The sequence below is a fragment of the Aythya ferina genome (assembly GCF_964211825.1).
Source record: "Aythya ferina genome assembly, chromosome: 5".
Taxonomy (NCBI): domain Eukaryota; kingdom Metazoa; phylum Chordata; class Aves; order Anseriformes; family Anatidae; genus Aythya; species Aythya ferina.
In genome coordinates, this window is record NC_140301.1 from 48,651,708 (window position 1) to 48,763,052 (window position 111,345).

Genomic DNA, 111,345 nt, shown 5'->3' on the forward strand with positions numbered 1-111,345 from the left:
CTTTACTACACAAAGGCATTCTATCAGATCATTCACAAGCACACTAATAGATATTATATTATGTATTATGATTCAAATCCTGTAACTGGCAACAGACCTGGAGAGCCATGTCCTTTGATTTGGCACAAAATTCATGCAGCAGGGGTAGGAGCCGTTCACTGCTGTCACAAGCCTGACCCAAAAGGCTCATAGTACCCCAGTTCTATGGTCAATTTAATTCTTGCTTTTCCCATTGTTTCTTTCAACAGATGATAGAAGAAGACACCCTTGAGCAGAAAGCATTGTATTGTTTTGCAAAGATTGTTGAACAAACTCAAACACTATTTTCAGGGATAATCAACTAGGGTTATATTTGATCTTGTTAGAACTAGAACTCGGCAATCAGTTTGGTATGCCCTTCCTGTAAATGTTTTTTCACTTTTGATTCTGACAACCTTTACAATTTTCATTAGCCATACTGTACATGGATAAACAGGCACTACAATATAAAATAAACCCAAAATTCAGATTGTATGTTGAATTTGGTTAACAAAAGAAGTTAGTAAATATCCGCTGAAAAAAAAAAAAAGCAGTTATCAAATGAATATTGCATGAAGGAAATCCAATCTCAGTCCAAATAAATATGGCCAATCTATTTGCATTGCCCAAAGCAAGAAACTCAGGAGCTCAAAGGAAGAAAAAACAAATGTCTGAAAAAAAATCATTGCTGTTTTAAGTCCCTGAGGAATTTAGTAACACAGGTGAGGACACAAACAATTCAGTGTCTTAGCCTTTTCTGTTAAGGTAGAAGTAGCTTCCTACTTGCAGCTTATAGACAACAAGGTCAGGGAAATATTAAAGTAGCTTTAATATCTGTCAAGAGTGTCAACAAAGATGAATATTCTTCACATCTACCTCCCACTTCACTGTTGCATCATGAAATCCTATTTAGCAAGGCAGATGCAATTGGATATGGCTTATTAGCTGACCACGAAGCCATATTTTCACCAGGAAGCATTTAAATGGAGAAAGCAACTCATGGATCTCCAGGGGTATGAAAGGCCATGCTGAGTAACCCTGCCTCAGTCCTGGCTATAGGTGAGCGTTCATTCCCATTTTCACACGAGCTGCTGAAGGTGTATTTCCAGCCCTGAAATACAGCCACTTGCCTCTGTGACCCTGATGCAGCCTACTGACATTTCCCAAGGAAAGAGCAGCAACAGTCGTGATCTTACTTGGTAGCAGAAGACTAACTTCTGTGGCAGGTTCCCAGCTAAGGTGAGCTGGCACAGTTCTACCAAAGCAGAGCCCAGTTTATGTTGCACCAACTGAGCATCTGCGCCAGAACATTGGACTCGTGGCCCGCTCTGCCAAAAGTCCAGCTGCAGTCCTGATGCAGTTGGCATGACTGCTACTCGTGTTGCTTTTGTTGACCAGGCCAGTGCTTTGATCTCTACATTCAGAGGGACGTTTGCAAACAGATTTGACATATGTTTCTAAAGCACAGGAGAAAGTTGTCATTCCAATGATCTTCCAGTGGCTGATTAAAGCGAGTAAAACAGCTGGATGTGTTTGACTATGCTTTGTCTCTTAGGCAACTAGAAGAGGTGCAGGCAGGGAAAAGGAATGAAATGCTGATGAAATAAAGTAGCAGAGAACAAGTGAATGCCATAAATACCGCTCAGCTGGACTAGAATATCAACATCTGCCGTATTTTTCAAAAAGGGTATTTATATATGTATTTCACTCCCAAGAAGAAGGAACAGTATTGCTAGACAGAAAATACAGACTCCACACTGATGCCATATTTTCTCCTCTGTGAATTTTGGCATCACATGCAGAGTTAATACCAGAAATCTTGTTGTGGCATACCTTTGAATCCATCACTCTTAAAGCTATAATTTATACACATATACAACTTGTCCACACTAAAGAATCGTAGCCAGCTTGAATTTGGTCTACAAAATGTTTTAGTGTGGGGAGACGACCAAGCCTAACAAATCACAGCAAAGACCTGATTCATCTTAGCCCAGGAGGTTGGTTAAAGAGCTCAAGGCTCATCACCAAGGCTCAGCTTCCTTGCTTTTGAAATTAGAGAAGTGCATTAAGCCTGCTTTTGCAGCCCTTTGTAACTGCCCGTAGAGTTATCCTATTTTCCTTACTTCTCTTTCATGGGCATTCCAATCCACTCCTTTCAACACAGGCATATCAGCTTGGTCTTGAAAGCCAGCCATATTAATCACAAACTCAGATCTGATCATCACAGTTCCATCCAGAATTCCAGGACTTACCTGTACTGCTCTTAAAAAAAATTCGTATCCTAAATTTGATTTTCAAGTAATCTGAGGCTCGTGGGGAACTCACATCATCTGGTCATCCAGTTTGCACAGTAACTCTGGATCCACCAGCAAGTCAACCTACCTCTTTGAAAATCTCGGACCCTGCTGCCTTGGGTCAGGAAAGCTTGTCGCTGTAGGAGACAGTGCTCTGCCGGTGGAACAAGGAGATTTTCAGTGACAGTGCTGTGTTAAATATAGCAAGGCTAGGTGTTTAAAAAGGCGTTATTATTGCCTGTGAGCTTTAATGGATTCCTAATTAGATGTGCATGCCAAAAATCAGAAGAGTATCTGATGTCTGTCTCTACTGGTGATTTTATTAGCAAGAAATGAAGATTTGAAAACATTTCTTTGTACTAAATTTAACTGAATATCTGCTTCTGCTTTTAATAAATGGTGATTCCAAGGTGAATCAATATTCTCTTCACCCAAGGAGATCTTTAAAACAGCTTTACTGTGAAACCCCAGCAAGTGGCCAGCTTCATAGCATACTGCTCCAAAATACCTATCCTTTAACAAATGCAATTTCAGAGAAAGAGCTTAAGCTGCCTTGAGAACTAGTACTGCTGGAATTGTGATCAGCAATGACCTGAAAAGCTTCTCTGGATTGGGAGAGAACAGAGGAAAGCACAGCTGAGCCCCAGGTCCTGAAGCAGCACAGCCTGTTTTCTCTCATTCTCTCCAAGGCCCACAATAATTTTTGAGCCCATTAGTCATCTCAGTCAAATGTGACTGATGGCAGAGATGTCACTGATAATTCTGTTCCCAAAGCTTTCAAGGAAAAAACAACATTCGGGTAGAGAAGGGAGAGTCAGCTCTCAGTTCCCAGCTGATGGAAGAGCTGACACGAGATCACTTTTTATTAGAAATCAGAAAATCTATCTGGAAGAGAAACCATAACTACCTGAAGTGCAGGAAAAAGATTCAGGAAGGTCTACCCCTATTTGAGCACCACAGTCAATCAGCCATGAGGAACTAATCCATAGGCAATCAGGCATAATTAGGTTGAGAGCTCAAAGGTCAATAAGCACATCAGAACGAAGCTTTATTTAATTACAAAGAGGATGAATTCAGCTTCATACCAGGGAAGTACTGAAAGAACGTAAGCAAATATCGAAGTGCGTAATCATCTATCTTAAGTCACGTCAAATAAAAGCTCTGTCAATAGTTACAGGCACGTTACACTGTTTTGAAAAACAAAACTCTGCTTTTATTTCACCTCCTTCACTACCGCCCTTTAACAGTCCCCCACCCAACCTGTCCTTGCCGCAGGAAAAGGGGCAGATAAGCACGACTAGTGTTTGAAGGACTAATGAATGCTAACACAGAGGAGACCCAGCCCTGCTTTCTGCCCATACCATTTTCTTCTTGTGCTCTGTATCTCAAACTGAGGGTTCTTTCTTCTCTCTGACACGTGACGAGGCTTGGCTATAATTAAAACTAACATTCCTATGACTCCTATTTTTCAAAGGCTCCCAAGCTATTTGTCAGGGCTCTGCTCCATGGAAACCTGTCAGCCACAGAATTCCTGCTATGGAAAATTTCCCTATCTACTGCTCCACAACTCCAGAGAGTTTCTGAAGGTAAGAACAGAAAGTACAACACGACTACCTCTCCCTTTTGGCATCTGGCAAAGGTTTCCAGTCCCAGGCTAACAAGTGTTTCCCAGGTCATATATACAGGAGGTACAAGGCTCTCTTCGCTTGGAGGTGCAGATCTCATCACAACTTCCTCAAGCTGTTAACTCTTGGTGTAACAGCACAGATAACGGCAGTCAAGCAAGCAGACTGGCCTCTAAGGTCAGAAGCACAAACAGCTTGCTCCTTTTCTCCTTGCCATTCAAAATGATTTCCTAAGGTATTTTTGGAGGAGGAAAAATGCAAGCAAATATACCCAGATACATGAGAGGTTGCAGCCGATTTATCCCAGCGTTGTATTCAATGCTAGTAGACAACACAGAAATCCAGGGAGCTCCAAAAGCTCCATACCATACACGTTGCAAGCAAATGTAGCTCAGGAATGCAGAGCACCAGACATGATCTGAGTGCTAGGACTGAAAGCCTTCTCCTTTTTCAGCTAGATCTTTAAACTCCGAAAGGGCAGGAGTATTGCTGGTCCCAACACCAGATAAAGAAATGGGAAACATTACTAGGTAATCAGAAAGTTAGTTGCACAAGTAGACATCATTTAGAAGACACGCTCATGCTTCAAGAGCAAGAAGAGCACTCTGCAGCGAAATAAAAGAAAGGAAGAATTTGCACAGTTAGACATAGAAGAAAAAAAATAAGGATGCAGGATTTGTTTGAAAGCCACTGATATCTATGGAAAGTACTAAAAACACATAAGAGATGCAGATCCATTTTCAATGAAATTAAGTTTCTACAGAAACATCACTGTGGACAGATTTTTAGCTTTTTGAAAAACATTTAAAAAATTAATCTGTCTGTAACCCTTTGTGAGATAAGTAATACCACCACAATGCTGAAGTTTTCAAAGCTCTTCTGGTTACTGGCTGCTGCTGCTGAATGCAGTGGGAGTTTTGCCATGGGTTGTGAGAGACTGTGGACTGTCCTTCAGCATAAGCTGGAGAGAAGAATGTAAATCTGCTGGAGCAATATTTGTGGAACATGGTGCTGATTTTAGTGATGGCTTTTTCCATACACCGAGCATGAGATCATGTACAGGGCTGTATTTACATGGTGATGTAATTTTACAGCAGAAGCTGGAAAAACAAGGAGGGTATATCATGTCCAGCCTGATTTATGCCAAGCTTTCCACAACTATGCAGCCTCCCTCCCATGTCATACATATCTTGGCAAGAAGAAAGTAAGAAGTGGGACAACCCTGCCCCCAATTTCTAGACAACCTTATGCTTTGGCTGCAAAATCAACTCGTAACTCAAAAGCAACCTCTGTCGGGCAGACAGTCCTTAAGTCAAACAGCATATGTGCTTAATTGAATGCTTACCAAATTACCTTTTGTTTTATAAAAACGTCCTCCCAACAAAAGAGCAAACTAGGGACTGCCTAATGGATTTAGCAGGATGGCACTGTTCACATTGCGATCACAAAAGATATACTCAAATACAATTATTTTCTAACTAATGTTTTGCAGCATTGTGGTTTAGGAGCTGTTACACCCACTCATCTTTTGAGGTAGAATCTTACATTTTTTTCCTTAAAAGGCATGCCGTGCCATGCTTTTGGGATGTAAAGACTTGAAAAATAAACTTTTTGGCCTTGTTCACATACAGAATGCTCTTAATCACAATTAAACAAACTTAAAACAGAACTGTTTAATTAACCAATGCAATTACGTACACACAATTTGAAAAATCTGGTTTGTCTACAGTTGGTTTCTAACTAAGCAGGCACAGATCTCTCTATGAATAACATTTAACGTAAGATCAAAGCTATCATTCCTACATCCATTTTTGTGCTGATTTAAATAAAACTGATGCAGCTTCTGAACCTCTACTGCTTTCATAAAGATTTCTCTAAGAAGCTGAGTGAGTTACTATCTAGAAGCAACATTGAAATCCACCTATAAACCACATGTACAACCGTCACAATAATGTTTTCCAGTGACAGTAAACTTGGATATAGCTTATAAAAAAAACCTTACAAAACAGTGGCTGACCATGCATTAAAGGGACAACATGCAGCTGTCACCTTTAGAAGAGTGGTCTGAGACAACTTTTTTCCTTCTATTGCATGTATCCTGCAGTACATAAACTTTCTAATTTGTGTCATAGATTGGTCTTCAAATGATACATAATTTTCTTCTCCTTATAGGTTGCCTTAGTCTCAAGTAAGCCAGGAGCTGAATTTGGAGGAGCCAAGTCTCGTATGCACATCTAGTGAGGCAGTCACTGAGCAGCAAAGCAAAGTGTTCTGCGCTTAAAACATGAGGCATCTCAGGTGATTTTGAGATGATTTTTAAATATGTTCAAATTGAAATATCACCTGCTGGAACACCCCATTTAAAGCCAGTTGTACCATGGGGCTGTTGAGAGGAATGTCCACCTTTTCTCTCATGTTTTTTTTCTCAGGATGGTTGTCTAGCATAATGAACATCGACAACCTCTAGATCCAATGAATCATTAATGAAAAACACTTTATGGGGCAGTTAATAAGGTCTTCTAATTGGTTGACTCTACCACCCCACAAATCATTTTCTGAACAATCCTGTTCAACAATCAGCCAAAGCGTGTGCACCCCAGAATCCTGTCACCATACATGTTGCATGTAAAGGAGGCTGGAAGAAAGGTCTTTGTAGATTACCATCCCCATTCCCATACACAGCCTCATGTAAATAACCTACTGGCAGTCCCCAGCCTCCAGAACAGTCCAATGCATTGCAAACAATTCTCTGGACATCCCCTTTACCTGTCAGATGTCCTCCAAAGCAGCAAAACAGATGTTATCGGGAGGACTGGGGTGTTGTTTCAGATGGTGATGGGTTGGTTTGGAGCACAGCTTTGGTGTATTTACAAGGTAAATGCTGATGCAATGAATGGGCATTTCTGGTTCTTGAGCAGGGCAGGTCCCTCTGCATTCTTAAAGGATTTTTCTTGGTTGTGCACAGAAAGAGAATTTCTGGTTTCTTCCCAGGATCTTGGTAGCCAGTAATTAGGAGACAAGTAAGACAGGAGTTAAAAAAAGAATAGCCCAGCAGAAGTTTCTTTTCCTCCTCATCTCTGCCCCACGACATCCTACATGGCTGGAGTGCACTCAGGAGACAGGCATCCCAATGCCCAGCTGCCAGGCTTTCAGTGATGGAACATGCACTGAATCAGCTGAGACTAGGAATGAGCAGAGCCAAATTTTGCATGGCGGGACAGATAAATGATTGCTTTCTAAATCAATTTCCTCAAGAACACTGTAGTGATCTGGGCACATTGGGGAACACATCCATGCAACAAACAATGTAAATGCAACTTAAGAAGAAAGATGTAACTTTTTTTTTTTTTTTTCTGAAGAAGAGGCTAGAATTTCAGACTAGTTGAGTAACTTCAGAGCTGGTGAACAGCGGAGCAAACTTTTTTCCCCCTAACTATTAGGAATTCATTGCATTCTTAAATGAATACACACAGTAACACAGAAAGCCTGAACAGCTGGGAATGAGCACGTGATGAAGCAGAGCCTCAGAGTATGTTCTTCAGAGTGCTCTAGTACCTGGGTGCATCTTACAGAAGAAGCCTCATACACATCCACAACGTGTCAGCCAGCAGTGCCCCCATATGCAACGCTACATGAAAAACAGTTCCATTTGTCAGCATTTTCTCAGACAAAAAAGTAGAACTTCAGTTTGCGATGATGGTAAATGCAATTGAAAAAAAGAGATGGGTTATTTTGCATTCTTAACTTTTATTATAAACACACAGATTAAATATTAACATAGGAAAAACGAGACATTACTAGTTAGGCCTTTATAAGGCTAAGTGTCCTAAAAATAGCCAACAAAGTCCATTTTACACAACATCCACTGAGCTGGCAATCACTGTAGAGCCACTTTTGTGGTGACTGTATCCTCCAAAACACTGGAATATTCCCTGTCCTCTCTTTCAAACAGAACAGCATTCTGCATAAGGAAACAGTTTGCACTTTTGTTTACCGCAGTGCAGCCACGATGAATAAAAAGGATCCATGTATTCAAGTGAAGACACTCCAAGAACATCAGCTTAGTCCAATTCCCTTTTTAATTTTACCCAGCAGGCCAGGCTCATCCCAAGTAGCATAGCTGGATGGAAGCTGGCATTGCAAGTCCTGACCCAGTGGGCTTAGTGGGAGCTCTGCAAGGAGCATCTGTAAGAGCAAGAACCAATGCCTGTTCTCCAAGTAACATGCAAAAACTGTTTCAGTTCATTTATAAAAGCTGGTCAAAAAGCTGAGCTTGTAAGAGCCTAGAGAAGTCCTTTTGTTTTCTAATTTTGACAACACTAAATTTCACCAACAAAAGTCTAGACGGTTTAAGTTTAAAAAGCTTCATTTAACAACTGATGAAAAAACTAAGATTTTCTTTTTTCTTTTTTTTTTTTTTTTTTCCCCTTTTGCCTTTATTTGAAGTCAAAAAGGCTAAAATAAAGAAGCTTTGAGCTCTCTGCTTAAAAACAACATGCTTTCCTGTTACAGTGTTTTCTCTGCCCCCCACTGTTCCTTTGCCTTCAAGCAGTGAGTGCTCTCACCACCACTCCAGTGCTTGTGTCAGATGTTTGAATGGGTTCCAAGTTATAAAAAAGATACTGTTATTCAGTGTCTATACAAACACATACTTGAGCAGCTCAGACAGCCAACACTAAATGTGTAAGCAACGGATTTAATGGAATACATTTTTGTTAAATCCAGTAGTTAATGCAGTGCAAAGAGGTCTTTGCTTTTAGAAGTATATATTATCTACTATATACATGGCATTTTTCCCCCTTAAAAATAACTATGAATAGACCACTGAAAATACGGGGACTAGTAGAAAAATAATCTTAGGATTTTATAGGAAAAATATCACTTAATAAAAATATGGTAATTTCTTCCTGCTGAAAACAAGTAACAAATATATACTTCCACACATAATATTTTCAGCATCCTGTACATGTAATAAATATTTATGCAGTAGTAGCCCATCTTTTAAACAAAATCCAATTCCTTTACTGTTCTGCTTTTTAATTAGCATTAAAAAAGCACTTATCAGTAAATATTTGCTTACTCCTTAGTATGTTACTCTGGCTTTTAGTAAACTAAGCAAATGGTAGAAGATTGTTGATTAGATAGGAGTCATTTACTTATTAGAATTACATATAATAAAAATAATTTATTTAAACAACCTGTCCCTGATCCTAGGCAGAGTTGATACCTCTTTGCATTATTCCACTCATTCCAACTAGCAGTCACCAAACAAAGCAAATCTGAAGGGCCCCACTTGAAAAGATCACAGTTAGTCAGAGAAACTTGTTTTTCAGTCCCTCTGTTTAAACTAGTGACAAGGATGGGGGAAAACCCAAGATACTGGCACACTGTGCAACCCTTCACCAGGGGCAAAGATTAGAAAAGCCGTTGAGTGCTGCATTATTGCATTGCTCCCTTTATGCCTCCTGCTACAGCCACAGCTTTCCCACTTGCTGAGGCACACATTACTCTGGTCAAATGGTGTCAAGACAGGTGCAGCCACAGAGGGTTAGAGGTACCTAGGATCAAGCCACTGATTGGTGTGATTCCCATGGACAAAATCTTGTCTTTACCAAAGACAAGATTACAGATGAGGATGAAGTCTGTAACTAGTGGAGATGATGCTGATTCAAGCTGTTTCTCTTCAAGACTGGGTTTCTATATTCTTGCAGAGCCTAAAAGGAGCAAATATTTATTTTTCCTGGTGGATTTTTTAATATTAAGTGAGTGCTCTTCCCATTTTCTAAGTCTTCCTCTTAATAATATTTAGGCAGTGTTTCTCTTTGTGAAACTTAATTTTTCCAGTTAACGTGGAGGTGTGATTCAGCAGAGTCCTTCTGAACAACTTGTATAGGCAATATTTTTCTTTAAATTTATATTATTTTAAAAAGCATAGCTTTGTAGAAAAATCAGTCCTGAGTTTCATCTCCAGTCTTCAAGATGAACCAAGGCTGTACCATTTAACAACAACCTTTTCAGGGTTAGCGATGGTATCTTCCCACTGCTCTACTGCTTCACTGTTAGTGCTATCAGAACTTATCCAGATCTGCAGCAAGAAATAAAAAGAGAAATCAAATTGAGTTTACCTGCTGTAACAGTGGCCCAGACTTCGTTAGATCCAAATAAATACCATGAAAGTGTAGAATGAGATGCAACATGTAAACTGTGACCAAAGTATTAGCAACAAATATAGTTCTGTTAAGACTAACATAATTTGGCTTTCGGCTGGGAACACAGGCAGTCTGTGTTTAGATTTAGTCTCTAAACAAATATGAATTAGAGAACTCACTACACACTGATGTTTCCCTACTTAATAACATATTTTAAGTCAAGCATTCCTTGCTCCATTCAAATTGATGTGCTGGGGTCAAGGACCCATCAGGGCAGTGATGTCCCTCTAGACCATGCACTCAAATTCCAGTTGGCAGCAAGCCACCTGGCGCCCAGAGTTAGCTGTCCAGCATTTTCATGAGCATTTAAAATTGCACACTCCAACAGACGGGGCCAAACCTGCATTCCACAGAGGTTACTAACTTGCCTGTATCACACATAGTCACGCAGTAAGAGTCCGTTTCTTCTCGGTATTCAATTAATGGATAGTGGCCCTTAAACAAGGAAATGAAGTACAAGTAGGAAGTTTTTCCCCTAAACAATATCACCAGCTCCCATTGCCAAAAGAATTCTGCTTATGTAAGTAGGTATCGTTATTTACGGGACTCTATTTCCTCCACTCTTCCAAGAATGAGTCCTTTTTAATACTTCTCAGAAACCTGCACCATGAAGTACATTTAGCCCACACTGCTGAGGCATGATTCCTCAAGAAGTGAGAATAATGCCTTCCAGAATACCACAGACAGCTGATGTTTCATCCACAGAGATTCAGCATACATCTTGCTCATGATTAAAGACATGCCCGTAAATGCAGCCTAATCGAAGTGTTGTCTGTTTTAGAACAGCATCCAATTAAACATCATTCTCTGAAGAACCACGTTAATAGATCCAGCTATATTCATCTTTTTCCAGCTACCCAGCCAATTGCTTAAAGTACATTTTTCCCTGAGCCATATTTTATGTCTTCATGTGTTATGTGGCAATGTCTGCCTGCATGAGCTGAAACAACCTTTTCCAAATAATCTCTGAAGAGCAGAAGTAGCTCATTTCCTCCCTGTAAAAATAAGACCCATGATTAAATGAAACTCATCAGATTGAGATGACCTCACATATTGCTTAGTGACTGCAAAATCATACCCGGTTAGTTTTGCCCTGAAGTATCACAGCTAGCTAGCATACTTTTTTCTTTTTCTGTTCCAAATCCAATTCTACCAACAGAATCACGGAAGGACGGAACACGTCTGACATGATACTTGATAGAATAGAGGAAGGTCACGTAACTCTTACTGGCACATCATTTCTATACCAGACCAGCATCTTCTGCAAGTGAACATGCGCAGCATGCACAAGATCCACTGCCAGGCTGAGAAGCTACCATTTTCTGCATCTAAGGATAGTGCAGTCCTTCAGCTGGTAAGGGACTTTACAGTTGGAGTCTCAAAATCAATTCCACATTATTCATTTATGTATATATTAAAATTCTACTAGTACATCTGCCTGGGTCAGGGAAAGCACTGTGCATTAAGAACAAATGTGTCTCATTATACTGAGGAAAAAAAAGAAGGAGAGAAAGAAGGGACAGAATAATGGTAAGTTAGAACAATGAGGGAAAGAGGGCAGGGAGAATGAAAAGAGACCAGACTTCCAATTTTTATGGTGGTTAAATACATACGTTCACATAAATGCTTTCAAAGAGATACTACAGAAGTTCCAGCTGGAAAAAAGGGGGGGGGGAGGGGAGGGGGAGGAGGAAGCATTCATCTAATTATTTTGTTTGTTTGCATTATCACTTGATCATACACATTCAGAACATTATGCTGACTTCAGCACTGTTGTACCCAGAAGGGCAGTCTGCTATTGTAGCTGTTGACATTTCCCTTCTACACACTTGTTTGTGAGTGTACTAGTATTCTAAGCCAACACACCTTCTTTCTACAGAGGACATTGTAGATTGTGGAGATGGTGTGAATGCTATGTTTGTTTTCTTTAGAAAGCCTAGAGGCAAGGAGGACATCATACATCTGTCTGTAAGAAGCAATCATTTACATAACAACACTCCACACAAAAATGACATAAAAGAGTTCTTTTTAAAAGGAAGATCACATGTCAACATGCATTCTGATGTTCGTGCATGTTTAAGAGCCAGTACTATTCCTTCTTGGATTAAAGCCAGAAGATTTTATTAGAATTCACTATTTTCCTATATGCCACCTTATTTAAAGTATTTTAAAATTCATACCAAAAAATCTCATGGAACTGGATTTTAAGCAAAGCATTTCATGTTAGATAGCAGAAACCAACCTGTCCTAGGAAGTGTTTTCTTCTCACTGAGCTTCTGCTGTAGAGTTTGATGAGAAAACTAATTCCTTGTTCAGCTTGGCTAACTGGAAAAAACATCATTTCTCCCCACTTCACTTGGCCGTTGGTAGATTTCAGAAGACGTGTCTTCTTCTTATACATCAATCCTTCTGTACTAAACATTCCAACTTTAACAAAAAAATCTATCACAAAGTAAAAAAGAGGGAGGAGAAAAAGGACATAACACACAAAGGGTTACTCACAAACATACCCAAAGAGGAACTGACAAGATCCACATGTATTGTTCAAAGTGCAACAGTTTCCCAAAAGTCTGGCCAAAAGAATTGTACAATAGCTTTCCTGACTGGTCACACAAATAGAGCGTGTTCACTAGTATTGAACTGATTAACACATATCCAAACAGCAAGTGCAAGCTAATGCTCTTGTATGTTAGGATTAATACTGGGATAAAAACCTTCCAAAATACATAAATGCGTAGCTTCAAACCAAACAAAATGTAATCAAGTAAGACATCTGTGGAAACAAGCCTTGGCAATGGAAATCCACTGCACAATATGTTAGTTTGAGGTTTGTAAGGAATGTTATGGATTGCCAACCCATTCGAGCAGCATTTTACCTGTTACAAATGGTTTTAGACAGGAGGCATGAGACAATTGATGTAACTTACATAAAGACAGCGGTGTAGATGAAATTGGAAGGTTTTGTGCTTCAAGAATCTGTAACTGAATCCTCCTGTTTATTGCTTGAAAACAAGTTCCTACTTGAAGTTCTGCGCGGCACACCTACAAGCAGAAGAATGTTGCCATAACATCTGGATTAAGTTGCTTATAAACTCAGGAAATGCAGGAATTCTGTTATACGTTGGGCTCCCACATTTCTAGCTGGGATTTCCTGGACAGAAATATAAGTATGTGTTGTATATACAACCTGCAGATGCACAGTAAGTAAATGCATCTTGCACTTGTCAGAGCTGCAGTACACGTGCTCCTTTGATGCACTGCTTATATATAGTGCATGTATGACCCTAATGGGCTGCAGCCAGAAGTACTGGACAAATAAACCTAAAATTTCACCTGGGAGATTCCTCAATGGTAAGAGTGGACACAGAGGAAAAAACAGACACACAGTAGTAGCTCTACTAAACGTGGATGTGAAAGAGAGAGAACAGGCATGTTCCACCGGCAGAAGACCTTTGGACTTCCCCTTCCACCCTTTTGAATTCTGTAATATGGACATACAAGCAACACTTTACGTAGATACAGGGCCCTGTCATTTAATGTCAGGAATGCTTAGGATGACAGCATGCTGTGGATTTTCCTGTGTTGTAAAAGTACATATGTTTCCATGCTTAGACACACGAATACAGACACATTCTGAGTGTACTGAAAGCTCCAGTCTGATTTTTTTTTTTAATAAAGAATTTTTGCTAGTGGCAAAGTTGCCTCAAGGTCCTCATTACTTTTCTGCCAGAGGCTAATGTACTCTGGACACAGTAAGTACAGCAGGAGTGGGCCAGTGGAGGGAGACCCAGCTTTTCTGAAAGCCTCCACTTAAAAGGCCTATGCTAGTCCTGGTTCCCTTCAAGTTCTAATGGACTTCAGAGATGGAAAAATGCACCAAGCAAGTGCGCAACATCTCAGATAAAGAAGAGAAATCAGGCTCCAGTTCACTTATGAGACTCAAATTCTCATTGCAGCTCAGCCACAAAATTTCTGTGTAAACATGAGAGGAAGCACATGGATGCAGTGTCTGGAGAGCTCTTGGATATAATGGTGAGGAAAGCCAACACAGACACAGACACAATGAGACAGGATGAAGTGGCTTCTCACACAGCTTCCTCTTTCACTTAATCTGTAGCAAGTTACTGCTTTTGAAGCAAAACTTTTTAGAACTACAAATGTCAAGTATAGCTTATGTTAGAAATCAAGAGTGTCACTCATATTACTTACACATTTAGATAAAATTTGCTTTTGAATTGCTAATTCAAGTTTAATTTGCTAAAAATACAAATGTCTAGACACAATCTGTAAAAGAAACAAACAAAGTGGGAGTAGGGGGAAAGCAAATCCCACTGTGAAAATGACATTTGACAACCACCTGTTTTTTATTACTGTAATGGAAATGAACTGCTTGAATTATTACTTCACAGCATGTAATCTGAACATTAATATATATACACACATATATATATATATGCAGTTTCAAGCCACTGAAGATCTTAGCACTTTTCTTCCATAACAAAATCAAATTCCATTTGCTGTGAGCTCTTGCTGCTAGTCCTACGGATCTTCTGATGCATTTTTGGTAGGAAAAGGCAATTACTCGGTGCCCTTTGCTGAAAGTCTTCCCAGAATGTCCCTCCCTCCAGCTGTGGGCCATGTTGTGGGAGAGCTAGTTCTAGTTCTTTTCCCAGAAACAGCTGCAGTTTATGACCATAATAGTGATGCGCCTAGTTCAAAAGTCTGCATTTTTTTTCCATCAAATGCCCCCCATCCAAGAAAGCAGAAAAAAAAACAACTGCATTTGCTCTTAACAATGAATTATTACTGAATTATTCTACTTCTGTTTCCAACATCTCTTTCTACGTGATATGACAATACACTTTTGTGGTATTAGCACTTACAGATGATTTGGAAGGAGGAGATATATCCAGCCAATGACTTGACTCCTCTGAGCTGAGCTCCCGCAATGCCAAGGAGCACTCTCCAATTGTTCTTCTCCTTGGAGCCTGTGTCTGGATTTTAAATACCAATCTGACAGCCTGCAGGCTTTGTAGTTTAATAGCAAATACAAAAGTTTCCATAAATTCAATGTCCTAAAAAGAAAGACACAGGGGTAACATCGTTTTTCTAAGAGAGTCACACTGAACACAAAACCTAGAAATAGAGGCTTCCTGGTCTTAAAGCAACTGCTCCTGGATACCATTTCAGGTTGTCATGGAAAGGTGTGATTTTACAGAGGCTAAGTTCATGCAGACTTGTCACCTCTTTGTCACAGCCTGGCAGACAATGCTCTGGATTCTGGTGCACTACCAGAATGAGCTGAGGCTCTCTCTTCTGGAGCTTTACACACATTATGATAGAAAATTCTCCTAAGACCTTTTGCTTCAGTCTTTCTGCTCATTTTATATTCTTCCACATTTGATTCACGTTACGGGATGTTTACCTTGCTTCACCTCCCTCCCACTCACCCCAAGCCCATTCGTCTTCCTATACTGGTACCATCAAGACTCCTGTGCCACACGACCCATTTTTACTTCTTTCTGTAGAGACAAAACATGAACTTTGTGTCCTGCCGTAGCGAGGCGCTGGAAGCAGCACATCATCATCTACTTTCCCCAGGATGAATATGCATCTAAAGGTGTGTCCAGGTTTCCTCCAATCCCCCACCTGCTGTGAAGACCAGCATGGTTCAGTCCCCTATGAGTATCTCATACCTGTCCTGCAGACTTAGGAAAGGATGTATGCAAGGGAGGATAAGAGGAGGGGAAGTGGAACAAGCTATTTAAAGGAATTTGGAGAAAAGATATGGGGATGAGGATTTCTTGGTGTTTTTCTTGCTTCTACTTACATTGCATCCCTCCTTGGCAGAAGATTTGAACTGCACTGGTTTAGGCAGTGTGAGAATTCCTTTGACATAGATAAGAGGGTTTTCTCCACAACTAGAAGGCCAGGTCAGGTCTTTGCACTACAACATTGGAAACAGAGTCAGCAGAGAAAATGTAAGCCTCCAGCTAACAGACAACTTAAAAACACAAGGTCTTCTACACTGCTGTAATTCCTGTAATACTGAATGCAAATTAGAGCCGGTGTAATGATTATGTCACTTCAGAACATTTAATAATTTACTTTCACAGCAGAGAGTAAAAAGTGAAATCACTAAAATCTGCTGAATCATTATGTGGGAAACTGACAGCATATAAATTGTGAAATCCCTTATGTAATCTTGCAAATGTATCATTTGGTATAGTCACAAGGTTTCTGAGTACTCAAAGTTCCATTACCTAAAAATTAATCAGTTCTTGGAAGTGTATAAACGAGTCAGCATAACAACATCACATTAGTTAACAAAAAAACTGCAAGAACTACACAACCTTGAAGTGCTATTACAGTTCTACCCTGAGGAAACTACTACATTTAGTCAGACAAATGGTGCCTCCAAATTTTGCTCCAATTTGCTGCCTCCATATTTCCACAGGAAAATTTCTATACCAGGACCAGCACATAACATTCTCAGATTCCCTACCCCTGCCAGTTTCTCACTTCAAAATAAGACCATTTGACTGAACTGTGCTTATATTAATCCTTAGGGGTAAATTTCTTTTGCCTTTTTCTCCTCAAAGTATTCTTTAATTCTCATTACTCTTGCTAAACAGACTCTCTGTTACCTTAACACTAAATATAGTGAAATAGTCATTTGAGTAAACAATGATCAGGTTATTTATGTTTGCTTATTTATAATTACTTACATGTAAAACTGTGATCCAGATCTGTTCCGCAGAAGAAACATAACACAACTTTACATTCAGTCTTCCAAACTCCCGCTCGTCACCTGATAATGTAATAGTATCTGTGGAAAAAAAAAAAAAGCCAATTAGTGTTTTTTAGAAGCAATACAGTATCTTAAAAAATTATTCCAAGAATAGGTGAATTCATTACTAGGTGGACTGTCTATCTTTGAAAACTTTTCTTAACTTAAGTTTGACATATCTTAATACCTGTTAATAACTTATGCTATATGCAAACACCTTTCAGAAAGTAAAAGAGCACATTCCTGACACACCCAAAACACATTTAGAATCTATCACTTTCCTTAATCACTTTCACTGTTAAGTTTATAGATTGGCCTGCTATTTATCTTTCTCAACCAGGCTAATAAACATTTTACTGTTACACTTTTTTCTAAGAGCCACTTAATACCCAGTGTTTCTCTATTTACTGAGGACACAGTGTGAAATTCTGACTTTCATAAAGGAGACTTTTGTGGGCACTTTAGTTGTTTTTGAGGATATGTTTTGCATCATCTCCAGTTCTTCACCATCCCTTTATTACTAAGGGTACTATTTTTTTCATGCAATATTCTTGAATAATTCTCAATGTAATACGAGTACTGTGCTCCAAATACTTTCTACAGAAAAATATTGATACGTGAAAAAGGATTAGAGCTGTGACCAAGGTGCCACGTCCTATCCTAACAGAAAACCTGTAAATTCTTATTTCACTGAGACAGTAAATCCAGGGATCAATTTCTCAAAAGCACGAAGACTTGCACTCCTTGAAGGCCCAATTTGCTCAACCTCCTGATAACAGGAACATGCAAGTTGTAAACTCTTAATTTCAAATTGTGAAGTAATTTCCAAAGTGGCTTGTTAATCATCTCAATACAAACAAACAAACAACATTAAGACAGCTTAACATTGCAAGTATTTGATTACAAGTTAAACAAACAAACTGTACCCAGACTCCTGTTACTGCCTTGTGATTCCTTCCTGGAGGAGGTACTGCTAGGTACGCTGGAGAGTGAATCATATCTCTGGTGAGGAGAAAAGAAGAAAAACAACAAAAAACCACCACTTCATTAAGAGCAATAGATGGAGAAAGCCACAGAGATTCTGCTACCAGATAAGACACGATGAAAACAAAATAACAAGCAATTTCAAATCTTTGTTCTCCTACTAATCGCTTGATCTACCATGATATTACTGCCTTGACGTAAAGAGCTGATACAGGACACGTTAGGCCAACTCAAATTTTTTTGCTTACGGATATACAGCGTTGTGTCATCTAACAGATGATTATTTGGGACAAAAAATGAATACGGAACACTGTTTTTTTGCATAAATAGAAACTTTTAGTGTTCCACTTTTCAAGTGATGGGAGAAATAACAAAATGAGGAACCATAGACTCTTCTCCTGTCCTGACTAAAAGCCTACTCAAGTTTCTCAGCAGCTTTGTAGGACTACAATAGCAGTAGCTAGAGGAGACATCAAGAAAATAAACACAACGTCAGTCAAGGTATTGAACTTTCCCTTTAGCCCTTCCAGTGCACAGAACAGTGCCCTTCAGTGTTTCCCCTGAAAACACCATGCAACAAAAACAGATACACCAAATTTGCTGAGGTTTTGGTAGAACTGAAGTTACATGTAAGGTACAAGAAGTACTCACCTTCATGAATCGATGAGGTGGGCTTCTGAGATCAAACATTGAATGACTTAAATCAAGCGACCCAGGCAAAGCACTAGTTCTTAAATCGTTAACTAAAGAGACAAAAACAACAGTACATATCATGTCATTGCTAGAAAAAATAATATTTTTTAAAATTTAAGTAGACCCATGGTAGAATTAAAACCTAGCTAGATAACATCAAGGGAAGGATGTCCCCACCTCCCATTCCCAAAACACTCTCCTTAAATGACGAAATGCTGAGAAGAAGCCATTACAACAACTTAATGAACTCCGTTTTTGAAACTGGTCCATCCTGCTCAGTCACATCGGTAGCACTGGTAGAGTGGAGAGCCTGCCTCAAAATTGCTTCCACAACAGAAACAGTGCTTTCAGTAGATGCTTTAGCAAAACAGAAAGCCTCGTCTATAATTAACTCATCCAGAACTCTGGTTTAGCCTAGTATCCTTTTTTTTTTTTTTCTACAGTAAAGATCCCAGTGACAAAAACATGGCAGTTTCCCCCATAGTTGGATGTAGTTAAGTATATCTTATCAATTTTATTTTGACCACAAAGCAATATGGAGCTAAAGCACATCGCCTATGCATGTTATACAGCAACAGTAGAAAATGAGAGCTAAAATAACACCAGTGTTTAAGGAATCTTTGCTGACTCTATTAGTGTTTGAGAGTTTTTTACAGAGGTTTCCCAACACTGAAATGAATGAAAGCAGTATAGTTTAACTTAAAGGACCATACAATGTGATGCTTTGTTTTTTGTTGTGGTTTGGTATTTGAGAAGACCTCCATTACAACTCATTGATCATACTTTAATAGAATTACATCACCTCACTGGTTACTGAAAATTTATTTTATTTTTATTGCCATCAGAAGAAATAACCAATTATGCTTATTGTGAGATGTAATACAGAATAATTTTTTTCTGAAGGAAGAAAAAGAGAACAAAAGGTATAAAAAGTTTTTACAGCCATGGGAGGGAAAGGAAAGCAGCAGTGTTACTGTGGGGAAATATAATGAAGGTTGGTATGTCTGGTGTGCGTTCCAAATTTTCCCTTGCATATTACACAACAGGGCTTACTGAGTTGTTCACAGAGCCTGGTGTAGAAATAGCATTATAATATCAAGCAGATCTAAAAACCTTGTTTGCTAAAAGGGGATCAGATAGGAAAGACCAACCCCATACTTGCTTTGAAATTGATAATGGCTATGGAAATTAATTCCATATTTAAAACTTGTGAATTTCACAAACTACTGAAAAACAGATACAGAGTTCTTTATTCCTTCACTGAAGGCTACATATTTGTCCTCATTTTGGCTGGGATAGTGCTAATTCTCCTCATTGTACCTGGTACTGTGCTGTGTTTTGGATTTAAGATGAAAATGATGCTGATAAAACAATGATGGTTTAGTTATTGTTTGTGCAAGTGTTGCTTGACTTTTCTGCATCTCACACTGCCCTGTCAGTGAGGAGGCTGAGGGTCACAAATGAGGACAGCCACAAAGTCGATCAGAGGGCTAGAGAACCTCTCTTATGAAGAAAAGCTGAGAGAGCTGGGGCTGTTTAGCCTGAAGAAGAGAAGGTTTGGGGGTGGCCTTACTGCAGCTTTTCAGTTCTTAAAGGGGGCTTATGAAAAAGATGGAGAACAACTTTTCAAGGCCAGGTTGGATGAGGCCCTGAGCAACCTGATCTAGTGGGTGGTGTCCCTGCCCATGACAGGGGGGCTGGAACTTGGTGATCTTTAAGGTCCCTTCCAACCCGAGCCATTCTATGATTCTGAGTTGTCTGGGAGGGGACCACTGTTTCTCAGGGACTGGCTGGGCATTGGTTGGCTGGTGGTGAGCAATTGCATTATTGCATTGTGCATTACTTTTAAAAAAATTTTTTTCCTATTTATTTATTTATTATTAAACTGTCCTTATCTCAACCTACAAGCTCTCCCTCTTTTACCTTTTACAATTCTCTCCCCCATTCCACGTGGGCAAACAGTTATGTGGTACTTAGCTGCTTGTCAGGTTAAACCATGACAAGGTTATAAATCACTGAAATGCTTTAAAAACAGCATAATTTTCTGTGTGTTCCTGGTAAAGCTGGTTAAAGTTTTTGAAGAACCTTAGGGAGAACACAGGGACAAGAAGGAGAGATGTTGCTTTTTTCAAAAACGTAAGTTTTAATGGAAAAAAAATAATAGCTTTTACACTGAGAAAGCTGTCTGTAAAATATAAAGCAGCAGAAAAAAATAATCATTTTTGCTTACAAAAATTATTACAACTTTGGAAGAATATTAATTTTTCATATTTTTCAGTTATTTGTTAAGATGAAGATGGGGGACATCACATGAAAATTCAGAGACTTCACTTCATACTTTCCAAATAAACACATTCTGTAGTTTTAAGTGAATTCAAATGAAAAGTATCACAACATTTAGTGCAACAAGATACGTTTTGTCTAGAGTCTACAGATACACACGAAGAAAATAATCTAGTTTTTGAAACAGCTGTTAAAAAACTCTGGAGGAAGAAGGCATATTATAACTGTACTCTAGACATACTTTAGTGACCTTTCTTGTGTTTGAGCTTACCAAGACAAGAACTAGTGAAGTGTTTACTTGGCTTGAAGAAAAACGGAGAAAGAGATGATGAACTGAAGGGAAGATGTTCAAGACAATTTTATGAAACCATTTGGCTCCCACAGGTGCTTGCAAAGCCTAGCAAAACCATATGTGTGCTTAAATTATACATGTGTTTTGTTCTCCTCTTAAAATAATATATATATGGACTAGTCTTTTCATTTAGTTTCTATGGTGATTCAAAATTAATTTTAAAACAGGACACTGACTGAGACATTTTTCCCAGCTGTAAAAGAAGCATGCTGTACCTTTCTAAAAAACACGTCTTTAAAAATGCATGCTGTTGCCAGCTTCCTATCTGATGGAGATGTGTGTACATTTCTTCGAGCGTGAGTTTTCTGAATGGATTTACCTTAGCAATCACTTACAGCACGCAACACTTAGTCATCTACTTTACTGTAAACAGCATGCATTATACAAGATACATAAACCAATGAATGGTACAGAAGTTTTACCTAGGTAGCCAAACACTTTGTATCTAAACTTTTACTGATCGTATCTCACAGCCCTCCCCTGTTATTAAACATACTTACACAGTAAGAACTGGTGACATTTCTACACCTTCAAAAGCAAAGTACATAAAAGCTGGCATACAGCATCACTTCCCATTTTGTTCCTATTCTCATAATCTGCTCCTGAATGTTTATTTAGCACTTGTCTCCCTCTCCATATATATATTCCTCAGGTACTCTTCCACTCAACATACTACTTGATTTCCTTGTTCCTTCTCCCTCAAATACTCTACTCCTTTTACTGGTAGCTAGACTCTTGGTACTACATCGTGTTTTGGATTAAATGCAGCTACACTAGTTCACTTTGCCAATATGCCTACTGTTGTGTGACGCATACAAGCCTTATTAAACCCCCAAATGACAGAAGGTAACAGCACAGCTGGAAATCAAGTAAAGTCCGCTCCACAGATCAACTCACTAACCAGGAACTGTCTATAGTATACAGACTAGTTTGAGAACTGCTACAGTCAAACATGTATTCTGTAGTCTAATGACTTTTTCTCTTACCTATGCACAGTGTGAACTGGAGGAAGACAGAAAAGTAAGAGTGCAGTTCTTCTCACCTGATCCATATAATTTCCTATTATCTGATTTTGCTTGGAAACGCCTAATCAGATCTGGTGAAACATGCTGCTCCAAATAGAATGGGTTGTACACATCATACTGGGGCCATTGGTACATGCTGCGCAGTTCTGCTTTCCGATCACCAAATGAAGCTCTGGCAGATTCTGTGGAGCACAAGTAAACATCAGATACAAGAGTTCCAGACATAACACATGCTGCTTGTTTTCATAAGGCAGGCTGAGTGCCTTCAGGGCAAAGGACAAAATATTTCATTATTATCTGCTTCAATGAAAGGGAAAAAAAAAAAACATACAAAAAAGAAAAGAAAACAGACACATATTATGTCAGATTTCAACAGCATGCTAGGAAATATTGGAATGAAATTGGCCATAATCTATGCATACCCTGTCTTGAAGTGTTCCATGATAGATACCTAACCAGTTAAAATACAGAAAGCTCTAAAGACAAAGACCAAGATGGAAATTCACCAGAAAAGTAGGGGCATGCATAGAGAAAACCTCTGACTTATTTGGCTACAATCCCCTAGGGTATTTCTAGTTGGCTAATGGGCCCACAGTCCTTTAGGAGGGTCTTGCATAAAAGATAATGCAACTTGCAACTGCAATCTCCTTGTGATCCAATTTCCATAGGAAGCGTGTCAGTGGTAAAATTACTGGTCCAAAATGACTTGAATTGTTGGCTGAGACACAAGAAGACAGATTTAAGAATGCTTGAATCCCAGCCGTTTACTCAGTCCATTACGGCACAGCTGCCCTACTTTTCTTTCCTTTATTTATAATTATTTCAGACAAGACATGCACTCCTTGGTCAGCAGAACAGCAAAGAACACCACTGTAGTGCTTCATTTTGTTTGTCTGGAGTGAAAAGAAGCCTTGCAATAACAGTCGAGTAAAGAAGTGGATGGGGTGACCTGGAATCTGCCAAGCTCTGACATTTGCTTCCTTCACGTCACCTCTCTGGATTTCAGCCTACCTGTGAAATAGCTCATTACTCCATTACCAAGTGCCTTCAATTCTGCACGTGTTACACCATAAGGGGCAAACATTAATGCTATAAAATCCTTTCCTCCAGGTGGTAGCAGAGTAAGTAAAATAGAATAACTTGAACAGTGAGATGGGATATGAGAGATGATAAGGCAAGAATTCAAGTATAATGGGCTCCAGCAGAACCCATATGAAGGTGAACGCTAGAAGGGAGGCTGTGAAGTTTTGCTGCACAACAGGTGACGGAAAATTCAATGTTCCAGCCCAGGAGCACACTCCCTTCTGCTAGCTTACTTCTGCGAGAGCATGAGACATGCCACAGTGAATACTGAGAAGGGCTGCCAGAACTTAACTATTTTAAGGAGGAATGCCAAGAGCTAACACTGAGCATGTCCCATTTCAATAAAGGAAAATAGTCAGACATGCACAGAAAATGGAGTGGAATAAGGGAAGAACTTGGACTTCTACAGATATTTAACAACAGTCTAAGAAACAAATACTCTAGTAGTTTTATTTTTTATTTTTATTTATTTTTTTGAATATGTTGGTGCTTTGCTTATTGTAAAGAAGGAATGACAGCACACTTCTCTGTATTTAGTAAATCTTCCTAAACGTAAACTTTGCAATTTAAACACAACTTTAATGAGGCTTAAAAACTGTACTTTCCAAATATAAATACTTACTTTTTAAAAAGAAGTGGAAGCTGCCTACTTGACATAAGATCCACTTTTCAAATATTTATTCAAGAATTTAAAGTATTTGCTCAAGAGGGACAATTATGAACAGCCAGGTCATCCTGCCAGAAGATCTTTGGCTTTATAGCCTAAAGGGCCACTCTGTTCACTAAGTCCTTCAGAAATGATGATGTAGCATAATTCCCAATGAAGCCAACTCACTGGTTTATAAGTCATTGACTGATAAGATTTTGTAGAACAGCAAGAATAAAGCAAACATTTATCTAAAGGTTGTTAAACACATCTTCCTTCTCCCTTCCCTCTGGAGAGCCCTGGTCCCCTTATGAACTCATCTGTAGAATCTTAAGGATGGGGTAAGATCAAGCAAGACAAAATATGAACCCAGATTCTGTAAAAAAGATGATTTACCAGGAGCATGTCCTGCATTCCCACACCTTCTCCAAGTACTCTTTACAAGATCTAGCTACTGAAGAACATATACAACAAGCAATCCTTTGGGACAGCAGCCTGGCTCTGCCAGGTGGGTGGCAGAGAGCAACTCCACACATCAGGATTGCTTTCTGCTGGCCATCTGTGGGAAAACCTAAAGCAGGTCAGGCTCAGAGACAAGGAGGGCCTCATATTTTCCAACTCCAACCATTAGGCTGCTGCCTGTTTGTGTCTGGTGAGGTGGGCATCATGAATAAAACCCACTGAGAGACTGGGCACAGAATGGCCAATCTATACCCATCAGCTCTGCGATACTGATTAGCTTGGCCCTTATGCTAGTGTTATTAGCAGGGGTGGGTGAGGAAGACGCGAAAGTTTGGTACCAGGAGAGAAGCAAGGGACATGAAGCAACAGCAAAGACCTACACAGAAGGGAGAATGATGGGAGTAAAACCACACAAACAGAAAAAGGCAGCACTGCATTAGTTATTATGCAACATGTGGCTGATTTTTTTCAGTTACTGAAGTTCCCACTCTCAGAAAAGAAATCCAGTCACATGAGACTAAAAACATTATCAGCTCATCATGTCCGTGAGGCAAAACAGCTCTAGAGAAAGCAACTGTTCAGTTATGCCCTCGTATCAAAATTTTCCCTTATCTAAATCTACACATCTCTGGAGAAGACCTTAAGTCCTCATCATCTCTAGCGGTAGCACGTGCCCTCTAACTCGTGTTACTGGGCCATGCTCCCATTCTTTTAAAATGCCACTGTGCCTAAATTGCATGCGTGTCATTTCAGCTGCGTGAGCATGGGACTGACAGAGGTTGAAGTATAAGACTGTTGTGAAGCAAACTATCATCATATGCAACCCATATACTGCTGAGACCTGACCCCCGGGCACCCAAAGAGTAACAAAAAGAACAGGAAATAGAAAAAAAAATACAAAAAAGAAAAACAAAAACAAACAAACAAAAACAAAAACAAAACACACTTTCCTCCATGTAGTAGCATATGCTTCCTGTTCATGAAATTTTAAAAGGAAGATGTGTTAGTATGCTAAAACATTATCAGTACATTAAATGCAAAAGACTACCCTCCTTCCTTCCTTAAGTGACCTGGATAATGGTGATGTGTTAGGTCTTTTCTTGCCTCCATATATTCTTTCACAGACCTTTGGCTTTCTTCAATATCTTCCAATACTTTGAGTATGAGCACTAGTGTGCAATCCCCCCTTTCCATTTCATTCATGCAAGATCACAAAGATCACTGGGGTAACATCCTTCCCAAAAGCTCTCTGAATGTCCAGAGGGAAAAGCCACAAGACCAGGCTTCTAGAAAAGTTTTGCAAACATAGGTTTTCAGTAGAAATACTTGACAACTTTCAAGGAGTAGCAGATACTAAACAACTATTTTGGAGTCCTATGACAGACTAAATTAAAAAAAAAAGACATACTCCTCCTCCAAATCTCTATAAACTGAATAGCAAATTTAGTTAATACATAGTGAGGGAGATACCATTGTGTTACAATGCACAAAGTAAGAAATTTCTCTCACAAAAAAAAAAAGTTTCTCAGGCTTTGGCTAGAAAGTGACACTGGTTAACATACCTAATGAAGTACAGTATTTTTTATTCAGGTTTCCCCCACAGAAACTCATACTATTTTAGCAATACTTTTTATATTTTACCTTGAACCCCTCCAGCATGTGAGGTACTAGGAAGATTTTTGGGCTGTACATAAGCCAGTTTGAATGGGGGGACCACAAATGGTACCTCCTGACCATCCAGGGGCAGTTTAGAAAGCAGATAATCCTCTGAACAGCCAACTTGCCGCTTCACTGACACAGAAGACAATGGAGGTTGCTCTACAATAGTTGGCTTTCTTGCAGCTACTGCTTCAGATTCCCGTACCACGGAAACTGCTAAAAATAAAGAGCAAGAGAAACAGACAGTACACATATGCGTTAAATTTTGAAAATACTGTGAACAGATCTCTTTTATTTAATAGAATCTGTGCTTGATACATTACTTAACTGCTGCTAGCATTCAGTTTTACTAGCATTCAGGACTAGCACTTGGAAAAGATATTCATTCTTATGATACCTGTACTAATATAAACTTCATTGCCCAAGCTTGTGTATTTATAGCTGCCTTGCTCTTAGTAAATTTTTAGAGGAGGCACTCTATACACTTGTATAGAACAGTTTGGCAAACAACTAAGCCACCAAAGAAAATCCTGACAGCAAATCTGCAGGCAGTTAAAAAGAAAAAAAAAAAAAAAAAAAAAAAAGTATTCACTTTTAGAGAGCTTGAGAGATACAAGACCTTCACACAACCTTAGGTAAAAAAGCTGGCTTTTTGGACAGCATTTCAGGCTGCAAGGAGCAGACTTGAGATAAGTGTTATTCTTCAGTTCAAGTTCATAACACTAACAAGTATGTGTCCAATCTCCAAGTGGAGGTATGGAATGACTTTTGGATGTTGTCAAAGAATTCAAGTTTATCAGGAGTGACAAAATAATTTTATTAATGGGAAGCCTCAACATTAATGAATACAGAATAACCAGACCCTTAGTCAATGTGATTATGTCGGAACTCACAATCATTTTTTTCTTTTTCTGCATAGAAGCACCATTTACAGCAGTTCTTTATGTATTCTTTCGCCATTGTTTTCAGTGTCGCAACTCAGAAGAAACCACAATCAAAGATCCACCATAGCTATCAAACCTGAAAAACACTATAAAAGCAACCATATTAGATTACAATACTTGAAATTAAAACGCAATACTATGTTATTAAATATGTGATTGTTAATTGGATTCAGTCCCTGGGACAATGACAGTTATGTCAGTCACAAATGGATCAGAGCCGTTAGATTTCTCTTACTGAGACAATTATTAGTTTATATAAAGGCACAGGGAAAGAGAAACTCATTTTAACATACAGTATGACAGTTCTTTCAGTGACCCACTCAAATAGGTACCCTTCTTTCAGGAACACTAAAATTCTCCTCATATTTGTGTGTCACTGGGCTTTGCAATTTACTCAGCTCTACATCTGCTTTGATATGCTTTGGCAAGTCATTTGTAAGACATTTCCCTTGGTCATGTTTCTCCTATTCTCTTTTAGTCATGCAGAATGTTAACATACATAGCCATTTACATTTTTGACTCTACATACTCCATATTTTACATTTGAACACAGTCTTTAAGAATGATGCCAAAATTGCCTTCTTTGAGGAACTACTGCTTTCTCATAATTGCATGCACATGAAACCAAAGACCTGTTTTATTATATAATTGTCTGCTATGCGCACAGAAATAGAGAGCACTGGCTTCCAGCAAACCAAGAGGCATGCAATCTACTGAAGAGCGAGATCTAGTCTATAACAGCTGGTTAACATTAAAATAACTTTATGACAATACTAACTGGCCTCATTTAAATGTCTTTATTTATACGCTTATGTTCTCTTTTCACAGGGACACAGACAGCTGTGTTGCCTCCTGTCCAAAACTTTAGCCGCCTAAGTCTAGCCCTTTTACATGTACCTAAAGTACACACGGTTCTTTGCACAGAATACCCAAGACATGATTCCAGCTCCTTGGAGGTTAGCAGAAGACACCAAACAGAACATGAACAGAAGTTGGAGGGATGGGAAAGATGGCAAGTGGGAGAAAGGGGGATAGTGCAGAAAGAGTGTGACAATTGCACAGAAATGGACAGGTTTGCTTGGTTATCTCAGTCACAGGAAACTGCCGGAAGTTTCCATGCTCCAGCCAGAAGCTATTCCCATCTGCAGTTTGAACAGCACAGTCCTTTTGTTTGTATGGGTGTTCAAAGACAGCCAGGGAACCACACAAATACCGATAAGAGAAATAACATCAATATCTCAACTATCAACCAAAACCTTTTCTTACACTACTCCCCAACTCCCACAAATTAATTTGGATGCCAAATAGAAATATTAGACACCTTATCTAACTTAAAAAACGTGCTTTCTTCTCTTAACATTACTTGTTTCCATGCGTAGGTGCAACTGAGTGTTACCAACAGATGTGTCAACGTGCAAATAACGACCAAATACAACACGTCCTTACTGACCCAATCTTTTGCACGCTTCAGTACTCTCAGAATTGCTACTTATATTTTAAGTTGTGGGCTTTGCAAGGTCACGAGAGCATATGGGTTCGTGTAGAAGGCTTGAATTAACTTCTCATCTTTAAAATATGAGTGTGAAATATAATGAAGGTTTGTTATTCCAACTATATAACTGTTCCAGAATTATTCTTAATTATGAGCTTTCACAGAATACTGATTAGAAGGAAGCTTTTAAAATTCCCATTAGACCCAAGCTTAAGTAAATCATTATTCTACTGCAGCAAGGACCAAAGGGAGTTTTTGGTTTAATGCAAATTCTGAGAATTGTTGCTATTTTTACTACTGACATTAATTACTTCCTATAATTTTATTCTGCTCTTTATGCCCAATAGACCGAAATGAACAAGATGCAAGTGGACTGTACAGAAAAACCTTTGAAGTAGCCTGAAGAAGACTGGTAAATATTATTCTGGAAAATAGAATGCCACTGAGGAGCTTACAGAGCTTAAAAATACCCCGAAATACTTCTTAAAGCAGGCTATTGCACTGCTATCTGGTCAGAAAGGGACACCATTACTCTGCACAGAATCCCCCTCTAAAAACTTGCACTGATCTCAAAACTGCCCACGAGTTTAAGGATGTGATTCATATTGCAAATTTGGGGAGATGATACCGCCCAAGCACAGAACCTGCTGCACCTTTACACAAAGGGAGGCACAAGAATTTCTCATAAAATTCTCCACACTTCCAAGGACAAAATTTTCACCTCTCCTCCACCCTCTGAAGTGTACTCATGATAGCCAAGTGTGCTACAATTCAAAGTTTACTTTAAGGTTCCCATACAGTGATTTTCCTTCCCAGCTGTTATCAGTGCACAGCTGGAGTTAATATGCTTTCCTCTTGTTCACCATGTTTAAACTGGGCTGAAACAGCTGCTTCGTTTGCTCTCAGCTTTGCAACAATGGTATCTAAGTGTCAGTGGCAGTTTGCTCAGGCAAAACAATCTTTTATCTCAAAGTGTCCAGATTGAATTTATTCAGTACTGGTAGTGAAGGAACCAAAATGTTAGTAACCACTCAGCTTTCCAGCTACATGAAGTGGAAAAATTAGTTTTTCCGCATCAGAGAAAATTCAGTTTATGGTAGTAATTTCTTTCCCCTGAATTTCTTAGCTGGAGCCATAAACGTGAGTCAGTAAATAAATACAAATCACCATTTACAAGCAGTTGCCTTTCCATCACTAGGTTGAGTGCCTTCATTCGAAAGAAAGGCTATATATTGGTGTTGATGATCTAACAGTAATAACACAATTCTGTATCTTTTGCACTCCTAACATGAGAAAGGCCACATTTTTCACAGTAAGACTATGCAGACTATAATATTCTTAGACCATAATCCACTCCCCACCCCCCATTTTATAGATAAGGAAACATTCATACATTTCTTTCTATCTGCAGGCAAACATAAAAGCAATTCGTCACTGCCTCTTCTACAGAAGAGTACACTCCAATTTCTATTTCCAACAATCTATTTCCAGATTGTTTTGTAGGCAGGGCATAATCAGTAGCTAACAGCAAAGTACATAGACACAAATTTTAGAGATTCCAATTCAGTTTGAGCTTAAATACTGCATTTTGAAAAGTAAGTTCAAGCAGTAAGAAACTGGAATGACATTTAGGCTTTACTGCCCTTTAAAAAAATATAATGGTTTAAAAGCCAGTCATGAAATTTGCACTTGTGTTCCTACACTTACAGCATGGCCGGCATTTATCGAGGAACAGATCATTTTAGCACAGGCTTCCCTCATGATGCTTAGAGCACCTCACTTTGTTCATAAAAAAAAAATTTAAATTAAAATGTTTTTAAAAAAATATCCACATAATTTAGCTACAGAGATAAATGTTTTTTTTTTTTCTTCAGTTCATTTATTTTATTGTATCTATATTTTACATAATGCCTATGAATAGGCAAATATTTCCAGTGCATGTAAAAGGTTTTGTCTTAATCATGTGAGACATAAATTTATCAGGTTCTGTTTTATATTTTATTAACTTTAAATGAACAAACAACCTTGTAGAAAACTAAACAAGTACTTACTGATCTTGACATAAGCAGGTACCTCTATCAAAGGTTAAACTTCACCCATATGCCAGGACCTGTTGCTGGTGTCCACTCCTCCAAGATCTTCAATATATCATTTAAGAGTTGTTAAAAGGCCGTACTAACACACATCTGTCTGGGAACAGATTTACCAAATAAACCAGAACTGCAGGGAGACCTTTGTTTGGTACACTACTGAATTCCAGAGCAGTACTGACACCCCAACAACACACGTTAACAAGGAGCTGGGACTCCTTGATCCTCTCTCTAAATCTTGGGGTCAGTTTCTGTTAGGCAATGTGATTACTTTAAAGACATCTGCCACTTTGGAGATACTACAGCGAGAAAAGGACAGGAGGAAAAGAAAAATTATCGCTGATTTTCAGACAATAAAAAAGTAGAGAAATCAAATCACTTGCAGCAGAAGGAAGTGCAGCCGGATCTCATTACTGTCTCAAATTCTCTTTCTTGGTGTTCTTCAGCAATTTCAGTAATCTTTTTCATTTCTCTTTCCCCAATATCAAGCCAAAGTAAGATGATAAAATATAATTCAGCAACAGTCCTTCCCCACTAATGTAGAAGGAAAGCCAAGGTTATTAGAACATCCTGGAACCAACAAAGTTTAAAGGCGAACCACACACATACAGAGTCCAGAGAATTACAATCACTACTATTTTAATGGGTTTAGATGGAGAACATAAATTATCTTAATGATTTCCAGATTTCTCTGATAGAAATTTTGAATGAGCTAAATCAGATAAACAGAGTATCGAAGCCTTCAGTTCCAGATGCCGCCAGAATGATTACAAGACAGAGATGTTTGGAGAAGAAAGTAAATATTTTCAACAACTCATTAAATAAAAAGAACATGATAGAAAACGGATGATCACAATATTAAATATTAAAAGCTGAAAACAGTCTCAAAATGTCAGGTCTTAGCTGCCTCATGACAAAGGAGTGTGTTTTGCAGCAAGTTTGTAGGCTGCGGATATATTTTACTGCATTTAGTCATAGTACTGCTCCACAGGAGTTGGTCAGGTAACAACACACTTAAAATTTTGCAATAGAAACAAAGGTGAAATATCTGATCCTGAACTGGGAAAGCTGGCTAAGCCAGAGGTTTCAATCGTTATGAGATTTATTGCCAGCCATAAACATATAAAGCACGTTCTCAGATCTGTGTTCCAGAAACACGTCACAGCAATATTTCTAGTAGCTCTAAGTTCTCACAAAGCACGAGGTGTAAAAGAAAATATCCGGAAACGGGGATGATCAGTTGTTATCAAGCATTTGGGACAGATCTGTGAATGATGTAAGTGTCTACAACTCCAGTAGCCCCAGAGGAACAACAGCTGAGGATCTTCCCTGTGGAAAAAGCGAGCTCAAGCTTGCTGTTTCACACCTCTGCCAAATACCACGTTTACCTCTTTGCCTGTCTGCATTTCAGACCCAGGAGATGCAGTCAATTCCAATCATGAAAATCCTTTACAGAGCATAACAGCACCACCACAGGTCTCCAGACGATTAACAGAAACGCAGCACAGCACAAGCTGCTTCTACTGCAGGTCAGACGGGCTCTCTTTGATGGCACAGGCACTGCACGTGGTTTAACTTCCAGAGCCAGCTGTTCAGCAGTTTTGTTGCTGGAGGAGAGCGTCTGGGAGCTGTACACTGAGTAGGGCTCTTTGTTTGAAGAGGGGTAGCTTGTGATCACTGCATCTTGAGAAAAGTGAACACTAGTAAAACAGCTTAAGTGATTCCCAGAAATTTGCCCCCAAGTATTTTACTACTCTATGAGTGTGGATGGCACAAACGCGCACACACCCCTACACAGATGCATGGCACGGGCATACACTTCCCAAAGTTTACAGTTAAAAAAAAGTCCTATATTTGTTTTGTGATTGTAGGCAGGTCTGATCTGTAATGCCCACATAGGACACAGAGGCAGTTCAAATAGGTCTGAATGTGTGAGCAGACACAAGCTTTTGTTCCTATTCATCAGAAGCCTTGGCAGCAGTAGGTTGTCTGAAAGGAGAGGAGAAAAAAGAAAAAAACATCATGTCAACACACACCTACAGGGTGCATGATAAGAGGCTCCTATTTATCTATGCCTGGTTTGGGAAAACCCCACAACAGTGGTATCTGCAGTAACTGGTGGGTGTGTGTACATAAAACCTTCTCCTCCACTGGTACCTGGAACCTAAGGGAAAGCATGAAAACTCGGAATTTGCAGACGGATTATTTTCTTGGAAAGCAGAATAGAATAAAGAAAATGTGACAGACTTCCCTTTCTTTTGTGCCTGGAAATAGAAAGGGATTTCACTACAAAAGCAGTGGATCACAAGGGAGATGCTGAAATAACACCACAGAAAAAGAGAAGTTATGGAAAGGGTTTTGAAAGGCAAGCAGAAAAACATGTTCATGAGAGACAACTTGCAAACAACTTGATATAAACACAATAAAGAGATGGAAAACATTTCTAATGCAGCAAATAAAGAAAGAAAAAGTGTAACTGTACATATAAAACTGAAAGAAAAATAGACTATGCATCATTTGTCCAGTTTAGATAATGTGGATTTTATGATGGACTGTTGCACAGCTTTCCTGGGGCAAAGAGCCTAGGAGCATTTTTACACAGTTACACAACTAAATGTGGTAACAGAAGTAACACAGTAAAAAGTTGTTGGGAAAAGTGTTGTGCTCCATGATGCAAATAAACCACCAACTGCCTAGGCACAGGAAGCACCTTCCCACTTGGGCAAATGGGGGCACAACTGCCCTCTGGGGAGCTTTTTTTCTTTTTTTTTTTTTTTTTTTTGGGGGGGGGGGGGGGAGCATTTACATTTTCCTTGTGGGCTTTACATTTTCCAGCTGATTGCAGAAACAAAAAACAGAACTAAATGGGCCAGCAGGCCAAACCAGCACATCTTTTGTTGCAAATTCCTTTCATCAGCTTATGGTTTCTCAAACAGAATCTTACTTTTTGAGAGCAGAAGGACAGTTACACTCCTTTGTTCCCACCTCCTGAAGCATTGACACCACTGGATTTCAGCCACTTTCCCCAGCACTACATTGAGCAACCTGAGCAGGAAGATGTTTGATTTTCATTTCACAGGACACTCTAATAGCTGGTCATCTTTACTGTTAATATTTCAGCCAATGTAATTTTTTCCAGTGAGTTTTTTTTAGTTGTTGCAGTTTTTATGTTTGGAAAGACAATTATCAGTAGTATGTCTTTTTTTCCCCTTAGGCTTTAAAAGATTGAAATCTAACCTCTTATATTTCTCCTCAGTAAGCTAAATGGACAAAACTATGTGGACATATTTAAGGCTGTATGTTTTACACCATCCAAATCTGATTTGTACAGTTCTTCTCAATATATTATCCCACTTCTCCAACCTTTTTCCATGCTGATACTACAGTTGAACTATACACCTCAGATTCAACAACATCACATGACAACCTAAGGTGAGAATGTTGTCTTTAAATAACACTTGCAAGGAGAAAATTGCTCTCATTCCCACAGCACTGCACTGAGATCCCAAACTGTGACCAGTCCCCCTGTGACTCTGCATCCTCCTGACTGGATTCTGAGCAAGTGGAGAACGGAGGAGGACAGGAGATTGCAGGGAGCATCCCCTGATGCCTGCCACAGCATTCACATAGAAAATAGTCTGCTGGACTCTCCTAGAGATAACACTTACATGTAATGTGTAAAACCCTTACAATCAGCAGGAGTCCTCAATACTTCACCACTAGCAGTCAGGACATGACAGCTATACAAAAATATTACCTATACACCCGTAACAGGCTTCTCCTGAGGCAAGAACACCACCTTAGAAGTCAATTCTTAGCTGAGCCTTTGTCGTAATGGAAAAAGCAGAGCTTACTGGCATCTCACTAGCTGTTTTATATGTTCTCATGCTGAGAAGGTTTAGCTGCAAAGGAACTGGGTCAGAAGCTTTGCCTGGAACAGCCACGTCTTCCTATGTACGGTTGTGAAAGACTATGCAAGTCTCCTTCTCCCTCCAACTTCTCTGACCTGATGAAGATGATCTAATGCATGCCTCCCTTCCTCAAGGCCCTGAGCTGAACCCTGTGCAAAGAGCACTTGTGCAATCTAGTTGTGGTCTCCTTGAGCTCAGCAGCTGCTTCTTCCCAGGGCTCCAGACTGGAGAAGGCCAAAAAGCCTTCATCACATCCACAGACCAGACAGACCACCAAACCGAAAGTCACAAAGTAGAAATAATTGCTATTGCCTACTTCCCTGAAGAAAAATAAATCTGAGCAGGTGTAAGTCTGAGCTATTGTGCTACAGGAACAACTGCCTCTGCTCTTCAGGCACCCCTTGGAGAAGGAGAACAAGCTCTGGCAGAAGCAGACGATCAGAAGTCGTTCTTCTGACATGCCCCCCAGGGACACCCAACTCTTAGCACTATAGCCTTGCACCTGCAGCTCTTAAATGCAGACATAATCCAAGTTTGCCCCAGTATGCAGAAGATTAATAATATCATTTACAAGGGCCAAAAGTACATTTTTCATAAATCTGAGCCAATTTTTCTCATGTGAGATTTATGTTTGAATTAAGAAGAGAACATTATAAATCTATCCCATGACAAAGCTTAAAACTTGGGATTTTAATATGCTGAATCCCCTATGCACTGGGCTGTAAAAGTTGATAGAGATAGTATTTCTTCCTAATGCTGCATTAGGCAAGGAACCAATTCATCCAATTACTGTACTGACAACACTGTTTCTGTGAACTGTAGATAAATTCACTGACTTGGACAAGGATGTACAATATGGTATGTATTGGGGCAGTAAACACAAAGGAATAAATCCGTTATGTTGGACTGCAGATCATTTTGGATTCAGATGGAAAACAGCAAAGCAAGAGTTGAAGTCAGGACACCAGAGAAGAAAACTTAGAGACTGAAATCTCTGTAAAAAAAACTTGGCCTCTGATGAGAACATGGAAAGAATTCAACATAAGATAAGTCCTTTGCTCTAAGCAGATTAGGAAAAAAATCATGACTATCACTGGCGGTTACTTTATAATCTAACTTAATACTTAAGACTTTCTTTATGTATTCTGTGTCAGCTTTTAATCCAATATTTTCTCCTTCTGCAGTAAAGCCGGCAAGCAATAAAAATAGAACCAATAGCAGTCCCTCTATAGCCCTGATACCAAAGAACTGGAAACATCTGGATGAATTTTTCAACAGGGCAGCCAAGAAGGTGGTATTTAGACAAAAGCATCTGTCTGTGCACTGGGGTTCCCTAGAAAGACTAAATGTGTCTAGCTTTGAGCGCAATGCAACACTGAATGGCATCCAGAAACCCTCAGCCAAGTGCCATGACCATGGAGCCACACAGAAAACACATGGACAGGCATATAATATCCAGACAGCTCATGAAAAATAGTTCTTCTTGTATACATGGAAAAAAAAAAAAAAAGAATACATAAAAACCCAAACAGTCTTGCATGGAAAAGTACAGTTTCATTACCACTAATACTATTTTAAAGGAACTCTGGTGACCTACAAGAGTCAATATGGAGCATTTCTTTATATATACTTGCACACACACATTTAGTTTTTGGTGAAGCAGTTTCTTGTTAGTTATTTTACATTAATTATATAATAGTTATTTTGCATAAAATTATCATTCTGTTTAATGATGAAAACAAGAACTGCAAATTACAGAGTTTCCATATAATGAATATTCTCTATTCAGCTTCTGGTAACATTCTATAACCGGTTAAAACACCAGTGAGAGGAAGGAAATATGTAATTCTATAAATCAAGGTTAAAAGACTATGGCTGGGATTAAGAAAGGAAAGAGGTGACTCCAGTACATATCATACATGAAAGAAGATTAAATAAATGACTCAAGAACAGGAAACTGGAACTGATCTTAATTAATTCAAATCCAAACCAGACTGGGAGTATAGCTCTACAGGACATGTGCACTGAGCTCAGGACACTGCCTAAACACACTTAAAAATAGAAGTCCAGGAGGATCCCATCTTTATAAGGTCTAACTGTTTATTATTTTTTGCTTTAAACCCACCCAGACCAGGGGCCCACAATCCCTTTTAACAGCCCCAGCAGCTCCTTTCAGAGATGTGAACAGAATGGAGTTGCTGGCAGCTGCCCAAGTAGATGAGTGGTAACCAGACACTGCATAAAGGAGGTATTTAAAAAGAATTTTACACAGACATTGGAAGAAATCAGCAGAAATCATAACCATCCCAACTTACGGGAGCACCTAACATACTGATTATTGGCCAGATGCTGCTATTACTACAGGGCAAGGCAGTGGGGCTCCGCCTGGTGCTGCAAGCAGAAGCTGGCACCATGAATTTACCATTCCCCTTCTCCCCTCTCCAGACAGAATTGCTTAAAACAAAGTGAGCAATGGCTACACCGAGAATGTACTTTTTTTTTATTATCCTGTTGAATTTAAAAAAACACCCTTCACAAGAGATTTTGACCTATGATTTCACACATTGGTGAAACTAGATCTGAAAATAAACATACCACTAAGCTGAATAAATCCAGGATGATTCTGAAGATGTTCCGGGTTTGGTCAAAGTTTAGTGAAGGAAGATTTTTTGTTTCCTTCCAATTACTGCCAAAAAGAGAACCTGAACTGATGATTAAAAGGCCTCTATCTAAAGGCCTCAAACTCATTTAAAAAAAAATAAGTTAAAACAAACAAACAAACAAAAACCAACAACAAACATGTTTGGATTTTCCTCTACTGGGAACTAAAACTGGCCTTGAGAACCTTCTTGAGTGCCCTTCTTAAATTTACAAATCTCTCCAAAATGGGACATGGTGTTTGTTTTTGTCTCGGTTCATCACTAGCCACAGCAGCACTGCTAGGTCGAGCTACTTGTAAAACCTCCTTCTGGCTACCCCTCCTCTCTGCTGTACAGCAGGCACTTCCTTCACCAGATGTCCACAAAGTAGACTTCCTGTATGAATTTTGCCAAGGGAGCCCGCCTCAGTCCCCTTCTGTCCTACCCCCCTGCCCCTGCCAAGCCCTGGCTGAGGGTTTGGATATCTTATGGCCACATGAACCACCCCGTGCTGTGCACGCTGGCCCAGCTTCCACAAACAGGGTGGAAAGGGCCACCTCTGCCCCCTTGGCGTGGAGATACAGGGGCACTTTGTAGGAGTGAAAGGTTGAACTTCTGCACATGGGAAGAAGCACCCCCAGTGCTCTGGTGACCAGCAGCTTTCTCTTCACAGTTCGGATGAAGCTGTGGAGCTATGCATGTGCATGTACCCTGAGCACACTGGGCCTATAGGCCATCAGGGTCAGCCATGCCTCCCTCCGCCTTGCAGAGCCAGGTGGGGAGCAAGGCATGCGCTTCCCCATGCTGGAGCACACTGTACAAGCCTATTTCACAGACTCCCAGGCTGAGGTGCCAAATTAATTTAAGTGCCTAACAGGCTTTGAGGCCACTGGGGTATAGTCCTCCTGCATTGCTTTCTTGGGCTTCAAAGCTGTTCTAATTGGCAATGCCACCTTTCCAGATCTTGCTTTTAGGGCTAGATCCAAACCTCAATGCAATGACCACAAGAATTCCCCAGACACCAAAAGGGTTAGTTTGAGGCCTAATTATCTGATTATCTGTTCCTTCCAGTTTAAGTGTAGCTATTAAGTCACAGAGACACAAAGCTTCAAAACAAGTTTGGGGTACAACTTGCAGGAAGCACAAGCATCAAATTTCTGACTTTTTTTTTTTTTCCTGGCACTGCATTAGTGTAAACTTCAGCTGTGATGACAGGCAAGCAAACATTCATTCATACTAAGCTTAAGAGAAGTGCCCTTGTAAATTCTTCATGGCTTGATGTATTAACATGATTAATGGATGTGATGTAATACAGATGAGTTGAAATCAAATCCAGGATTCAAACCTCTTCCTGGATGAAGCTCTTCAGAAAATTCGTCTTATCTGCAAGAGACGATCTACAGAACTTTTTCTCTGAGCAAGAAATTCTTCAGAAGACCAAACGGTATTACTCACCGGAATGACAACACAGGTTTGCCCAAACTCTGTCTTTCCTACCTGAAGTCAAAGTCCACTCTGCTTTTCACTTTAAAGAGATGAGATCTTAAGCTCTCTGCTGACAGAGATTGGGTGTTGTCCTACTTAGATCGGTGAGAGAATATTTACCAGACTTAAGATATCTCAGAAGTACCAATTCAAAGCAAACAAAGTAGTTTTCTTACAAAATTAAAAGTCTGAGCAGAGAAGCAGTAGGCTTGTATAAATACCACACAAAATTAGCTGAATGAGGTCAACAATATTTTTACCAAGCAAATAAATTTAATAAATATTTCCACCAAAGTCAGGAGATACTTCTGATATAAGGCAAAGCAGGTAGGATTCACATGAAGACCAAGAAGGCCTAAGTCAGCAAAAGCCTGGCTGGAAGCTGCCCTTCTAATTCAGGCCCTCTGGGCTCTGCCTACCAGGCATGGTGAGAGCAAGGGGGCTGCTGGCTGCTACCAAGAGGGACAGTGCTGCTCTCCTGTGCCAACAACCATTCATGTTGGATCGAGTAAACATGCAGCTGCATGATGAGTTGGCCCAGTTCACTGATTAGATGGAAAAATAAACTATCGAAATATATAAATATGCTTACAAAAAAAAAAAAAAAAAAAAAGTTTTCCCGCAGTTGACTATTCAAAGGTGGGGCAACAGTGCACTGTTGGGAAAACAGGGAGCCAGAGAGGGACAGTCCCCTCCAGAGCTGACCTGCTACTCTGGGGTAACGTAAATTGAAAATGAAACACCTATGACTAAGAAGAACAAAGGCTAAGTGAAAATCAAAATCAGCTGGTAGGAAACAAGTGACAGAACAAACAAGTGAGGTGATTGAGCCTCATGATTAGGGGAAAGAAAATGAGATCAGAGTCTGAGCTTGTATAATAAATAATAAATGAATAATAAATGAATAGCTTATACACGACTGACTGAACAATTCCACCTATGTTCACTCTTTCCACTGCATAGCAAGAAAGAAGATTTAATCACTTGGGGGTTCATCACCCAAATTAAGTGTAGGAAAGGACAGTGTAACTAACAGGACTTCTGTGGAGTCCAACATGCCTTTAGGTACAGCATTCTTAGTAGGTGTAATTTTTACATGTATTTACAAAAATCAAGACACACTTTAATAAAAATACATATTATCTTGAAATTCAATATTCCTTAACCACATGTATTCCACAAATATTTTTTTAATATTCAACATACAGATGGAAAAATGACTAGAAATCAAACTTCCCCACTCCTGAATTCATAGCCTGTCCAGTGAGTTACAGGATCACAGCTCACCTAATGAATATTTCTGCCCTGAAAGCAAGGCGAAACAGTTTTATAAGTGAGGAGTCAGAGACCACCAGACCCAAACAACCTGCAAGTTTATGGCTCTAGCACTAACTTGAGAAATGACAGAAATTCAGTACTTTGCTCTTCATGGCTAGGTAACAGTTCTAGACAAAACCTATTGAATAAGAAGCAAGGAGGGACAGGCATAGCAGTACACTCCCATACTCCCTGCATGTATTTTCACTGAGTCCTGATCATCTAGGTATAATTCAAAGATAATTGATCTCTCCAAGAGCAACTTGTCAAGAAACACCTCACTCACTTGTGGATACCAGAACAGATTAGGCACCTAACTAACACTGTCAAAACTTAAGCCACATCAAGAAGCAGACCTCAATGCATTTAGCAAATCTTACCAGAAAAACCTGAGCTGCGCAGATCAGCAAGTGAGGATTAGGACTGTAAGGGTCTAGCCTTGAGGAGCAGGTGCCCATAGGATCATTTAGAAGCGAAGTGCTTCCCAGTTCTGTCCCAGTGAACTGCTGTTGAGATCTCGTTCCCTTTCTGCACAATCACAACTGCACTGACTGGAAGTGTAAACTGAAGGAATGGCCATGATATCTACCTTTCTATTCTTATCTAGAGAAATGCATCACATGTAACACTTGGCATGCTTCCACACTGAAGGAAAGTTACAAGACCAGCTTACTTTAATATGATCTCCATTTGAGCTTTGGCTAAACTGTATCTCCAGTTACCTAGAGCACTCCTGCAGAAGGTGATCTAGTTAGTTTATTTCTCGCCTGGTATAACAGCTTAGATGTTAATTCACACAGAATATTTTGATTGTACAAGGGCATTTTCTTATAGTAATACCAGCTTGAGGTTGTTTTAAGTATAATTTTTTTTTATATGAAGGTTTAATTCTGTAACAGCTGAATATGGTTACCGTTTTTCTACCTGCCTCCATTTCTCAAGGTCTGATGCTTCTTGGAAAATATAGACCCAAGCCAGAGCTTGGAAGCACGTTGTCAAGTTCACACTCATAAACAAGCCAAATGCAGAGGCTGAAAGGTCTTCATGCCAAAAACCCCACTGATATGCTAGTGAGCCTGCAAGGCATTAGAGACGTGCAGCATCACCTGTAACATGAATTGCCCAGTAATATCACCTTTAAGCATTAGTGTTCTGCAAGTTGAATTACTCTGGTAACTTTTAGCCTACATGGAAAAAAACATAGATCGATACGCTCAGATCCTTGAAGAATTCCGACTTTTAAAATATGCTGTCCCATTCAACAAAACTATCAGTACGCAGGTGAAATATATCAGTTTTACAAAACCTATCATTATGTTGTTTTTGTTTCCCAGGAGTTATCTACATAGCGAGAAAACAGTAATTTACAGATTGCAAAACCATCACTTGCGTATTCACATTGAAACATCCTATTCACATTTAACTATCCATCTATCCCCACGCACACCCCGAGACGGCCTCGATCTGCACCGGGATGCCCCCGCTGCAGCGGTTCCCCTGGGGCTACAGAGCCCAACGGGACGCTTCGGAGGAGCAAGAAAAATAACCCACAGCCCGCCGGGACCCCCTGCCTCCTCGCCGTGCCCCCAGCCGGTCCCTCTCCCCTTTCCTCCCCTCTCCGCTCCCCGGCGCTCACCTCCCGCCGGGCTCCCCGCGCCCAGCCCGCACCTGCCGCCGCGCTGCCTGCGCCGCCTTCTCCGAGGCCGGGCGGTGGCTGCGGCCCAGCCTGCAGGGGGCGGCCCCCGCTCCCCGCTCCCCGCTCCCCGCTCCCCGCTCCCCGTTCCCCGCTCCCCGCCCCGGCCCTCGCGGCCGTCCCGGTGCTGTCCCGGGGCGCTCCCGTGTCGCGGACGGGAGTTCCCCTCCGACCGCTCCCCGCCTCAGCCGGCCGGGTTTCTGCCCGAGCGTCCGCCAGGTGCCCGTGCCCGATACGCTGGCAAAGGCAGTGCCAACGCTGTCCTTCGCCTCGGTATAGCACTATCGGGCCTATGCTTCAGCGAGAAAAGTCATTTTTTATTATTATATTCTTCTAGCAAATGGTATTTCCAGCTGGGATGCCGATCCCTGTCAAGTTAGGCTTTACGCAAGCATGTGAGGGAAAGCCCCTGCCCCAGCCTGCAGGGCAGCTGACTGCTCACACGCGGTGGGTTGCCTCAGAAATGTCCCCAGGAATTTATGGTGCAAAGATCTCACTGCAAAGGTTGTGTGAGTCTCCAGGTGGTTTTGCCTGGCCTCTCCTCTCGAGGCAGGTAAGAGCAGGAAGTGGGGCTGCATTTGTAGGGAAAAAAAGAAAAAAAAAAAAAAAAAGGTGTTTTTCTTCCAGGAAATTTTGCATGCTTCAAGGTGCTTTACAATTTCAAGTCAGGTCATCCTAACTGCTCTTGAACTCCAGCCTTTTACGGATTCCCCATCCACCAAGAGTGCAGTTTTTCTACAATGACATGTTTTTATTTTCAATTTAACAGCACCACGGACCTGATGCTAACTAAGAGTTTTGTGCCTGTCATCATGCAGCATAACACAACTACTTCACACCCCAGAGTCACTGTGAGGAGAGAGCCTTGGCCAAAAGCACAGGCTCAGAATATTTGAACTAACAAAGAGTCTCTGTTAGTCTCTGTACAGAGCCAGCAGTACCGCACTGGGATATCACATAGCAGAGTGGTTCTGATTCCTGTTAAGGGAGCTGATGAGATTATGTGTGGTCACTCCTATAAAGCAATTCAAGTAACCTGGTAAACTTCCAAAATTATCTGAGTTCTTTGAGGCACACATTAAGCACACATTTCAAGGCATCTCATTGAATTCACCTACGTGAATGAATTACGTGAACAACTTTCTTCCACTGTTCATAAAAGCATGTTGTTTAACTACTGATACAGTCCCTGTATGCAGCTCGCCACTATCAGATTACGTGAACGTTTTCAAGCTCAAGGGTTTTTCAGGCTCTCCAGCGATTTCCAGTCCTGCCTGAGTGACTCTCCAGCTGCTGGAGTTGGCAGCGTGGGAGCAGCCAGCCTTCAGGAATGCAGATCACGTCTCTGATGAAGGAAGGGACATAATAAAGGGTATTTCTGACAAGGAAGTTATAGGGGGAAAAAAAATTGCAAGTCTACCTTCCTTCTTTCTCAAGGCACAGGAAGGGTCATCCTCCATAATTTGCGGGGGCTTCTTCTCACATTCCTGTTTGTTTTTTTTTTTTTTTTTTTTTTTGATGGTTTGGGACACACCTTCCATTCTCCTTTCAGCTGCTTGAAAATTGGACAGTTTGTTTCAATAAACACAAAGTTCAGCTGCACATGGCGAGGGATGTGGCTGACCTATTTTGCATGGAGGGACAGAACATTATTGTGCTATTTTTTTATTACTATTTTTTTAGCTGGGATGGGAACTATAACTCCCATCTCCCTTAGAGGATTTTTGTCCCAATCAAATTAAGCATGAAGATCAGCAACGAAACCCATTTACCTCTGTTCTTTGCTGCCTAGACCTCTCTGCCAACTGCAGATACACTCCTCTTTTCTTGCCTGCCTTCTGCCAGCATATTCAGTGCCCCATGCTCTGCTTGAGTGATTGTGAATTTTTCTGTAACTAAAGTTCACTTGAGAAACCTGGTGGTGTTCTCATACTTTACTGATACCTGCTCTCGGCCTCTCTCTTCCATGCCCATCCCAAGACCATCACTGCAACCATTCATCCTTTCTAGTTTCAGCGGGCTCTGCAGCTGCTCTTGCCCTCTCATGCTGCCTCCAGCCAGGACACCCTGGTGCTAAGATTAAACAAATAATTTGGGCAGGTTTGGGCTGGCTGAGCCAAACCACAGTGCTCTGAGCTCCAGAAGTGCCGGGGTGAGATACTTGAGCAGCACTGGCAGAGCCAGCAGGGAGAATTTATTAGTCTGGCCTACACTTCTCCTCTCATATTCTCCAGCAAGGCCCTTCCCATCTGTTTTGAACCTCTGCACAGCACACTTTTCACTTGTTGCTGAGTCTGTTTTATGCTATTGAATTACAACTTTTTGTTTTGTTTTGTTTTTTTCTTGGTGAAAGAGTAAAGCCAGAACAGAAGACCACAGAAAGGAGCTACAGGCAGGAGAGCATTTTATCCTCCTTTCCTCCTTGGCCCTCATACCTTTTGGAAGTAGACCTGAAACAATAAAAATCCCACGTGTAAATACCAACACAAGTGTTCTTGAGTAATTCTCTATGTAAAAGCTTACAAACAGACTATAACCCTTTTTCTTTGCTTTGCACAAGTATGCCAGTGAACAAGTTTGTAAGCAGGAATGCTCACAAAGGCTGCCAATTTGCATCAGTCAAACCTGATAAACTCTCCCTAGTGATCCTCTGCATCAGAAACCAGATTCCACCACTTGTGCATACTTTCTGAGTCATGCCAACTTTGATTTTAAATCTCAAGCAGTTCCAAGTTTGCACATCATGGTTGCCCAGAGCACACTGAAAGCTTTCAAGCAGAAAAGTGCATGTCTGTGGAAAACATTATTGCTTAATAGTTCATGCCTAGTTTGAGACATATCAAATGCAATTATGCAGTTGAGAGTCCTTTAGAGCAAGTAAGCATCTAACTCTACTGTGTCCAAAGTATTTTCAGAAATTAACATGATGTATGATGTACTTATGATTGGATTTAAAATGTAGTGTATACAGTAATACCCAAGTGATGAGCTCAGCTGTCCGGACATAAAAGTAGGGCGTTATCAAGACAAGTCCAGTACACAGCATACAGTGTCTCACAGCCAAGCTCCCTGTGTAGCCACTAAATGAAGTTTTCATATGCAGAGGATTTGTGAGAGAGGAAAAAAAAAAAAAAAAGATTTTGCAACTCACATTTCAGTGAAATGTCAGAGTCCTTCTTTTCAGCTGCAGTCTTTAAGTGGTTAATACACCTTTGTTATAAACAACTTCTGCAGCCAGAGACTTTTACTACCATGGAAGTTTTTGCAGCAGTAATCTTTATCCCCTGAGGTTTTGCTGGGAGAAACATGAAACTGTATTTCTCATCCTCCCTGTCCTACTCTCAGCTGGAGACTGGCTTTTTCCATTCCCGTTACAACCTTTGAGTTTAACTGACACCTTCCCTCCTCTACCACAGATGCTGGGTGGGGTCCACACACTTCGTTACAGAAAGCTGCTATAATTCAGTCGGTGACTATTGTTTTTTGTATTCTCCTTTTTTCAAATGTATGTTCAATGTCATGCTTTCCTGACATAACCCATTGTAATTCTGTCCACCATCTGAGATTGCAGCCAGTTGCTTCCTCCCACAGTGCTGTATAGAAGAACAGTTTTATTGCAGCATGTCCAGCATCTTTTGAAAGTGTTGCTAGGATGCCTACAGGAAAAATTACATGAAGATATTTAGTTGTCCAAATTGAGCCGCGTCTTTCTCTCATTTAGATTTGATGTACTGTGGATTTGAAAAGAGATTTGCTGGCCTGGTTTATCTTGCCTCATGCTATAAGGCAGATTTTTCTTGTGCACAAACATGTCATTAATATGTTTGGAAAATAAGTCTGAGGTGGGCTCATCCTTCATGCACCAGAACACTTTGGCCCTGTCTCTCCACAGACAGTCCCTCAGATGTTTGGCTGTGGCATCTGTGCAGGCTGCAACAATTGCTTCTCAGCAGTCTTCATGTCATAACTTGGCAGTCTTCATGTCATAAATGGCCGTCAGCCCAAAACTAGCACAAAGCAAGGTGAGGTTCCTGGCTGGCTAACCGCTGATGGAAGGGGTCTGTACTAGATCTGAACTGGAGTTTTTGTGCCATCAGCTTCAGCCTGCAGTGACAAAGAGGACTGCACGTTTATGCAGGAGCAAAAGGTTTGGTTTCCTTCTCAGGAGACATTTCTTGCTGTTGCTACTGTCTAGGAATCCAAGATGATGAATCCAATAAACTCAGGAGACTTTATAAACCTTAATGTACAGCTGACAATAGAACAAAGCAGAGCCAAGGCATGTTCCTGTGAGTGTTCTCCAGTTGCGTCCTATTCTTGTCTGGCTTCATTAAGAGCCAGCTGCTCTTCATAGAGGAAATGGTCCCACACAGGTTTGTGAGGACATTGTCACATCTGCTGAAAAAAGATAACAGAATTACATTATTAACACTCTGACACCACCAGATATTTTCTAGAGCTCTTGCACCTGAAAGCTATGGGTGGATGGTACTACCTCAGCTTTAAAATGAACATCTTACATGCAAAAATCTCTTCAATCTGCCATTTGAATCCAAACAGTCCTAATAGTTTCATAGTAGATTTGGTGCTTTAAGCCAATATATTTAGCAATTGTTTGGGTCTATACAGTCTGTTCTTTGGAAACTGAATTTTTCAGGGTAAAGGATAAAAGAGAAAGGAAGAACGTTATCTGCAGCCGATTTCAGGAAAGGTTTGAAGTCTGAGCTATCTTTGACTTCCTGTCCACCGCTCAATGCAGCAGTTGAACTCAGTTCAATAACAGGTTTTCAAATTGTTCCCAAAACTTCATTGTTAAGGAACAAAAACAAAACAGGAAAGACCTGTTGAGGAAGGACTGCTGTATCACTGAAAAAGCTTCTGCAGAGCACCTGACACTGAAATAAGCTTATTTATTATAAATAATTTCCATGGCGTCACATTAACAAACATAAAAGGTCACGAACTCATGTATTTGAAGCAAATGTGTTTGACATCTGGGATCTGGCAGAGGTTCCTCCTGTGGGATAGACTGTTTGTGCAGAGCTTTATTGAAGAATAATATTAAGAATGAATTACGAAATATTAGTGTAACCTAGTAAGAAAGTATTGTATTTTACAAGCCAGAGACATAATAGATCTCACAGAACTATTTTTGTTCCTCCGATTCAAAAGTATGTCAAAGAGTGATAGCTGTGACCAGCTAGAAGTGGAAACCTGTGGTTTTTCAGCACTGCACTTGGAAATGGGTTGGGCAGAAAGGTCCAAATGCAGGCAAGTGCTTAATTGCACGTACGTATTTGTATTTTTGCGACGCCCCCGCTTGCGAGGAGAGGAGGAGGGAGCTGGCAGGGAGCGCAGCCGCCAGGCAGCCAGGGGCCGAGGGGGAGCCAGGCCGTCCCCACGCAGCCCCATGCAGGGAGTGGGGCAGCCCCACGCATCAGGCACCTTTGTGGGGACAGGGACAGGACAGGAACTGGGGCTGTGGGGAGCTGGAAACAGTCACTGCTACAGTCTATCCCTCTCAATGCTCTCTGGCCCAGGCCAGTGGAAACCTTGCAGGAGCAGCTATTTCCCAATATCAGTACTGATGCAGGGCTATTTGTGAGGCCCTCTCAGCCCAGGAGGTGCTCTCCCACCAGACTGGGATGTGTGACCTCCTGGGGTGCTTTGGGGTGACTCCTCAAACACCGTTCCAGGCCTCTTGGCTTATCACACTGTCCAAAACCACCTCTTTCAGTGTAGAAAAGGGGATGAGATGCAGCCCTCCGTGTCCTCCGGGTCTCCTCCACGCCTGGTTACTGGCCAGCCCAAGCAAATGGCAGAGCAGGCAGCATCCCAGGGGCAGGAGATGGCCAAATGCCTGCCAGCTCCACGCCTCCCCTCCCTTTTCTGGGACCTTGGGACCAGGTGCCACTGCCTTGCCCTGCGTCTTTCCACTGTCATCTCACTGGGGTCTGGTCAATGCCTCAGAGCTGGCCTCTCTCCCCAAAAAATGACACAGGCCTGCCTGAGGACAAGCAGATTTTCCTCTCCCTGGGGTACTGGGGCCAGCCAGGTGTCACCCACACACTGGAGCATGGGTAGCACACAGAACGTCCTTCCTGAAAGGCATCAAGTTGTAAAACAAACAAGTTGTAAAACATTTTTCCAATCTGTTTTCAGGTGAAAACAAACTTAATTTACCTCACTTAATGGGGCTGAGGGCAAAAAGCCATCCCAGAAATCATGCCATTTTAAAGCCTGCCAGCACCATGGAAATGAGGAAGTCTGAGGGTACATCAATGCAGGCCAGTAACAGGTCACCCACAGAAATTGGAAGGCTGCTTCTACATCTAAAATTACTCAGTTCAGTGTGAGAGCACACACTGACCTTCTAGCTAGGGCTTTGGCTACATCATTCAGGGGGAGGCAAAGAGAAAAACAACAGTCTGGCTTAAAACACATAAGCAATAACACAAAAAGAAACAGAAGTTACCACCAGACTTTACCCTAGTTTTAAAGCTTTAACCCAGCTGCAGGGAGTTCAGCCATGTTCCCAGACAAGCACACCGATATACAGCACCCTTAAGTTACACAACATAAGGCAAAGTCAACCTGCTGCCTACCTCCCCTGGCTGTCATTTTGAACGCCCTCTTGCAGCAATGGCTGTACCTCACCCAGCAAGCTCCAAGCCATGGGAAAGCAAACATGCCACAGTCAAAACCTTCACCCATATCACTGCTGATTTTAGTGCATGAATAAAGATATCCTTGTGTGACCCCTCTCCCCAAGGCAGAGGATTCTGCGTATTTAATTTGTGTTTGGTTTTATGCATAAACGTTCAGTGAGATTAGAACATGCAGCTTCTTCAGTGTCTGCTGTAACGAACAGACTTAAGTGGATTGTACCTTCTTGGTACATCTTGATCTTACATGCGAGCTGAATGCCACAGGTGTCATGAACCTGTGTTTTAACAGAAGATTTAATAGCTGCAAACTGCAGGATGTCTGTTCTTCAAAGTATTTTCTAGAAAGGTTATTTTCAAGAATCCTGATGCAGCAGTAATAGCTGTAGGTACAAAGATTTATTTGCACGACACAGTAGCTGTGCCATGTTCCTTACCTGTGCTCCCCAAGACAAATATATATATATATGTACGACTAAATCCTTCCATAATGAACAAATATCCACTCGCCTCAAGTATTTGCAGCTGTCACTATTGCTTTAACTTTTAGCTCCATAAGAACTAGATCATATGGTAGCAAGGAATTCAAGGGTGAAGGGTTAATCATTTCACTGCAGCTCAGGGATTAACTTCACATTAAAAACACGTGCATTTGTATCCAAGTGACATAATGAAAAATGTGGTGGGACATGAGAGGTGCACTCATTCAAGCTAGCAAGGATTTATTGAACTTGTTCTTCAAGATCTTAGAAAACCTAATCAAACATTTCTCAGCCAGTGCACTGGTTGCCACAAACTGCTTGCCCTCTGCTAACCTGATACAGCGATCCCATGCCTGACAAAGAGTTTTATTAGCAAACAGAAGGAGGATGTGTTTCACAACTTTTTTTTAAGGGGCCTTGGTGATCATTCTGTAATATGTTGACTAAACTGTGCAAAAGTCCAGGAAAAGAAAAATAACACTTGCTAGAGAGAAAAAAAAAAAAAAAAAAGAAAGAAAAAAAGACATTTAACAGCAGGAACATGCTGTTAAAGCACAAAAAATGTTGTTAAAGATCACCATATCAGCTTGTATTTGGGAGAGTCCTTATGAAGAGGGTATAGACTATGAACCCTTGCAGTAAAATGAATGAGCTGCATGCTGTCCTAATGAGTTACTGGTGCAAGGAAGTGCTCACTTGTACGAAAAGGCTCACCTTTATGAGATGTGGAGCTGCCACCTGGCTCACTGGAATAACCATACAGGACTCACTTTTTCCATCACTGGTGTCGTGATAGCTAGACGCTGGCTGACATGGAGGACAGTTTGACAGCATTCAGCAACACCTGTGGGCCCAAGGAGTAACCAGTGCCACCAAAACCAGAGTGGGGAGAAGAAGGCAGGAGCTCTGGTGCACAGAACACAGCCCATGGGACTTCTCAAGGAAATATGGTTCATAGCTTACCCTTAAGGAAGTGCAGCAGGAGTTTAAATCCCTGCAGCATATTAGTTTTACAGCCCAGCCAAGCCCTGATTCTCCAGCAGTACAGTGTCCTTTACCAGCTGGCTAGACAGATCTGACAGAAAAGAAAGTGCAACCTGCTTTTCCCATCCACACTTGCAAGTCATCTCCAGAGGTACCATTGCCGCAGAGCTCTCATTTGCACCTCTGTGGGAGCTTTTGCTGAATGGAGGTATCCTTATCTTCAAAGCCATTGTAGGAGCAGATTATTCTTGTGTTGTGAAAAGAGCAAAAATAGAGGAAGGAGCGACATTATTCAGTCCCACATGCAACCCCAGATAAGACAAACAACAGCACGTATAATGAAAGCAACTTGAAAAGCAGACTAGAAGCATCCAGAGAGAGAAGGATGCAGTGAATCAAGTCTGAAAACCTCAAATTAGGTCAGTAGAACTGTATTCTAACAGCGAAGCCTAGGTAGCTTTGTTTCCTACTGGCCATTTTCTATCAAGATGAGTGGAAGGCCTAGCAGCTCAGCAGCTTGCCTGGTCAGCCCACTTCTACCAGGTACCCTGCTTGGGAGTGAACATCCAGGAAGCATTGGTCACAGGTCACAGACCCATTTTCTTATTTCTTTGAGCAGCTCTAGAGACTCAGTTGCTTCTTGGTTGAATTGCTTCAGCCCAGAGCTCCTGCACTCAGCCTCTTTCGCTTTGCATGTTAGCCAGCTTCCTTTCAGCGCAGTATTTCTTGAGCACGTGATGCAGAATTAATGCATTTGCAGGGCAGTGAAGGGAACTGAAGTGTCCTTGTGAAACTGCAAGTGAGCAGCAGCAGTTCATTTGAGTTCAAAACAGTTATAGAGATCTTTATCAGCTGAGTGCCTTGTAAAACATCAAACACCCAGTGAATGTCGTATTACCTACCTCATCTCTGCAGTGAATTGTGTGATGAGAAGGAGAGAGAACAGCTGCGTGACATAAGTTTATTCACTTCCCACAAAACAAACCAGATCCAGCCTCTTCTGCCCTGACAATTTGCTGAAATAAGAACATTCCACCTGTGAAGTGTAAACCCAACCAACGAGCACCAAACATCCATTAGGCATGGGTCATTGACTAGTGTGTAGGTGGAAAAACCTTGCTTGTACTAAAATCACAAGCTATGTAGTGCAGGTGGGAGTCAGAACTAGCTACTAATTAATGATTTATGTATAAGAAAACCAGTTCAGCCCAAATTACCTTACATTAATGGTACTTATTAAGGAGACTAACTTATTCTGCAGAGCTAAGCCAAATTCTGCTCATAGGCTCATGCTCACTGCACAAATCCCTGTCTACACTGATCCAGGCTGATCCTGACAAGAACGCTTACAATGATGCTCTGTGATCTCTATTAAACCAAGAAATGATCAAAACAAACCATAATTCAATTATATTTTTGTTATCAATATATATTTTTATTTATTAAACAACAACAACAAAAAAGCTTTAAGATAGTCCTTGCTGGCATATTCAATATAAGTTGTTCACAAGTCATAAAACAAGAGTTGAAAACTCATTTTCTACTGCAAATAAAAAAATGGCTGGAGGTTAAAGTGGCAGGATGAGGGTCATAGAAACTGTTCATTTTAAATTACAATATTTCTCTTTTGAAAATAATTATGACTGCAAAATATGCTTATTAATTTGGACAACCTGCAAGTAGGGATTAGGGAAATGAGTGTTAAAGCAGAAGCAGAAATTCTGTGGAGCATTTGTCAAGCTGAGCAGTGAATCTTTCTCTCTGCACATGTACTGTTTGCAGGAGAAACTGGTGGCATAAGGTGGTGCTGTATGTGCTATACCTTAAATTATACTTACAGGCTTGCAGCGCCCAGTGCATCTCACATGCACTGGGTGACAGGTTGGCCAGGCAGCATGGCTTTTTTGAAAACCGATGCTCCATTTAAACAAATGAAAGCTACCTTCCTTTTTTTTATTTAAAAAAAATAAAAAATAAATAATGAAATGACTGTGAACAGTTTTCTGTCTTTCAAAGGTCTGAAAAAAGTTAAAATGCTTCAAATACAGCAGGAGAGAGAAGACTTGTCTCAGAAACCCTGCAAACTGAGACCATTCCTTAGTACTTCTACATGATCTTGCTTTATACTTTCCTTGTCTCTGATCATGCCTGCCTCTTCTGTAGTCCATATGTCAGCCAGCCATACGTTTGTACACTGGTAAGGCTTATCTTTGCTTAATCATGCTGGTAGGAGACAAGGATGCTGGATTTCTAGGAGTTAATTCTTCCTTTTCCAGACTTCATGTAGAATGTCTTAATTCCAGAGCTGTTTATAGGCTACTTGGATGCTTATCTATCTAAAGACATAATCTCCTTTTTGGTATTTTGGGTTTCTGATTCATTATTTTTGTCCACAGCAATGATATCATAACCAAAGCACTGAAGGTTAACTAAAGACAAAGGTTTTTCTTTTTTTTTTTTTGGTTGACTTTCTGGTTCAGTTGCCATTTTATCCCTCACTAATTCTCGTTTTTTTAATCTATGGGAATGACTGCTGTCACTTACACTGTTGTAACTCACACTGAATGGCAGAGGGTTATGCTAGAGCTCGCTGCAGGGAGTATGCATGTGGTTGGCCACAGCTTGGGAATGTCACTTAAAATTTTCTGTATACATATAAACACAATGAGAATTTTTATACGCGTTATCAGGTAAATCTCCATTTGGCATCATTAAGAAGTGAATGAAGATATCTCTCCTCCAGCTAAGGACTGATCTCTACCAGTTTTTCGCCTTATTTACTGACGTGGGGTGCTGACTAGGGCTGGCAGCTCTTTCCGCTTGCTGTAGGAGTCCCAGGATCTCTGTAGAGCAGCTCCTTTAGGAAGCAGCTGGTTTTTCTGTCCCCCCTCCACTACCTGGATGACATCAGATGCCAAAGTCCAAAGGAATCTTTTAAAATGATTAACTAGATGCAGGTTTGGTGATACTGATTTGAATAACAAATCTGTGTAATCTTGGCATGACTTCTACCTCTTTGTTTGTATTTCAGATAATCTACAGAATGAGTTTATTGGGTGAAATTTCTTAAGAACAATGATTTATTATGCATACTAGAGAACTCTGGGGCTGGACTTTTGAATTGTGTTTGTATTACGCAGAGGCAGACAGGAAAAACTCCCACCACCATATGTTTTGAGGATTTTGTCAAAACTAACCTTTGTAGCTATGATTTCACTTGTTGAATACAGAACATTTGCAGCAAGTTGTGGATGAACAGTCTCCAGACTGAGGTTTCTGTCCTGAAAAACACATGTGCACACACCATGAACAGAGACTTGAGGAAGTCAACGTAATCCCGTACAAACTACAGAGATAACTCAAGGAACAATTTCTATGAATGAGGTGTGAGTCATGACTCTGCAAAGACTTGCACATGGATTGATAGTTTAGAAATGTGTAGAGTCAAGGGTCTGGGTTGGCCTTTGAAGACTAGAGGTGAGGAATCATTCATGGAAACACATCAGTGTGGGGCCTGAAATACCAGAGAGAATCTTCAAGTGCCAAAGGTTGTCTCAGAAAATCTTGAAGTACCCAAAGATAGTTCCCACAGAGAAAGAGAGAGTGCAGTCATACTACTATTTATTTACTAGAAACAATCTTTCAACTCTACTGTCAAAGTAATACATATCTGTTTACATTTATACCACTGACACTGAGATTCAAGACTTAAAACTGGGCTAGATCCAGACCTGATGTGAGGTGCTTAGCAATCACTGACTTCAGCACAGTCGTGACCACATTGCGCTCTCTCTGGGCCAATTACTCCTTGGAAACAGGGAAAACCCCATCCGGAGTGTGAACATCCTAGGGATGTATTGCATAAATATGGCCTTATCAGGCTTCTTAGAGAGCTGTGTGACTGTCAAGACAGCATGATGCAGACCCAATTTCAGGAGAAAAGTGATTCATCAAGACCTAAGAGAGCAGCTGGTTCCTTCAGAGTGGGAGGGGTGCGCTGTTTATTTTTAAAACCTCTTCGTGAAACCAGGCTCTGGCAGCAGGCTGGGCAATCCTTTCAACCATCAGGCCAAGTGCTTTGCTGTAAGGATGCCTGGTGGCACTGCAGAGAGAGGGGTACAGGAGTAGCAGGAGGGCCACCATAGTGCCTGCGTTTCCAGCAAAACACTTGAAGAACTTTTTGTGGGCATGCAAGAACCTTGCAGTGAAATAAAGGATTTGCCTTGGCTATGAGAAAAGCAAGAGAGGTCAGTCAGAGACTAAGAGAGACGAGGAACCTACAAATGGTCTCCAAGAAGCAAAGTGAAAAATGTTAGGTAGTGCTAGAGCAGAGGTGGGGTGCACTCAGCATGTGCTTGCAGTGCATGACCATAATAAGATCACTTGTCCAGGACAAACTCAAAAGGGAGAATGAGTAATACTGGGACCCTGTAGGGAGTTGAAGGAGATTGAATATTTGGGGAGTTTTTGGTTGCTGAAGTGTTTTCTAAAGATCCCTTTATTATCCAGCTACATTCCTCAGTTCTTACATCAAGGTTACTGCATCGTTACTCATTTAGCAGTGTAAAAGTGTGTCTGCCTGGTACCCAAACGCTCCCTCATGTGACTTCACCAATATTCCTTGAGTACACAGGGATCAGTTTGGCCAATGGGAATCACTACAGGGATCTCAGAAGCTTGAACTAATAAAATCTGCAATAGGTGAGATGGCCACCCCCTACGTGCACAAACATCAGATGCACCCTGCACTGAAACAGGTGAGGAAAAAAACTGCAGGGTCAGAGACAGCCCCGCACAAGTACTTTGGATCATTACACTCCCTACTGTACTGCCTCTTCAGCACAGGTTGCCTTTCTGGGCAGGCTTTCTGCAGAAGGTCTAATGATAACCATCAGCTTCAATTTTCATGCATGGCACCTGCTTTTGGGTTGAACTAGTCATAATTGGTTCAAAGACCTAAAACAACAGAATGTGATCAGTTTAAATCACTTATAAATGCTCATGTCAGATGAAAACACAATTTTCTTGTGTCATGTCACCTTAAAACTCTTTAACTTCCAAACGCAGACCAAATTATCACTGGTTTTGGCTTACATCAATTCTTCGTGTATACAGAAACATCCACAGTGCTTTACACGCACACAGGGCAGAGCCTCAGTATGCTTTTTATCCTTCCATTGAAAAGCAGCAGTCATGCAAATTAACACCAGCTGAGGGTTTTTCCATCCAGATTTATTTCAACAATGGTACCTTTCAGGCTTAAATAACATTAGGGCATACTTTTATTTCTTTTTTTATTTTCGAAACAACTTTGTACTATGGAATTTTCATGAGGTTGTAATACAGCTACATGCTACAGAAAAGATTCAGCAGCAAATTTTGTGAATAAGCCAGATTGGAAAACTCGAATGACCACAGGCTGTATTGATCCTATTGCTCTGCTTGTTCTAGGTAGAGAGAAATGAATTAATAAGTTGTGCTGATGCAAATACCACATTTCTGAGCCAATGAAAGCTGACTCTTGTAAAGGTTGGGCCAACAGAAGGCAGGCTCCCCAGCTGAGAAAGAGAGAGCCCTACAGGAATGGCAACAAATGCTACCTCGGTGACGGTGGGTGACCAGGCACTCCAGGAAGCTTAGCTATTCATACCAAAATTATTGCTATCAGAGATGCACAAGTTGAAAAGTAATTCTGTGGGATCCAGCAAACTCTTAAAATAATAAACTCTGAAATAATATTCTGTTGTCTGTGTTAAAAAATAGCCAGTCCTCTAGAAATATTTCAAAGACAAATATGCTAGGTAGGACCCATCCAACTCTACAGCACCGGATCATTTGTCTCTTGCCATTCTTTTCCCCCTGGCACTTAGCCCAAATAGCATGAATCACTTGGCTCCTTTCTTGGAATATGTTCTCCCTCCCAGTCGCTGTGATCTGTATCAAGGATTTCTGTAATTTCTGCTCTTATTTACTTTTATTACAATTATTGCATTGGCAATAGGTGCTGTACAAACACGTACCGAGAGGCAATCCCTTTGCTGAGGGCCTGTGTTTACACAGATATGATGGCCAAGAGGCAGGCGAGGAAGAAAGCTGTCCCTCCCCAGCTCCGCCATGGCCTCATCACACTGCGCTGCACGTACCCATGCCCAGGTCAGTGCCCTTATCTGGTGTTGGCCAGAACATTGTCTGTGAACTGTATGGTAACAAGCCTCATGTTAGAAAATCCTGTAATGGGAACACCCAGATAAAATTCCAGACCTGAAGCTGGGATTCTATCTATTTGTAGGGTGGCCCAGCCTCCAAGGAGAACAAGTATGCATACAGCAGTTGCAAGCTTGCATTTTTAAATTTAATCCCATAAAAACCTTACATGTATATTCATTTCTTTCATTTTTTTTCTTTTTATTATTTTTATTTTTTTATTTTTATTTGGTGAGAATTGCTGTAATATATGAGCCTGTGATGGTCTATTGAAAACAGACCCTTGAATAGGAAATGGAGAGTTTAGATGTTATAAACTGCTAGTAATTTATTATTCTGAGATTGGCATATATTTTGGCGAAGTTAAAGTTGGCTGGAGTGATAGTGAGTGATGAAAGATGTTATGGCGGTTGAGAAGTGGCTGAATTCCTTTATTTCCAGACTTTTCACTTTTCTTTTTAAAGCGCAGAATGTTTATATAGAAAGTGTAATATTGTTTTATGAGTATTTGCTGGACCTTGCTAAAACCAGGCATTCATGCTTTACTCTTTTAACAAAGTGTTTTGTTATAGAATTCCTCTGTGTTGTTTTTTTTTAATGTTTCTAAATTAGGGTTAAACCAGGTTGGTGTGTGGGGGCCATGGGAGAACAGCCCAGAAGTGAGGAACTGTCTGATATCTAAGGGAGTGCACTTCGTCTCCAGGAGGCAATGTGATGGCAGGAGAAAAGACTCCTCCGCTGGGCACAAAGAAGTGATAACACAGGGACACAAATCAGGAGAAAAAAGGCTTTTAAGCACTGGTAAAACCCTCAGCACATTGAGAGTTTAATGCCCCTAGCTTAAGATCCTGCCTGCCCCACGGCTGCTTTCTGGGCCACCAGAGCCCGCTTGTTTCCCATGTCTCCATTCCTTCACATGGGACCCACACATGGCTTTAGCCCGTGGTTATAAAATAATATTCCTCCTTCTTGGGCATCTCTATTTTCCCCTCCAAGAGGGTGGCATACGATGAGCCTGGACGCACTCAAGAAGCACCTTCCTGTTTCTGATGTTCCTCTGCACGTTTCCTCTACATTTATTTCCTCCAGGTTGGCTTCTCACAAAACTCCTTGGCTTCCTGCTCCTTGCTTGGCCCACTAAAGTCAGTCTCAACCTATTCTGTTTTTATAATAAAGGACAGCCTGTGTACAGAGCTCTGAGCCACCGGACCCCAGGATGTTGCATCATCAAGGCGGAAACTTTATTAAGGAATGGAAGCTGCTAAAGCACACTCAATTTAGCATTTTGTTGCTGTGGGCCATTGCATCAGGCTTCTTTCGAGCTAAGTACTGGTAAAAAGAGCAGTCACTTCTACTGGAGTGGAAGTAGTGGAGAGGAAAAACAACCCTAGGCTAACTTTTAAGCTTATTGGGAACAAGAGAGTCATTTTTCTGATCGTGCCATGCAGCCTGTGTTGTGATAACTTTCTGACTGTGTAGACTCCCATTTAATACTCCCACTTTAATGAAGACCTCACATAATGCTTCTACTCTGCTCCAGCCTATTCTCATTATAATTTACATAACTCCCTTTCCCAAGTAGCATTAAGAACTTTCAGTCCTCAAAAAGGCCAAGCAAAGGTTATGTTTCTTGTCCTAGCAATGCTGGAGAGCAAATAAACCAGTAAGGAAGAAGTAGGGGAAAAAAGCAAAAGCAGTTGCTTCAGAGAAATTTAATAACAAAGTATAGGAACCCTTGTTCTTACAAAATAAAACACTGACCTGCCAATGGCTTCAACAAGGTGAGGATTATACTTCCAAACTATACAATTATTTTTAGTTTTATTTTCAAACTCCTAAATATATATATATATATATATATATATATATATATATATATATATATATATAAATATATATATATTTAGCTTAGCACTGTGAGGCTTCAGCTGGAATACTTTTCACAGTTTTGGGCACTGCGCTTTGAGAAAGATGTGAACCAACTGGAGAGAATCCAGATGAGAGCAACAAGAATGATCAAAGGTCCAGAAAATGTGATGTATGAGGAAAGACCAAAAGAATTGGGTTTGTTTAGACTAGAGAGGAACAGTCTGAGGGGAGACATGACAACAGTCTTCAGACATGTTAAAGACTGTTGCATGGGGAAGATAAACTGTTCTCTGTTTCTACTGGAAGTAGGCTGAAAAGAATAGATTTAAATTACGACAGGGGAGATTCAGATTAGACTTTAGGAAAAACTTTCTATTGGTTACAGCAATTATACCTGAGAAGACATTACCTATGGAAAACTGTGGGATCCCATCACTCAAGGCCTGGGTACTGGTATAGCTGGGTCTGCTTTGTGGCAGAGGCATGTATGATACAACCATTCCTAGTCTTTTCCAGCTTGTTTCCCCCAATGTTAGGAATGTAGGAGAAAGACTGTGAACAGAACATTTTTTTTTTCTCTGAAGGAATTTGGACGCATCTCAGCCACGGGGTCTTTGAACAGGAGGTCAGCTGCAGCCTTAACTACAAAGGTAGTACTGTTACCTTATAACCATCACAAACTGTTTGCAATTATTCCACTGAAAACCAGGTGAAAGTTCTAATTCTCATCTGCTCTGAAGCCCCTGGACACTATTCTGGCAGTGGAGGTCTGTGCCAAAGAATCTGGCTGTAACTAAGCATAACACCCTAAACATTGTAAAACATGCCATCCAGTGATAGATTTCTATGAACTCTGTTATATAGAAAGATTTAATACAGAAAGGAACCCAAAGATGTGACACTTTGTTAGAAAGTAGAAGATTACATAGTACAACACGTATTTTGGATTGAATTTACAATGAATTTTAAGTATAAAATAGAATCAAAGAAAAACAGGTGAAAGTAAGACAAATGCAGGGTGAATTAAGACAAAGTGCCTGACGGATAATTTCAAAGATAACTGGAAATGTAAATTAGCACTTCTGAGATCCTTTGTTTCAACAGGTGACTTTTTGGGGGGTTGGGGAGAAGGTTCTACTTGTTCGTTTGCTTTCCATTTATAATGAAAAAAAAAAAAAAGAAAAACAGGCGAGATTGCAAAAGCCAGCTTTTTCCTCAGTTTCTTTGGTGCTTTTTGCTAAGCTGCCTTGGAGCTACAAAGGTTCACAGTCTTTGAAACGTAGACTCATACCCTAGAAGTGATTACAATGGAAAAATGAGTCCTTAAAATACATGACCACATAGAGAATCGTATGGGATCTGCTGCCGATACACCTCCAGAGGACTGCATCCTGGTAGGGGCCGTGCATGAAGACGCCTCTCTCCTCAGACAGGCATAGGTCACTGGGTCTGTGGAAATACTGACTTGGTTTTGAGCTGCTATACGTACTGGCTTCTGAGGAGAGAGTTCTGCAGAGGAGGAGCCGTGTCTTTTGTTTTAATGTTTACAGGGCACCAACTCAAGGGTTAGAATGAGTACTGTGATACGTATATCCTCAGCCGGATGACAGAGCTTCCCCTGAAGTTGATGACGGTGTTAACAGTGATCATTTCCAAGTCCAACTGAATAGTACGGGGCCCTTTCACGGGACGGGTCATCACCAGGGTAGCACTGATCGGTCCCGTTTGCTGTACACAAAACAAGAGGAAGCAGGTGAGATTTCCAGGAACGGTTCATGAAAGCTATCATGTCAGGTGAGACCACGTTATGTCCACAGTCCTCGAGCAGCCAAAATAACACTATTTTCTGTTGCATTGTTAGAAGCTACTGCAATTCACAGGAGAGAGAGCTTCAATTCAGTGTTTGGCTCCATCTCAGTGTTTTGTATGAACTATCACCTTCTACAGTTTTAAAAGCCTTTGGGAGCCCTGCACATAAAAGAAGCTATTGTGCATAGAAATTTGCTATTGTCTGAGTGGGAAAAGATGAAAACATGGATTTGGAGTATGTACAAATAATGTCAAATTTTTTTGGTCAGTTATTATTTAATTTGATGCAAAAGCTATTATTACTTCGAAGCAGCAAACCCCAAGAAGGGGTTATGTTACCAGAGCTTTGAGAACAGATGTTTCGCTATGAGTGGAATCAGGGTTGGTTGTACAACTGCGTGTTAACGTTGCAAAACCTCACCCTCTGAAGAGAGCTTTAAATATGTGAAGGCACATCAGAAAATCTGTCTTTTAGTAAGTGGAAGCAGAGTTTTGAAATATCTGGCCAGAACAGTGGATTATGAATATTTAAAAATTAGAGTTTTGGAGGTTAAAACCAAATGTAATTTGGTTTCCAACAGAAGCTTATGTACATAAAGTGGGACCTGTTTTACCATGAAAAGAAGCATTTATGTTGTATTTGATAATAGAAGCCCAAGAAAATGGTGAGGAGGAGCTGGCCGGGCTGTCCAGGGCCAGGCTGTGGCCCTGGTACTGCAGCCCACCCAGCAGCAGCCCGGGGGGCCCTGTGCTTCTCTGCCTGCTCCTGCTGTTCTCAAAACAAGGAATAAGCACCACCTGCTGGCTACAAACCTGACACATGAACGTGTTGCCAGTGAAGGAAAAGGACGGGTTGTGCAAGCAAAGTAGTCTAGGTGACAAATGAATGGGGATGTGATAAATAAATACAAGCAAAATAGCTGACTTGAGCGGTGAAGCTCATCAATGGAGCCTTAGCAAGTGCCAGGTCAGCCCTGAATAGGGGAGGTCAGTGGGATCAGTAATTACTTTGTAACAGGAAAGAACTTGTGAGATGTGCATGATCATTCCTAGACCACTTGTCATTTTGGGAATTTTGAAACCTTTTTTATTTCTTTTTAACATTGAGAATTTTACACTGAAGCTCGCATGAGGAACATGTTTTGAGATCTATTGAAATCTGTCATGCAACCATTTTCTGTCAATCATGGGAGCCATCAGTAGCCACCAAACATCACTTAAGGGGAATATCAAAGCCAGACCAGCACAATGACCTGCATGTCTGCATGTAAAAATGTCTCATACTGAAGGTTTGAATGGTATTTAGTAAAAGAAAGAAGAGTTCTGCTGTCAGAAAGAAATTCCGCTAACACGAAGATACTCCGGGTTTTCTCCCAGCCAGCGCCAGACTTACCCGCATGTAGAATTCCCTGCCCTCGTTCCCTGATTTGATTTGGAAGATGTAGTAGGCTCCAGGGTAGCGAGTTGTTGCTTGCATCTGAAAGATGTCAGAAGGCACTGACCGCCCAGACACAATATCCATGACTCTGTACAAGATGGTGAATGGCTGATCTCGGCAGCCAGGATTTTCAGCTGGACACATACAGCGGCTGAAAGAGAGATAGGATTGTCATCAGTGGTTACAAATTCCTGTTTTACTTGATTTTTTACATGCTGATACAGCTGCAAAGAACAATCAATCAATCAATCAATAAATCAAGTTGCCAACCAGCTAAAAGAATCAATGAAAATGTAATGAATTTGCTTATTTTTATTTTTATTTTTCTCTGTGCTACTTCAGTCTGCTTATATCCCTGACTTCTTTTCTTGTCTTCCAGGCTTTGCCAAAATATCTTGGCATCCTATGTCTTCTTAGATACTTGAAAATCAGTGCTGTCTTTAAGGCAGCTCTGCAGGTGTAGAATACCCTATACATGTTTGTTCTGATAGTAATTTAAACTGAACTCCCCCCTTCCACCCACCCTGGGGTTCTTGAAGCTAAGATGTCTGCTGTATATTGTTAGCCTGCAATGCATTTCTTATCCGTCAACTTGTCCAGCTTTCCTTTGCACCCCCAGGAACATTTGGCATCCATGGAACTGTGTGGCTCCACAGCCTCTGGCAAGCAGTGCAGAAACATCTCTCTGCCTCTCCTTGCACAGCCTCTTGCTGACTTTGATGCCTGCAGCTCTTGGGAGCAGACCGTCAATCCCTGCTCATGCTCCATGTGTAACGCAGGCTTTTGTATTTGACCCTGTTCATGGCTGAAGTGTCCTAAACTTAGTTGCTTCTCACAAGGAATCTGTTCCATGCTTTTGACCGTCTTTGTGGCTCTTTATGAACCTTTGTCTGGTTACATTACATTGCTCTTGAAAGGAGGGGATGGAACTGTGCGATCCTGAAGATATGGGTACACAATGGCACGTGTTCTAAGGATATTCCATACCTCAATTTCAGATTGCTTTTTCTCTGGTGAGTCTGACAGATTATGCAACTACCTGTAACAGTCCTCAAACCTTGCTTTGGAGGGACTATAATCAGATAAGTGCTCTTTATTTACCTTGTGAAGTTGGCATTGTATTTTAACTTTACATTCATCTACACTGAATTTCATCTGCCATTTTTGTTGCAGTCATTGAGGCTTCTTCTGCAATTCTCTTCTTATCTTTCAACCTCTTATCCGTCTGTGCCAGGGGCTGCTCACTTACTTATGACTGCTCAATTTCCATAGAAGCCTAAAGTAGGGTTATTTTCAGAAGCCTTTGGAAACCCAAGCAGACTATCAGTCCATGCCCCTTAGCCATAAGCTGCTGAATTCTTCAGAGAACTCCAATAAAGCTCTGAGGCAGGATGTCCCTTTATAAAATCCATGTTGGGGAATTTACTGGATGGAAAATAGCTGCTTTTTTTTTTCCTCTATTTTTTTCTATAACCTCCACTACCAACACCAACTTCAGACAATTCCTCTGGCAAATCCTCCATACAAAAGTTCCTGGCATTACAAACACCCAATCCTTTCCACAGAGAACACAGATGCAAAGAATTTGCTTGTCTTTTATACTGACCACTTCTAGACATATGCCACAAATTAAATGCAGTCACATCTAGATATGTGCCAAAGCCACCAAATACAAAGCTCAGAGATCAAGAGTTTTGGTGAAAGCTGATTTGTAAGTACTCCGCAGTTGGGCTCTGAGGAATTTAGATACATAGACTTTAAACATTTAATTTAAGATTCTGCCACCTCTGAAGATAGGTAGAGCCAGAATGGCAGAAAAGAACTTGTCCATTCCTCAGCTGTCCTAGTTCAGAAAGCAATGTAAAGGCATGAATGCATTGTCATGGGAAGCCGTGGATTCTTCACCTCTTGCTTATCTATAAAATACATTAGGCTACCAAGTAATCCCAAGTAATTGAGTTTAGTGCAAACACTATGGATGAAATTCTATGGCCTGCAATACTTAGAGATCTAGCTGGAGCTGAAACATTTTGAGGCCCAGGCAGGTACATACAAAAATGTGAAAGAATCAGGCAACTTTTAGAAATGTGCTGCCTCCCCCCGATTTGTTTGCCCAAATAGTTCCATATTTAAACAGGAACAGTGCTAATAGCCCCATTCAGATATACCCAATTTCCAGACAATGCAAATCAGTCTGTGGACTTTTCAGCACATTTAGCCTTTAAGCAGCAGGAAACTACTTGGACCCTGCGATAACTAGCATCTAATGTTTTTAAAGTACTTCCTGAACATGAGCTAGTTAATATTTACAGGAAATACTCATATTAACAAATGGGCTGCTTTTGAGCATATATGAAGTCAATTAGTAATGTAAGTAAATGTCTCATTACGTTACAAACCTTGCTGTTTTTTTCTACTCACTGATAAGTGTTTTTCCAGTTTAACTTCCCACACATCTGAGTATCATATCATATCCCACCTGGTGACCTGGTAAGGAATTGCAATTTATTATTTGTATAAAGCTTACTAATGGTAAATGCAGCAACAGCAGGTATCTATAGCTCTTTAGGTACACTTAATGGTTGTGTTGCAAAAATATAGCTTATTTGGTTCACTAGATATGCTTCACACAGACAAAATTTGCTTCTATGGCTGTGGGTATGTTACTCACTTCTCGTTAATCTGGATATAAGGATCCTCGCATCTTACTGGGTCTAAACATTTATATTCTCCTGGGATATTGAAACACGTTTGCTGTGGAGTGCAGGTGAAGTTTCTAGTTTCACATTCATTGATATCTAAAACATAAAAAAAAACAAGAGAAAGACAAGCAGGGATGTATATGCAAGGCACAGCTCTTCTACTGCTATGTCCATCATAAGGAATTGCCCCAAAATTTGCAATGCTCTTGCACCATGAGAAGTGGCTTTTTGATAACCGGCCCCTCTTTTAAGACCAGTTTTTACTCCATTCATTTCTCGTTACTGGAGTGATTCCATATGCTAAGTGCTGCAAAAATAAAAAAGAAATTGGCTGCTCAAGCTTTCTGACCTTACAGAATGTGAAAACCAAAGAGAGACGTGCAGCAGAGAGGAAGGCATCTGAGGGCTTTACTGTGTAGCTGTTTCTTAGGCAGTAAAACCTTCCTTACACCAATTGACCTCAGTGGGACTGCTCGTGTGATGATGTTCTCACCAGAATCACATAATTGGCCCCTATGAGTATGTCACTTATGCAACGCCAAGACCAAGCATCTCAGTCCTTGAAAACCTCTTTCCAGACTCAGGACTTACTTGCTAGTCCCTCTGGGTGCTGGAATGTTCTTACCTTGGCAGCTTCTGCTATCATCAAGCAGGTTATAGCCCGAAGGACAGATACAGTAGTAAGAACCAGGCCCATTCACACATTCGTGCTGGCAGAGGAACTCTGAGAAGCTGCATTCGTCCATGTCTGCAACGGTAAAATACAGTTTAGAGTTTTTGGCTTCACAGTCAAAAGAGCAGTCCCACAAGCAGGGGCCATCCAGACTATGTGCCTATCACCCCAGCTGGAGTTTGGCACCTTCCAACTCCTCAGTGCTCTAAGGCAGCCTGGCAAAATACTGTTAAACAGGTTCTTGGCTAAACTTTTTTTTTTTTTTTTTTTTTTTTTTTTTTTTTTTTTTCTTTCCCTAGGGAAACCAAGGCTGCTGCTCAACACAATGCATGGCTCTTATATATTTATTTTTCTTTTTGAATACCTGTCACCAGTTGGCTGTGTTTTCAGTTCTGTTTTACGTCAGAGATAGCGGTACTCCAATAACAAATCTGCAACTGTAATTTGTAAGTAGAGACTTGGTGGTGCTTTTCTTTACTTTTTTTTTTTTTTTTCCTTTTTTTTTTCTTCTTCTTTTTCTGGAGAGCAAACTTCCCTTTCCCAGGGCCACATGGGTCCCAGCAGAAATCCTGCAGCCAGCCCTGGCTGTTTCATGCTTCTTAGCCTCTAGCCAGTTACTTGCAAGGCGTTCCAAGCAAGACTTCAGAGCTCATCCCTGCTTGAGTCAGACCGACTAGAAGGCCCAGAGTTCTCCCAGATACCCAGGAAGCTAAACAGGCTGTCCAACCTCTGATTAAAAGCAGAAAATGATCTCTTTTCCCCTTTTCTCATGAATTGATCAGTCATCATATTCTGCAGAACTGCGCTCAAGTAGAAAGATGAACTTCTGAGCTGCACATGGAGGCATGGCTGACCGAGGAGAAAACACATGCAAAGGCGCTAGACTGAGGGAGGCTGCTGTTAATCATTTCCTTATTTCTCTGTTCAGGGGAAGAAAGAAACAAAAGCCATAGTCCCAGCCAGGAACTCCCAAGTTCATATTCCCAGCTCTGACATGTTGACTCTCCCAGGCAAATCACTTTTACTCCTCAGACTGAATTTCCCTTTCTTTAAATTGGGCTTAGGCCATCTATACACTTCTGTTGTTTTGTACAGATGCACTTGAGAAAGTATTTGAAGTCCAAATGTGCTTAAGTGGCTTTATGTCTGCAACCACATAATCAAAAGAGAGATTAAGGGAACTTCACAGCTACACAGTCCTGTTAGTGTGTGGCTTGCTCCAGCGAGTTCACTGAGAAAAGCACTCCATAAGGGCACTGGGATATCGCCCACCCTCTCTAGGTCTTGCAGCCCAGCCCTCCAGCACCATCAGATTCATGTAACCTGTGAGCAGCTGCTGTCAAGTGCTGAAGGTACATAAAGCCCCAAGGGCCCCACATTGCTGCTGCTGAACCACATGGGGCAGACACAGCCAAACCCTTCTGCAGTGCTTCTGTCTACTGCATCTGCAGGGGTCATTCCCTTTGCAAGCCTCAGTGATGTCCAGTGATTGCTTGTGAAATGCAAGAATCTCATTCAGAGGAATTTCACCCACTTCCAACAAGTGTTTGCTTGTGCAGAAGGGTCAAGAGATGTTTTTCTGCCCTAAATCTGAGTGGTGGAAAATCCCTTTTGGAGGCTTAACTCTCAGCCACAAATGAGGTTTAAGCATAACCTCTCTTGGCACCTTTTTATACTGGCAATGTTTGTGTGGTATTGCACTCAACTTAGTTGATTCAGGCCCTCAGCTAGCTCAGGAGCATGTAAAAAGGCAGAGAAGTCTAATTTAGAAGCAGAAATTCTACTGGAAAGCAGAAATCTTAAGTTAGGTGTTGCAGCTCTATATGTTAAGACCCTTTAGAGATTTAGGTCTTTGTACTCTCCCTCATAATAAGGAGATTTGCATGAGAGAACAACTTCAGATACACTAATCTATATACAGACTGCATATCACATGTCTTCTCTTTCAGAAACAGCATGTTACATCTGTTTACTGTAAATTAAAAAACAAGTATTTTCCAGGGTGTTTTTCCTTCCAAGAAATATTGGCTAGATTCTCTAATTTTATCAGGCTGTGGGAACATTAAGCACAGAAATAAGTTTTGCCTTCAATTAAAATAAAGCAATAAAATAAAAACAAAAACAAGAGAGGGAGAAGTAGAGTGACATAAGCACAGTTTCATCTGCTGTGAACTGAACATATCAGCTCTGCTAAGAAACCACATATTACTTCTGAAGTGCAGCCAGAACCATCTGAAGGAAAAGAGGGAATGTTTCAGGCAGAAGGGTGCAGTTGTAAGAGCAAGAGGAATACATGCCTTCTACTGGCAAACGGAAAAGTGCTTTTTGCATGACTATTTCTTTAATCACAGAAGAATGTTCTAGGACTGTCCCTAGTTTACTTGCTTTAATAAGGCTCCCATTTATCACTAGAAAGCATTTTGTATGTTTTGCTGTTATCTTAAAGCTTTTTAATATTTAGCTTTTTTCTTTAAAACTATTTGCAGCCATCCTCCATTGTGCTTTTCTGGGCATTTGCTGTGTAGTTTAACTGGAAGAATCAGATTAGCGGCTATCCTGCTGCTAACCATAGACCAAAGCAGAAGACTTGTAAAAAAGCATGTACAAAACAATACTTCAGGAAAGGAAAGCCAAATAGAATTAAAGAAACAAGACCCAACAAATAACTGAAGACAGTTACCGCTGCAGTTAACTCCATCAGCTTCCAGTTCATAGCCAGGTTCACAACGGCAGAGAAAAGAGCCATAGGTATTGACGCAGGACTGAGTGCAAGGGTTTTCGCCTGTGCATTCGTTCACATCTGTGGGAAACCAATGCTCATTGCATCAGTGACTTCTCCCCAAACTCTATTTTCAATTCATTACTGTAAAGCATTTGAAAGAGATTATCTGTACAGTAAAAATGGTTTGTTCTGAAAAACATAACCAAGTCAGAAATGTTTTTTTGGATTCAAGATGATGTTTGGAAATAGCATGTTGGAAACACAACATGCATGGAAGTGAAGGTTTGGGGAATACCTTAATTCAAAAAAATAACGTGGAAGATGCGGTGAAAATTTGATTACAAGGACTTCTCTCTTTATCCCGTAATTTTAAAATTGTTGAACTGATTATACAGTTGAACTGATTATACAGATTATAACAGACCTGAGGAAAAATGCAGCAGGATACACCTGAGGAATTAAATACAATGAGGATTGGTCCTTATGGAAATCTAGGGCAATGACAAAGCCTTTTTTTTCTTTTTTTCTTTTTTCTTTTTTTTTTTTTTTTTCTTTTTTTTCTTTTTTTTCTTTTTTCCTTTTAGGATATTAGCAGCTTCTGGAGAGTCCTCACATCATTAGCACAGACCATTTCCTGGAGAATGTGGGAAGATGCTCTGCATTGCTGCTTAGCTAAGGAGAGGCTTCATGGAGAGGTTGCACATCACAGCAAAAGGTGGTCAGGTGCTCAGGACCCTCATGTGGAGCTTGGGAGCCTCAGATCTAATTTTTTCATCTGACAGAGATTTCCTGTCTCAGGTGGGTCACACAGCCTCAGATTTTAAAAATACTTCAGTGCCTAAATCTCAGTAATTTCAGTGAGTGTCTTTAGCGGGGTTTGGCCTTGTGCATATCTGTGGATACACTGCTCATGTCGCTACCTATATGTTACCTCAGCCCCTCCTAGGTACTGTGGTGACAAACATATGCTCACATGGGAGCTACAGAAATACCTCAAAAAGACAAAACTATCAACATTTCAAAAGCAATGTTGGGAAGCTTACTTTTATGCTAAAAAGTAAGCAAGTTTTAAGAGTGTTGCTGTGTTGGGACCAAAGATTTCAGTTATGGTACAGCATACACAGTACCTTGGCATGATCTTCCGTCATCATTGAGGGTAAAGCCTGGGTTGCACGTGCAGGAGTAGGAACCGGGCACATTGGCACAGAGCTGCTGGCAATAGCCATAGCGACATTCATCTATGTCTACAAATGAAAAAAATAAGAGCAATCTGCATTTTCACATGCAGACACAAAGCATCAAGTACACTGAATCAATAGCACCAGAAACAGAGAAGTGACCCAGCACAGTGGTTACAGACTAACAGCCAAACTTGTAGGTGTTCAGATCCAATTAGTCAATCATGTCTCTGCAGAAAAGAACCAGTAATGCATTTTTTCCACATCGACATCTGTCAGTCGGTCATATAAACTGATTATCATTGATTGATCTTTAGCTCAACGATACATGATCAGAAGGCCCAATCAGTCCCTGTAAACGTTACCTCAAGGCCTATCTGATAGTCAGCACAGCCAACCTCGTAGCAAAGTTTCGTCAGAATCAAGAGGGAAATACCTTTTATCTCCACATATACCAAAGCTACTCACTAAAAAAGCATGAAGTATTTATTACCAAACACAGTTTGTTTGTTTGTTTGTTTGCTTGTTTGTTTGTTTTTCCCCAGACAGGGCGTTCTCTAAAGACCCTTTGTCCAACAGTCACATTCACATTTTATACGAATCTTTACATGACATACTAAAATGTAAAAAATAAATTTGCTGCCAAAATGAAATAGCAGTTTGGGCTGAAATGCAGCATTAGAAATACATGCAGTTGACTGTTATAAGCACAATCAAATGCTGTAAGTTATGTCTGATGGAAGTGCTAAAAGAATTTTGTTCCTGGCCTAGGAATTGGAGAAGTTGTCTTGTCCAAGGCTTTACATTTCCTTTGGTATAAACTGGCTTTTGATTTATGGAGATTTTTTTTATGGCTACTCTGAAAACTTTGCAGCCTTCCAATAATGTTCTAAACATTGAGTTCCTGCTTAGGTTTTTCTTATGGGCAATTCAAATAAGATCACAGATCACGTCTTTCTCCTTATTCAATAACCATCCCTGCTGATCTCTAGAGTCATTGTAAGGACAGCAGATGACAAACCAGGTACTGGAAGACAGTTTTTATTTAAATGCTTTCTGTAAATATGGCCATGATGGGATGTTTTATTGAAGCAGTACATTATTTTTTTGCCAATTTGAAAACAGAACGGTATATGGAAAAACAATAATTATGTAAAAGTCTGGGGATGAGTTGGAAAAATAACAATCCTGTCTGCTGAAAGACTCATACAAGGGACAATTTTGAATGTCCATTCCTAAGACTCTCAGGAGGGTATGAAATAAGGGCATTCTATCAATGAAATGCTAAGCTAGGAAGATGACATCATTCAAATATGCAAGTCCTGCTTCAAGAGAAGGATGCCTGCACTTGTTTTCATTGATGCTGCAACTTCTGTTAAGTTAACTAGAAATTGCTTGCACTCCAGACTGAAAGCCAGCTCCTACAGCTTTGAGCAATTTCAGAAAGCTGTAATATCTGAATTAGATCTTCTGCAGTTTTCATGCTCCTTTCACCAGATCTGCTGAATCTAATTCTACTTTCCATTAAACCACTTTTGCATGAGTTTAGTTTGAAGCAGTTCTACAGGTGTGAAATAAAGTTTCTGCAGTAGGAAACCAAGTGTGTAAATCTGCAGCCAGTTTGCTATTAAGGTTTTGTGATTAAAGCGTGAAGGCACAGCTTTTGGTGAAGTGACCCTTATGAGAGATTCCAATGCACAAGAAAATCAGAATGACAGTATTCTTCCTATGGTTCACAAGTACACATATATATCAGCATGAATTTCAGCAGTTCATTATTTTTTAGTTAACCGCTTCCTGTTTTGGTGTTAAATATTAAGAATGTTTTGGGAAAATGAATTCCTGAATGACTGGAACATTTACATGATGTGGTAATACCATAAAAACAACAATGTTGTGAATCTGTTTTATAAGTAGCTACATCCTGTAATTCAAGTTTATGTTGTTGGCCTTGATAGGTCATTTTTGCCATAGCAAGTTTCACAAAGGCTTTCTGAAAACGTCAAAAGTTTTGGAAATACTCTCCATGTGTAAAATAACAAGAACAATGGCACCAGGTTTCACTGTTACTAGCTTTTACATCTCAATTCACTCTTAATTGCAAGATAACCAAAAGCCAGGGTCAGCTGTGGTATGTACACCAGCACTGGGCTTGGTCCAAATCCTGCAAAAAGTGACAGTGGTTTTAAGTAAATTAATATCTCATTTTGCTGGTGTATTACTTTAAATACGTGCTTTGGATTTTGCAGGACTGTTATCTCAAGAACACTACATTTTGAGAATAAGGACTTTTTCAAGGCTTCTTCTTGTGGGTGGTTCCTGTGGACACTGCTTCACTTGCTCCTGTGTAAGCATTACTGGGATAATTACATTAAAGTTTAGCTTTTTGTAACTATGGTATACTAAGAGTACAAACACACACACAGAGAAAATGGCTCTAAAAACTCAGTCCAGACCTCTGATTACATTAAATGGCCTTTTATTGCCTTATGCCAGCACAAATCCCTTCTCCAAGGCCAGTGGAAAGTATGGAAAACTGAGACTCTTTTGACACACTAAAATATAGAGATTTTAAATAAAATTTGCTTCTAGCTCTTTGCATTGCCTTGTAATAATCCACCCCGTGCTTACATAATGTGGACAACACTAGGGTGTTATTGCTTATTCTAAATGGCATAAGCAGATATTCAAATCAGTTCAGCAAAGCAGCCACTTCAGTTCTCTGGTATATCCATCAAGCAGCAAAGTGCTTTAGATCTGTGTCCAAGCCCTGAATGCTGCACACAGTCATTAAATTTGGGCTGTAACTGGGAGAAGTAAATGGGTAACACAACAGTCAATGTAGAACAGAATCCCCCCTCCCTCATCCTCTCCCTACCACATATGCCTGTGCAACCCCAGCCTGGGATTAGCTCAGTGCATCTGCATCCCTGAGCTGTTCTCCACCTCCAGTTCCTCTCTTCCATGTGATCACTAGGAGTTGTGAGGGAGTACAGAGGTTTCCAGGAGAAGAGGAATTACCAGATATTAAGGAGCTGGAGACTTCATATCCCAGGGGAACTACAAGATGATGACTCCCCAGAGCAGGTACAGCTACACAGACCCTCATTTGGATGTGGATCAGCTCTGTCCCCACCAGCTACCCCATGCCTACCAGGTGAGTTACACAGCAGCTGCTTGCAGTAGTTAGAAAAGCAGCCACAAGGTAGCCCTGCACTGGAATTGGTATTTGGGAGGACAAATTTGGAAAACAGCTGGAGAAGCTCCAGGGCTAAATGGGCAGGGAAACCCCATTCTCCTTCCAGCTGAGGTGTTGTGACAAGACAGTCCCGCTCCGCAGAGCTGGCAGGCAAACAGCCCATGCCTGGGGGGAAAAAAGAGCAAATATAAAAGGAGCTGTTGTGTCCTGTCTCACTCAGAGAGCTGTACCTAACATCAACATCCACTTCATAATCCCATGGGCACATCAAGTGAGGGGAATGGGCTGGGGGACAGAGGAACTGGAAGATTTTCCCATGCTGTTTGTTGAGGGATGTTTTTTTAGAGAGGATGAGCTAAAAGGATGAACGGGACATTGCTGAAAGGAAAATAAAAAGTCAAAATAAAACTGCTTGGAAGCTGCAGAAATAGCACCAATTTCAGTTATATTTTTTATTGCCTCAGGCAAAAGGGTTGGTTGAATCTAGGGATTTATGGGCCTGTTTCTTGGTATGAAATAGTTATCTCTGCTGGTCTGGACTATAACTGTGTGGAAAGGACATGTCTGTTTGGGAATAAATCTTTTTGTATGTGTCCTAACAATTGATCTTATATGAAAGGGAATCCTTCAGACTGGGAATATGAAAATCCCCTGTGTAACATGGATGCTGTCATATGGCATTCACATCTACATTTTTGTTCCATGAGGGAGTCTCTCTGCCAGTGTGCTGTTGGCACTTGTGAAGATGGAAGACATTAGTTTCCGCATAGCCAAAGCTTTAACTCTGTAGTTGACAAAGATGCTCAGTGAAGTTATTTCAGCTATTCACAGGCACACAAACACAGATGCAGATATGCAAATCGTATATGGCATGAGGTTTTTACCTAAACACTGGCCTTCTAGCAGCCAGTAGCCTTCAGTGCAGGAACAAGTATATCCTCCTTCAGTGTTTATGCAGATCTGGGTGGGGTTACACTGGTGAGAATCTGAAGCACACTCATCAATATCTGCAACAGAGAAATAAAGCAATAACGTGTTAGAAATGAGAACAAGAAGCTGTTTGAACTGTAGAGGGACTCTTAGTGCAACGCGTACACAGGGTCTATGTGAGGAGCCAAAGTGTGGCAGAGCAGGGAGAATGACTACAACCTGAAGTAAAATTCATTAAAACAAATGTCTGAGGGCTGTGAGAACTGTGTGCTCATCAAATCTCTCCCTTCCGCAGATGACCCAGTGTGTCACAAAGCACCTCGGGAAAGGGATGCTTTTCATTACTTCCACATTTTCCTTGTCACTGACCTGGGATTTCCATGCTACAGGACAGTGTTCAGCCCTAGGGAATGGCTGCTGACAGGGCAATGCAATCCGGCTGCAGAGTAAGAGATGAGCAGAAGGCTCAAGAGATGCACAAATACTGTCATGAGATTCAGACATATACAAAATATTACTTCCTACCCCCACCAACACAGAATATTTCACTGCAATTTTTCTGACATAAGGTTAAGAAAATATCAACCTTCACCTGCCAAAAAAAAAAAAGAAAAAAAGTATACTTAGTAGACTTCCCTGGAATCAATTTCCTGAAAATAAAACTCTTTTTATTTTTTTAAGCGACCTTATTGTTTTTAATGTCTTTGTTTTTTTTCTTATTACAACCCCTTAGGGTGCTTTTGTTGTGGGCTTTCCTTTTTTCTTTTTTTTTTTTTTTTTTTTTTGCAAAGGAGGTGAATAACATTCCTACATTTATATAAGCCAGGACACTGGAACCTAACTGATTAAAAATGCCTTCCAGAGTCATAAGTTCAATTTGAATCCCTCCTTGCTCAGTCTCTTCCCTGATGTTTCTGGCATTGGGCTTGCCTCTAGATGTCAGAAATGGAAATATCAGAAGATAAATTGTGTCATTTTTTTCAGCCAACTCAGATTTCTATGTTTTATTTATTGATACCTAAACTATTTTTTATTCCAGCATACTGTACATTGGCCTTTGCTGAAGTACTATGTCATCTGAGCAATGCTACTCCCTTGATCCCTCCCTGACTCTTATTAACCCAGACTTTGTAGGGTCATGATTAAAAGTATCTCCCAAATGCACTGGGCTGGAGCAGGTGGCAGAGGGTAGGAATTATGTCTCAGTGAGCTGGAAAATGCTAGCAGTCATGAATTAACGGATCCAGTCTAGCACAACAGCATATCTAACATGTTCTGATACATAAATAAATACATACATATTATAGATATGGGGAGAGTCTAGAGTTCTTATCTTGCCAACATCTGTATCAGTAATTTATGGCAAGTCAAACCTGGTAAGAAAACAAGAGTGGCACAATTACAGGTAATTAACTCTGTCGGAAATATGTTCCCACATATTCATTGGCTGGAGAAAAGGCTGGCAAAATGGTGGGGGAAGTAGGAAAGTGTAAGATAAGAAGTCTAGACTATAAAGACACATTTATACGTTGTTCAGGTCATCTATTGCTTCTGAGACTGGGCTAAAAATTCCAGCCCCTCCCTCCTACCCTCCCCCCCCCCCCACTTCATACAGCATATCACACATAATTGGTACTATTTGAACACATATTATCTAACCACAAATTTCATAAGAATGACGTTAATGTTTTCTAAATGAAAAAAGATCCTATTTGTCATGTTTGCTTATTGTTTGAAGAGCAAAACCTTGGGATCTAGCCAACTCTTCTGTTTCTTGCTTACCCTGAACTTAAAAAATAAAAAGAAAGAGGTTTTCATTTTTCATGCCCACTGCTTCCTGTATTATTAATAGGTGAGGCCCAATGGAGACAAAAAGGCGGTGACGGTCTTACCACCAGGTATAGCAACAATGCTGTTTGAACACCATAAATCCTCCACTTGGCCGTGGTGCAGAGAAAACAATGGGTGGCCCCTCTTTTCTTTATTATTTACCAAGCCAATTTCTCCCTTCATGGAAATACTCTAAAGCCATCTAGACGTGTTCCTGGGCAAATGGCTATAGGTGGCTATGCTTGAGTAAGGATGTCAGGCCAGGTGACCTCCTGAGGTCTCTTCCACCCTCAACCACCCCTTGACTCTGATTTGATTGCTTACTCCCAGTCTTCACCTTTCACAGTGGTAGTGGAGACTTTCATTTGAACACAACTGTTTACAATGAAGGCTACTCATGGATTTTCTGCTCCCCAAGAAAACCTAATCAGCCTGACGTCCTCTATGCAGAACACCTTGACTCCCCTCATTATACACTGAATAATACCTCACTGACTTCATTAATGAAGTTTTATGCAACAGGTATAAACAGCATTGCTGGTAGCATCAGATATGTTTTTACCTGGGCCTGAGTGCATATGTCTAATTCTATATTACATCTCCATCTTTCTCTAAGATTGCTCTTTACCATGATGCACAATTAAATTCTAACAGGCTCAGCCAATACAATCAGGTCAATAATTTTTGGCAAGCAGCCCTCTCATTTCAAACACAGAGTATAATCCCAGCTTGTCTGCCAGGAGTTATTTACATTACATGGGCTCATTAAGTGAAAGCCAATGTCTGCACATGGAGAAAAATGTTGGTGCAACAATTTGCTGACCATTAGGTATCCTCTTGAAGAATATCAGTGCTGGGAGACAGAGGGTGCCCATTTACACAGTGTTAATAAAGCTGTGGTTAATAAAGTCAAAATTAGATATTTGATGGGAGAAAAAATAAATTGTATTGACTGGGTAGAAAACCAGCCACAAAACTTTGAGACACTGCCTACATTTGATTCACTAGACTTAAGTGCCAGCGTAGAAACTATATCAAAACATTCCCAGGGCATTTTTTGTAGAGTGGAAACTTGCAAATGGAAACAACCTGACAGCTAGTTAATAATGTACAAATCATTCCTTACTTTGATTGCACAGCTTATTATTTCTGTCCCATTCAAACACAGATCCTAGATGTGTTCATGCTCTGGAAATACCACTTCAAAGCCCATTCTGACCATCTCTGCCCCCGTCATGGGTGATATACAACAGTAGAGTAAAACTGTGATTATAAACGCACATGACACTAAGTTGTCAGTAGGCTCAAAGCAGATTAGACAAATTCATAGAATAAAAAATTATAAGGACTACATAATACAGTTGGTTACTGTATTCAGTTGTATATGGGCGCCTGGTGTTAAGATGTCCCTGAGATACAGTTATTTGGAACCTGGAATAATGCCTCTCACCCAGCATAATTTGTGTTGCAGACTTCACCATTGACAGAAATCCCACAATGACTTATCTGAGTCCCAGAGTTAGGTATAATCCTCTGGAGAGAAGAAGAGTTACTAAAGTGAAGTAAGCACGCAAGAAACCCTAGAAACCTCACTGTCCCCCATTCAAGATGTTAAGAGATGGTGATATTTGATGATTTCAGCATCAGTACTGTGAAAGCATCAGATGGTGCCAGCCATCACAGATATAGAAGGATGGTTTTCATAATATTGAACCTACTTTTAGTGCCTTTCATCTCCAAGATCCTTAGAAAACATTACCTGCATCCTAAGAGACAGTTCATAGTTAGTCCATTTTTATTGGAAGCCTTCCAATCCTAGAACAAATTAAACTGTACTACAAAACCCTGCAATGTCCCACTTAATGATACTTATCAGTGCCCCTGGATTCTAACTGGGAAATTCAAGGCTAAGGAATTAAGGGCCTAGCCTGTGACCACTCAACAAGACAGAAACCAGAACAGGCCACTGTCGTGGTTCCGCTCGAGTGGGCAGCCAAGCTCCACCACAGCCGCTCTATCACTCCCCCTCCTCAAAGAGGAATGGGGAGAAAATATGTGAAAAGGGGCTCAAGGGTTGAGATAAGGACGAGAAAATCACGCAATAATTATTGTAACAGGCAAAACAGACTCGGCATAAGGAGATAGTAAGATTTATTGCCTATTACTAACAAGCGAGAGAAGTGAGAAAACAAAGGAAAAAGCAAACCAAAAGCACCTTCCCCCCCATCCACCCTCTTCCACCTCCTCCCCCCGAGTGGCACAGGGGAACGGGGAAATGGGGGTTATGGTCAGTCTACAGCACTTCTTCTCTGCCGCTCCTTCTCAGTCACTCTCGTCCCCTGTGCTGTGGGGTCCCACCCACGGGATGCAGTCCTTGATGAACTGATCTGGTGTGGGCTTCCCACAGGCAGCAGCTCTTCCAGAACTGCTCCAGATATGGGTCCGTACCGTGGGGTCCATCCCTCAGGAGAAAACTGCTCCAACCTGGCTCCCCTACGGGCAGCAGCTCCTGCCAGGTCACCTGCTCCTGCGTGGGCTCCTCTCCACGGGCTACAGGTCCGGCCCGGAATCTGCTCCGGCAGGGGTCTTCCACAGGCGGCAGCCTCCGTCGGTGCAGGGCCACCTGCTCCACCGTGGTCTCCTCCACGGGCTGCAGCATGGAACCCTGCTCCACCGTGGTACTCCATGGGCTGCAGGGGGACATCCTGCTTCACCATGGTCCTCACCACAGGCCGCAGGGGACTTCTGCTCCGGCGCCTGGAGCACCTCTCCCCCTCCCTCTACACTGACCTTGGCACCTGCAAGGCTGTTCTCTCACTCCCGGCTGCTGTCTGGTGCAGCGTTTTTTTTCCCTGTCTTAAATATGCTCTCACAGAGGCGCAAAACAACATCGCTTATTGGCTCAGATCTGGAAAACAATGGGGCCCTTCCCAAACATGGGGCAGCTTCTAGATCTTTCTCACAGAAACCACCCCTATGGCTCCCTGCTACCAAAACCTTGCCACGTAAACCCACTACAGCCACAGGCGTTTCTGACTTCCAGTACTTTGCGTAGCCCAGCACCACCTGCCCCTATTGTAAGAATTTCTCAGAAATTTCATGCAGCCTCTACATTGGCTGGTGAGAGCCAAAGTAGATTAATTATCATTCTGAAAGCATTACATGTATGTTCTACCAGGAGACTGCAGGGGCAACTAAAGGCCCTTTCAGCTAAACTGCTTTCTCCCATGCTTCTCCCAGCCCTACTGCCCTGCCCTAACGATGCGTTGGTTAAAAATTCAGTAGCTTCCAGTAGCTACTGAAACAGAGACAACTACTGCCACTGTCAGTGGCAAATTGAGCAAGTTATCTAGCTACTACACCTTTTCTTACCCTTACAGACAAGACTGAGACTGTTCATGGAAGTTACTTATGAAAACAGGAGGATGCTAAAGATAGTCACAATACCTAATCGGTTTGAATAAATCCAAATTTGCCCAAGTGAATAGTGACCCTGGGTGTCTTAAAGGTTCCTGACTTTGAGAGAGCAGCTGTTCAGCACTTGAAACCGCATTAGGGAACCAAGGCAGGGCAGGGTGGATCCCTGTGCAGAATGTCCCTTGCCTAGGAATGCTTGGCCAACTCTGGTTGATTATGCTGCGTGCTATCAAATTAGCAGTCATCTATAATCTCATATTCTCTCATATGACCTTCTAGTTGTTGTGTTGATATTACTGATCCCACAGCTAGTTACAAGGGCACAAGTCCAGACTGAAAATAAAATTTGACCTGAAGTGGGAACAATACACTTTGTTACCTCCCAATTGACTACTGAGAACAGACACAAAGTCCCTCCACACCACTGCTCTCTGCCCCTACAAGATACCACCTAGAATGAACACCAAGCACCATGGCTCAGAGCCACAAGATCTAAAGACCTTTGGTTTACTGACTGAATGGGAGAGCAAGTAGGAGGGATCTCCACATTCATTTGTCAGAAAGCCCTTGACGCGAGATCCTGAGCCCAAACACTCCCTAATTAACCACATCCCTCTCCCTTAGCTCAGGGTGTCTGTCTGAACAATTTATGCCTGCGGTGGTTTGGTCTAGCAACCCTGGGGTGTGATGTTCTGTTTATTTGACATTTTGACAGAGGTGAGGTGGCTGGGGCATTGGGGTTTCCTTTGGGGATTAGAAGGGTGGAGAGAGTGGTTTCTTACATTTCTGGCTGACTGGCTGTCTTTTGTGGGATGTGATGTGCTGATGCTTTGTTTTTATTGGTACAGATTGTATTTTAAATGGATGGCAAGACGCCTAGTGACTGGATAGATATCATTTGCAATGTCAAAATAAATAAATGAACTAATTGTGTTTAGCATGCAAATTTCTAGCTTTGCAGTTCATCATCTGTAAAAGCTAGCAGTAATCTTCACAGATTCTTTAGAATTTAGTGGCGTCATAGAACAATGAATGACATATTTAAGTCACTGTCTGTAAATAAATAAACAATTTGAATACTATTCATACATAAAATCAAGGCATCACATAGAAAGAAAGCCTAGATATCAAACTGCAGGACACTACCACATCTCACCAGGGAGGCTAACATGCAGTGCTCTTTTATACCGCTCCATGGCCACAAAGGATGCAGGACAGAGTCTACTCTCATCCATATCAATACTAATACAAGAAATCACAGTGTAAGAAATAAAACAAAACACTAACCCATTGAATTACAACCAGGAATATTCAATGCTGTTCATATGAAAGAGGCTAAAACCAGACCAGAAAATTCAAGAGAGAATCATATATGTGGAATCATAACGTGAGTGGCTACAAAATAATGAAGATCTGTTTTTGGTCCGCTGCTTTCCACATTTGGGATAAAATGCATAGGATTGTAAATTGGTGGAGTCAAGAACTAAAAAGGGAACAGAACTCATACAAAAGATGATTTGCTGGTACGTGTGTGCATTTGAAAGTTTATTTCAAGGCAGACAAATGCAAGGTCATATATCAACAGTAAAAATTGTTGGTCGTGAAATTAACCCCAGGGTCATGAATGATAATCATTTGAAAATGAACTTTTCCTGACACAGCATTGCTAAAAGGGCAAACATAAACATGAGAACACTGAGTAGACACAGGAAATTGTTCTTACCACTGTATATTGCATTATTAAAATAATTACAGAAATACATTTCTGGTGTCAGCACTTCAAATAGCAATATTGCAAAAAGATCAGGAAATCTCAGAAGAGTACTTCCAAGTCACGAAAGCTTGTCTCATAGCAAGATAGCGCTCCATTTATTAATCTATTTAAGAAAAGTTTCATGGTATTTTGACAGTGATCTCTAAACATCTGCATGGAAACAAAATTTGTAGCTCGAGACAATTGCTAAATCTAGCAAAAGACAATGTAGTGAAAAGTTTGGACGTTTAGTAGAAAATTTCAAAATAAAAAGAAGGCACAAACTTTAGCATTACTACTGATTTGGAAAACATAGCATAGCACATGGTAAATGTTCCATTACTGCAGGGCTTTATACCTGAATGACATTTCTTCTCCAAAATGTGCTGTAGCATGAGTCATGCACTTGAAACACCAATTGCTGGGGAAGGTTGCATGGCCACAATTACTCTAAATGACTATAGGAATTTGTGAAGTTCTTCCAAGTTTTTTCTCCTTTGCAGATTTAAAGTACCCATGTACAACTTTTCATTAAAAAAAAAAAATAATTTGATTAATACATTGAATTTTGCATGAGAGATATTATACATTTGATGTTTGTAGCAACTGCAGAAAAAAATATTGATATCATTCTTATGCTGGAAGTTGTCAGACCACAGATGTTGGGCATGTTGACCACCTTTCTTTCAGGACACACAGAATGATTATGTTGTCATGAAGCATGAAACACAACAAAGAGAAAGAATGCAAGCTATTACCATGAGTAGCTGAATCAAAGAGGACTAAACTGCAGTTTTGAGGAACTGGACATGCAAGAACTAGGAGATTTTTTGGCAAGCTGAGTGGGTTCAAGAAGTGGAAAGACAGCAGGAAAGAGAAGGTTCTTAGGACATGCGGCTCTCTGGAAGATGAGGTTCAAAAACTGTAAGCAAAGGCACCATTTGCCTTTCTTGTACTCAGAAAAACAAGACTTTGTGCATAAAAAGGACTTTATGCATTATAAAGTACAGCAGAAAACAAAATCCTAATGATGTATTTCTAACTGAAAGAATGCCCTAAAAATTAGCTAGTCAGTTCAGTTGCAATATCAGAGTTCAGGAAAAGACTTTCTTGACAAAAAGCTACTTCTAGAAGAAAAAAAAAAAAAAAAGTTAAATATGTTGATGAATTTCGTTTTGACCTTTGCATGTGTTTGCCTACTACCTGACAGAGAACATGTGGAAAGCTTGCAGTTTACTGCAGAAGCTCCATCCCAAGACACTTTGCACCTGCCACTACAGCGACAAGGGAGACCATTGCCTGTGTTGAAATTGGTGGTATTGGTGACTACACCTTACCTCTTCATGAGTGAGGTCCATGCTGAGGGTACTGAGACTGTTCCACTCCCTTAGTGACAGTTCCTTTCCCTGCTGCCTGGCAAGGTGCTAACGCCCCGAGCAGGGAGCCCTCAGAGGTGGACGTGGACTTCCCATCTCTGAGCTAGAACCACATTCTTGGAGACTTTGGTGATTAGAACAGAAACTTTGCTTGGACACTGTATTCAAGAGGCAAGCCAATGTGGACAGAAGATTTCCAAGACGATATGCTTTTGGCAATGTGTTCTGCTTCACAGATGGACTGTTACATTTTGTTCTATTTGGAACATATTAAGCATGCATGACTTCCTTTCTTAAGTAATGAATTCTGATAATCATGCCACGGATTTCTGTGGGTCACAGTAGTAGCTGTGGCTGTGTTTCATTCTTGTGACCAACCATTGACAAAAGCAGACATGTTTTTGCCATCGCTGTTATTTGAGAGCCACTAGCACCACAGGTTTCACTGCAGTAAGGCTGAAGATTAATCAAACAATTGTGAGAGCACTGGTCTTGGAGAGTAAAAGGAGTTTGTGATGGAGCTTTTCTTCCTCCTTCCAATAGGAAGGGCTGTTCTGGGGGCCATGCTTCTTTATTTTATTCAGTCTGTTTCACTCCTGCTGTTGTACCAGCACAAACCCAGAGCTCACACCACCCTAGAGATACACATTTCTTGCAGAGAGGCTCAAGGCCGTGAGCTCATTCCAGAATCTGTCTGCTCAAACACTGGAGCTCACTCAGTCATTTATAACCCTCAGGGCTCCATTTTAAAATAATACAAAGATTGGATGTCTATTTTTTGTAGGAATAATTACAGGCCAGGACTAAACATCTGAGCTCGGTAACATAGGTATCAGTTCCAAAAGTCCTTGGAACAGAGCACTTTCCCCAAACTTCTCCCCCACTCCTTATTTGGACACCAAGAAATAATTTCCTCAGTAGTAGATTTTTACTCTGTGAAATCACATGTTTTTTCAAGTTTCTTTTCTTCTTCTTTTTTTTTTTTTTTTTTTTTTTCTTGAGATAATTATATTTGATAAGAAAAGGGGAGAAATAACAATGCCACATTCCTAAAGTGCATACTGAAGCCAAACTCTAACTGCTGCTGTGTGGGGTCAGTATTTTTTTCCAAGGATGACTGACCCTATGGAGCTTGGACACGATCCCAAATCAACTCCCCAAACACCTGTTTAATTGCATAGTTCAGTGTCTGAGGACTGGCCATTGATGGCTGAACTAATTTCCTACGTGCATCCCACATGCATTATGTTATTGGTTGATCAGTAAACAAGGATTAAATTATTATTATTACTCTTTTCAAATAGATGGTCAGCCTGGAAGGGGATATTAATGTGAGCCATGAATCTGTACTGCTGCTCATTCTGCCTGGTCTGAAAATTGCTCAACATGTATCACAGGTTCTAGATCTCCTGCCAGCTATCAGAGTGTTTCCTTTGCTAACACACTTTCAGCATTACTCAAAGATGATAAACAGCAGCTTAACTGTGAAAGGACTTTGCTCTCTGAGCACAGTTCTAGTTCTGCTTTTGTGACTGAGATTTATGGGGCAGTGATGCATGTAAGTGTACAGCACGGGGACAGAAGGGTGGCAGCCTCTTCCTCTTGTTGTGCTCACAACAGCACTGTGCATGGTTCATCGGCTCAGCATCAGCTTGCATGATCACAGCTCCTCACCTCCAGCAATTCCCAGGGCTCCCTGTTGGTATAAGATCACGGCTGGTTGCACGGACTCTTCCCAGTATTCCCTGAGTGCCTCCACACAAATACACGGTCTACATGTTAATTTTGGCATCAGAAATGAGACAAACAAGTACTTGCAATTAAGAGCTTTGCTTAAACGTGGGAAGGCCATGCATTTATTCTCTGTACTTATGATTTTTTTTGATTGAATCATAGAATCATTTAGGTTGGAAAAGACCTCTAAGATCACCAAGTCCAACCATATTGACCATTAGTTGCACAGAACATGTTACGTGGGAATCTCAGTTATTTCACCTCTAGACTGAAGCTATTCCAAGTAGCTGTGGTGCAGCAGAACAAGAATGACCTGAGTATCCTGAGGAGCAGGGTAAAGAATTGCCAGCATTCCAATGCTTACACCGAACCTGCTGATTTAGGAGGTACCAAGCAGCTGCTGCTCACATCACTGATTTCATCTTCATTGGGAGCAAATACTTTTTAGCTGAATAAATGGAACATTACTGGTGTATTAATCCATTCCTCAAAGTGACCTGTTTCATACGATCATATGCTACACTGAGATCTGCTGGTATCGTGGTAAGAGGAGCCAATGAGCACACACTGAGAACACTCCCAGCTGCTGGGAGGTTACGTAAGTGACACTTTCTATTGCAATGGAAAAGAAAAAGGTGTGCAGTCAGAGCCAGCGAATGCACAGGCAACTGAGACTTTAACACATACTTCTAGCAAAAAGTCCTTCTTGTGCTGCATTGCTTGAAATAGTCTCATACAAAAACCTCTAGAGAAGGCTAACAAAATTTCATAGCAGTCAAACCATTAACACTGAAAAGGGGAATTTTTCTATGGCTGAATTTTGTATTTTCTCTGCAGTTCCATGAGATAATGTTTAAGGATCCTGTGAGAAGGATTATACTAAAACTATAGGAGTTTCAAACAGTATTTCTAAAGCCTTTAAACATCTCTGTGAAATCCTATTGGCTTCTCCTCCAATGAATTATTTCAAAGACTTTTCTGTAAGGGAACAAAACATGAGAGAACTAGAGGAAGAGAACTGCTATTCCTGCTTTCGCTCCCCAGGGAGCTTTGAGAAATCACTAGCACAAACAGTCCAGCCAGCTGGTTTAGCCAATTGGTGGTCAGTTTACATTTCCTCTAATAAGTGAACTTCTTGACCGTACATTTTAACTGAGTCATTAAGAGCTCCTTTTCCAAGTGTTTTGGCAGACTGAATAGGTCTGAGACTGCGAGTAGACCACAATAACCAATAAAGAGGAGAACAGCCTTATTTTTAATACAGCAGAAGAAATCAATCCAAATGGATTCAGAAATTAAAGCCACAATGAAAATAAAGGGATGCAAATATCCACCTGCAAGGTATAATGAAAACTTTTATTGGAAGAGTTGTTTCTTCCATTAAAATGCAGACTTTTCTGACATATCACATGTCAAAAGCTTTATCCACTGCTCAAATGTGGTGCAGACAGCCGTGGAAGTGAAGGATTGTAGACCTGAGAATGCAAGGGATCTCCTTTATGGGGAACAGGAATAGTGGTACGAGATTCATCACTAGCTGATCTGTCACAAAACTTCAGCAATCATCACCAGCATCTCCTCCAGGAATGGACTGGATTCAAAGCTCTTTGGCCCGGGGATACAAGGAGGCTCCTGCTGGAGGTGGCATGGTCTCATGCCACTTGAACTACGTTAGTCAAAAGCACACACGATGCAGACTGCAGTGTTTTGTCTTTCCCCAGGAATCAAAGACCTTGTCCCCCATGCCCTGAACCCAGCTGATAAAACCAGGGGAAATAACCCAGCCACACACCTGGTGCTTGCAGCACATGCCTCCAGAGCAGTTTTGCCTTTGCTTTAGAGGCTCTGTAGAGCTGCCCAGCTACACCTGCCTCAAATCACATCACTAGTCTGCCCAAACTCAGCCCTGAGTTCTGCAGGCAGGGTTAGAAACTGTGCACTCCATGGGAGGGAGAGCTTCCCATCCCAGCCCATAGCAGCGGCCCTTGCCAGCTGCTCTGAGAGCTGGGGCGATAGACTGCAAAGGGAGTGTTATGCTTGGCACTGAGGGAGCGGAGGAGCTTATCAGAGGAGAAGACTGTTTTTCACATTTCATCTGAGTCTCGAATCTGTCCATATGTCAGCACGCTTTATAACAATCTCAAAAGCACCGCAAAGCCAAGGTAATTCTTGTATAAATGTTAGGGTCTTTGGGGCTCTTTCATACACAAAGACTGGGTAGTGGACAAAAGCCAGCAGAGCAGAAAAATCCTTGAAAATTATCCTGTGCAAATACTGGCTTCCAGGCTCAGACAGCTGTGTCCTCATTACTGTTAATAGCAAAGAGATATGCATGTTGGGCAATATTCCCCTTTGAGTGTATACATAGCAAACCATCTATTTATTTATTTCTGCGGCAGTGATCATTGGAAAATGCCTATAATCCCTGCTCAAATAACAGGTTTTAACTCAGATTTGGCATCGACTGTTTTATAATGATTGAGCCACATTTGCTTGGAATTCTTCCTTGCAATGTTCCAAAAATTGCTGCAGGCCAACTGGGTTGCAAACCTTCCTGGATAAGGGAAAACTGTGTGGATAGGGGAGGTTTGGTTTGTTCGAATCAGTGTGTGATGTGGATGTCTACTGGCAAGTCTCCTGCTCTCTTTACACTCAGTTCGTGGCTCACTGGAAAAAGAGGTGTTTCATCTCAAAGGGCTTTTTCCCTTCCTCTTTCTCGCTCTGTTTTAAAACCTTTAAAGCCAGTTACCTTTAAAACATAAATAAACACAGAAGCTTTCAACATTTGTGAAATCCTGAGGTAAGAGCTCAAAGCAGATCTGCCCAGCTTTTAGAGGTAGAGAAAGTTGTGTTTTGTTTAATCCCAAAAACTTCAAGTTGTAAGCAGGAACACAACAAGTTCTGGGAGACTATGAAACTCCCAGGCAGGCCAAGATGTAGGGCTGAAACTGCAGCAAATGAAACATCTAGTAAAAATTACTTCACACTTGCATGAACCTTGTCCCTGACCTGGGAATCATTGAATAAATCAAGATAAGGGCAGATCTTGCCCAGAGAAGCTGTGAATGCCCTATCCCTGGAGGTGTTCAAGGCAAGGCTGGATGGAGTTTTGGGCAACCCGGTCTGGTGGGAGGTATCCCTGTCCATGGCAATGAGTTGGAACTGCATCATCTTTAAGGTCCCTTTTAACTCAAACCATTCTGTATGACTTTTCCTCTACTGATTCTGCCACAAACCAGTTGTGTTGATCTGGATGACATTGACTCGATTTGCACTCAGTGAAACCAAGGATTCACTCCACTGAGAAGCTGATATTCCTTTCTGATCATTGTTTGTATTTCACTATGCCAGCTTCCACCCAAAGATCTCTCAGGACTTTAAAATCAATGCTAAAGCTCAAAGCCTGTGCTAAATTGATGTTACAACCCAAAGTCTATTGGAGTCTAAGGCAGAGATAAATTAAAGGCTAAATCCAATATCAGACACAGTGGCCTGCACTTCAGGCACTTCATTCACACAGCTGTTGCACAAGGTATGGCAGGGGCAGCCTAAGGAAGTCACCTGGTCCCAGGCTCCTCTTAAAGCAGGAGCAACTCAGTCGGGTTGCTCGGGGCCTTCTCCATCTGAGTTTTCAATTTCTTCAAGGGTACAACCTTTAGCCACAAGCTTTATGAGCCTCTGTTCTAGTGTTTGACCACGTTCACAGTGAAAATATTTCCCTTTATATCTAAAAAGGATTTCTTGTGTTGCAGCTTGTCCCCATTCCTGTCCACGTGCACCTCTGACATGGATCGGGCTTCATCTTCTCCCAGACTCACACAAGATGTCTGAAGGCAGCAAGCAGTAAGAGGCTCTTGCCAGCTAAGAGAAAACACTAAGCCTACAGACACAACTCCTTGGTACCCTGAGCTATCTCATGGCTTCAGACAAGCATCTTCATTTAACCGGGACAGCACTACATTCTTTTACCACAATAAAATCTTTATCTGTAAAAATCCAAATTCTACTGCAGACTGAGATCAAAGTTCATTTTCTGCAAGCCTTTGTTTCCAGTAAATTCAAGAGAACAACTTCTGATTTAATCTGTCCTAGCATAAACATATATCTTAATGTAAACATTAACTTTGATGTTAGAAAGCTTGTACACAGCTCAGTTGTAAACCTTGTTATCAGCATGCTTCACATTGGCAATATTTTGTGCATCTCTGTTTAAATTACCAGAAACTATTAAGGTGGAAGGATCATTTCATTGGGTGCCATACAGCTACAGCTCGAATAGGTACTGCCCTACTCACCCACACAGATCTGAATGATTTTTTCACCCGAGAACCTCGAGGTATGTCTCTTTGCACCAGAATACAGAAATTTCCAGTGAGCGCTGAGGGCTGGCCATGTGGCTGGCCGTATTGCCAACGGCATGGGAAGTCCCCATAGCTCTCACAGGCCCTACAAAACTCAGAAAGATGTATGCTCATACTGAGCTTTCTCAAGCCAAAATGGTTCAATTCCAAGTGACCTGGCCTGAAAACAAAACATGTTCGGTTCATATATTTAAAAACAAACAAAAAAACAGAAAATAAACAAAAAAGGTGATGTTCCCAACCAGATGGAACATGTCTGTGGCTATTCCTGAAGCAAACTCCTCCTCCTACTCTTCAGAAGGCACATCCCAGTGAGTTTTCCATCATGAGGATCTGCTCTAGTGAAAAGCTAAATCCTATATATTTTTCCCTTATAATTACTTGCCGTTAGTAGCCCCTTACTAGCACAAGAACTCTGGTCATACTTAGTCATACAAGAGAGCAGACACGCTTTAAAAGGCACAATCTCCAGCCCAGACCACAGTTAGCAAATCCTCAGCATTACTTGAGTTTCTCCATTTGTGGTTTTCTTATCTCCAACTGAATACCGCAGACAAGGTTAATTCAGCATTCCAGGGTCCTCTCAGGCCAGAGGGAATGAACTACTGATGGATCGTGCATTTCTACAGTGGTTTAATGTCTCAAACTTCTAGCAGAGAGATTGAGACTTTAGCAGAGCAGTGTGTGGTGGTATTTTGTATCTTGTGATGACAATTCCCTCATCAGCTTCAGAATGCACGTGACCAGCTGGGGCATTGATGGATGCAAAGCACATTATCAGATGCTAATTACATTTACTGGTGGCATATGACACCTCAGTGCCACAGCTCTTTGGACTCAAATCTACATGCAGGTTTTGAAAACTGCCCAGGGAATATGTTGATAAAATTTTCACTTTTTCCAGTTAAAATTTCAGGTTGGCAGAAAAGGCCCTCAGGGTTCTGGCAGGCACCAGATCAAATGGGAGTCAAAGTGCCCTTGCTGCAAAGGCTAACAGTACTCAGGGCTGCATCAGGCAAAGAACTGCCAGGGAGCTGAGGGAGGGGAGCCTTCCGCTCTGCTCAGCACTGGTGAGGCCACAGCTGGAGTGCTGGGACCAGTTCTGGGCTCCCCAGAACCTGGACATACTGCAGAGAGTCCAGTGAAGGACCACAAAGGTGGTGAAGGTACTGGAGCATCTCTCCTATAAGGAAAGGCTGAGAAAGCTGAGACTGTCCAGCCTGGAGAAGGCTCTGGGGTGACCTCAGCAGTGCATACAAGCACGAAGTGTAACCCTGTACAAGCCTATTATTGTTCTCTTATGCCACTTTTCATCTACAACTAGTTAAGCCTCTTGAAAACGCTCAAGAGCCAAACTGTAACATTGCAAGCAAAACAAAATAAACAAGAAAAACAAACCCACACTTATTTCACTGAGAATTTTGCCCTAAAATGCTGCTTACTAGCTGAATAACGTAAAACAGATTTGCAAAACCACACCTTCAAACAGGACTGCTTTAACAGGGAAGAACACCTCCTTCCTAAAGCTGGCACACTGCTGTCTTTTGGGAAGGCTGCATGAAACCCACACCGAAAGCTGTCAATATGGGCTGCTCCATCTCAGAGTCAGCCCTGCTTTTGATTAAAATAATTCCAGTCTGCTTCTGGATTAAGGCTCAGATGCAATGCTTTGTGATTCGCTGGCAACCAGTGCCTTATATATTGCTGAATTCTGCCTCTGAAACGAATGAGAGATCCAAGGACTATGCCTGGTTTGGGATTCCCCAAAGGGGCTGCAATAGCAGGAAACCAGCAGTGCTTCACAGCCCTGGGACCACACCTCCCCTCCCTGGCCCCGTTCCTGCTCCAGGAGTAAGGAGTGGCAATCTGGCAGTCCCACTTCACGCTGCTCCAAGATTCCTCCTCCTGAAAGGGGACCTCAGGCTACTCCTCTGAGCTATCTCAGCTTTGCATTCCTCCACCATGGTGACAGTAACTTATGTAATGGGTGGAGGCCCTTACCCATGCTAACAAACCTCACAGGGTTTGATAAAGCAGGCAACTTTCTTCTGTACCTCCATGCACACTGGAAGCTGGAAATGCATCAAAGGACTAAAAAAACACAGCAACTTAAAGATACCCGTTAACATGTGTCACACCCTGACGGGTGCAAGAGAGCATTAACAATTTTTTTCAGGCAGTATTTAAACATTTCTGCTAATACATTTAGTACCATTCCACCCCTGTAGCACACCTAGTATGTTCCTGTATAACCTGACCCATCCCTGTATCCGCAGGGATTTTACTATTCTCAATCTAAAACAATTTCCCCTCATTTCAGCAAATTATGCCATGTTCAAGAATAAGCATTCTTTTGTACTGCCCACAACAAACAACTTTTGCTTCTGACACTTGCAGTTCCTACTGCTGCCATCCTACCCTCAGCTTTACAGCATACTTGACTGCTTCAAACAAAGTCAGCCTCAGTAATGCTCCCCAGCTTGCTGCTGCTCTGTACTGGTATTTCCATAAACTTATCTACATTTATCTGATAGTATTTATGCCTTATGTCAGTAGTTTGGATCCATTCTTAGAACCATATCAAAGGAGTATTCCCTCAGCGTTTTGAGATGAGAAACCTTATAACACTGGGAAACCGCCCAGTGCTACACTGCTCTCAATATTACTGCCTCCCACCAGACAGCCCAGCATCAGATTATTTCTTCACCTACTGCTGGGTTTCCAGTCCCTTAATTTCCTGACCACAACCGTAGCTTTTGTTGACTTGTGCGTATTACTGGGTGTTCAGTCTCCCCATTCTTTGTTACCTACAGGTGTGCTGGGGTTGTACCACAAAAACAGCCTTTGATACAACAAGCCATTTACTGGCTCACCAACTAATGATTCACTTGCTCAGGCTGGCTTGAAAACAAGAACTTCACAGAGCAAAACAAAACATTAGAAAAATGAAAGCTCAAAATATTAGGAAAAATTATTATTATGATTATTTTTTGAGGGGAAAAAAATAAAAGAGAACAAAAACCAGTGTCAGCTCAGACATCAGAGCATGGATTCACTTATATTCATTTGGACCTGACAACCTCCTCTCCCCCTCCTCCTAGGCTCTCTATTCTTGCACTTTCAGCGTCTGAATGCTTCATGAACATGAGTGGATTTATTCTCACTGTAGTGGCATGCTATCGATATAGAGATGGGCAATAGCACAGATAAGGAAATTTTCCAGAAGGAATTGTGCTTTTGTATACATGCACCACCAGGTCCAAAATGAAGACCCCTTACACACCCTACGTTTCAGAAAGTGCTGAATGATCCTGCCTGAAAATCTAGACTCACCTCAGGTAAATGGTCAATGCTGAAAAAAATAGTGAGCAACAAGGTCAGAGGTTGTGCCAGCAGCCTGTGGCAAAAGACTGTAGGCTAGAATAAAGGGCATTTGCATGTCAAACTTCCATCAAGAGTGGAGGTCAGTGAGAGCAAGGGGCCTGCCCAAGCCTTGAGAGCCCAGCTCTTCATTTCAGCTGTCCTGTGACCTGTACCACCACCCATCAACCAGACCATCTTTCTCCTTACACTGCAGCACAGCCTTCTACCACAGGGCACCTGCAACCATAAATTATGGCTGAGATGAACTAAAAACAGAGGGGGGTTGCTGGTGTCAAAACTGAAGAGGAACTTGGCCCTTCTCATCGTCCTCATGGCCAGCGCACCTCAGGTGCGAGGCAGAACACTGAGACTGCTCCCCTGAGCCGGGCCGGCGAAGTGCAACTCCCATTCACCTCCCGGTAGCTTTTTCCTTTGAGAAATTCTGTCATATCACTGAAGTACTAAAATGGGAAGCCAGTCAACTGGCAGATGGAGGGATCAGAACACGTTAAACCACACACAACATCAGGCAGCTCTCACATTTCTGCGTGGCAGCTCTGCCATGCATCCAGCGTCCTGGGGACAAGACAAAAGAGCAATGCCAGCACATTACCTCCATCTATAGAGTCTGGCAAAGCATACCACCCGTCTGGCTGATTTCTACAGGTAAAGGAGCCAATACATATTTGCTATATATTTTGGCTTTACGTCTTGATTGTGATATAAAACCACAGCCAATTTCAGGCTGGAACCAAGAGAAAAGAAACAAAGCTGACCCAAGAAATATAAGGGAGAGGCCAAGAAAAATGGTGATTTGTAAGCCATTGAGAATGCTGCCATCTCTAGGCACTGCGGGTGCTGTTAATGCATGCGACGATTAACATGTGCCTGAGCAGAGTGCTGGTGCCATTAACAGGACCAAAAATAAATAAGCCTTACAGTTAAAGAAAGACACTCTGTTGTGGAAGGACACAGTGAGCTCTGCACGCCATGCCAAAGGGAGGGAGAGAAGGAGGCATTCCCAGAAGCAGCGTCCCCGAGGCTCCCAGCAGACCGCTAGGCATGGACTGTCGCCCACAGCCAAAACAGACTCTGCAGGAAAACAAGAGGGGAGCAAGCCACAAGGCCAGTGGCTTGAGGAAGGGTACTTGTGAAGTCTGTCAGTCTTCCAGCACCATCAAGTGACTTGATTTTCCTTAAGCCCCTTAACCGCCTGGTTGGCAGGTCTGCCTCGCGTGACAGCTATCCACAAAGGAAAGCTCTCACTCAGTCTGCTCCAGAGCAGACAGAGCTAATCGGTACATGGTGGCTTTAACTGATCTGGCACTGCTGAAATCCCTAGAAGTAAGACATAATAAAGGCAAAGCAGCCACAAAGCCCCACGTATCAAACCGCTTTTAGTGGTTAGTCTAAGGAATCATTCAGAGATTAACAGCAGGGGTTAGAGCCCTGCCCTGGCCAGCACATGCCTGGGGATATGGCAGGCTGGGCACGAGCAGTGCTCCTCTTAACTGAGTCACATAGAGCCTCCTGCCAACTGGCTCTTGCTGACAGCTGAAGGCTCTGTATTGTCTGGCTCATAGCCCAATGACCAATAACCCCCAGTTCAGAGACACCAAGCTTTACTGAGGCCATCAAACCAACCACAATGCAGTGAATAGGCTAAACCTCTTTCTCTTGGATGCTCTTTTCCCCTGCAGCCTTCAAAGCTAAGGAGATGGGATTCCTGGGTTCTTGCCACTTTGGATACCAAAGATATCACCCAACCCCAAGGCAAAGAGAAAGCTGAAGCACATCATGACAGAGAGAGGACAGTCTACAGGAACGTCAGCCTTCCTGAACCTGGACATGCAACACGCCATGAATGCTGTCCATTCTGTGCCCATGTCCCCTCTCTGCATATGACCCAGGTACATTTTGCAGTGTGACCCATTCTGCTGTCCCCCTCCATATACCACTATGCTTCCCTCCCAGCCTCACTACAGAAAAACCAGTAAGCTTTCAATCACCCCCTAATAATAAGCAGGTAAAGACACATCCACAGACAGAAACAGCTGAGTTCAAGCTGAAGTTGGAAGCAAATTCAAACACTCCCCTGGCTGCCACAGTTTTTAAGGTGACCAGCTCTCTGCTCTTCTCCCACAGCATCTAAGAAACCTTCATCATGGTATCAGGAATCTGGCAGGAGGAAAACATGGCAGCAGACTCCCTGTCCATAAGACGATTCAGCTTGTTCTGAGGGGGGTCAGTGCCTTAGGCTCAGACAGATTAAACTAAACCTAATGAACTCTTCTAATTCTTCTAACTTCTGCTCCAAGATCCTAAGATCTTCAAAATCAATGGGGGCCGTTACCACAGGGCTGAGAGGAGCTTTGGCCTCCAGTTGACTTTGCAGCTATTTAACCAGTCTGACTGCAGTTCAGTTGGGACTATACCATAGCCACGCTTATTTTTATTTTCCCTTCTCACATCATTGCACACTAATATGGCCAGCTAGCGATGCCTGAAAGGCACTGACATGCAGATCAATAAGACTTGCGTTTACTGTTACATTCTGCCATACCCAGGAGCCTGCTTTTTTCACTCCACGTAGAGATGCCAGTTTTCTTAATAATATGCCAGCTTTCTTGGCTTGCATGTTATATTTCTTGGTTCAAGCTTTATCCATTTCTGTGTGAGTAGTAGAAGCTTCACAAATAAATGAAGCACTCCTGTGCTTTAACCACCAGACCGTGCTCCTCCTACAGTGCACTTAGCAAGGAATGACAGAAGGAATAATCCAAGCCACAGAAGGCTCAGTTTACCTGGCTACAGACACGTACAGCAGCCTCCTCTATCAAGTCAATCCCTCCACCACAAACACATTTCCTTCAGTGAAAAGCAGTGTTTGCACCCTCATTTTCCTTTGTCAATTCTGCTGGGGTAGGATACGCTTGGTGGTGAGGTGAAGGAATGCAGGAATGACCCTGCTGATGGACACTGCTGTAGGGACAGGCTGAGCCTTACCTTTCCTCAGCCCCAGTCCCTCCTCTGTGCTGGTGCAATGGTTTCCTGAGGGAGGAAGGAGCTCTGAGTGGTTTCAGATGTACCTTTTCATCCATGAATATTTTATGGTCAGCTCACAATTACCTTTCAGCAGACTGGTGGGCTTGTGAATAGATCAAACCATCAGATCGTAAGCACCGAGTCTCTGGACCCAAAATAATTATAACTGTGCTTGTCTGGAACCGAATGATGTGGGTTTATCCAGTGGGACAGGGCTATGTTAAGTACATCTATGCTCTACAACGTTAATATCAGATGTTCATACAGAGCACATATCATAACCGTCAGTCCCTGGCATATGATCCTGTCTTAGAGGACACAGTTTGTATTCTCCACATCTTTATTTTACCTGGCTTGTCTTTTCTTGTCATTACCTGAGATAATCAAAGGACGATCATCAAGAATTTTGCTAGAACTTGAAACAGAATCACAGAATTGAAGGGGTTGGAAGGGACCTCAAAAGATCATTGGGTCCAACCCCCCCTGCCAAAGCAGGTTCCTCAGAGCAGGCTGCCCGGGTAGGCATCCAGACGGGCCTTAAATATCTCCAGAGAAGGAGACGGAGAGAAGGAGAAAAAAAGAAACAATCACAGAATAACTAGATGGTGACTGAAAAGCAACAGGATCAAATAACCACTGAAAGCTTTTGTAGCATAGGTATTTTTGAAGTAAAGGGGAAATACTGATGAAGTTCTGGCACTTCTCCTCTCATCTGGTCAGAAACATAGACAAAACTGCCTTGTGATATTGAACCAGTTTAATGCACTAGCGAAGTAAGTTCCCCATTCCTTATTTCAAGCTTCACTGTTGCCAGATTATTAAGCTGGGTCTTTTTTTCCTCTTGATTACTATTTTTTAAATGATAGCAGTCAGGAATCTGCCTCAGAAGCTATCATCCGTTCCTGAAATGATTCTTGTACAACCCCAGAAAAGATTTTTTTCAGTTTAAACATCATGAGCTAGAGTCCCAAAATACACAGCCTGTTTGTCTATGGCAGAGTCAGGAACCAAGTCCAAAATCCTCCAGCCCAAGCCCTAGCTACCAACCACAACTCTTTCTTGAGAGGCAACTGTCCTGTTACAATGGCAGCACAAAGTCCAAATTTATATTTCCCTGTACAAAAGCTGTCAAGAAAACCATCTTAGGAGTAAAGGAAACATATCATGACCCTTAATTTAATCAGGAGATGTTGTCTCCTGGGACACAGAGCTGAGCCAACTGGGGTTAAAAAAGATAATGGCAGGAGCAGATTCCATTTATCTTCTCCTTTATACTGCCCCTCCCAGGGCACAGTCTCTCCTGCATTTCACTCCTTTTCTTCCTCCTGTTTCTAATAGGACAGAGCTCACTGCAGAAGGGTTGCTATTATAAGATATTCTGGCTCAGTGGCTAAGGCACAGCTCTGGGCTCTATCCCTGGCACAACCACAGTTCTGCCACAAGACCTGGGCACCTCATTTCACTTTCTTGTGTACATCTGGGGAGAGGAGAGGGAAATGAAGACACATCTGGTTCCTTTTGCTTGAAAACTCATCTAGGCTGTTCTTCGTGAGGTTGAGTGGAGGTCAGGTCAGTACGACTGCAGGCTTGGATGTGGGTTTTAGGTATGCTAGCAATATAAATGATAATGATCTAAAACCCATCTGTGCAAAGGTAATGCTTTGAAGGACGGAGTTTCACTCCATGGTCAACAGGCTGGGGATCTGTAGGTGTGGAATGTCGGGAGTCCTGGCCGTTGCTGGGAAGTGAGGAAAGGTAAAGCAATGACTGCTGCACAGAGGACGCCTTGCAGAACAATTCTGACTTCACTAGGAAAGGGTATCTTTCCATTTCCTGCTGTTTTTATGCTTCTTCTTTTTAGCCTTTGTTTCAAAAATAAAGATTTGTAAAAAAAAAAAAAAAAATAAAAAAAAATAAAAAATTATCTCCTCCACTGGACTCTTCCCTTCTTTCCATCTCTAGGTCATACTCATCTTGCTTGACACTTACACCCTTCCTAACATGTACTTCTCCATCTTTGCAGTCTGATTGCTTGCTCAAAATCCTCCATTCAGTCCTCTTAAGATGCCTCCCCACCCGCATCATCTCCTCACATTGTGCATCTACATTAACAGGATAAAAAGCAAAAATAAGAGTCCACCCATTACAGTTTTCTCCACAATGCCCAGAAGGATCTGTGCTCGAGGCATGTTTTAAAAATCATTGTAAATCAGGAAACAGCAAGGTGGAGCGAAGGGAAATTGGAAAGAACTCTCAGCTTACAAATGTATAATGCAAGACCAGGGGCCCTTGCTCCACTTTAATCTTGCCAACGGTTACGAGAGCAAGTGCCACAAACAAAAAGTCATTAGTATGACTAAACATTCAGTATTTATAGAGAAGTAGCATTAGAAGACAAACAGTTTGAGCAGTGCTCTTAGGCTAGTTGTTCATTGCTTTTTCCTGAATGTGGTCTTTTATTCCAGCATTAATTGTGGCTGTAAATCATTCCCAACCTGCTTTGGAATGAATTTACACATGCATTTGAAAGCACAGCACATTTATACATACAAGCCATAAGGCATTCAGCAACTCCAGCAGTAAAAATACCCATCCATCCATCAGGAATCAGGCCCACAGAAGATTTAAAAACAAAATTATCGTTGAAGTATTTCTCTGCCTGCTGCCAGAAGTGGCTACAGCTGCTTCTGCATCATCTGGAGGACACTGGAGTGGGCGAAGTGGTCACTAACAGGTGTCATTGGGACACCTCATTGCATCAGGTACTTGTGCCAGGAAAGGTTTTGTCTCACAAGGGACAAGACCTGGAGATCTTGAAAAGATGTCCAGAAATGATCCTTGGTAAGGCTGAGCAGTGAACATGATGGGGAAGGAACGTGGACACCTAACTCTTCTCTGTGACCATCCAGGTCAAAAAGGTAGAAGCCAAAAAAGCTGGAAAGGAAAAAAAAAAAATGCTTGGATTTCTTTTTTCCTATGTTGCAATATATCAGCCCCCAAGAGGAGAATGTTATTTGTAACACCTGGGGTGCACATTCTTCTGAGAGCCTAGGACGTGGAGGCTTGGCAGGCAGGTAGAGTGACCCTCTCATAGCCTTCCCCTTTTCTGTCAGCTCTAGCAATGAGGAGGTTAAAAAAAAAAAAAAAAAAAAAAAAAAAGAGCTTGTTAAGTCTTACACTGCTTCCAGATCAAATTTTTATCCTATTTCACTTTGGAAGTCTCTTGAACAAGCTCAGTGTTTCAAAGCTGAGGCTGCAAATCTCCCAGGGCAGGTTCCTGTGTTTAATAAACTGTTTTGACTGGAATTCAACGAGAAAGTAAAGATTTCTGTTGGCCTAGCCATAGAAAATGTGGCCCAGATCTGTAACCCCATATCTGACCAGACAAAAAAAGAAAAAAAAAAAAAGAAAAAAAAAAAAAAGGATATTTCTCAGAAACATTGGCATGAGACTAGCTCTGCTTCCCCTGAAGTCAATAGAAAAAAGTCTCATCATCCTTAATGGAAATACCTGTGTCTAATTTTTTATTTGGAAAGAAGGTGCCGGAAGGAGATGCCAGAACCCCAGCATAACAAACCTGTAAGTTATATAGAGGTTCAGCTACTGGGCAGAAGAACTTCCAGTTTACTCTTTTCAACCATTCCACCACAAAATTAACCCTTTAAGTGCTTCATAGCCTAAGAGCATGCTGAATGCTGACAAGCAGGGAAGCATACAGGGACCAAAATACCACTAACGTGAGCAATGCTTATAATTTGCTTAGCGTAAGATGGAGCTGTAACTCATGCGATTCAGCCTTTCTTGAATGACTTGGGTGAAATTTCGGTGCTGCCTGGGGACCCTCTCAAGTTCCCCTGGTGCCTCACATCCACAACCTTCATGCACGAGGCTGAACATCAGCCCCGTTAACTGCACCAGAAGTCCTGGAAACGGGACAAGACCTTTCTCCTGCCACTGCAGTGAGACATGCAGTGCTTCACACCATTCTCTTGGTGCCTACACTTTCCATCCTACGGCACAGAGACACAAAAATAAATAGTGCATCAAGACAGTGAACGTCTCCCGGGATTTCACTAAATCAAAAATGAAACCTAAGCTCAGCAGAGACCCTTTCAATCTGACAGGTCTTGTTTTCTTTAAGTTTCATTTTTCTTCCTCTAACACAAACATGACCTACCATTCGCCCAAATTCAAACCTGATGTAGACTTTCAAAAACTGTTTCCAGCTAACTGTGATACTCAAATAGCAGTCTGTCTTTTCCCATCTATTCTTGTTAATGTCTCTATTCACCAAACTTTCCCTCACAATTAAATTCCCATGTCTGAAAGTTAAAGTGACAGAAGTGAACAGCCCTGATTTAAGAATTAGTCCTCACATTTCTGCCAGCATGGATGGAAACAGACACAGCCTTTACAGGCTGGAAGTTCCACTGTCAAAGTTTCCAAAATCCACCTGTTTTGATTTGTATGGTTTGTGTGCAGCAGGCCAGACAGTAAATATAGGGATTTCATTTCCCCTTTGATTTCAGCACTTCTTTTCTATTAACTGTCCCATTTCCTGATTCACCTACATCAAAGTTAGCAAAATAAAAACACTCCTGAAAGCCTACAAATCAATACTTAACTTAAGATGATCTGTTCACTAACACCAGAAGGACTGGCTGAAATTTTTAAAGGATTGAATGGCATACATGGTTATTTTTACAGCAAACTCAACAGTTATCCCAGGATTTCAAAACTCTTTGTAAAAATAAAAAATAAAATTAAAAAGGTGTTTATTTATTTCATTTTACAGTATATATTACTACTAGTGCTAGTTAGAAAATGTGTTTCTGCTACCTTGGATAATAGTGAGATCAATAATTCAACTATAGAAAAATGTGCCCCAAATAATTTGAATTTAAATTTGTACTTCCATGTCTCCTGAGACACATCATGATCTCCTCACATAGGGAAGCAAATGAAGTACATCATTAGAAACCAAGTCTTGCCAGAAATTCCAGACAAGAAGGCAAAATCTTCTCAGAAGACAAGTCAGTTTCCGCTCGTGTTGTTCTGCAGCAGAATTCAAATAGAAACGTTCTGCATTAAATGCAATTCCTTAGTTTGCAGACAGACAAAATTCTCTACTGAAAGCACACATCTCCATTGATTTGGGCTTTTATACTTGTCAGAGACCAATTCTATTTAAAACAACAACAACAAAAAAATCACCAAAACTTTTATACGAGTTAGCTACACACAATAACAAATAGAAAACTGAGACCCAGAAGCAGTGGTTAGAGACCAACTTTGCGGTAGACCTGTGAGCTACATCTGCAGCATTTACTCTGACAGTCACCAGTGATTGGCTTGATTCTGATCTCTTGTAGCCAAGTCTGGCATCAAAATGAATATCCTGGCCAGTGGAATTTCCTTTGGATTAGTTCAGAAATTTTCTCTCCATTCCTTTGTAACATGACATCATCAACAGCAAGCAAACCAAAAGGGATTTATTCCAAATCTCCCATAAATTTGCATAACACAGAACCAGATTAGATGTATGGTAAACCTGGTATAAAATGGAGTAAGTGAAATCAAAGTCTAGCCAGAAGTTGCAATAGAAGAACTACCAACACAAGAACACAGAGTTACTTATTTTATTATTATTATTATTGGAGACTGGGGAACACCAAGGTCCTAAGAAAATATCAAAGGTCTGCTGGGGCAGCAATTCTTTCTCTGTGTGTTTGTGCAGTACCTAGAACAAGAGATTTTCAGTCTCAGCTGGAGAAGTATATAGTCATTAAGGCACCGGTAGTAGTACCAAGAGTTGTGTAATACCCTCTAGATAAGATGTACTCCAAAGGCATCATAGTCTAAGTGAAGAACACAAAGCATTGGAAGAAACAACTCTTATTTATACCATCTACAGCTGAAAGACCTACATCCAGAAATCTGGACAGGGTCACATACAACCAAGAACCAAATCAGTATTTCCTCAGTCCCAGCCTAATACTTCAAATGCAGGCCATGCCATCTCTCAAGGACAAAATCATAAGCATGAAAGGCATCCTTTTGATTAATTAACAAGTCACCTACCATCAGATGTTTTTTTATGTCATAAAAAGATTACTTCTCTCATAGAAGCAGATTTCCTCTTTAAATAATCAGACTAGAACATGTCTTAGCTTGCACTGAGTTATGACTATACGGAATGTACAGCTCACACCCTTTAAAATAAGTTTCAGCATCTTGGGCTTCAGTGACACAAGAATAACCAAAGGACAATTGTAGGACAATTGTTTCTTTAATGTCAGACAAGCTTTAATGTAAATAAAAATACAGAATAAAGATTTCTACTACTTACCAGCACACTGGTTGTTTTCATCCAACTGGTACCCAAATCGACATATCAGAGGTCTTGTAACAGTAGGGTAGTTAGGAACTGGGCCTGGTGCTGGGGGCGGTGGATAAATATTTGAGTAAGGATTCAGATATGGTGATCGATACACTGGGTTTGTTCGGGGTACACATAAATAGCCACCATTCTGGTTGACACACACCATATCTCCTCTACAGGCCTCAGGAATAGTCCGACATTCATCAATATCTGGAAGGAAATTGCAGAAGTTAAGTGAGTGATTGCTTCTTAGCGTGAGCTATCTGAAAAACAGTTAATTTTTTTTTTTTTTTAAATCAAGACTTTGCTAAAAATTTGATACTCTCTTTGAACAGAAGGGCTAATCTTTCTTTGCAGATCCTTGCTTTAAAGTTAGATTGCACTAGATCAGGAAACTTCCCATATATTCCATACATCCTGTGTTCTACTTGTTTTAATTCAGCATTAAAGGGAGAGGGGAAAGCCTGCTTTGTTATTCTATAAATGTTCGGTTTAAACACTGATTTACACATGGCTACAGCATGCTACCGCCTATTCCTGCTAGTGGGTCTGTCCAAACCACAACATGCAGATCAGGATTTCAAACACTGGTGGCTTGGTTTGCCCAGCTGTGAAACTTGGATTCTGATTTGGAACTCCCAAGCTCCCTCCCACAGAAAAAGTTAGGGATGTTCAGATCTGGGGACGTGGTTCAGGCCTCTTTCTTGTTCCAATTGAGATTGTTGTTGAATCAAATTTAGAAAGATACGAGTGGTTTACCCAAACTGAATGTTTGTTTGGTTCTCAGAGCACAGAAGCATTTGACTGCCATGACAGAGCAAGCAGCCTGCTGCTCATTTTCCCCCTCATTGTTTGAGGGACTTTAATTCACACAGAAGATGCTGCCCTGGAGACTGAGAGCCTCCCTTCGCATTCATTTATGAAAAGGTGCTATAGGGTAAAGTGAATGTTTCCCTACACCTGCTTCACTGATTGTCCTAGAGTTTCAACACAGAGCAGTAATAAACTTTATCTGGGGCCTGCAGGTACAGAACACTGAGTTTGGAGGAGACAGAGAAGGAGGATGAACAACCCTTGTTATTTAGCAATGCGACTGAGCTCCCAAACTCGTTTCACTGCATTACAAGTATTTGGGAAGCACTGACAGCCAGTTAGTATCCCCATGTCACAGATCGATATATCCTTGGGCTATGTAAATGCACACACACATTTATATATATACACACATGTATTTATTCACACACACATTTATCACACAGCAAGGACTTTTCACCTAAAACATACCAAGAACAGCACAAAGTTAACAAAGGCAGTGTTTCTGAACCCCGAATTAAGTTCATTGATGTAATTAAAATCCTACCTAAGCATTGCCCAGAGGCACGGTCCAGGTCAAACCCATTAGTGCATTGTTGCTAAAAGGAGAAAACAAAGGACACTCAGTAACTGTGAAATCAGACAGCTGCAGAGTCAGATGCTCACCTGGGTTATCACGCTTAGTAGAACTGTTCAGCACTACACCAGAATGTTCAGGACACCAAAATAAAGTCCCTTCCCTAAAGGACAGGCAACGAGGAATGAACCAGAGACCTCCAGCGCCTGACAGCCCCTTAACCCAGAAGGCCACTTCCACAGGTGGTGATAGTTTCAGGCTGTTACTCTCTGCTGGGATATGCTGGGATAGCCAACACCTGATGTGCCACACACTCCCTACCAGGAGTTAACACAGAAGCTGTGTTCTTCTATTTTGGGATCTTGTTTTTGCCAGAACAAGGGGGCATCAGTTCAGAGGTACTAGCTGACTTCTCTAACATGCTTTGAAACTCCACATGTAGATGGTTCAGTACATAACTCTCGAGAAGCTAGCCAGCTGACCTGAAGCCAGAGTTAAAACACAAACTTAAAAAAGTAAGGCTTTTAGTTCACACAAAACATTTAGATTTTTAGGGGATAAATCTGTACACAACACGTGTTCTATGCATACAAAGTCACTGGAAACCTCGTTCCTTCCTATCCTACACTGCTGGTCAGGGCTGGAACCTGGAGTCTTCAACACCTAATCCATGTTCCTCAGCATTTCTAACTAGTGACTTTTGTCAAAACCCATTAAAATGATTCCCTGTTCTCCCTAGTTTTTGACAGAGCCTTTGGGCATGTGGCAGTGGGCCACGCAGTCGACACAAGTCGATCCTTCCAGTAAGTGGGTAATGGGAAGGCAGGTGGGCAAGAGACATCAAGAAAACAAAAACCACTGAAGGAACCAGAGGGTACGTGATGGGAGTGTATTCAGGATTCCTCCTTTTTTGTTGTTGTTGTTAAATGCTAAAGACACTCATTTTGGACTCTGTGGAAAAAAACAACGGAAAACCTTAAAGTACTTTGCATATGTTTGGAGAAGTAGCGAATTGTAGGTTGGAGACAAGGTGTGAGATAGATTAGTCAATGGAAGTGGGCCACTGCAAAAGCTGGGAGGGGACATGACACGAAATACATGGCACTATTGGAACTGCACCTGCCATTTGCATGCCCAAATACACAGAACCACTAGTAATAGTGTCAAACATGTGGGAAGGAATTCTGCCTTCATTTATTTTGGCATTACAAGATACTTTGGTATCACGGTGGGGAAGGTATTCTGATGAGTGAATGTATAATCAGCCTCATGTTTTAGAGAACTTACATACTCAACCTTTTCTTATTTTCTCCTGTGCTGTAGTTCACACACTACAACTAGGTTAGATGGAAAAGTTGGGTTAGTTTTTAACAAAATTATTTTTTTCCACAGTAAACCATGATTCAGAAACACTGAGACTATTGTAGAAGTGATTTCAACAGTTTTCTTAAGCTTTATTCTAGAAAAGTTTCCAATATTGAAATGACCTGTTTCAATATCTTCAGAAAGAATTTGTTGCTATCATTTTGGTTTCAAGTTGTTTTTTTGCTTGGACTTCAAAATTAATTTATGGTACAAGATGTTTCTATTAAAAAAACATTGGAAATAATATTTTTTAAATTATAAAAACAAACCCTTAAAGACATCTCAAAAATTCTCGAGGGGCATGAAAAGCATTTCCCATACAGATCCAATTTTCACAAAAATATCAGTAAGCACGCCACATGCAGGAAATTTTCAACCTAACAGAAGAAAAACACAACTACTTTTCAAAGTCTTTTGGCAAAGGTATTTAGAAACACAGCTCTGGACATTGAGCATATCTGGATTATCAACTAGGAATCCAAGCTTAACATGCCTTTGGGAACTGTTTTTCTTAATTTAAAGTCCACTTGGAGCCCAAGAACACAAAGAACTAATGCTTCTGCTATTTCAAGAACTGGACTGCTCTACTTCCATCCACCCTCAAAAGCCCTGCATCTTGAACAAAAATGGCTTTGGGCACAAATTAAAGCGAAGCCCTAGCTAGGATGCAGTCATTCAGGCTTGCAGTCCAAAAACAGAGTCTTAAGATTCTGCCAGACTGCTATGCACAGAACATGCCTGTTTACGTGACTGAGTTTTCCAAACATTGGTGTTCCCCATCACAGAACTGAACTGTCCCTGCTCTTGTGGGATGACTTTTCTTATTTCCTTTTTCAGACATGTTCAGTTCAGAAGCAGAATCAGGTTTTTAGTGAGGTCCAGGTTTCTGCAGGGATATTTTGCTGAGCTGGCAAGGATGAGTCAAAAAGCTAAGTCCTTGTTCAACTCCAGAATCCTGCTGGCTCCAAGTCCTCCCCTCTAAACCCTTAGACCACACAGCTTCCTTTTCATGTAAACCCCAGACCACAGAGCTTCCTATTCACCTGTTAGCCAGTTAAGTCTCATGCCATATAGTGCTTCAGTATAAAACAGTACAGAGATCTCTCTGTGCACCTCTCACCTGTGCTTTTCCAGGGTTCGAAAGGCAGACGGCCAGTGTGAAAGCAGTCAGTATCCTGTAATGTGCATAGAAAATAGGCTGAAAACCTTCTGATATCCAGGCTCGTTATACAGAATTAAATACACACGGACAAGTTAATCTGTAGTGACACTTCAGTGCATTCCAGAGTTTTGTCAACATGAATTTGGCCTCTGGAGAGAGAGCAATATGATTGTGGGCCAGATTCAGATCTCAGAGTCATTAATTTTGCTATGGTTTTATGAAATTGGGATCAGAATTGATTTGTACATAAGTATTCACTAATATTTTCTTTTAATACCACCCCACGCAGTAGCTGCTTAATGAACAAACACATAATATTCAGTAAAGCATTTTTGCCTCTCTCTGACACCTTTCTTTTGACAATATCCAAGTTCTTCATGCACACTGTGCACATTTTACAGATGGGTAAACCAGCACATGGGCCCTTCCTAAGCTCACAGAGCAACTCATTGGCAGGACTGCAGGCTTGTCATGCAGGAGGTCCTGAATCCACGCCAGTTGCGCTAGCTGCTAAACCGCACTTCATCCCCAGGAGACTATATCTGAGATTAATCCATTTTCTTGGGGCCAGATTCTGTCCCTTTCCTCAGTCTTCAGTACTACATTGCTCTGCAAGTAGACGCACTGTGCCAGGTCATCAGCTACTAGAAGCTGCTATCTTCAGTGGAGACTTCCCCAGTCATCTTAGCATCTAGCGGGACTTGCTGGGTCTCTTCACTGCAGCTGAGAGAAGAGGGTCCCTCGCTAACAGAGCTCTGTGGCTATATAGTGGACTCTTTACCTGGAGCATGAAAGCTCTCCGGTCAACCAACCCCCCACCTCCAAGTAGGAAAGCAGGAAAGGACAGCAAGAAATACCTTTTTTTTCTCTGTACTACAGATTTCAGTGTTTTGCCTCTGCCTTATAGAAAATTTCTTCTCAATACTATTAAACCCCCACCTTGTTTAGCTTGGATTCTAGTTCTGAACGGCAATTGTATACATTTCCCACAAAACCAGCACAGGAAGCACAGGATATTTTAGGTAGTCTCAGTTCTGCTACTCCACTAAGCTGCCAACTTTCTCTCTTAGAGCTGTCTCCGATTTCCAGTGCAAACTGAGCCGCTGAACAAGACCTACAAATGCATCAGACAAAACCATGCACCAGCAGAGACCGACACATTTGGACACATTTGCTTGAAATGTGGAAACAGGCACAAGCTCTGAAAAGTAAACACAAACCCTAAAATGGTTGTTCGTAGTGCTGCGGAGGCAGATCGTGCTTGTTGGCAGCCTCTAAGTGACAAGGAAAAGCAAATTCTACACAGACTTTTCTGTAAGAGTCGGATGCAAAGCATTCAAAGTACAGAGTTATCTATTTAGGCTTGCACTTCATCTATTAATCCTTTAAATTTTTTTGAAGATGTTTTAAATCTGGCACTGGGTATAAATTCTGCACACTCACTCTGTGCATAGCAAGGGCAGCACTAGAAGGAAATACAACAGGTTATAGCTGTGTGTTAACATACATAGCGACACGGGTGCACTTCACGGTGTTGCAGAGCAGTACACACTAGCAAAATCTGCCATAAAATCAGTCAGACAGAACTCGTACTTTTCTAGGCGGTCTTTAGTTTCCGCTGTTACAAGATGATATATTCTTCCCTCCTGGGGTGGGGGTGACCTTATTGCCTCATACGTGTTCTGTCTGCAGCCACCATCGCAGTTTGCCCATTATTTGAGATCTCAAATCTGCTCAAGAATTATCAGCAGACATACAGCACAGCCTATCAATGCTTTATTCAGCTGGTCACAGCAGCTCGTCCAGCAGGCAGAGTATTTTAAACTAGTAATTAACTTCTGCAATAGTAACTAATTAGCTTCAAATCAATCACTGCAGCCAGGGGGCTTGTTTGCAGTTGCAATTCAGCACTCCCACCGATATTGGGGTTCTTAAAGTGGAGGATATAAGCACAGATTAAGAAGAAAATCTTCAGAGATAGCACAGTTTTAATAACAGACAGATTGTCTTTCCCCACCTCTAACCATTGAGATCCCGTCTCTTTGCAAATGGATTTAGCAAGTGGATTGGCATACTGAATCCTTGCCACAGATATTTTCCACAAGTAAGTTTCCCTTCAGTAAGTAAAGAAGTTTCATGCATAGCACTTACCTTTTTAATCCTTGCATGTCCAAAACTGTTGGGGAAAGGTGGAAAAAAAACAGAGCCTGTGCTGATGAATAACTAGAAAGTGTTTCCAAACATTACCCTCTGCTAGCACTTCAGTTCCTCAGTCATTTATAGTCCAAAGAATGAAATAGCAAGTAATGGAGAAGATCGGGAGCAGTCTGTACCTCCTCAGACACTGGAGAGAATACAGAGAAAGCACCTGGTTTTGCTTAGTTCTCTTCTGTAATTCAGCATTAAACCAATTGGAGGAGGAATGTTAAAAATGAACACTTCATTTTCTAAGTATGTTAAACAATGCAAATGGGGGCCTCAGCCTGGGACAGCTGGTTTAGATTACAAAGCTCACCAACTGGCTAGACTCCTCACAACAATCTCGAGGAGCCTGCCAGGATAAAACACTAACAGCTTGAAGGAAAGCCTCTCCCGCTGCAAACTTCACAGTTAAATGTGCCTCAGAGCAGAGAGCACCGTTATTGGACAGAAACTCTTATCAAGGGACCGGAGAAGGGAAGGGATTGTTTTCCTTGTTCTGAGAACAAAAAAGTCAGGCTTTTTTGAGGCCCTCTAACCGGTGTCTCGGACGATGAATATGCAACACTCACTGCTTCATGCCAATGGCATAGCGATGAAAGTTCTGACCCTCTGGGAGGTGAATAACTTGAATTCATAACCATCACAGCTACAGGAACTATATTGCTTAGGGATTACTTGAAAACAGGAATAAACAAATTAAACATTCAAACAAAAGCAAATGGTCTGTCTACAAACACTGGCCCTTTTCAAGTTGACCCCGTGCTTAAGGGAGCTTGTGAAATGCAATTTCTCAGGAAAGATGATTCCTGCAGATCTCCGGTTATGACTGAAGAGGAAGGAAATAAAGTACTTTTTCAGGTGTTTTGCAACTTTGTCACAGGCAGATCTTTAGCAGGTCAAGCAGTACACTTATGAGATGTGAGCAATCAGATGCTGCAAAGATTGTGCTAGATCCACAGATGAACACTAAAATTAAATGCAGACATAGACATGAAATGAATACTTACAGTTTTTGTAGACGCTTCCATCTTAGGAAACCCTTTATTCTCAAGAAACATGAAAGGTCCGACATGATAAAATCTATCACACGTCTCTCCATTATGGACTGAGAAACTAAGAAACAGAGTTGTTAGAACAGATATTCATAAAAATGGCTTCTAAGTGTGGATAAACAGCTTTACATACAAAAATATAGCTTCTTCAAGGCTGTTGAGCACCCACAAGTCATATTTATGTCAATGGAAAGCACAAGAGCTCTGTATGCAACTAGTTGCAATTGTCCAAATGATTTTTCAAAAATTACAGTGCCAGAAGCTCAGTGCCACTTTTGACAGCTTGTCTCTCAGTGACTTCCTTACATCACTTGTGTTGTGTGGAAAGTTAAACATTTTCCTAGTGTCAATATATTTGCAGATAAACAAGAACCAATTAATTTATTTTGAATAGACTTCCCAAAACTTACCAAAAACCCACAGAAGATACTTGTGAACAATCCAACCGAGCACATTGAGAGTAAAGTTTTGTCGTGGATCAGAAAACCAACAGAAGTTGGAAAGCAAGGACTGGGCAAGTTTTGCTTGTGGTAAAGGTTAACTGTTAGTTATACCATTGTTCCATCTTAGATCTAGTGTTGCTCAACACACTCGGTGATCTGGAGAGCTAGCAAGCCTAAAAGTAGCATCACTTTCTCTATTTTAGGTGTATGAAGATCTACTGAAACTGTTAGAACCAGCTCTACAGCAAAGTAGATGTTCTGAGGATCCATATTTCTGGATGAAGGACTTGTTTCTTACATTTATTGATGCTTCACTTCCTGATTCGCTGATTTTTTCTCACCTTACATGGCAAAATCATAGTATGCATGCCAGAATCCCTGTATGGGTTCAGCACAAATCTGCTCACAAAGAAGTGCCCCAGATGAAAGATTCCTGATTCATCAGCCAACGGGAAGAGGTGCTCCAGCGCTGGAGAGAGGAGATGAATCCAGATTTGATCACCTAAGCGGCTCCCTTAAGAATGTTTTGCTTTTTCCTGACTCCATCAGATAGATTGAGTGGATAAAATTGAGAATATAAAAAGCATATGAAACCACAACTTGGGCTAGTTCAGAGTGTGGTGGGTTTTATTTTTATATTTTTTCCTAAATAAAAGGATTTAATGTTATGGCTAAGTGAAATTTTTGCAGTACCTTTCAGTAACTACAATCAGCCACAAAATAATGAGGTGTAGCCACACCCTTCTCACATCTTCCTTTCATATGAAAAGTTGCAGAAAGGGAGATATTTGCGGTACACAACCTCTTTTGTTCACCCCATAAATGGACAGATTATTCAATGTGTCTTTCAACACTATCTACTGATGTCTTCACCATTTATGCTTAGGTTGGTGGCTTGACTTAGGTGGAGCAGCACTCTCACTTCAATGGTCAACTGTTTCCCCCTGTTCCAAAATCCACTAACTTATTTAGACTACCTTGACTTTGTCTTCATGAGCAGGTGTTCACAGTACAAAATGGGGTTCTGGTAAGTAACTGAATATGGTCTTGAAAGCTTTCTTTGTGCGTAGCTAAGGTTGAAACTATAGCTCCAATTATGTTTAAGACTTGGATTTTGAAAATTGTAATATATAAACATAAAGGACACACAAGCTGTGTAGCATAACCTTAACTCTACCCTCCACAAAATGTATGAATTGCACCATGCTCCTGTAGATAATGCAGAACACTTGGTAAACAGTGACCCTCAGCACCAGAAAATGTAATGTAACAGCTTCTGAATGCAAGGACAAAAGCTGTATTTAGGCCAGGGAACTCAGGGAGAATTAATTACACTCAGCATTCCTGATCAAAATGTCTGCTTCACAAATGTAAGTTGTCATCTACTAACTTTTACAACACTTCATCTTCTTTTTAAGTTCTGGTATTATATTTACCAAACACCCTTCTTAGATCTTAATTTTTTCAAGTTTTCTCTCTGAACATTCCCAAGGACACTGTCAAACTGTGAGAGCAGAGTCAAATTACACAGATGTGTATGGTGATAAATGTGCAAGCCCAAAGCCATTGAAAGTGACAAGTCATAGACATCTTTTACACAGTCATGCAGACCTGAATTCAGTAAATTAAAAAAAAAAAAAAAAGAAAAAGAAAAAGTCTATAACTGACACTTTAAAGGCCCATGTCCAAACTCTAGATACTTAAAACATCCATTTTGCTCTACCAAAACTCATGGGACCAAATTTTCTATCACAAAAACTGGTAAAACACTTAAAGCACAACTGCTGGGCATTTGCAGAATCGATTGCATTTTGACTGCACCCAAGCACCAATGAGATTCACAGGCTGGACCCTGGAGATTGATCAAAATGTTCCTGAGACTGCCAAATAAGCAAGCTTTTGATATTGTCATGTGTCAATATAATACACAACAGGCAACAATTATCACCCTGCTGCCATCTGAACAGCACTAAGCACACGTGAAACTTGGTCTCAAACCTTAATTCTGCCTGGAGGGATTTGGGCATATTTCTTTCACCTCCTAGCACAGAATGCCAACTGCAAACTCTTGGTATCTGGGGAGGGTTCCCTCTCCTTTGCCACAGACAGACTAACCTTATGCTGTCAGCTGAGGTCGGCTTCACTCAGTGGCTGACTTCTAAATGCTATCTCATAACACAAGCAGCGCAATAACCTGTTCCAGATGGCTCCGGCCAGAAGCTCAAAAGCACATTTCCCAACATATTTTCGTTTCCTAGCCAAACATAACACAATAATAATTAACGATGAAAATTAACAGAATGCATAACTTTGAAAACATCACTCGTGCTAACTAAAACCTACTGGCAATTCAGTCTTTAAGATGTCTTGTCATGTAGTGCTGATCTGCTGGTTACGCTACTGTCTTTAGGAAGGAGAAAACATAAAAGCTGCTGTTGTGCTGCTATCTGTTTGGGTTCAGTTGTCTCAGTATGGTAAAGCTACCACCTGTGTGAGTTATCCACAGAACAATGAGCCAATACTGTATCTCTTCCTTCCCTTCTGCATGGGGATGTCATCTGTCTGTCTGAAGCATGCATTCTTTGGGGTTGACAACAGTGTATGATGCAGTAATGCTGCTGCTGATGGCACTGCTCCCCAGGGGAAAAAAAAAGGAGAGTGCTATTTTAATGTTTGCAGCAAATGTTCTCTGAGCACCATGTCATGGTTTTTGTTTTTCTCTATATAACTATAGGTCTGTGGTCACTCCAATACTGGTTGCTGATAATGCATTTACTTTAAGATAAAAAGTAGTCAATGGAAAACCCAGGCATTTCTGGCTCCATTCTGAAATGCAGCAACGCTAAACATGGACTGGTACCCAACTGAACTTTATTACTTTAAGAACATTCTAATCATCCCATGAAATAAGGAATACTAGGGTCTAGCAGGTACTTGCCAAAACCCAAATGCCTTAAACCAATGTCCAATGAACTGCATCATCTACAAAACTATTTCAGGTGTATTACCTTTAGCGAGTTCAAGTTTGATGTTCATGATCACCTGTTTAGCTGTGTTTTTTTTCTAGGCAGGCCTCTTTCTCTTGGCAAGAAAAAAAAAAAAAAAAAAAAAAGAAGCAATCGAAACTTTTGATAGCTGTCCCAGGAAAAATACAGGGTTTTCACAGCAATTTTAATGCATGTGACAACCCTCTGCATGTCCCTCAATATTATTATTTGCAACAGCATACAACATTCATTCATTTCCTTGCTGATTTTTTTTTTTTTTTTAATATATCCTTGACTGACCTTCATTTATGCTTTCAAAACTGTATTTCTGTTAAAAGCATATAGAAAATCATCTTGTACCTAAGGACAAAATATCTCCTTGAGAACTGACAGCTTCCCCTTGAGCTGTTGGTATCTGAGAGTACAATGCTCAGGCCAATGCCCCAGGCATCAGGACATAGCTACCTCTTCACTTTTAAATCTCATGCTCTGGGAACTGCAGTTCACATTATACCTGAAACTAGACAGACATTTCAGTTTATTATTTATTTTGTAAGATTGGCATGTACATGATCTAGGTTGTAATCTTTTCTCCTCTGCATTTTTGTCAAATGTTCTAGACAGCATGGTTGAAAACAATGCTCTTTAATCTTGTGACATTTACCAGCTCCCTTTTGAAGCAAGCATTAATCCTTTATGATCAGTTTCAGCCTAAAATGACCTCCCATAAATAAGGACATAAAACTGTTAATACTTCTGGACCAATTCTAAAGTTTATTTCCCTATTTGAGCAAGCCAACATTCAGTCTTTGCAAGTGTCTGCAATACATAAGCCAGCAGTCTCCAACTATGACCAGACAATTCAAAATATGTACTAAAACCTCCCTTAGAAATACAGGACCAAGTTGTTTTAAATTGTAGTATCTGAAGACTG

General features: G+C 41.2%; 2 protein-coding genes and 1 long non-coding RNA gene across 11 annotated transcripts; 1 reads left to right on the forward strand and 2 right to left on the reverse strand.

Moving 5' to 3' along the window:
• Positions 1-7,664: 7,664 nt before the first annotated feature.
• On the reverse strand, positions 7,665-44,869 carry TC2N (tandem C2 domains, nuclear). Of its 7 annotated transcripts, none has more exons than XM_084519732.1 (13): positions 41,638-41,681; positions 32,038-32,638; positions 27,017-27,153; positions 26,106-26,339; positions 22,291-22,455; positions 18,572-18,663; positions 17,863-17,938; positions 16,875-16,975; positions 15,977-16,093; positions 15,030-15,221; positions 13,074-13,188; positions 12,389-12,588; positions 7,665-10,022 (listed from the first exon to the last, which is right to left on the reverse strand). In XM_084519732.1, the coding sequence occupies exons 3-13, from the start codon at positions 27,081-27,083 to the stop codon at positions 9,912-9,914; spliced, it is 1,470 nt and encodes a 489-aa protein (XP_084375858.1). In that variant the 5' UTR covers positions 27,084-27,153; positions 32,038-32,638; positions 41,638-41,681; the 3' UTR covers positions 7,665-9,911. The 7 variants fall into 7 exon arrangements, with proteins under 7 accessions (XP_084375858.1, XP_084375860.1, XP_084375859.1 ...); XM_084519734.1 differs by lacking the exon at positions 41,638-41,681 and adding an exon at positions 40,382-40,584; XM_084519733.1 differs by lacking the exons at positions 32,038-32,638; positions 41,638-41,681 and adding an exon at positions 44,846-44,869.
• Positions 44,870-58,750: 13,881 nt separating this feature from the next.
• Positions 58,751-106,410, reverse strand: FBLN5 (fibulin 5). 3 transcript variants are annotated; one of them, XM_084519738.1, is made up of 11 exons: positions 105,879-106,410; positions 103,686-103,740; positions 101,171-101,222; positions 99,778-100,020; positions 72,504-72,626; positions 68,370-68,486; positions 67,201-67,320; positions 64,473-64,595; positions 63,817-63,943; positions 61,101-61,296; positions 58,751-59,626 (listed from the first exon to the last, which is right to left on the reverse strand). In XM_084519738.1, exons 1-11 carry the CDS (start codon positions 105,893-105,895, stop codon positions 59,465-59,467), a joined length of 1,335 nt encoding a protein of 444 aa, XP_084375864.1. In that variant the 5' UTR covers positions 105,896-106,410; the 3' UTR covers positions 58,751-59,464. The 3 variants fall into 3 exon arrangements, with proteins under 3 accessions (XP_084375864.1, XP_084375865.1, XP_084375866.1); XM_084519739.1 differs by lacking the exons at positions 103,686-103,740; positions 105,879-106,410 and adding an exon at positions 101,290-101,398; XM_084519740.1 differs by lacking the exons at positions 101,171-101,222; positions 103,686-103,740; positions 105,879-106,410 and adding an exon at positions 101,290-101,386.
• On the forward strand, positions 59,630-86,660 carry LOC311437030. Its single transcript, XR_014693199.1, has 6 exons — positions 59,630-59,692; positions 64,820-64,966; positions 67,827-68,040; positions 70,670-70,767; positions 71,398-71,577; positions 86,412-86,660. It is a non-coding gene; the product is annotated as an uncharacterized lncRNA (long non-coding RNA).
• Positions 106,411-111,345: the final 4,935 nt, after the last annotated feature.

What these genes read in the sequence shown, in the direction of transcription:
- TC2N (XM_084519733.1), bottom strand. Translation starts at nt 27,083, where the DNA reads ATGGCGAAAGAATACATAAAGAACTGCTGTAAATGGTGCTTCTATGCA. An exon ending in TAGGAAATTATATGGATCAG is followed by an intron (nt 18,664 to 22,290) that starts GTGAGAAGAACT and finishes TTGTCTCTTTAG; the next exon opens with TTAACGATTTAAGAACTAGT. An exon ending in CACCTCATCGATTCATGAAG is followed by an intron (nt 17,939 to 18,571) that starts GTGAGTACTTCT and finishes TCTCCTCACCAG; the next exon opens with AGATATGATTCACTCTCCAG.
- FBLN5 (XM_084519738.1), bottom strand. An exon ending in TGAAAACAACCAGTGTGCTG is followed by an intron (nt 72,627 to 99,777) that starts GTAAGTAGTAGA and finishes TCTCTGTTGCAG; the next exon opens with ATATTGATGAGTGTGCTTCA. An exon ending in TATATCCAGATTAACGAGAA is followed by an intron (nt 61,297 to 63,816) that starts GTGAGTAACATA and finishes TCTCTCTTTCAG; the next exon opens with CCGCTGTATGTGTCCAGCTG.